Raw genomic sequence first — 144,179 nt, forward strand, 5'->3', positions numbered from 1 at the left:
ACTAGTGTAATTATACAGTCAAGATAAACTGATACCTAATTACACTATGACCTTCTAATGGTTTGTTCCTTTCCATTTTGGTCGTGAGCTACTGTTTATAATTTATAAGGTACTGATAACATGATCCTCTGTGTGTGACACCACACACCATGTTATCTACAATATAAATTAATTGAACAACTACATTTATCACAAATGTAGACATTTGACCAATGTGATTTTTATTTCTAGATAAATGTTTATACCAAAAGCTAGGCTTTTAGTATACACTCTAACATTAAACGGTTTCATTAAGGAAGAGGTCTATGTTGAACAACCACCGGGGTTTGTGAATACCGAGGCTCCAAACCACGTGTACAAGCTCAAGAAAGCTCTTTATGGGCTTAAACAAGCACCTCGAGCCTGGTACGAAAGGTTGTCAACTTACTTACTAGAAAAGGGTTTTGTAAGAGGTCAAATAGATCCAACACTATTTCTGCGTAGAGATGGTGAAAACATATTTGTAGCCCAGGTGTATGTCGATGACATAATTTGTGGCTCAAATAACAAGGGCTATTTGAATGAATTTATCAATCACATGGAAAGTGAGTTTGAGATGAGTCTGGTGGGAGAATTGACATTCTTCCTTGGACTTGAAATCAAACAAACTCGAGATGGCATTTATGTCCATCAGACGAAATACACTCAAGAGATGCACAAAAAATTCAAAATGAGTGACTCTAAGGAAGTATCCACTCCAATGGCGATAAACACTCGCCTTGACAATGATGAGAATGGAAAACCAGTTGATCTAATGCAGTATAGAAGCATGATCGGTAGTCTTCTATATCTCACAGCTAGTCGACCGGACATACTTTTTGTTGTGGGCATGTGCGCTAGATATCAAGTCTGTGCCAAGGAATCTCATTTAATTGCAGTTAAGAGAATCCTGAGATACCTTAAGGGCACAATTAGAGTAGGTCTATGGTACCCTCGTACGGAGTCTTTTGACTTGATAGGTTATACCGACTCCGATTATGCTGGGTGCAAATTGGATCGGAAAAGCACTAGTGGGGGTTGCCAATTTTTAGGTTCGTCATTGGTTAGTTGGTCAAGTTGGAAGCAACATTGCGTTGCCCTCTCCACGACCGAGGCTGAATACATTGCCATGGGAGAGAGTGTATCACAATTGTTGTGGATGATCCACACCATAGAAGATTATGGACTTTTGTATAAGGGCGTGTAAGTGTTGTGTGACAACATCAGCACAATAAACCTAACGAAAAATCCAGTCCATCATTCAAGGACCAAACACATTGAAGTGCGTCATCACTTCATTAGAGATCACGTAGCTAGGGGAGACATTGCGCTTACATATGTTGAGTCAAAATCAAACCTAGCCAATATTTTCACCAAACCCCTTCCGGAAAATGAATTTAGTCATTTACGAAGAGAATTGGGAATGTGTTTGGCTCAATAGGCCATTAGGACTTCATCATGATCAATAAGGACAATTAAAACGACAAGAGAAATTGAGAAATTAATTTGGGAAACTTGGGGACATCTCACACAAACTATAAGGTTTAACAAATTATTTTTGTTTTCTAGAAATGGGGTGAGATGCTAGGATCAGCCAAATTATTCAAAATGTATCATGCATCTCTTGAATAATTAGGTTGAAGAGACATAAATTGAGTATGGGGAAGACCATTATATAATTCATGTGTATTTGGTTCCTAGATCTTACTCATATATTCCAACTAAGGAAACTTGGTTGGACCTTTACCTAGAATTTATCTAACTTTGGTTAATGTGTTGATTGATATTTTTAATCGATACCTTTCATGATTTTGATTGAAAATAAGACAAGCTATTGAGGTAATGATAGCAATTTGGATATATTTTGACAAACTTGAAACTGATCATAGCAAGGATGTGCTTTGAACCAGGTGATAAAAAGCATAAGTTTTTGATTAATACCCTGGTTCACTATAGATCATAGTTTCAGAAGTTTCTCTGGTTTTGAAACCTTAAGGTTCAAAACGTCTGAACCCTAAACTCTATGCGTTTGGAGTTGGTCTGTTTTTTTTTTAATGTTTGTAACTTTCTGGTTCTGAACAATTTTAGACCGTAAGAGCTCATCTTTCAGGAATATTTATGTTTGTAGATTCTTCAGGTTCTAGGTTATGAATTTGGAAGTTTCTGAACTTCTTCAGTTCTGAATCTTCAGTGTTTAGAAACCCTAAAACTTCTTCGAATCTCAGATTATTGAAATTCCTGAATTTTCGATTTGTCATACACTGATCGGTCTACAGCCTGATCAGAAGAGGCTGGATCGGTCTATCGACCGATCCAGAACTCTCTGTTTGCTTGCTGATCTTTCCCTGATCGGTCCACCGACCGATCAGGGTATTCAAGAGACCAAGCGAGGATCCTGATCGATCCAGGGACCGATCAGGAGATTCCCTGATCGGTCCACCGACCGATCAAGGTATTCAGGACCAATGGTACGTAAGGATCCTGATCGGTCCACCGACCGATCAAGAGATTCCCTGATCGGTCCACCGACCAATCAGGGCATTCAAGAGACCAAGGGAGATCCTGATCGGACAGCCGTCCGATCAATCAACACCTGGATCGATCCCATCCCTTTTAACTCTTCCCGATCCTTTCTTCTCCCATTACACGCCGAAGCCCTAGCCGACACCCTCCTACGCCTCAGTTCTTCTCTCCGTTCGTCGATAGATACATAGATGGCACCAAGGTAACTCCATTCTCCCCAAGCTCTACTCATTTTGGCACTTCATTTTCATTTCTCACCATATTTGTGTAATTTGGGTTGGTTCTCGGTTGTTGGTGGCTCCCGTGCTCACCTATTTACCCCCGTCCGTGTCCCATTTTTTTTAACCTTTAGAAAGAAACAAGTTGGTGAGGGAACTTCTAAGTCATCAACTGAGAAATCTAAACCTAAGACTCCCTCCCGACCTCAACCATCTGTTTCTAGAAGATTTCCAAACCATCACTTTGAGCAAGCCTTTAAACAAAGAACCTTTAAACTGCTTCCCTATAGGTCTGTGGATCAAAAATTCATGGATGAATTTTGTCCATCTGTGTCGGAAATACTTGCCTATTACAAACTTGATTCTCTAGTCTATTTAGAACGGGACATCAATTACGACTTAGTATTTGAGTTTTATAATAATCTTCATCAAACTAATGATGTTAATTATAAATCTAAGGTTGCTAAGAAAACTATTGATTTCTCTTTCTCGGCCTTCTTTGATTATCTAGCTTGCCGGAGGTGTTCAGGAAATGTTTTTTCCATATATCCTGATTTACAAGACCCCTTACCTTCTCCCTTTGATGTCTCATCTGCCTCCATTTATGAGTATTTCTTCGGACATCCTAGACCGGGTGGACAAGATGAATTAGATGTTGATTTTCCTACTTTTGCAGCCCTAAGACTATCTGCCCCAGATTACATTCTCTTTAAGATTGTCACGAATTGTCTTCTGCCAATCACATCTAAACCCTTGTCAGAGATCCAACCATATCACTGCCTAATGCTTTATGGATTGCGTCGGCGTCTCAATTTTTGACATCATGTCGAGCATCTACTCTTCTATCATCTCCTATAGTGAGCCTACCAGCTTCACAGTTTATATGCCTTATGAACATATAATTACGGATTGGCTCGAGACCCTACAGATTGATGTCTCCAAGGGAAGGATAGTCAAGATGGTGAGGCAGGACTGCAGACTTGGAAAACGTGCATTTTCCAAGTCTGGCATCATAGGACAGAATGAGGCGGTTCGTTGGAAGGACGGGAGAGCACTGGGTGAGCTACCACGGGCACCTCCGCGACAGGTTGATGCTGCTCCCGTTGTTGCTCCTCCTCCTCCTGCTGCTGAGTATGGAGAGGCAGATCCTGATCTGCGCTGGCAGATTGCTGAGCTGGAGAGCCACATTGATCAGCACGATGAGCTACTGGCTGCTGAGCTCCATGGGCTGCGCGTTCGGATTGACCAGCGTTATGATGATCTACACAGTCAGTAGTTAGCGACGTAGCAGGTGCTTCTGGGATGGATGGCCAGCTACCCACCTCCGCAGTATTACTCGAGCTATCCACCCTCGAGCATGCCGCCTCAGGGATTCATTCCTCCAGCAGATGATGATGATGCTCCTCATCTTGAGAATGTTGATTGATACACTGTGTTTTATGTTGGTCATTTTGACTGCCTATGTTTCAGATATTGTTTGATAGATACTGTGTCTGACCTGGATATTAGCTGTTTATGCTACTCATTTTTCTATTACTTGCCTCTTTTTATTTTTCAATTCTTATTGACTATTTATATGCTTTTCATATGCCATACCTTGATTGTCTCTTATTTACTGTCTGATATTACACTTAAAGTGAATTCTGTGTGGATTAAGAAAGAGACAGTATGGGTTAAGGGGGAGTCTTTTGAGTCTTATTGCCTAATTCGCACCTTTTCGGTGTTTGACAAAGGGGGAGAAAATGACTAAGTTTAGAGATGAATGGAGTTTTGATTATAAGGGAGAGGATAACCTTTGAGGATTATTGACTTCTTTAGTGGGAGGATCTTGATTCCCCTAAAATTAGGGAAATATGAGCATTTCTGATCTAAATTTAAATCGTGTTGTCAAACAACAAAAAGGGGGAGATTGTTGATACAGTCTGACCTGGCTGTTGTTTTGATGTTGACACTGATTTAAGTTTGTATCAGATATTAATTAAACTCAGATTGATTACTGATCAATGTTGTTCAGGTGGAAGGGAAAAGTCCAAGTATGGAAACTTGGCACGCGAAGTCAGAGAGGGCTCGGTAGCTCGTTCTCCGGACTAGGTCAGAGAAGGCTTGGTAGCTCGTTCTCTGGACCGGACGAAGTCGGAGAGGGCTCCGTAGCTCGTTCTCCGGACTAGGTCAGAGAGGGCTCGGTAGCTCGTTCTCTAGACCGGACGAAGTCGGAGAGGGCTCTGTAGCTCGTTCTCCGGACTAGGTCAGAGAGGGCTCAGTAGCTCGTTCTCTGGACCGGACGAAATCGGAGAAGGCTCCGTAGCTCGTTCTCCGGACTAGGTCAGAGAGGGCTCGGTAGCTCGTTCTCTGGACCGGACGAAGTCGGAGAGGACTCGGTAGCTCGTTCTCCGGACTAGGTCAGAGAGGGCTCGGTAGCTCGTTCTCAGACCAGGAAGGGTTTAGGGTTGGGAAGCTCCTTACATAGGCATTGGATCGGTCTGTTGACCGATCCAGTGATACTATGGATATCTGATCGGTCTGTTGACCAATCCAGTGATACTATGGTTATCTGATCGGTCACCAGACTGATCAGTAACCAATCAGTAACTCACTGTGAGAATTACTGATCGGTCTGTAGACCGATCAGTAACCAATCAGTAACATTCTGTGAGATTTACTGATCGGTATGGAGACCGATCTGGAGGCAATGAAGTTCGGGAGAGAGTATAGGGGATCGGTCTGTGGACCGATCCACCTATAGCCTGATCGGTCCACAGACCGATCAGAGCTCTCCTGGACCGATCAGGCCATAGCCTGATCGGTCCAACAAGCTGTGGATCGATCTGTTGACCGATCCACAAAACTGTCTGAAGTTTCTGCTGTTTCTCTGCAACTTCTGATCCATCTGATTTAACCATCTATTGTTAGCTTTTTAAGTTGCAGATTGCAGGTATCATGCCAATGCTCAAATTCAAATTAAGCTCCATCAGAAGAATAAGACAAAGGGTTCTTTCTGCTGTGTTTCGCTGCAAATGGTGCAATTGGAGCATCAACGGTTACTGGCTGCGATCAGGCTGTGATCTGCCCGCAATCAGTTGGGAATCAGCTTGACTCTTGCTCATTGGTTCGAGCTCAGAGACCCCAGTGAAGACCATGGGTTCTATTGACGTGAGTTCAGAGAACCGGAGGAGGAGGAAGAGTGATTGGCGACGTTGTAGCTTGCAGCAGGGATTCGGTGCAGGTTGACAGCAATTCGGGACAGGATGAACGCAGTGGAAGCAGAGGCATAAGAAGAAGGATGAAGAGAGGTTTGAATAGAGAACTCTCGGTCGATCAAGCAAGGGTGCTGAGCTTTGAGTTCTTGGCTGTGCTTCCTTCTTGTGCTCTATTTAACTGCTGTCTTCGCGTGGCTGTGAGCGTCATTCTTCATTCTCTTTAGCCACTGATCTGTAAGTCTTGTGCTTTATTTACATATTTTTCTGAGACTTTGTGGAGAGGTTACTCCACCGAGAAGGAGAAATTTTTAGCCAGTATCTATCCGGGGTGTGATCTACCGAAAGATCAAGGGATCGTCCACCTTACGGACACGCCGAGGAGTAGGGGCAAGTTATCCCCGAACCTCGTATATACTGGTGTTAGTGGTGAGTGTCTTTCTTTTCTTTGTATTAGATTTTCATGTGCATATTTCCGCTGCGCTAACGATTTGATTGAAGAATTTAGTTAAGTTTTAGAGGAGGCTATTCACATCCCCCCTCTCTAGCCATCCGAAGATCCTAACATGGGTAACGTCGAGCCTTGGGTGACTAACCTAACTCCACAGAAGTTTCTCACTATCCATCAAGGTAAATCGGGAAACACTTGAAGTGGACGGCCCAAAAACCTAGCATCCCTTGATTGTAAGTCACATTTGGAGAAAAAATTTACTTTACTAAGAGCTCTTTCACAGAAATAGGTACAACTGAGAGCTCTTTTATAAAAATAGGTACATGTATATAAATCTTCTTTGAGGGGTAAAACTCTCAAATAGATATCATAGCATATAAAATACCTAAGAGTTTAGGCCTCTACAAGTGAAGTAAACTCCACAACCAACACTTAATCCACGCCTACAATCATCATGCATTACATGGGCACATGACACCCACTGTGATACCCACATAATCTGCTATACATGCAATGTAAAGACATAAAACACACCAACAATTAGCAAGTGACATCACATTGACACAAGTCCACATTTGGACTTGTATTCACACCTATAGTGTGCATCACATGAACAAACCAAACACTTGATGCTCACACGGACAACAATTACACCACACACAGCTTCACGCGGTAAATTCTTAACCACGAAACCGGCAAAGTTAACGATCAGCAACCATAGCATGTATAGATGAGTCTTATGCCGAAGATAGGTTCATGAACCGATGCACATGGATCTAAATTTTTTGAAATATCCATTCAATGTCTGGAGAAATCCTCTCATGGCGGCATCTATTATGAGCTTCCCATACAAAGTACATCATGTTAGAGATACTAAGGTACCGAGCCTTCATCTTCTGACTACCACCTTTGTAGTGCTGCCCAAAAATCTAATATAGCTCCCCAACTGAATGGAAATCATAGCTGATGTCTAACCATGTCTTCACCTTATTCCAGAGGGTACAAACAATTGGGCATTCGAAAAATAAATGTTTATTTGATTCTTCTTGGTGTCGGCATAGTACACATAATTTTTTTGGCTCATATTCCATCCGATCAGTTGTTCTAATCTTCCCATGTGCTAGTATCCATAAGATGAACTGGTGCTTTGGCATAATTTCTGATCTCCACACCACCGGCGTCCAATTCACCTTTGGAGCTCTAGATTTGAAGAAGTGATAAGCATTGGAAGTCCCTTTTCTCTTCACTCACAAACCAATCCATCATACATATGTTTGCTACCCCTATCCCATTTGATGCCCTTAGAATCTTATTTCGAATGTCAATAAGCTTCTTAATCAGTGGTGAATCCGAAGCTTTAGTATTCCATTGTCAAAAATCAATCCCTTTTACATAATATAGGTGCACCCATTTGACCTATCACGAATCCATCTTGGATTGAATCTCCCATAAGGTTTTACTTAACAATACTTCATTCTATGCTAGAAGATTCTGAATTCCATCTCCTCAATCTTGCTTTAGAGTATAAATTTTGGCCCATGATATAGAAGGGGATACTTAGAAGACCAAACAAACATACAATAAATAGCATTAATCTTTTCAATAACTCCAACCGGCATACAAAGTTTTGAAAGCCAAAAGCACTCCCTCCCTTGAAGTATTGTACCCACCAATTCCAATTTACTTGTATATGACAAGCTATGTTTGGCAATGCATTTATTCTTTTTGCTATAGCATCAAGGAGGGGGTCATAATTTACAATTCTTAATTTTTCTACCGCTAATGGGATCCCCAAATATCAAAAAGGAAAGTTACCTTCCTGAAAACCAATGATACTAAGCAACCAATCCTTTGTTCTTGCCTGAACACCAGTCATGTCCGCTTGTGATTTTGAAGAATTAACTTGAAGTTTGGATTCCTTGCCAAACCCCCCCCCCCCCCAAACAATCCGAAAGCACCTTGATAGAGGACTCATCTACTCTAGTAAACAACATTAAGTCATCAGCATGCACTAAATGTGTGATTCCAACCTCTTTACACATAGGATGAAAGTGGAATGATGGTAAAGATGAGGCCACCACTACAAGAAAAATCCTCATAGACATCGGTGGAACAACAATAGTTTTAAGCAAAAATCGATGTCTTTGAGTATTTTACACCGATTTTTTCAAAAATCGGTGTCTATGAGCGCAGATTTTTGCTCATAGACATCGATTTTTTAGCCGATGTCTATGAGCGCCTTTTTTTTGTTAATAGACACCGGTTTTAACAGCGATTTTTAAAACCCGGTGTTAATGAACCAAAACAAATAATTTAATTTTTCCACCAACCAAAATTTACAACACTTCACAAAGTTCCTCCAAACCTAAACCAATATCGCGTCGCTTCTCTCAGCCTAAACCTAAACCTAAACCTCCTGACCATCTCTCTTAGCCTCATCTCCCTCTTCCCCTTCCTGGATCTCTTCCCCTTCTTGGATCGATGCTCATTCCTCTCCCGATTAGGATCAAAACCACCTGCTTCTTCTCCACGCTCACCGGCACGATCTGGTCGGGCCAGTCCAGCGGCTCTGGCCTTACCGGCACCCACAGGGGCTCCGTTGAAGGCTCTTGCTTGCTCAACGACGGCAGCGAGCTCGTGTTGAGGCAAAAGGAAGTAGAGAACAGGGATGCGTCTCCTCCATTTCCTTGTTGTTGCTGAACCTCGAGAATCGATTCCTCCAACCTCTGAGCAAACTCCTCCACATTATCCTCCTCCGCCCGACCATCATCGACGCCGCCAGAAGGGAAGCACTCGGTCCTGGCGCCGAAGGCGCGACGGCGTAAAAAGCCATGTCCAAGCGGCTGCCTTCCTCTGCCTCCCCCAACCTCCATTGACCGAGTCCGCAGTAGCCTGGCCGATTCGCCAGCCCCAAGGAACGTGCAGCCCACGATGCCCTTCCGCTTGCCGGACCCAACGGTGGAGACAACGGCAGCGAAGACGGTGGCCTGTGACGACGTCGTGGAGGCGGACCATGTCCCAGCGACCTGAACACCCATCTCCTCTCGACATCTCCTCCGCCTCTGTGCTTTCAATGAAGTCAAACCTTACCTTTTCGTGACTGAAAACGTAGGCCTCCTCTCACCCTACCTGCCCATGGAAAGTGTTCATCAAGAACAATACTAAAACCGGACACTATCGCACGGTCTGGCACCAAGGAGTTCATGGAGGCACTCCAAGCCGGCATGGATGTGAGCATGATTGGTCAATTTGGTGTTGGTTTCTACTCCGATCTCGTGGGGTATCTCGCTTCGGGTTGCAAGCCCAAGGAGAAATGGAGGTATATACTCTTCATCTGGCTTTTCTGCTATGCCTGCTAGTCCTTCCTGGGATCGTTGGTGGATAAATATGGATTGCCTCTGATCATGCATTTGGTGTACAGAAGTTTATACAGGATCTCTATTGGTGTGATTTTGTTTCTCCTTTCCAATTATAATGTTTTTTTTTAAGTTTTCTTTGAATGATTAGTATATGGAATTCTGTAGGAACTAAATACATATCCTGTTAATTATCTAAGTCGAGGAAGACTTGGCTGGTTGTATTAGTTATTGTCCTAGTATCCTTGTGAAGTACAGGAACAAAGAAGATTTTTTTTCCTTCGTATTAATATTGCAAATTAATCTTGCCCATTTATTGTACCCTGAATAAACTGCTTTATTTCCTTATTTAAGGCTCCTTGTTTATGAACTTGTTTTTTTTCCATTCATTTCCTTGCATAGAGGTCAATGTTGAGAAAAGATCCATGGAGCTGGCCTCTAGGAATCAATAGTTTATCGATGTTGTTTCTTATGAAAATTAATTTCCTTGTACTTATTGAATTGTTTCATTTTTCTATTCCATATGGAAGGGATGCCTCTTTGTTTATCTTTGAAGTTTAAAGAGACGTTTCACTCTCGTTGGTCATATTATTATGATGACTTGTATGTTTTTTTTGCTGAAACAGAATTGGTACTGAACATGAAAAGTTTAGTTTTGAAGTTGATACTTTGCGCCCAATGAATTCTGAGCAAATCGCAGACTTGCTAAATGGTTTGGCAGAGAGGTTTGATTGGGATAAAGTCATGGAAGAGAATTACATTATTGGTCTCAAACAGATGATAAAATGTTTCTCTTTTAAGTGTTTAAGATTGCATAGTATGGCTTTGAAACTGCATAATATTTCTCTCATAAGCTATACCAAGGGGCAGTGTTGGACTACTCCGACGCCCTCTGATGCATGTTAATCTATGCAAGTTTATCGACAACATTGGGAGAAGGCTCTAGCACTTGTGTCCAACGTGGAGGTAGATTTCCACTGCATTAGACCACGCTAATTGAATTCAAATAACAAACACAACCTATAATAATTGTTTGTCACATATACTGGATACTTTGTTCCATTGAACTTTATTTGTGTCAATATCCCCCTAGCTGAAGCTTTAGACCCTTTTTTTTGTTATGCTATAATTTTTACAAAGGATTTACAATATTTTTGTGGATATCATATAATATAAGTTATTTATAGGCAGTTGTAATAGTTGATATGTTTGACATATGTTTGATGTGTGTTTTATGTTTTATTCTTGGAACAAAATTATGATTCAGTGGAATGATACGAATTGTAGTTTTAGTCCAGTAAATAGATTTATTTTTTAAAAAAAAAAATTTATCTGCAACGATACAAAGTACAAACTAACTATCAAGGAAGGATTTAATTTGATCTTCTCATTATTTATAATGGCATATTTCTCCGTAATTTTTTTTTTGATATTGGACGTGTTGGGATAAATTAATTAATTTGTCATCGAGACATGACTGGATATATTACTCATGTTGAATTATTGAAAATATTAAATTGAAAATGTATCTAAATTCATAACCACCTCACATGATAGAAAAACTACCTTTTTGTCTCACATGGAAAGAGAGAAGAAATCTTGATGCGTAGTTTATTTGAAATGAGATTTTTGTGTAGGGATTGGGTTGCCACCACCCACACACTTTTGGTCCATCATGGAAGAGAATTTCAAAATGTTTCTCTTTTAAGTGTTTAAGTGTTTCTCTTTTACTTGATACTGGAATATGCAGCTAAAGGTGAACTCTACAAGGAACTACAGAAGTCCAAATGCTTCAGTGAGAGGCGAACTGCTACAGTAAGTTCTTTGCAAACACACACTAACGGCTATCAGTATATGAGCTTTTATCTATTATTGCCAATGAAGGATTAACACTTTAATCATGTACCCATAGAATTTGCAGTTCCTTTCTCACTGTATGTACAAGTGTTGTGCATTTGCAAATTTAATGAGGATAGTGTGTCTGCAAACTTGAACAAACGTTCTGATATTCTTCTTCTCTGAACTTGGGATAAAAGCTACTGAGGTTCCTACACAATTGGGAGACTTTGCAAAACTAAAGTAACTAATTTATTAGGTTGAAATGATAGATAGATAAGTGATCTCAGTCTTGGCATGGCTAACATTTTTTTTTAAATTTTTTATGTTCGAAACCTTTCATTTTGTTTTGTATGGTTCTCTCTAAGAGCATGGACCTAGTTATCTTTTGACAGCTGAATATGATTCTTTTACTTCATTTGTAACTACAAATTCAACTTTCTGATACCTTGTGAACCACTGAAGATCCTTATTGCAAGCATTGAAATAAGCATGCCTTAGTTTACTTGTGCTACTTGAAAAACTATCAACATGATCACTAACCGAAGGTAACAAATTGTTTGATTCTTTTCAATTATCAGGTGATTGAAGAGTTTACTAAGATTCCATGTTTGGAGCACTACAAGAACCTTGGAGCAACTTAACATTTCAAATAAGATGTAGTAGGAGCATATAGAGCCTGCGTTGTGTTCTCTCTATAGAAAGACGTTCTACTCTTAATTTCCCTTAATACTGGATATATGATGTAGTAAACTAAATTCTTGAGTAAATAAAAAAATATTTAAGTACTAATGAAGTGCAGCTGGTTTGATATATTCTGAAGAAGACATTTGCACGAATGTTCCTATGATATATTGGAATTAACATGATATGGGAATCCATCAATGTAAGTAACATGATACTTTCTTATGTGATGCATTTTTTTATTTTCTTTTATTTATTTACTTATATATATGGTTGCATCTATATATGGTTGAAATTCATGTTGACTAGTTAGCATTTTAGCTATTTTCCCCTTGAAATAAAAATTTGTTTTGATGTTATTGTATCATTGGAAATCATATAAATGAATTGATGTTACTCATCTTTATTACTGTTGAGGAATTTATTTACTTTTCATGTACTCTTAGTGATAAACAGTTATGTCATTTGGGTCGACTACTAATGAATTGAATTTTCATGTACTCTTAGTGATAAACAGTTCTCAGGAATGATAGATTTATCACTATATGATGTGGTTGAGATAATTGATGAATGTTTCTCTTTTTAAGTATTCCAATTAGTCATCTTGTTACCTGGTGCTCTTACTACTTTTTCAACTATGATTTTTAGTATTGGTTTACTAATATATTATTTATGTATTTTTACAGTTTACAAATCTCAAGTACTCCAGAGTTGAAATTGATGAAGTGCGGTTCGAGTGGGCTGAATGCATGCTAGATTATATTTGAAGTGCGGTTCTACCTTGATGTGTTGTTAAAAGAATGTTCTACCTTGATTATGATATCTATTAGCTTTTGATGTAAAAAGAATGTTTGTGTATTTTATGGATACTGTTGTAAGAAGAATATTTATGTAATTTGTGAATATTTGTGTATTTTATGGATAATGTTGAATGAAGAATATTTGTGTAATTTGTGAATATTTGTGTATTTTTTTTTTACTGTTTCGGAAATCAAATTTGTACTGTTAAAAAATACTGATATTACATCGGTTTTCCACCGCTACAAAACCGGTGTTATTAACTAATATTACATCTTTTTTACACCGTTGATGAAACAGTGTCGTTAAGTGATACTACACCGGTTAATAACCGATTCGAACACCGGTGTCGTTAAGTGATACTACACCGGTTTTAAATCGATGTCTAAAATGACAGACTTTTTACATCGCCTTCATAGACATCGGTCGAAAATGTAATAGACACCGGTGGAAAATCGATGTCTATGAGGGTTTTTGTTGTAGTGCACCTACAATCTTCATGAAAATACTTCTAAACATAAGACAAATAGTAAAAGAGATAGAAGATCACCCTGCCTTAGGCCTCTTGTTCTACTAAAGAATCCATATATACCACCATTAAGGGATATAGAATAGGATACCATGATAACACACTCCCGAATCCATTTACAATATCGTTGGGAAAAACTAAAATCAACGAATAATGCCATAAGAAAATCTCAATCAACCATATCAAAAGTCTTTTTAAGATCCACCTTTATCATGCATCTTGGTGAGATTCTCTTGTGGGCATACTTGCATAATAACTCTTGGGTGAGATTGATGTTATCCCCTACTTGTATGAAATCCACTTGAGCTAGATCCAATAAATAGCCCAACACATCACCTAACTAGCCGACCAATATTTTTACAATAACCTTATTAAAAAACATTGCAACAAAAGATAGGTCGGTAGTCCAATACACACACAACATGGTTGGCTTTTGGCACAAGTGAGATCAAGGAATGGTTCCACTGTTTAAGAAGTTTTCCATGTTGAAAGAATTCTTATACAGCTGCAATAAAATTATTACCAACAATATCTCAATAAGAGGTAAAGAATTTTGAATCATAACCATCCAGACCCGGCGCTTTGCCACACCCAATGTCATGAGGGCAGCCTTTATCTCCTCTGTCCCAACCAATTTGTATAAATCCGCAAATTGGCCATTGGTCAGCTTCCTTCTTGGCAGTACACTGTTGTCCATAGGGTTGCACACATCATTTTGGCCAAGTAACTCATGAAAGAAGTCAATGAACTCATTCGCCACTGCACCCAAGATTGTTGTTTGTTCACCATTCCTTTTTGTAAGTGTAACAATGGCATTCCTCTTCTTATTCGTCTTAACCACATCATGAAAGAACTTGGTGCATTTGTCTGCACTCCTTAAGTGTACATTTTTCTCCATTTGTTGACAAAATTGTCTTTCTGCTTTAGCTAGTAGAATAGCTTGCTTTAAATATTACTATACCCATTGGGATTGACCCTCCGGCCAAGATGACCCTTTGTATCTCGTCTAGATTTTCTTTAGCTCTTCTAGCATTTTCCATAATGTGTTCGAAATGCTTCTAGTTTAGGTCCCTCAATTGTCCTTTCAATCAATACAACTTTGTCTTAAGAATAAATTGAGCATTTCCCATTTCTGGGCCTACCCATGAGGCTTCCACAATCCATTTGAAATCTTTATACAGTGACCATATGTTAAGAAACTTGAAGGCATGATTTGGAGGCCGATCTTTTGCTAATGTATGCACAATGGTACAAGAGTGATCTAAAAGGCAACTAGGGGACGTAAAATTCCGCATATGCATCAAAATCTATCATTAATCAAAAAGAATTTACTAAATCTCTATCCAACTTGTAAGAAACATTACCATTTAACAAAGTGAGCAGGCATCCAATGGATCGAACTCCACTAAACTGCATGCTTGTGCAAAAATCTACAAGTTTCTCATTTCATGCTTTGTAACCGGTGCCCTTCCTTGCCATTCATGAATAGATAAGAGCGAGTTGAAATCCCCCATAATCATCCATGCATTGGAAATGGTACTTCCTAGATCAGAGAGTGCTTCCCATAAAGGCCTTCATGAGACAATTGAATGCAACTCATACACAAATGTCACTAAGAAGCCCCTATTGGAGATGCGACATCGGACATGGCAATGTATATATTGATCAATAGTATTAATACTATTCATATCCACCCTCTGCAAGTCCCAAAGAAGCAATATGCGACCATGGTTAGAAAAACCAGAGTTGTGTGCATGCCCCATATATGGAAAAAAATTTTGCAAAATTGGGCCTAGAGAGTTCTCATTGAGCTTTGTCTCCATTAGGGTCATAATTTGTATATCTTTTTGTTGGAGGAGGTGTTGTACTTCTCTGTATTTTAGGGGCTTATGGGAGCCGCTAACATTCCTGTTGGTGCAGGTTGCACTAATAATCTGATGTATGACAGATAGGTTAAAGTTAGATGTGATGTTTATCTAACCTTTTCTACCAAGTGTGCAGGAGTTTACTAGTCTGAGGGACCTGACACCAGGCTGAAATCCAGCTAGGTCTGCAGGCCTGATAGTTGATGCGAAGTCTAGATAGGTCTGAGGGTCCCGATATCTGGCGAGAAGTCCGGTTGAGTCCGAAGGACCTGACAACCGGCTGAAGTCCAGTTGGATCTATCGACCTGACAATTGGCGGAAAGAACTAGTGGGTCAGAGGCAAGTCAAGTGACTGGAAGTGGTAAGTGAAGGTAAATAACTAGAGGAGAGATTCTGTGAAGACGTGTTCCCCTTTGAGGGAACTGTAGGCGTCGATCCAACTTAGGTCCATTTGGAAAACCTAAGTTGAGATCTTGACTAGGTCCTGGTCTCGTGGAAACATGATCTAATTAATACTCATATTTTATCATGTTGTGCTAACTCTATTTTGCAGGGTAAAATATATTTTTCGATTGTCAGGACTAACCTTTTCTTGCAGGTAGAAGATGCTAAAGAAAAGGGTCCAGGCGCCTAGACTTCGGGTGCCCAGCACTGGTCCAGGCACCCGGAGCAATCTCACGTAGTGGGTGTCGAGGGCTCCCAGGCGATCCGAGGGCCCGGACTCAGTCCAGGTGCCCGGAACTGAAAAATCATCCATAAGCTGACATGGAGGGCGTCGATTGGCCGAGCTACGTGGTCCAGGCGCCCGGAGGGGTTCCAGGCGCCTGGAATGGACCTATTTAAAGGCCTTCGACCTGGAGCTTTAGAACAACAATTACAACAAGCTTCCTTCTTGTTCGGTGCTCCGAAATGCTCTTGCGACACTGTGACGATCCTCCGACAACCGATGACTCAGATTTTTCATATTTTTCTTGTTGTCAATAACCTTGTTTTTTGTTCCTGTACTTATCTTGTAACACATTTTGTGAACTACTAGTGGATTGCCCAACAAAAGTGCTCGATGAGTGCGGCCCTTGGAGTAGGAGTCGTCGAAGGCTCCGAACCAAGTCAAACCAACTTGTGTTAGCGTTGTTTGTTTCTTCTGTTTTCCACAGCATAACTTCGTTTTAATTTGATTTTTTTTGATGATCGCTATTCCCCCCCCCCCCCCCCCCCTCTAGAGTTCTTTCCGATCCTACAAGTGGTATCAAAGCGGGTACCGTTCTAAATTGGTGCATCCACCAATGATGCAATTGGGTGATTTTTTTTCTCTCTCTCAAACTTTTTCGATATAGTCCAGACTGGTACAATTACCTTTTCGAATAATTTTTTTCATTGCAAATGACTCTGAATTGGTGCAACAGTAATCAAGTCTTCATATTTTTTTCTTCTTATCCCACACTACTAATCTAAGACCTAGTCTTGGGATTTTATTTTTTTTGCCTTTTCTTCTTTTATGTGCAAGGTTCATGGCCCAAAATAAGGGATACTCTACCATACATCCTCCCCTCTTTAACAGTGATGGCTTTCCATATTGGAAGAAATGGATAGAGGTGTCCCTAAAGACCGATTTTGACCAATAATTCAGCATCACCAAAGGATATAAGGCGCCCATCGACAACGTCGGAATTCCAATGGATCCGGAAAATTAGAATCCAGAAATAAAGAAGAAGGCTCAGATTGACTTCAAAGCAATCAACACAATCCAGTGCAGGCTAACGAAGGAAGAACTGAACTGCGTCAGCCCACATGAAAATGCGAAGGAGCTATGGGACAAACTCATAGAACTGCACGAGGGAACCAACGACGCAAATGTAACAAAAAGGGATCTGTTTTTAAATAAACTATTTAACATAAAAATTCAGGAAGGAGAATTTGCGAGTCAACTACATGCAAGGATAAAGGACATCTTCAACAGATTTCACACAATCGACCACTAGATGGAGAACTGCGATCTTATAAGGTACACACTAAATGCATTTCCTTGAAATGCACAGTGGGCATCCATCGTGGATGCCTACAAAATTTCGAGGAACTTATCTAAATTAAAACTAGATGAGTTGTTTTGCGAACTTGAACTCCTTGAACAGACTAATTCAAAGCAGGTCGAGAAAAGTATTGCTCTTTTTGCAGGTCCCTCAAAAGAAGTAAACATAAGAACAAGCCAGAGTTAGAATCTGAATCTGACTCAGAAGATGAAGAACAACAACTCTTGAACATGGTCAGAAAAATGTTCAAAATAAGGAAGAACAACTTCACAAAGGACTTACAATAGGCGATCAAAGCAAATGACACAAAGGCAAAGATCACATACTATGGGTGTAACAAGAAAAGACACTACAAGTACAAGTACCCAAAGATGAAAGACGACAAACCCGAAACAACCAGAAAGAAAAGGCATTCAAGGAGACGTGGGACGAATCATCTTCAAAAGAATCAGATGCCGAAAATCAGGAGCACCACAACTACCTCGCACTGATCGCAATGAGACCGAAATCAGAAAGCGAGTTAGAACAAGATGAGGAATCCGAATACGAATCAAGCCACAAGTCCATACTCATTTCTAAAGGTTCAAACGAGGTATCTTCTATCCTAACCTCGAAATCCTTTAGAATAATCACATGTTTAAATAAAAAATTAATTAAGCATGAAAAATAAACTGAATCACTTCTTGAGGAAAATCAACGCCTTAAGGAATAAATTGAAAATAGAAATCCAAATCAAGATATAAAACTTAAGGAGGAAAACACAAATTTAAAAATAAAATTAATAATCTTAAAGGATTATTAGAATCCTTCACAGCTAGATAAAAAAACTTGGATTTAATTCTTAAAACCCAAAAAGTTGTATACAATAAGTCTGGGCTCGAATACAAGTCTAGCTCAATAAATAAAATATTTATATCACTCATAAGCTAAAACAAAATCCTAATTAAAGCTTAGTTCCAAAAGTGTGTCTAACCACAAAGTAGGACTTAATCAATTCTATGTGTCCAAACATGAAATTCATTACATAAATCTACCTAAACCAAACCCAAACCAAAATCTAAAACATAAAACAAAATCAACTAAACTAAATCCAAATTGAAAAAAAAAAATTAAATCAAATAACTATAAAACCAACTCAAACTCAAATTATTATCAAGTCCATTATAACTACAAAATTAATCGACATAAACATAAAACCTAAAATTGAAAGTTCAATAATTCAGGCGGAGACTCCAAATTAATTAGCACCTCCAAAACAATAGGTTAACCGGCAGGGTAATTAGGATTAGATTAAAAAAGGATAAAAGTTTAACTTGAAAAAATAGCACTGGAGAAATTTTGGATGATAGTAGGTTAGGGAAGCTCTGTCTATACATGTCTAGGAACATGTGGCTTCGACCTGATGCATTTGGCTTAGTGGAACCAACTGAAGCTACCCCTTACCAATCCTAGCTGGTTAGGCCAAATTTTTTTTTATTAAGTTCAGTGGATAGAACTATTTGGAAAACCTCAAAGGCGTGGCTATTCTAATGATGTACAAGTAACTCACCATAGCTTAGAAGTATATCCAAAGAATGTCTATTTATTGAACCCAAAGCTAAATTTGAATCTAACATAAGTTAAACCAAACCCTGAAATTCAACTTAACTCATCTCACAAAACCATAGGATCCCTTCGCTTGAAAATTTAGACTGGTGAGATGAATACGGATAATTTAAAAGTAAACTAAATTAAATCTAAATAATTAAACTAAAATCAAATAATTAATTCATTAAAATTATTTGAAAATGAATTTAAAGATATTGCTTGTGTCTGAAAAATCTTAGATTAAGGGAGAGGATATTTATTCGGATAATTTTTTAAATTCTAGGAAAATTATTTATGTTTATTAAAAATTTCCTATTTCGTTAATGCTCCAAAATTTGTTTTGGCCTTAGCCTAGATCAAACCCCTAAAAAGCATGATCCTATAAATCTAGAAATTGAGCATCTCACAAACACACTATGTTACCTTGATTGTGTATTTATAAACATAGAATGGTGTGAGATACGTAGGCATTTTGGCTGAACTTCAGATGCTTATATCAGTGCATCAACATAAGTCTGAGCGAAAAATGCGGCAGTACATTGATCAAATCAATTAGTCTTTTTTCAACAAATATCTAATTAGACATAAATACTAGATTTCACTAACCAGGTAAGCACTGCTATCTTCTGATAGTTAGTTAATAACCAAGGATTAGACAGTTAAGGACCAATAATAGATGAGTATATATAACTAAGTTTTTATTACCACTACTCTTCTTAAATTCTTAACTTAATTAGTTTCCAAACCTAAGTTAACTTAATCTTTGACTTAATCAATTAATAACTCAAATTAATTAATTAATGAAATTAACTCAAAATAACTTTTAAACTTGAATTAATTAATCCTCAAGTTAATCAATTTAGTTAACCATTAATTAATTCTTAATTCATACTTTTACTTAAATCAATCTTCAATTAACTTCTTAAGATAATCTTCAAAATTAATTCTAAACTACGTTAATTAACTTAAGTTCACAACTTGAAATTAACTGTAGCTTACACTAATTTATTCTTAAACAACTTATTAACTTAAATTAATTTCTCAATTTAATCAAATTTTTTAAACCCACTTAATTCTTAACTTAAATTAAAGAATTGACCTAACTTAATTATCTCTTTACTTATTTAACAAATCAATCTATTAAAACTATCAATTAAAATCCTTAACCTTAATTAAATTTTTAAAAATTAAATTAACCATTTAAATTAATCACTTTTTTTCCCAATTCGACCAAATACTTAACTTAATTAAACTATTTAACTTGAGTTAATTACTTAACTTAATCATTTCCTTTCCTTAAATAAATTTTCTAATTTCACCTAATAAAATTAATTAAACAATTTAACTTGAATAAATATTTAACTTGAATCCATTTGTTAACTTGATCAAATTCTTAACTTAACCTTAAATTAATCTTTTAAAATTAATAAATTCTTAATCAACTTAAAAAAAAATCGCACAGGAGCCCAAAACCAGGGCAGGCGCCCTTGGTATCAGGATCCAGATCAATCGAGCCTGCCAGGAATGCCCTATAACCATTAACGATGCCTCGATAATTCCTTTTTTTTCCAAAACTTTATTTTGCTTGTTTTAGTTGTTTTAAGATTTTATTAGGATGCTTTTGTTAATTAGGAATCGATTACATCCTGGTACTAGTCCTTCGACTGCTAGTATAGACCTTAGGTTCCTTACTGATGAACTTAGGATTAGATTTACCTATACTATCTATATGCTTGTATTGTCTAGATATCTAGATAGGCAGTTGTTCATGCGATCACGCATTCCATATGTAGAAGTTATTGATTATTGCAGTTTGCAACGCTTAGTTTATTGCACTAGTTCAGTCAACATAGGTTTGTGTGTTGAACTGTATAACAATTTAGTTAGAGTTGATGATCTAACCTATACCACTAGGGTCGCCGATACAGATATTATGTTATCCCCTACTATCATCCCTACCTTTTTTGGATTACGACCATCTACATGCCCCTTTCAGTGCTACCCTCCTTGGGATCTACCATTTAGTGATCCCTACTCACATATTACGCTCGATATGATTTATTAGTATTTTTGGGGTGTTAGCGTGTACCGACTGTGACCTTGTTTCGTTCAGTCACCCTCAAGTTCGGGACTATCTTTTATAGGGTCTTAGTCACATGCATTTTGCCTTTCACTACTCGCGATGTAATGATGATGTATTCCTTTCATTCATTTCTCCTTTATACATTATGTCATAGGTTAGATATAGATATTAGTTTGCACATATTTTATATCATTCTCTATTCAGCTGGTATTACCACCAGTCGACAGGTCCACATACCCTATTGTCACATTTTGACCACCTATATAGCCTCATTGGGCATTGATGTCACCATAGGTGATGTCAGAGCCCTAACTGAGTTTGACATGGTCAGTACTAGGAACTTCTCCTTAGGCGGTGTCCAAGATGATGAGGGTGTTCTATCCTGGAGGAGAGAGGACCAGCACTAGCCTAATCCAGCAATCGAGCCCCAGTTTGATCCAGCGGCTCAAGATCAGCCTGATCCAACTCCAGGAGAGGAGGTAGGGATCGAGGCATACATAGCTGATCTCTTTGGGCCACCTACACCTCCAGTCCCTTATACACTAGACGATCGAGTTATCGGAGTTGAGTTGGTCGTGACGAGTCTTCAACAGGAGGTCTCTGATCTTCGATGAGACATGTCCAGTTCTCAAGAGGAAAACTAGACTTATCATACTGAGTTGATGAACTTATTGCACTCCTGGGGTTCCGACCCATCTTCAACGTCTCACAGTAGTACAATCCTTGATTTCTATTTTTTTTTACTTGCTTGTACATATTGACTTGATGCTACTTTAGTCTTAGTTCAGTTACTAGTATTCAGTTTACCTTTAGCAATTTTCACTTTAATTATTTTACTTATTAATGCTTGATAGTCCTTATTATGTTATCAAATTAAAGAGGAGAAATTGTTTAGACAATTTAAAAATAATTTTTTTCCCTTAAAAATTCTTGACAAACTTACTTTTAAAAACTTCATTCAAATATTTTGAAAATCTCTTTGAAAAATATTTTTAGAATATTTTGAAAAGTTATTCTAAGTAAAAATTACTCTTAAAATGTTAGAAAAATTAATTTTAAGAATTTCTTTATTATCTTTTACCTTAAAAATCTTTATTAGAAATTTTTCTTTGCAATTACTTTGAAATTACTTTTTAAAAAGTTTTTTAAAATCACTTTGAAATTGTTACTTAGAAAATTTTGTTTAATATTGTTTTACCAAAATTATTTTAAAATTTTTTCAAAGTTAAAGAAGTTTTTGCAAAGCTTTAATTCAAAAAATGCTCTTAAAAATAACTCCTTAGAAGTTTACTTTAAACTTCCCTTAAAAATATTACCGAGAAATTTCTCTTTAAACTTTTTTTTGAAAATCATACTTAGAGAATTTTTTTCTTAAATTGTTTCTTAACTTTTTTTGTCCAAGTTCTTTAAAAAGACCTACTTAGAAAAATTTAAATCTTTGAAAATTAATTTGAAAAAGAACTTTAAAATATTCTTGAAAAGTTATTACTTTTGAAAATTTACTTGTGATTCTTGAAAATATTTACTCCTCCCTTAAATGAATCTGGAACATTTACTTGCAATTTTTCTTAAGAAGTTGATTAAAACTTATTTAAACTTGATTGAAGAGCTGCGGTTGTAAAAATCCTCTTTGCTAAATATTTATTTATGCCATATATATTTATCCTGTTTGATGTATGCCAAAGGGAGAGGATAGTAGGTTAGGTTAGAAAATCCAATCAACCCATTTTTTTTCATACGTTATTGTTTATTATTTTTTCTAACTTTAACCCGGATTTTCATTACATCAAAAATGGAAAGAGTGTTGGTATAGGTTGCACTAATAATCTAATTTTGATGTATGACAAATAGGTTAAAGTTAGATGTGATGTTTATCTAACTTTTTCTACCAAGTGTGCAGGAGTTGAGTGGTCTAAGGGACCTGACACCAGGATGAAATCCAGCTAGGTTTATGGGCATGATAACTGGTACGAAGTCCAGATAGGTCTGCGAGGCCCGATTTCTGGCGGGAAGTCTGGTTGGGTCAACGGGACCTGACAACTGGCCGAAGTTCAGTTGGGTACGCGAACCTGACAACTAGCGGGAAGACCTGATGGGTCAGACGCAAGTCAAGTGATACAAGTGGTAAGTGAAGGTAAGCAACTGGAGGAGAGATCCAATGAGGATGAGTTCCCTGTTGAGGGAACTGTAGGCGTCGATTCAACTTTGGTTCATTTAGAAAACCTAAGTTGAGATCTTGACTAGATCTTGGTCTCGTGAAAACAGGATCTAATTAATACTCACATTTTATCATGTTATGCTAACTTTATTTTGCAGAGTAAAATATATATTTCGATTACCTAGACTAACCTTTTCTTGCAAGTGGAAGATGCTGAAGAAAAGGGTCTGGGTGCCCGGAAGGAGTCTGACTCCGGGCGCCCAAAGTAGGCTCGCCCAGCGGGTGTCGAGAGCACCTAGGAGATCCAAGTGGTCAGAATCGAAAATTCATCCATAAGATGACATGGAGCGCGTTGATTGGTCGAGCCATGTTGTCCAAGCGCCAAGAGGGGTTCCAAGCGCCCAGAATGGACCTATTTAAAGGCTTTCGACCCAAAGCTTCAGAACAACAATTGCAACGTTCCTTCCTGCTCGGTGCTCCGAAAAAGGTCCTGCAACACTGTGAATCTCCTTCGACAATCGGCGACTCAGATTTTCATATTTTCCTTATTGTTGGTAACCTTGTTTTTTGTTCCTATACTTATCTTGTAACACATTTTGCGAACTATTAGTGGATTGTCCAACGAAAGCACTCGACGAGTGCAGGCCTTGGAGTAAGAGTCGTCGAAGGCTCCGAACCAAGTAAAAGCAATTTGTGTTAACGTTGTTTGTTTCTTCCATTTTCCACAACGTAACTTCGTTTTAATTCAAATTTTTCGACGATCGCTATTCATCCCCCCTCTAGCATTCTTTCCGATCCTACAATTCCAAGTGGTTACCTTCATTGTTCATCATGACAGGCAGCTCACGCCCGAAGTTGTCGCCCACTTCTTAGTGCCAATGTATCACCACCTACAGTCCCACTTACACTCGGAGATGTGGCTAATGGTAAGGATTATGTTGACGCCTCATATGTGGTATAAATTATCTCACTTGCTGTCATATTGCTTCGCACAGTCGAGGAGGAACAAGAGCTTGAACTAATTGAGACCTCTGGAATGGTGGACAACCCATCATTATCCTGTGCTTCATTTTGAGGTACTTGCTATGGGTGGACATCCGCCGCTCTCCTCATATCTCCAACATGACCCAGAGATCTTTCTACTACAACCGAAATCGGATCATGCATAGCCACAATTGCCAAGTCGTTCCGCACCTCCGGATCCGTACCATTCGGCCCTTGATGAGTTGGCCTCCTCCGATACCTTGATCTCCTTCGACCACGGACTGATTAGGACCTTGGTCGTTGATGACGGTTCACATTTGGACCCCCTTGGTGCCTCTTGATCAGCTCGGTGTCCTTGGGGTTCTGCCGGAGCTGTTCGCTTATGATAGTTCTCCTTGTTGTCTCCAATTCTTCGACAACCATCACAAAAATCAGGCATCATTTCATAGATTGGCAATTGAATCGGAACCTCATGAACCCGATCTCCAATAATCAAAACTTCTACCAAGAGTCTAGCATACTCCAACATCTCCCTTGTTCGTGTCAAGCTATCAGTGTACAACGACATCCCAACCTCCAAGCCAATCACATTTAAGACTTTTTGTGACCAACAATCCGGAGGCAATCCATAAATGTGAATCTACGCTGGAAGGATCCTCCCATCTTCATTGAACAAGAAATACCTCGACATGATCTACCAGAACCTGGGCATTCCGAAAATAAAGTATGACCCTCCCTACAATATGCTATCCATATCCTCATGCATATCAAAATGGTAGACCATCCACCAACTCTTGTGCATAAAGAACCTGTAAGCAAACCACCATCTCTCAGCTATAGCCACAACTCCATTTCTGCCTAGATGTCGTCTCAAAAACAACCAACAAGACAAAAATCCAAGGTGTCCTCCATGGTGTCAATATCATCGAAGTCAAAAGGATATCCTCTCACCCATAGCCTCGTATTGATTCAAATTCATAGCATTCTTTTTCTTCCTATTGTCCTTGAAAAGGCCAGCCGAAGTCTTTTTTGGTGTTTGAATGTTTCCGACTCTAGCAGCCATGTTCTCCGCCGCTGTTGCATCTCCACATCCGTTGGCTGTTGCATCTCTGACAGAGTGATTTGGTACATCCTCCACATCCATCGGCTGTTGCATCTCCAACGGGGTCTTTTTTGTTACATCCTCCACATCCGCCAGCTGTTGCATCTCCGATGGGGTCATTCCTCCCTCCAGTGGTGAAGCTGCCTTTTCACGCAGCTGAGCTTGCTGTGGAGGCGCATTGGCCTCATGCGGAAGAACACAAGAAGCGTCTTTTTCTGCCACATCATCCATCATATCACCAGCCCCATCATCAGCTGTAACAGCACCATGAGAAGCCACACCATCATCCAGAACCACTTCACCACACCATTGTTCCATACAGCCGTCGTCAAACACCTCTTCTGCCAACCGAAACATCCACATTACCAAATCTGTTTCTTCCTATGACTTTTTGTTTGACTCAAACGTGAATATTTGTGCATCCAATGCAAAAAATGAAGGCACCTAGTACCTTGATGGTGCGAGAGTGGAAGCACTCAATGTCTTGATAATTCAAAAAACAGAGGCACCTAATGTAAAAAATGAAGGCACCCAGTACTTTGATGGTTCGGAAAATAAAAACACCAAGTGCAAAAAAATAGAGGCACCTAGTACTTTGATGATGCGCAGGACACCCAATGCAATACCCTGATGGTGCGTAGAGCAAACACCCAGTGCAAAAAAAATGGAGACACCCAGTCTTTTAGTGGTGCACCTTTTTCCTTTTTTTCCCATTATGTATACAATGTCACTCCCAATTTGAAAGAGGTCATCACCAATTCAAATTTGCCGGACAAGCCTTCCCAAAAATATAACACTCCAATTCAAACCAATATCTTTTTCAATTAATGAACTTTAATGCGGATTAATTCTTCAATGTGACAAAAAGTGATTCACTCGTCCCAATGCCCCTGCCAACCCGTCCCTAGGTCAACACGGAGGAAGTAAATCACAAATGACTACTAACCATTAGTGCAAATAACCAAGACATGGGAGAAGTTCGGATTAATTCTTCAAGGAGTTTCCTTTCGTGAAATGTATTAATTGATGATGCAGTTCGCCGAAAAAGCATCAATGACGTGTGTTGCAATGAGAGGTGACTGCCTTCGGGAGTCAAGGAAAGAGGAGAAAAGGAAAGCGAAGAAAATCAAGGAAACCACGAAGAAAGAGGGGAGAGGAGCAAGTTTACCAAAAAGATGAGATGATACTTGTACCCGATAAAGGATTTGTCCCAAAGAATCTGGTAACAGCTAATCATCCCCTTCAACTTCGGCCAAGGAGCTGCCTAAGGGAGGTCGTCCTTCAAAGGGGGACCTCCGCCACCAAGCGTAACTTCCACGTAGTTGAATAGATAAACAATATTACCGTGAGAAGACAACCCACAAGTCCGCCGAAGAGAAGTCTGGCACCCCTACTAACTTCCGACCACCATATATATATGGCAATGTATCTTCAGAGAATGCCTTTGTATCATCATTTTGTGTCTTCGGTGGACTTGCGGGGTCTTAACCTGAGTCAGACCTTAAGTGCCATTGTATCATCATTTTGTGCTAACCTTCTTAACCTGAGTATGCCTTTGACACATCTGCTAAAACGGCAATGTCTCGATGTCAGAAAGAACACACAATGACCGGCATCTTAAAGACTAATACAAGACGAGAAGACTTCCACCAGCAGCCGTTATTACAGTCAAGCAGGTGTCCACTATGTTAATGCTGTCAACAGAACAGAGCTGTCTTAATTTTTTTTTTAAAAAAAAAAACCTTGAGTAATAACAATGGGCAACAGCATCTGAACCACAATGGGAACATACTACATGCATCTTGTACCGCAGGTAGTAGGGAAAATTGAGCGGAATACATTCAGTTGGTCAGGTCAGAAAGGTGAACAAACAACAGGGTGTCCTAAATACAAAATGGTTGTTTCAGCTAGCAGAGCACAGCTGTGCTGCAGGATGGGTCAAGCTGAATATGAAATTGTTTGCTTCCGACTCGATCATCACTGACAACAGCATCTGCAGACGCAGAGATCAAAGATGCAGATTGGATCTTTCCACCATGTTCCAACCGGGTTAGAATGACAGTGTTGTTTTGATAACAAAAGCAAGAGCAAAGCCATATCAAGAAAATAAAAGAACATAGAAAATTTTGAGACCAAAGAAATACACACTAATTATGTCGAAAAGCACAGAAAAAGAAAACCAACATTACCCAAACAAGGGTATTAACTATTTAGCACAGTAACTTTCTTGCACTAAGCTATTAAAGTTACACTTAACCACTTGATTAGCTAATTTCTTGCACCAGCAAAGCTATAAACTTGATTACCTACTTTCTTCCTTGGGTCGGGTGCGGCGGGGGCGCTGGGGGCGAGCGATTTCGCCTTTTGCCACTTGATTACCTACTTTCTTGCATCTCTTAGGAATATTATTTATTTCATCAAGTTGACTACTCCTTGAATCTTCAATCAATGAACGCCTTGGGCTTCCAAATTTATGCTTCAACTCAATTGCTTCTTTCTCTATAAGCTGCAATTTGAAAAATAATAATATGAACATTGGACAAATATACAAGGCATAACAAGCTAGACTGGGCTAAAGCTTGTTTTTAGAAAAATACAAGAACTTGGCCTAGCAATCTCTAAATATTTTATTCAAGCTTGTGTATTAAAAAGCTTGCTATGCTCAAGCTTTTACCAAAGCATTTGCATATTTGTTTATGCCACACTAGTTCAAGAATCAAAGCATAATAATGAAATCTGTCACAATTAGTATTGAGCTGAAACAGTCAAAAATAATCTAACATGTTTTTGAACATTTTCAATTTTTTTCACAAAGCTGCCGCAAACCCCAGAACAAAGTATCAAATTTTAAGATCTTAAATTGGCCTAACATCTTATATACTGAAGATCAAACTAGATCAACTTGTATTAAATTCTCAACAGGTGGGTGATGCACACATAAACTAGAACCCCCTCTTCCTCACAAGAGCAAGGCACTCAAAGGATTAGGGTGGGCATCAAGGGTCATGAATCTAGAATTATTGGCACATACCTTCAAAACCCTTAACAGTTATGCTTGCACTGTCACAGGATCATTCAAAGAACTAGATGATAAATCTTATTAAACCAAACTAATATTTAGGGATTTCGAGGTCAAGTTGAAGTTGGTATAAGTTTGTGTAAAGATCATTGAGTAGTCACACTAATTACACAAAGTGGATTTAAATCGAGGTCAATTTGTAGTCATTTTAGCTAATTTAGAGTTAAACTATCTTCACACGTGGGACAGTATTGTTTGGTTGTGTTTAGGTGAGTTAGTGGAGTTTTGAGAGGATAGAAGTATTTATACCCTCCTATTACCACATATTCTCCTCTCCCCTCCCTCTTTCAATTCCCCTTCCTCCCCACGACACCACCACCCTCTTTGCCTTTGTATGCATGGCCCTACCTAACATCGTTAGTGAGTTTCAAGCATCCCCCCCTCTCCTCCAACAACATGCTCCCTTCTACCCTGTTCCTTCTCACTCCCTTTCCCACTTCTCTCTACCCCTCCCGCCTACTATCCATGTGTGGCAATGTCATTCAGGGCCAAGCCTAAACAATCATAGACGACACCCCTTAGCTTCCCCTCTCTCTCTCAACCTCTTCTGTCATTCTTGGTACCATCTATTTTTGACAGTGGTCTTTCCACATGGGCACCTTTGGTCTCCCTTCCTAATATCATCTCCAGATTTTGGTGACAATCTTTTGGCTTTCTTCAGATCGAAGAGCAACCCATTATATTTATCTTTAAGATTCTCTTAATTTCCTTTATTTGTTTGTGTTGATAATGATTCCTATAAGGTTTAAACTATAGCTATTGGATATCCAGATTGGAGATCCAAGTTGATCCTCATAATCGTGCATCTTGTTATCACCTCCTTGGTTAGCGGTTAAGAGTTTGATTTCATTATTTAGATTTTATTATGGCATTTTACAAAATCACACACCCAACTTTGTTACACAAACACACCATACTTTCATATATATATACCAATTCACACATCATGTTCCCATAATACCCCTGATGCAGTCCACGCATAAAGCACGTGCTCGTCTAAACCACTATGAACATCCGAGCATTGAACTATCAACAAGGGAAAATTTACACATCTTAAAAAAATTCATTATTACTAATTTATCGCCCTAAATCCTATTTTGATAGCTAAAATATTCAACGAAGGAAATCTTCTATAGCTTCGGCGACATCTAAAATCTTATTCCCATAAACTTTCGGGTCTTAATAATCTTGAGTAGCCTAAGTACATCATACCCACGCTAAGATACCATCAAAGAATTCCTTAGAGCCTCTTGAGTTTCATGATTCTAAACACTATACGACCATCTGTGAAAACCCTTAAACAAAACTCACTAATAACCCTAGCCACCTCAAAATCGACACAAATTATGACTAGTGCATACCTTGCAGCCTCCCTGAGTCTGACTATACCCTTAAACATAATTTCAAAGCCTGGATTTCATCTTGTGAGTTTTTGAAATATGCACAAACTTGAGAACTTTTCGCACAAGTCCAATGAGGGGTCTAGGCTCATCATACTCAGTCTAAGTCACCATTAATAGATTCCTTGGAGCATTCTAAGTCACCATTAATAGATTCCTTGGAGCATACCGAGTCTAATCATGTCCAACAATTCGATTTGGAACACTATACAATCATTATTAAATTTTCACCAAAACTAATTGATAGCCCTAGCCACCTCAAAATTGACTCAAACTAAAATCAATCCTGTCCTTGCATCCTATGAATTTCTGAAATCTACACAGCCTTAAGAACTTTTGACGCACTCTAAGGGGCCCAGACTATCATACTCACTCAAAGATGCCACCAATAGATTCCTCGGAGCCTCATGAGTCTCCCCATAACCAAAATTCCTGATTTTGGATATTATACGACCATCAGACTTTTAGCCGAAGCTACACCTCAAAACTGAGTCAAACTATGACCATTGCATTCCTTGCATCCTCCTGAGTCACACCATGCCCAACATTTTGTATTTTGGACACTCTACGACCATTAGTCAATTTTTGTTGAAACTTGCTAATGAGCATAGACGCCTCAGAACCGATACAAACCAAGACCATAAACCTTGTAGCCTCCTGTGTCTGACTAGCCCTTAAACCTAATTTCCAAAATTTGAATTGCATTTTGTAGGTTTCTAAAATCTACACAACCTTGAGAACTATTGGCAAGTCTCGGCTCATCATATCCACTCTAAGACACCACCTAACATTTCTGATTCTGGACAGTGTATGACCCATTAGTAAGTTTTCACCAAAACTAACTGATGGCCCTAGCCACCACAGAACCGACTCAAATCAAAACTAATCCAATCCTTGCAGCCTCCTGAGTCCCCCCAAATCTAATTTTCAAAATCTGGATTACATCTTGTGAGTTTTTGAAATCTGCAATCTTGAAAACTTTTGGCACAAATTCACTAAGCGGCCTAGACACGTCATACCCACTCTAGGACACCAACAATGGATTTTTTGAAGCCTCCAGAGTCTATCTATGACCACTATGTTCCTTGCACCCTCCTGAATCTGACCATGCTCTTAAACCTAATTTTCAAAGCATGGATTCCATCATGTGAATCTTTTAAATCTACACATCCTTATGAACTTTTGACACAAACTCACTAAGAGCCTAGGCACATTATACCCACTATGAGACACCACTAATGTATTCCTTGGAGCCTCATAAGACCCCCATCGACAATATTACTAATTTGGGGCACTGTACGATTATTAGTGACTTATTGATCTAAACACGCTAATGGCTTAGACACCTCAAAACTGACTTAAACTATGATCACCATGTTCTTTGCAACCTCGTAAGTCTGATCGTTATCTCAAACGTAATTTTCAAAACCTGGAAAGCATCCTATGAGTTTCTAAAATCTGCACAACCTTGAGAACTTTTCACATAAAGAAATTTGCATAACCTTGAGAACTTTTTGCACAGACTCACCAATGGGCCTTGGCACATCATAATGGATTTTTTTAAAGCTTCCTGAGTCTCTCCATGCCTAAAATTCTTGATTCAGGACATTATACGACCATTAGTGACTTTTGATTGAAACTTGATGATGGCCCTAGACACTTCAGAAGCAACTCAAACTATGACCACTATGTTATTTGTCGCCTCCTAAATCTGACCATGTCCTCTAACCTAATTTCCAAAGCATGGATTTCATCTTGTAAGCTTTTGAAATTCACATAGCCTTCAAAACTTTTGGCACATCATACCAACTCTAATACACCACCAATAGATTCCTTGGAGTTTCCCCATGCCTAATATTACTAATTCTGGACATTGTACGATCATCAATAACTTTTAGTCGAAACAAGCTATTAGCACTAGACACATTTCAACCGACTCAAACCATAACCACAACGTTCCTTGCACACTCCTTCTAAGTCTCACCATGCCCAACAAGTAGAGGAACGACTTGTCCGCTAATCTTATCTTAATATAAATATGGGTACTACTAATATGATATTTACATCTAGCTCTACTGATGTTCACAGCTCTACTATTGTTGTGAACAGAGAGACTAGTAATTATAGATTCGATTTGAATCAACAAACTCCGATTAGGATGATCTAGGCTATATTACTAAGGATACTTAAACTCAACAAAAAAATTAATGAAAATAGATTTGAAGCAAAAATTGAAAAGAATGTTTCCGAGGAAAATTCTTAGCAAATGATATGCACTAATCATTGGACGAATGTATCAACAGAAACGAATACAACTACCTAGAAGAGTAGTTTCCTTTAACTCTAAACTTGTGCTAGTGCAAAGGCAATGAGTTTACTGAATTCTATGTTGGTCAAGTAATGTATTTTATATACTTTTTGTAAATAGGTTGTCAAGCTTACAAACATGAGTATATATTTATTATTGTTTTAGGTTTTTGTAATGCGAGAAGATTTTAAGGCTGGACTTGTTAAGTGGCCAATTTGAATACAAACCAAGGGACTCTAAGAAGATTGTAGTAAAGGCAAATTGCAAGAATGAAAATTGTACGTGGAGACTAGTTGCAAGGGACTATATTGAGTTCACTGTTACAAATATAAAGTCTTACCAATATGGCACTACTCTGAAAATAGTCAATCACGCTGCTTGTACTTCTTCCTTTCTAGCTTCTCAAGTTGAAGAGTAGTTTGTGTTGTCGTATAATTATAGACCGAGGATGATTCAAAGAGATGCAATCAGGTTTTAGAGTGCATAAATATGGTACCGGAAGACATACAATGCACGTGAGAAAGCTAAAAAAAGGTGATTGGTGAATATGATAAATGTTACTTTGATCTTCCTAAACTTTTAGGTGAGTTAAGATATATGACCAATATATATATATATATATACATTGAAGACGAATGGTGATAATCAGTGTCAACATTATTTGTGGTCTTTTAGCGCATGTGGAAGAGTTTTCCGAGCATATTTTCCTAAACTAATTAGAATTAATACAACTCACCTACATGACAAGTATCCCGATGTTCTACTAACAAATATCATGGAATAATATATACAATGAGTCAAGTTTACCCTACTGCTCATCAAGCGTTTTGTTGTTATCATTTGTCCTATAACATAGTTACAAATACTCGTGATAGCCTATATTAGAGTTGTTTTAGGCTACAGTACAACAAACACAGTTATAAAATATGATCGAGTTATGCCGACAATATTTGAGACACAAGCAAATGCTCATAGATAGTTACAAAATACATATACTATGAAATCAACAAATGCACACTTCTATGATAGAAGGTATTATAAGCCCCCGAGGCAAGGTTGAGTTGGCTACTACGGGCCAAAACTTGCTACAATGGACAGGGGTCAATTCTCGGCAAAGTCGAACGAACAACCTTCCCCCGCAGCTTCTCGATTTACCTCCTCACAGATAGTCGTGAGGCCAACCGTGTAGGCTTGGGTGGCGGATTCCACCTTTTTGCTACTATGATCGAAGGTATTAATGTTGAATAAGGATACTTAAGGACTCACAATTATAGGACTAATACTTAACACTAGGAAGAAAGTTGCACAACGATTTTATTAACACCTTTTACCATGAAGAAGATTGAGATAAGGAAACAGGAAATTAAATTATATGCGATTTTTCATATAGCTTATCAGAAATAAAGGCACAAACTATAGCATCCTCCTATATAATTGATTTGGAGAGTTATAGATGAAATTGTGGTGAATTCCAAATTTTAGGATTTCCTTGGTCACATGTTATTACAATGTGTTTATTCAAAAACATGGACCCAAGTTATTTTTACTTCTACCTAGGTAAATACAGTCTATGTAATAGCCTTCCAAATTTCTAATAACAAATAATACTTATAATATTTATATGGGCATGTTAGAATAAGTAAAAGGGTATTTGTGTCTTTTGGTGTATATCTTCTTTTCTATATAAAGGTCTAACTCGTGGGGTTCCAATAACACGAGATTTTAGGTTTTGCTTTGAACATGGTATCAGAGCCAAAACCCTAATTTCTTTTTCTCTTCCCCGCACCGAATTCCTGTGCCCTAGTTTTCCTGTTTTCTCGTGCTTAGCCGGTACGGCCAATACCTCCCGACGCCTTCTTCTCGCGCCGACCACACCTTCTTACCGCACGGAGTTCGCGCCGCACCCACCTCCAAGAGAATCTCTTCTTCGACGGAGCCGGTACGGCCTCACTCTCCCTCCGCCTCTGTTGCTGCCCTCGTCGGTGGAGTTAGCCGCGTTGAGGAGGACGAGGAGAACATCGACCCGGCCCTCGGGTGCGCCTGCGCTGCTGACCACGCCCTCTTCTCAGGTACGACTGTTCTGAATACCTCTGGTGGCCGAGTCGCTGAGGATCCCTTAGCCAGCGACGTGGTCTTCCTCCGCGTCACTGCCGCCACCGCTGCGATCTCGATCTCTTCGCCTCGAGTGCGCCATCTGTATCTCCTTCCGCTTCTTTGCGCTGTACCCAGTAACCAGAAGAAGCACCTCCTGCTTCCCAAGTGCCGGCACGCCGGCTGGAATCCAACTCCAGCTGCCCTCTTCGCCGACGCCGCGCTGATTTCCTCTGCGTCACCAACAGCCCCTCTCTTCCAGCATAAGCAGGCTCACTTCGTATATTCCAACAGCCGGGTTCACAGTTCTATTCATGGCAACATCTGGTGTCCCAAAACCAGATACCTCAATCTTTACCAACCATATCACTGCACCTCTCTCTTCCGAGCAGTTGGATGGTAAAAATTATATCTCTTGGGCATCTCACATTAAGCTTTGGCTTGTTGGACAGGGTTATGAGACGCATCTCACTCAAACTGAAGAAGATGTTCAAGACGTCGATCGTCCTCTGTGGAAAAAGGTCAATGCTCAGTTATGTTGTATTATCTGAGCCACCATCCATCCATCTCTTAGGAATGTCTTCCGTATTCACAAAACCTGCAAAAATGTTTGGACACAAGCTCAACAACTCTTTACAAACACCTCTCGGCGACTCTATCAAGTTTGTGAAGATCTCATGACCATCCTCAGCGCCAATCAGATTAAGGATTCAATGTCAACTTATCTGGGTTCAGTTTCTAGCCTTCTTTGTGACTTCAATGAACTGCTCCCACCTGCGGCCGATCCTGTTGAAGAGCTTGAAAATCGGAAGAAATTTTTTTTGTCTTTGGCTTTATATGGTCTGCCCACAGATTATTCTCATGTCCGTGACCAAATCCTGGGCAGCCCCACAAAAGCTACCATGGAAAATACCTGGGCGACTCTTCTCCGTGTCCCGGCCAAAGTCTTGACGATGCCTTCTTCTGTTCCTGTCGACTCATCAGCTTTGGTCTCTCGACACAAAGAACCTCCACCTCGCAAGGGTGGCAAAGGACGTCCTTGGTGTGATCATTGCCACCGACCGGGACACACGATTGATAAATGTTGGAGTCTACATGGTCGTCCTCCTCGTGCTGCTCAGATTGTTCAGAGTTCTGTTGCTCCTTCAGCTTCCACTTCACAGTTAACACCTGATTCGATTTCAACACCTTCCTATACTGACTTTCTGAAATGGTTTGAGGATCGACGGGCTTCGGGTTCCACTGCTACCATTGCAGACGCTGGTACTTCCTTTGCTGGCATATCTCGTTCTTCGGATCCTTGGGTTCTTGATTCTGGGGCCACCAATCATATCACTGTTAATAAATCCCTTTTTTTCTCTCTCACTACTTCTGGTAATTTACCAATGGTCACCATGGCCAATGGTTCCCAAACTCAATCCCAGGGTATTGGTATTGTTCATCCTTCTTCATCTCTTTTAATTCATAATGTTCTTTATGTTCCCAGAGCTCCCTTTAATTTGTTGTCAATAAGCCAACTTACTCGATCTCTTGATTGTGTCATTTCTTTTACTAACACGTCTGTTTCCTTACAGGACCGGAGTATTTGACTGTCACTTCCTTATCTAAAGAGATTTGTTGGACTCTTTGGCTATAAATTTCTATTTGCTAGTTTATTTAATTTCTTATAAGGACATTAGTATGTAATACTTTATATATGAAACAACCATGGTTTTGAAGCATATTCCAATCGAGATACCATATAATATTAAAGCACGTGAATAAATAAGTGGACTACTCTTTCACATATTAGTGAGGTGGGAGACTTGTTGGACCAAATATCACTAGAAGAGGTAAATATTAATGTTGTCAACTAACTTTCTGTCAATTTTAGTTTCTAAATAATTGTTCCTATTTTGATAAGTTAGTGTTTATCTAATCTCTTCCCCTGTTCAAATTGCATTGCTTGAGAACCTTCATAACCTCAATAATACTCTACATCCATTAAAGACATCATAATTACATGCTACAGAAGCAAGATACCTTAATAGCGAATATCACAACTACATTGTTCATTAGAACCAAATCAAGGAGCTAACAATAAATAACATACAACTAAATGAAAGGGTTAAAGAATTATTTAAAATTATAGAAACAAAAGGCATAATCAAGCGATCATGTAGTATATCCTCCTCATCTTGAACTCGTTGCTACTAGAAAGATGATTAAGAAAGGACATGATAGAAGGCACTAAAATACAAGGATACTCCTATTGATACTTTTGAAAAAGGGAGGGGAGCAACAGAGAAATCTGTGAGCCCAAAAGATTTTAAGATTATGAGAACATTACATGACAAAAAGAACAATTAGTTGAGGTATTAGAAAGGAAGCTTCAAAAAATATAAAAAAAGTAGAAGTTTTAGGGACATGGGAAAAACACAAATTAATATGGATGAATTGCAAGAAGAGAGATATTATCTCAATTTCTTAAGGGAATTCTGAATAAGAGGCCAAGAAGAAGATAGCAAGGATTGTTGAACTTAACAAAATGAGATAGAAAACCATTACTATAGTCAGTATGTGCAGAAGAATTAGTTTTAGTAGAAAAAACAAGATAAAGATGTGGCTTAGGCTTACATTGAAAAAATTAAAGTATAGTAGTTACATCCCTGTTAAGAAGTTATTTGTATCACAAGTTTAATAATATAGGAATTACACAGATTTATTTACGTTATTGAAAATTAATATTTTTCCGTGCGGCCTATTACAAGTTTTATTTCGGAGGAAGAGTCTTTTTTTTTTAACACTAACTCCCTTCTTCTCCGGTGTGTAATTGGCATTGTTTTTATGTTATTGAAAATTAATATTTTGTTTGCAGGCCTATTACAAGTTTTGTTTAGGAGGGTCTTTTTTTTTTAACACAGGCTTCCTTCTTCTCCGGTTTGTAATTGCCATTGTTTTTTACAATTGAAGAGTTAATTAATATGTATTGTACGATTCTATTTAGAGAGAGACCTTCTTGTTGGGTAGACTATACTATAAGTCTGTATCTTGCTCATTCGGATTCCTTGTAAGGAATTAAAATTATATGGTAATATAATAATTGAATATTGTTAGAATATTGTAAACATAATAATTAGGGGTATTATTGTAATTATGTTGTATATCCTTCTCTATATAAGTCAATAACTCCGTGTTATCTAATACACGGTTTTCTCTTAACATGTTATTTGAGTCAAACCTTAATTTTTCCGCCGCCGCCTCCAATTCCTACCACCATTAGTCACGCTTGACGGGAGAAAATCTCTCCTGATCCCTCTTCTCCCTCTCGCGTCGCCTGCTTTAGTTTCTCCGTGGTCGCCATTGACGTCGACGCCGACCTCCACAACCAGGATATGCTCCTCGGCCTCGAGAAAGCCACTCCCTCTCACGTCGCCTGCGAGCACAAGCCGCTGCTTCTCACTCCCGCGTCGCCTACTTCTCCCTCTCGCGTCGCCCGCAAGCACAAGCCGCCGCCTCCATTCCTTGCACGCCAGCAGAAGCATCTCTTTCCCGATCGTGAGCACAAGCCACCACTGCTCTTCCTTCTGCATGGAATATCCTTGCGTCGCAACATCTTTGCGCATCAGTAAACCCTAAATTTTCCAACGTCGTCGCAGCAAACCCTTAATTCTCCTGCAGTCCGACGACAGAGAGAAACTCCGTGCCTGTCTCCGAGGTGTTGCGACGTTGTCGAAGAGTCGGGCTGCTGCCCTCTTTCACCAAGCTGATCAATGGCTACCTCCAGCACTCCAAAGCCGGATATTTCGATCTTTACCAACCACATCACTGCATCACTCTCCTCCGAGCAGTTGGATGGTCAGGACTACTCCTCTTGGTCCTCTCACATTGAGCTTTGGTTTGTTGGACAGGGTTATGAGACACATCTCTCTCAAACCGAAGAGGATGTCCAAGTCGCCGATCGTCCTATGTGGAGAAAGGTTGACGCCCAGTTGTGTTGCATTATCCGAGCCACCATCCATCCATCTCTTAGGGATGTCTTCCGCACTCACAAAACCTGTAAAGATGTTTGGACACAGGCTCAAACTCTTTACAAACACCCTCTCTATCAAGTTTGTAAAGATCTCATGACCATCCTCAGTGCCCATCAAATTAAGGATTCAATGTCAACTTATCTGGGTTCGGCCTTTAGCCTTCTTTGTGACTTCAATGAACTACTTCCACCTGCGGTCACTCCTATTGCAGAGCTTGAAAATCGGAAGAAGATTTTTTATGCCTCTGGCTTTATATAGTCTGCCCTCAGATTATTCTCATGTTCGTAATCAATCCTGAGCAGCCCCACAGAAGCTACCATAGACAGTACCTAGGCAACTCTCCTCCGTGTCTCTGCTAAAGTCTTGACGTTGCCTCTTTCCATTCCTAGTGACTCGTCGGCTTTGGTCTCTCGAAACAACAACAGACCTCCACCTCATAAGGGTGGCAAAGGACGTCCTTGGTGTGATCACTTCCACCAACCAGGACACACGATTGATAAGTATTGAAGTCTACATGGTCGACCTCCTCGCACTGCTCAGGTCGTTCAGAGTTCTGTCGCTTCTTCGGCTTCCGCTGCGCAGCCGCCACCTGATCCGATCCCACAACCTTCCTATAATGACTTTCTGAAATGGTTTGAGGATCGTCAGGCTTCTGATTCCACTGTTGTTGCACACGCTGGTAATTCCTTTGCTGGCATATCTCGCTCTTCAGGTCCTTGGGTTCTTGATTCTGGGGCCACTGATCATATAAATCTCTATTTTCTTCTCTCACTACTTCTGGTTATTTACCAATTGTCACCATGGCCAATGGTTCCCAAACTGAGTCTAAGGGTATTGGTATTGTTCATCCTTCTCCGTCTCTTTCTATTCATAATGTTCTTTATGTTCCCGGAGCTCCCTTTAATCTATTGTCAATAAGTCAACTTACTCGGTCTCTTGATTGTGGTATTTCTTTTACTAAAACATATGTTTCCTTACAGAACCAGAGTATGGGGAGGATGATTGGCTTCGAATGTGTCTCATGCACTTTATCGGCTTCAACAACCCTCTCTTGTTGGTTCGGCAACGACAGCATCTCCACTTCTTATTCATGCTTAGTTGGGACATCCAGGTCTTAATAAGTTGAAATAATTACATCCTAGTCTTTCTCACTTAGAGTCTTTATCTTGTGAGTCGTGTCAGTTAGGTAAGCATGTTCGTAGTTCTTTTTCTCCTCGCACTGTGAGTCGAGCTACGTCCCCCTTTGCTTTAGTTCATTCTGATGTTTGGGGTCCGAGTCACGTTTCTTCTACATTGGGATCACGATATTTTGTTACTTTTATAGACGATTTTTCCCGTTGTATATGGTTGTATTTGATGAAGAAACGTTCAGAATTATTTTCTATTTTTCAATCTTTTTTTCATGAAATTAAAACTCAGTTTGGTATTTCTCTTCGAACTTTGCAAAATGATAATGCACGCAAGTATCTTTCTACTCAGTTTCGTTCCTTCTTGACATCTCATGGTTGTATTTGATGAAGGAACGTTCAGAATTATTTTCTATTTTTCAATCTTTTTTTCATGAAATTAAAACTCAGTTTGGTATTTCTCTTCGAACTTTGCAAAATGATAATGCACGCAAGTATCTTTCTACTCAGTTTCGTTCCTTCTTGACATCTCATGGTTTACTGCATCGCACGTCTTGCCCTCATACCACTTAATAGAATGGGGTTGCAGAACGTAAGAATCATCATCTCCTTGAGACCACTCGGACTCTTCTTCTCCATTCTCATGTTCCTCATCGGTTTTGGGGTGATGTCGTACTTACTGTGTTATCTCATCAATCGTATGTCTTCCTTCACTCTCCAATGTAAAATACCTCATCATAACCTCTATCCTCATCATGCTCTTCATCTTTTACCACCTTGGTCTTTGGTTCTATATGTTTTGCTCATGATCGTGATCCTAACATTGATAAACTCTATCCCCGGTCTCATAAGTGTGTTTTCCTTGGGTACCCACGATCTCAAAAAAGGTACAAATGTTATTCCCCTACTCTTCGTCGGTACTTCATCTCTGCAGATGTCAAATTCTTTGATTCGGTTTCATTTTTTGGGCCTACCTCTTCCCAGTACGAGGTTTCTCCCTCTCCACCTACACCAGTGACTATCTTTTGTCCTCCGAAGGCGCCTCTATCATCCCCAGTCTCGTCTCCTCCTTTGTAGGTTTATTAGCGTCGTCCTCATCCTGCTTTGCCGTCGACCGACCCTGACACTACCGTGGACACATCTTCGGAGCCAAGTCCTTCGCCGTTTCCTCCGGTCCCATCTCCTGACTCTGATATTCCTATTGCACTTTGAAAGGGTATGCATTCAACTCATAATCCTTCTCCTCACCATGTTTCTTGAAGTTATCATCATCTTTCTCCTTCCTATTATTCTTGTCTTTCTTCCTTGTCATCTGTTTCTCTTCCTAAGATTGCAGGTGATGTCTTTACCCATCCAGGATGGAAACAAGCTATGCTCGATGAAATTTGTGCTTTACAAAGTAATGGAACTTGGGACCTCGTTCCTCTACCACCTGGGAAGACAGTTGTTGGTTGTCGATGGGTGTATACGGTGAAGATTGGTCCAGACGGTATGGTTGATAAACTTAAGGCGCGTCTCGTCGCTGAAGGCTATACTCAGATCTTCGGATTGGATTATGAGGATACTTTTTTTCCTGTTATCAAGATGTCTTCTGTACGCCTATTCCTGTCAATTGCTACGATTCGCCATTGGCCTCTTTATCAGTTGGACCTCAAAAATACATTCTTACATGGTGATCTACTCGAGGAAGTCTACATGGAGCAACCTCCGTATTTTGTTGCTAAGGGGGAGTCTTCTGGTCTTGCATGTCGCCTGCGGAAATCTTTATATAGCCTCAAGCAATCACCCAGAGCATGGTTCGGTAGATTTAGGACTGTAATTCAACAGTTTGACATGACTCGGAGCGAGGCTGACCATTCTGTCTTTTATCATCACTCATTTGCTGGTTGCATCTACGTAGTGGTTTATGTTGCTGATATTGTTATCACAGTAGTGATCATCTTGGGATTTCACAAGTGAAACAACATCTTTTTAAACATTTCTAGACAAAGGACCTCAGTAAACTCAAATATTTCTTGGAGATAGAAGTAGCACAATCTAAACAGGGGATTGTCATATCCCAAAGGAAGTATGCAATGGATATTTTGGAAGAAACAGGAATGTTAAAATCAAAGGCAGTCGACAACCCTATGGATCCTAATGTCAAGCTCCTGCAAAATCAAGGGGAGCCTCTTCCAGATCCTGAACGGTACAGACGATTAATAGGGAAACTAAGCTACCTTACTGTTAGTCGTCCGGATATCTCATTTGCGATAAGTGTAGTAATCATTTCTCAACTCTCCATGCAAAGAACATTGGGATGCTGTAACTCGCATTATTCGATATATCAGAGACGCACCAAGAAAGGGTCTTTTGTATACAAACAAAGGGCATACTCGAGTCATAGAGTACTCTGATGCAGATTGGATAGGATCTCCCACTTATAGAAGATCCACTTCTGTGTTTTGTATATTTGTCGGAGGTAACCTTGTTTCTTGGAAAAGCAAAAAGCAGAATGTTGTGGCAAGATCCAGTGCAAAGGCAGAGTATCGAGTTATGGCCATAACTAGTCAAGAGCTTATATAACTAAAACGGTTGCTTCAAGAACTCAGGTTTGGGAAGGTTACACAAATGTCACTTATATGTGACAATCAGGCCGCCATGCATATTGCCTCGAATCCAGTTTTTCATAAGAGAACAAAGCATATTAAAGTATGTCACTTTGTTAGAGAGAAAGTCATATCAAGAGAAATATCTACTAGTTTTGTCAACTCACATGACCAACTAGTAGATATATTCACTAAGTTACTAAGAGGTTCCCGAATTGACTACATATGTAACAAGTTGGGTACATATAATCTATATTCTCTAGCTTGAGGAGGAGTGTTAGAATATTGTAAACATAATAACTAGGGGTATTATTGTAATTATGCTGTATATCCTTCTCTATATACGTCAATAACTCTGTCGTGTCTAATACATGGTTTTCTCTTAATAAATATGTTATATTAATTGGTCAATTATGTATTTATTTGTACAATTACAGTTGGTATCAAAAATGTTGGTGGAAGACTGGTACGACACACACGGGCCTGGACGTCTAGGTATATTGTTATACCTATTACATTTTCACTTGTCAATTGACACAAAAACACTAACTTTCAAGCATTACAACTCACTTGGATATAATGCTAAACAGAATCTGATTTTAAAGAGTGGTGAATATACAATATTTTGAAATATCAATCTTGCATTATTTGTGAGTATAAATTAATGTTTATGTTAGTTTTACCGTTATTCTTATGGTATTCTTCTTATACGTATCTGAATTCAAAGAATGTTTTTGTGAGAAAGTAATATTCATCTTTGTTTAGAATTATCACCCCATAAATACCTTTCTCCAACAAGAAGTGAGGTAGGTAAAAGAAAAACACTATGAATGTGAAAGTTTATCAGATTTGAAATATTAAATTGCGTATGGTATTTACAATATAACTATGTCTTCTTCATGATGAGATGTCTGCTATATGATTTGAAGATGGACTTTAAACAAACTGGCATGATCAAATTTAAAATAGATGTCTCAGTCTCAATCTTCAAATTTTCAGTTGAATGGTCCATCTGTAAATGTCAAGAATACTTGGGTAGGGATTGTAAACCTAAATTTGTGACTTATATAACTGTATCTATGAAATGTTTAATTATTCCTACATATTTTAAACAATACAGAACAGAGCTATATTACAACAGTCTTGTGTGACTTGTATACTGAATTGGTTACAGTTTTAATAAATATATTGATTATTTTTTTATTATTATTATGGTTGATTGTATTCTTGGTAATGGAGTATTGCATAGTGAATTTATATAAATTTATTAATAAGATGCAACTATAGTTCTATGCTGTATCATTTAAAATATAAAAAAGGGCAATCCGGTGCACGAAGCTCCCGTCATGCGGGGTCTCGGGGAAGGATCCATTGTACGCAGTCTTACCCTGCTTTTTCCAAGAGACTGTTTCCAGGATTCAACCTGTGACCTTTTAGTCATATGGCAACAACTTTACCGTTACATCAAGGCTCCCCTTCTGTATCATTTCAATATTCCTACATATGTTTTAAATGATACATCATTTAAAACATATGTAGGAATATTGAAATATTTAACAAATATAGTTATACAAGTCATACAAATTGACGTTTACAATCCCTACCCAAGTATTCTTGACTTCTATAGCAAGATGGATCATTCAACCAAAAATTTGAAGAACTTGTCCCTTAAAATTGAGACTAAGATATCTATTCTAAATTTGGTTATTGCAGAAATCTCATATATTACATCACAAAAAAGAAGTTATTGTTGTAAATATCATGATCAATTTAATATTTCAATTCTTAAAAAAAATCATACACATTATTTTTTTTACTTACCTCCTTGTTTGGGACAATTAACTATAATAGAGGCTCAGTTATCCATGTGGTGGTAATCTTCTAAACAAGGATGAATATTAGTTGCTCAGAAGAATATTATTTGAATTCAAATACTTTAAGCATAAAATGGTAAAACAAACATAAACATTAATTTCTATTTACCAATGATGCAATATTCATATTTCAAAATATTGTATATTCACCACTGCTTCAAAATTGAATGTTGATTTAGCATTATATCCAAGTGAGTTGTAATGATTAAAAGTCATTGTTTTTGTGTCAATTAACAAGCAAAAATGTATTTTATTAATGTTAATAGGTATAAAAATATACCTAATTGCTCCCTCTTGTAGATCTATTTAGATAGTGTTTGCCCCGGGACTACGGTGCAGCGGAAGGGCGCCAAGTTATCACCCAGGCATCTACGGTTCCATCTCAGCTACGGCGCATTTGTAGGAATTTTTCCTCTAAACGGAGGACACAACCACGGGATGTTGGGGGCCCGCCACGAGCACTTCCCGATTTACCCTGGTAGCTAGTGAAAAACTTCCATGGGACCGGACAAGTCGCCCCATCTTACATGGTTCAACATTTTTTTTAGATAGTTTGTGTCTTGGCAATCATCCACAAACATTTTGATATGGACTGCAATTGTACAAATAGAGATATAATTAAACAACTAATATACCATATTCAATTATTATATTACTAAATAATTTAAATTCCTTACAAGAAACCTAAATGAGCAATATACAGACTTGTTATATGGCATACCGACGAGGAGACCCCCTAAAAAAAATCGAACAATATGTATCAATTAACTCCTCGATTGTAAAAATAAGGTCAATTACACTAGAGAAGTCAAAGTTAAAGAAAAAATGTTTCTCCCAAACAAAACTTGTAATAGGCTTGAAAAGAAAATATATAGAAAAATATTGACTTTTAATAAGGCAAATAATATTTACAATTTCTATATTATTAAACTTGCAACGTAATTTAATAATTTGTTAAGGGAGATGTAACTACCATATTATAATTTTTCCAATGTATTTAATAAGTAGGTCATATCCTCATTTTGATTTTTTTTTTTTAAGTTTTAAATTGTTTTATGGCATACTACAATAAAGAAAACACACATAATTAACAAGGTTCTAAAATTCGCTAGGCGTTAGTCGGGCATCAGACCAGCACCTAAGCCGCTTAGGCGGGACTAGGCGCCGCTAGGCGGATTTCACGGTACACATAAATTATATAATAAATCACATTCTATAACTCCAACACAATAACATCAAATTTAAAATGAGTTCAAAATTATACAACTAATAAAATATCACAAATTTATTCTACTCCATAATTTTCAACAAATTGTTTTTCATCGGACACAAATTTAATATCATCATTGTGATCCTCTTCTTCTTTGGATGCAAAATCATCTTCGTGAAGTTTTCTCACTCTAAAGCTTATTCGGGATTGTCTGATGAAATGACATTTCCAAAGGATGAGGTTTTGGGTCGACCTTCAATTCAATCGCTTCCAAATTGAGGAAAGACCAGATAATAAATTTTTCTTTAAATCGATTTCTCCTGCCTTTCAACTCTCTGATTTCTCAAAAATATGGACTTCTTCATTCGCTCTTATTTCTCCAGCTCTGGTGAAGATGGAGTTTGATACTAGCAGCCCGGGCAAGCCAACAAATCGATTTTCTTGCTGAACCAAAAATTAGGATTTATAAAACTTAAGTCCAACACAAAAAAGGATACATGTCAATTTTTTTAAATTGGGATTTAAATTTAAAAGCCCAAATGAAAAAAAAATCATGAAAATCCTGCACTATTTCAGCGATGCCTAAGCGATTCGACCGATTAGTCGGCGCATAGAGCCACCTAATCCCACCCAGGTGCTAAGGCAGCCTTGGTTGGTCGACTAGCATATTTTCGGTACGATTAGCTGGTGTCTAATGCCTAAACGGCCGCCTAGGCCGATTTTTAGAACACTAATAAATAATAATTGGAAACAATGACTTCCAATCTCATTTTACTAAGTTAAGCAATCCTTACTACCAACTTCTCGACCTCTTCTTCAGAATCCCTTCAAAAAATAGTATCTCTCTCTTCTTGCAATTCATCCATATTAATTGAGATAGTGTATGAAAGAAGATGAGAGTTAGTGTTACAGCTATTGGCGAGGGTAGTATTGGAATTAGATGTGCCCTTTGGTAAAAAATATAGTATGGGAATTTAAAAACCTTAGGTGCGGTGCACCCTTTGGGAAACTATTTTATCTTTTCACACCACTAGTTGATCATCTTCCAATATATGGTTAAATTCACACTGACTTGGGTTCATCCTTGAAATTAGCAATATTAAAAAAAAATATAGTTAAACAAGTTGTAAACTCAAAATGAAAGAATTGTCAAGTGGTAAAAATAAATAAAAAAAAAAGTGAAAACTTTGAGTGAAGTATTTTATCATATCACTTGACCACCAATAGACTATGTGGTACAATATGAAGTTTCACCATCTTTCATCATAGCACCTAACCGACCATAGAGGTGTGGTACCAGTAAGGGCTTTAATCCCCGTGCTAGATTGCACTATTTATACTCTAAGGCTCCGTTTGGTATGCATGATAGGATAAGATTATATTTTCAAAAAGTTTTTAATTAAGCGTTTGGTAGAGTTGATTAGAGGTAGGATTGTGAATGATTAGGGGTAGGATTCATAATACCTTGGCCTCAAGAGGGATTATTTATCTTACCTTTAATCCTATCCTAATCAACCCAATCCTATCCTATCATGCATACCAAACGGAGCATAAGGAGTTAGTTCTAGGGATTCACATTTTAGCCTATTTATTAGTGATAAAAAAAAAGATAATAATTAAAAGTGGATTCTTTTAGATAATAAGTGACTTCACATGCGAAAAATAATTAATGATAATCAACTGAAATGACTTATGAAAAATAAATATGGTAACAATTAAGAAGCATACAGATAAGAGTTGACTTTATATTACAATAAAATAACCAACTTGGAACTTTAGTGTTGTAATGTGAATAAATATTAATTAAGATTAAATCTAATATACATATTTTTTGTTCTACTTACCGATTTGTATTCCTTCCCCATTTGCTTTGTCTATAGTTTTGTAGGCAATTGAATTCAAAGTTATGGATATTTTCAACAACGGTATAGAATTGCTCAAAAATCTTGATTGAAAATAGGATTTTGCTTTACCTACTTTTTTTTTTTTTTGTTCTACTCATTTAGATATTTTGTTATGACACATTCTTGTTGCGCTTAGTTTTACAAAATGAATGAATTACTTTTACAAGTACTTTTTGTTCTTTAATTTAGTTATAACATTTGTTATAGTTCTTGGTTAATTAAGTAGGGTACCTTTTAGTAAGTGGAATCACTGACAATGATAGTTAAAGATTGGTTATCCATATGTTATATTTGTATCATGAATTAATAATAGATACTAATTGTATGATTTATAGAAATATTTTGTCATGTCAAGCAATGCAAATTCAACTTTGTTGTTTTAAAACATAGAGGTAATAAATTTATAAATGATTTTTACTTTTTTTTTAATTCAAATATTATTGTGTTTTAGATACTTAAAGCTCCATAGTACACTCCAACAAAACTTTTGATCAATATTTTTATCGTTTAAATATCACAATTAACAAAGGAAATCTAAACAATATTATTAGCAACAATTACCACTATTCTTCCTTTAGAAAGGTATAGGAGTTTTAATCCCAAAGCACTTAATGGTACAGAATTAGAGTCCTTAACAAAATTTCTACACATCAGTCATTGTATGCACCAGAAGTAGTCAAAAAAGAATAATCACCTTGAAGATAAGATTCTTACTAGACAAGAGTTCGTTTAGATAAGAAATTTGTTTTGATAATGATTTTTCTTCGTCCATAAACTTCTTTCTCTGCAAAATATAGCAAAAGAATCAGCAAGAAATAAGAATGATTGAAAAATATAATCAATTATCAATAGCAAATATAATATAAACCTCAAGAAGAGTAAGTTTCCTCAAAGCAATGTCCATCAAAGCTTCAGCTTGCTTTTCAGATAAATTGTACCCTAGAACAAGTATAACACTCAGTCTCAATCTATATATACTGAACTGAATGTAAAAACATAGAGAACACACAAGCCACATTCTCAATTTCTTCTAGGAAACTGTTTAAACTCAGTAAATGGTAAATAAAATAAAAAATATTACAATGTTAATATAAAATTGTGGAAAGACATGAAGCTGTTGTGATTCAGAACATAAATGTGTAGAGGTGAACATTAACTCACATATCGTCAAACAAGGCTCTGCTAATTTTACTTTGATCATGAAAAAAATAATAACGAACTAAACTATGTTATCTCAATGCAAAGGTTTAAAATAAATGGAACAAATTTACAAATCTATGAAGCAAACTTTACATAGACAAACATCAACATATATATATATATATAAAAGAGAATGTTACCTTACTTATCTTATGGTGCACACCCTTGTGCACTAAGTAGATTTTTTTTTTAAAGCTTAGGGTATAGTATTTAGGCTAAAGGAAGTGAGGAAATAAAAAATACACATGGTGCGCACGGGTGTGCAGGGTGTCTTTCCCCTCTCTCTCTCTATATAAAGAAATATTAGTACAAAAATATACATCACAACTGATAAGACAGTATATGATAAATAAATAAATAAATATATATATATATATAATGAAATATTAGTATGAAAATACTTTCTGAAATTCTGTTTTTGTTCATGCATGAGAGATCAACTATAGCTCATTTTTATTGATTAGACAACAGTTATGATAGAGTATCTAGAAAGTTATTAAATAGTGTTTATAAAAGAAAAGAAGTAAAAAATTTATGATAATGCAGGTTAGCTAAACACCAAGTAGATATGCCCCCTAGGGGAAGGTAACATTAAACTTTTAAATTTAGAAAAAGAAAAGGAGTCCAAAATCATAATCCAGAAAAAGAAATGGGACGTGGAGGACCGACCTAACCCACAAACAAAATTGAATGCCCCTTCTCCTAATAGTAAATATAGCATAGACTCTTCATCTATTGCAAAAGGTAATTGCATGACAACTATGCTAGTGTTTATTCATTAATCACCCATTATAGTCAAGATAAATAAAGGCGTACCTTTCACTAAAGCAGCTATAGCCAGAGTGTTACTAGATGTTTCCCTGACTATATTTATAATGTCATCCAAGTTATCAAGACCAATAATGATGCCCTGAAAATAAAATAAAGGAAATACAATACTTAAAAACTATGCCATATTAAGCATTTAGATCGGAGAAGATATACCTCTATAATATGTTTTCGTTCTAAAGCTTGACTAAGCTTAAATCTTGCACGTCTTTCAATGACAGAACTCCTAAATTCAAGAAACACCTGAAACAAAATAAACATTTTACTTTTGCTATTACTATTTCACGGCACATAGTAAAATAATCACTTCTCGAAGAATTTATTATTAGGCAATATCAGTTTATGTTGGGATATCATGTGCTGAAAAAAAGGTTTCCCCCATTCAATTGTATTACAACACCTATCACAATCTATGAGTAACTTTGGTTGAATAGATTTTGTGCATATGAATAACAAAATCAAGAACTTGGTTTTTAAATTCACTAAACATATTAGAAAAATAAACAAGGAATGAGCATAATAGATATTGTAATCTTTTTACCAACTGCATAGAAAGCTAACAAATTTTTGACAATATAACATTCCTCTTCCAACAGAAAATTTCAGAATGAATAACAAAATCAAGAACTTGGTTTTTAAATTCACTAAACATATTAGAAAAATAAACAAGGAATGAGCATAATAGATATTGTAATCTTTTTACCAACTGCATAGAAAGCTAACAAATTTTTGACAATATAACATTCCTCTTCCAACAGAAAATTTCAGAAGGAATAATGCTGATAGGAGTTTATTTTTAATTGCATTTCACAATTTACATTTTGCTATATTATTGTTGCATATTATGATTACCTTTAGGATTTTATTACTTGGATGGAAGATACAAGAGAGAGTGATAAAAAGATGTATGTATAATTTTGTGAATATTTTCGTTGTAACTTGGGTGGAAAGCCAAGAGGGAGGAGAGAAAAAATTACAAAATAATTTTACCTTGACTAAATAGATTAGCTAAATTAATTATATCTTTTATTTAATAATTAAATACCTATTAAATTAAATTTTTCAGCCAACTTTTATTTTTTAAAAACAATGAACTATTTTCTAAAACAAATGGGAAGGGTTTTCATTTTATGAAATTGATGGAATGAAATAATTTTAAATGAATAAATGTCTATTTAATTTTATAGGTAAACATTATCAAACCAATAATGGTTAAATGTTATCAATTTTATTTTTATGAAGTTGATTGGTGAAACAACTTGATTTTTTAAAAAAAAAATCTATATATATACATATATATATTTATTTATTATTTATTTTTTGTGAAAATATCAATTAGATTAAATAGTAATGAATTTTAAAATTTTTGGAAATAATTTGGTTCACTGCACCAGTAAAGCTGTCACCAAACAACTTGACTGAAAGAAGTTAATTTGTTTTTTTTAAATAAAATTTAAAAAGGTTTATTGACATTTACTCTCTATTTTCTAAAAGAGGAATTTTTTAAATACACATGTTGTTTTGCCCAAATTTGACATTAACTAATTTTATATTTTAGAAAATTCCAAATGATAATAATAAATTTACTTAAAAAATTAAACGGGCATGTCTCTCCCCTTTTTTATTTTTTCAAAATAATTTTATTCACAAACTATTTCACTGAACAATTTGATTCAAAGACTTCAAGTTGTTTTTTCATTCCCCTTTATGGAAGGCGTTATCTATTAAATAACTTACATTTATGTTTCATCTACCAAATATAAAACCAATACTTATTGTCCCTCAATAACCCTCCCTTACCAATGGGCATGTCTCTCCCATTTTTTATTTTTTCAAAATAATTTTATTCACAAACTATTTCACTGAACAATTTGATTCAAAGACTTCAAGTTGTTTTTCATTTCCCTTTATGAAAGGGGTTATCTATTAAATAACTTACATTTATGTTTCATCTACCAAACATAAGACCATACTTATTGTCCCTCAATAACCCTCCCTTACCAATACTTCATGGATTGGCTTATTCACTTCGTAACACCTATCATCCTCTCAATAGCCCTCCTTTCCCAATACATCATGAGATGTGCTTATCCTACTCTTGGTGTCCTCTCAATAACACTCCTTTCCTAATGCATCGTGGTATGGATCATCCACTTCATTCCTCCATAAATAGAACAAACATGGTAGATCACCTATTCACATCTATTCCAATAAACTGGTACTAACAATCTCACAGTTTAAGGTATGTCACTCCATGCTAACCTGAAGAGGAATGTCTTGAAAGAGAATGTTGTCTTAGTTCTAAGAAATCCAATTTAGAGCATAGCACTCCATACAACTAACCTAAAGAGGAATGTCTTAAAAGAGAATGTTGTCTTAGTTCTAAGAAATCCAATTTAGAGCATAGCACTCCATACAACTAACCTAAACATATCAATTTATAGAAACTACAAACTAGTAATGGTAATGTTATAGAATTATTGAAAGACAGTTGAAAAAACGTCCTTTGGGAATATTTACTACCTGAAGGAAATAGAACTATTAATACTGACTTCAAAACGAAGATAACTATCAATGCTACTAATAATGTTCTTTTTCCAACTGGATTCAGTATCATTACATGTATGATTCTTTTTCTTAGACTTAGACCCCTATTCAAATAACTAGAAACAATAATTTCTAGTTCACTCATAAAGGAACTATCACTGTCAACCTCAAAAATATGATTTTCAATATCAAAAAATATAGAGTAACGATCACCATTACTATCCTTAACAAAAAAAGTGTCATCAGAGATCAAACTCCAAATATTCCTGATATCAAATAAATAATCAACATTATTGAAACTATAATTACTAATACGATTCTTAGTTCTAAGAAATCCAATTTAGAGCATAGCACTCCATACAACTAACCTAAACATATCAATTTATAGAAACTACAAACTAGTAATGGTAATGTTATAGAATTATTGAAAGCCACAGTTGAAAAAACGTCCTTTGGGAATATTTACTACCTGAAGCAATTCCTTCAAGCCCATCAGCTTTGGCTGCGAATCAAGAATACTGCAAATGCAAAAGCAAAAGCATAAAAAAAGAAAGCAACTCTGACACTGGCAAAAAAAAAAAAAAAAGCAACTTTGCCATTGGCAAAAAAAATGAAAGGTGCAATCTTCCATAATCAAGTAAAGAAAAGTTTACAAAAGCATGGAAAAGGATACAGCTCAAACTTGAGAAATTGCATCCAAAAGTCAACATGGCCCAGAGATAGCAATTTAACTAGTGAATCACCCTGATCTGTGACTTCGACTATACACAACTATTACAATCAATAACTGTGTACTTCTAGGCAGGAATAGAATCAAGCATTTGATTGAATTTAAATTTGTTCATAATGTTTATACTCAGCAAATCCAATCCTACCATTGTTCCAGTAAACAAACGAAATAGAATGAAAACAACAACAGGTTCAACTATATGTTGTGACTGTACGTTGGTGGAAGGGGAATTCATGATAATTTTGCAAATGTTGTTCAACAAGAAGCAATGAAGGCAGAAAGAAGCTTCATATACGGAGATAGATAAGAGTGATATAGATATAATACAAAATTCAGAGAAAGAACAATATAATCATAACATTAAGTATAACATGCATACGTAGTAAAAGTCATAAAGAACTGAAAATAGGAGCAATTATAAAGAGATTCTTTAATTAACTCAAACTTAATCACATATATACTGCATTGTATTGAGTTGGGAAAAAGTTAACAAAGAAATTCTAACATTTCCAGATTACAAATAATAATTACTTAGCAGCTTTAAACCTAACATCGTAATGAGAAAGTTCTAAGATATTTGTTTTGATTATGAGTTTGGAGACTATTTTATTCCACTACTAGGATGCAACAGAAAGATCATGTGAGTAAAAACTATCAGCAAAAAATCAAGCAAACAAAACCGCAACAACCATAGGACAAGAATCACAGTTATCATTAAAAAGGAGCATGAGGGTGATGGACATGAATTGACATATTATAAACTCTAAAGGAAGAATACTATTGTCGAAAAAATATATGTATATAACTTGTGGTGTTGCAACTGAAATAATTTAATACAAAATATTGGTTGTCTAGTATCAAACTGCTAATATTAAAATATACAGCTTAACCCAGTAAAAAAGGTTGCATAATTTGTTGGAGCAATCCGGGGGAGCTCCACACCTTTGCATAAAATCCTATCTCAAGAGGGAGCTTAGGTGAAGGGGGAGCGATTGCTCATTTATTGGTAAAAAGAGAGAAGTTTACCTTTGCGGAAAATCATAGCTTAAGGGGGAGCCTAAATAAAGGAGGAGCCTAGGGATTTAGGCTCCATTATTTATGCATGAGTTGATTTGCACATTTATTTGCATATGTATTGCTATATTGTTTCCCTAACTTAAACGGGTTGCTAAACATCAAAAAGGGAAGATTGTTAGAGCAATCTGGATACCTTAGGTTCTGATTTTGGGGCAAAGGTTTAAGTTAGGTTTATTGTTGTATTTGATATGTGCTTGTGAGTGTGCAGGATGCAGGTACAATAAAAAAAAAGTCCAAGTGTGAACTTAGCAAAGGGAAAAGTCTAAGGGTGAGTCTTGGCAGTGTAAGTCCAAGCATGTAGTCTTAGCAACGTAAGTCGAAGTGTGACTTGGTAAAGGTTGAAGTCCCGGAGGCGCGGCCTCTTGGCAAAGGTTGAAGTCTCGGAGGCGCGGCCTCTTGGCAGAGGAAGACCTGGCAATAATGATAAGGCCGAAGGAAGCTCCTGAAGGCAAGGTGTGAAAAATAGGGAAGCATTTGAGGGACGCAAAGCTGATGGAGGAGGCTAGAAGACAAGGTCGATGAGGTTGTGTGGATAAGGACGAATGCATGAGAGATCGTACTCAGAAAAAAAATCCTAAGTTTAGGATTTTACTTTAACAATTACCAGTGTTGTCAAAATCGAGAGTTTAGGTAAAATTGTTAGAACAGTCGTAAAATCAGATCGTAAAATCGTAAAATTTTACATCATACATTAAATCAATTTTAAAAGAAACCTGATATATTCTTTTTAATTGATCATTAAATATTTTAATCCAAATTATAATATAAATCTACATATAGAATATTTTAATTCATATAATCATAAACTACTGATAATTTTAAACTTTTAAACAACCAAATACTTGCCATGAAAACACAACATAAACATAAATTCAAGTCTAAAACTTAAGTCCAAAGATAAATAAAACACAAGATAACAAATTAATATAAATCATTCATAGACAAGTATAAATCTAAAATAGTCCCAAAACGATATCGTTTTGTCCAAAATAGTTTCCCTTTATTAACGACACAAAATCGATAAAATTATCTCAAAAATCATGTTTTTACAAGTTTAAATGTGATTTTACGATTTTGATCTGATTTTACTTTAATACACGATGATTTCACTCGATTTTCATAAGTAAACTCGCAATTTTGATAACATTGGCAGTTACTGTAACAGTCAACTGGTGTTTTCATCAGTCTGTTAGCGAACATAATACCTCTGTTCACTCAACCCATGTGGAGCAATCAACTGGTGTTTTCATCAGTCGACTGGTATCGAGTCGTTGGCTTGTAATCGTTGAATTCCACTTAGAACCATTCGACTGGTGTTTTTACCAGTCGACTAGTGGCGGGAAACAATGTTTCCTCCCAAGCTCTATTTAAGATAGCTCGGGGTGCTTGGCCAAGGTTGACGAAATAAGCTTGGTTAAAGTCTATTAGAAGTCTCCGAAGTGCTCCAAGCTCTTCTTGTGATCTAAGGGTTTTGGATCAACGTTGTGGTGAGGTTTCCCCACCGAGAAAGAGGTTTGAGCTAGCCAGGGGTTTCCGGGGAATCATTCACCGACGGATCGGGATCGTCCACCTTACGGACCGCTGTGGAATAGGAGTTTTATCTCCAAACCACGTAAACGAGCATGTCTTTGTGGTTTGCTTGTCTTCATTCTTCTTGTTTTAGTTTAGCTTTCTACTTGTTAGTTTGTTTTGTATTCCGCTGTGCACTAACATTATAGGAAGCGAACGATTTGGGTGAGACGCTAATCAACCACCCCCACCCCCCCTCCCCCCGGCCGCCGCCGCTAGAGGACGTCAAGGTCCCAACATAATTATATTGGTCTTCAAGGATCATTTGCCCGGTCTTTGGAATATCAATACTGAAAGGTTATCGCAAATAACTTTAAGATGCAACAAATTGAATCATAAATAAAGGCATAATACTCACCCTACCATGTTGCAGCTAAAACTAGACTGAAGAGTAGTATGCTGATAAAGTTTGTTGAGAACAATTGATGGATCTGACCCTTTTTCAGCTAAAGAAAAATTATATCAGCAAGGGATAGTTTAGACAGAAATTCTACTGCAAAAGAAGTTCAAATCAGGAAGGCATGCTATAAACTAAACTGACCTCAATAACAATACGCATTCCAGAGCGGTCACTTTCATCGCGAATATCACATATACCATCTAAAATCTGTTTTCAAAATCAAAAAATTAATTGAAAGAGACAAACTGTACCTCAGCTTCTCAATAAAAGGTGGTAAGAGACCAAATATTTGCAAAGATATTTGTTGATAATAATTATGTAAAATGGCACAAGGATGGGAAAGACACTTGGATATCAATTGTTTGAACAATTTCTTGACTGAACTTAAACAAAAAAATAAATCATTACACGAGCATATTGATCCATTTTTTAATAAATAGTAGGGGAACAATTCATGTACACCCCTTGTAGTTGAATGATCTTGTGTGTTAGCTCCTTTTTATACAATAAGTTAACCAAATATGTACACCCCTTGAAGTTGAATGATCTTGTGTGTAATTGCCTCCCTTTTATACACCAAGTTAACCAAACATGGTCATAAAGAATGAATGACAAAAAAAATAAAACCATCAGATTTTTCGTTAAGTTGAAATCAGGCTGAATTGAATTAATTTGAACTAATAGGTGCTTGTACTTGAATGATCTTGTGTGTAATTGCCTCCCTTTTATACACCAAGTTAACCAAATATGGTCATAAAGAATGAATGACAAAAAAAATAAAAACCATCACATTTTTGGTTAAGTTGAAATCAGGCTGAATTGAATTAATTTGAAATAATAGGTGAGCCATGTTAAATGACATCTGTATCAGTGGCAACCAAATTTTGTTATCAAAAAATATTATACTGTCAGATTCAGATATTCTACAAAATTCATCATCAAGGAATAATATTTAAGCACTAACAATTAAAAAGTCCCCTCTATTTCATTATTTTCCATATTATGGAACAAAAAGATGTACTGCATTTATTATCACCACAACATTAGAAACGTTTTTGTTTAATCACAACCAGGACCCAATTGCTTTCACGTGCCATTGTCACCCACCCCCTCTCTATTTCTTTATTTTCCATATTATGGAACAAAAAGAAGATGTACTGCATTTATTATCACCACACCATTAGAAACGTTTTTGTTTAATCACAACCAGGACCCAATTGCCTTCACGTGCCATTGTCACCCACCCCCTCCCACCCCCAACATACACAATTTTTGTATTTTGCACATTGCCATATAGTTCCCCTTCGTATACATTAAAAAAATTGTATTCCCCAACAATTAGATATTGGTATTACTTACATTAATGGAGATGGGAGGTCCTGATTCCTGAAGCCTCTTTCTTTCTTAATTAATGATAAACACAAGAGTATGGAACAGATTCATGGAAGGCACTATACAATAAGTTTTTTAATTTCCATCTAAATCATTGTAATCTCGCACAATTCCATTATACCATCAGTAGCATCTTATTGTTTATCCTTGCAGCCAAGATGACTCATCACAAAATAAGGGATTATACCCAACACATAGAGTTCAAAGTTCAAACATTTTTCTGGAGATATTCTAATTTGACCTAATTCAAAATGAAGTTGAAAAAAACACATTCTTGCTGGTTGATAACCAAATATCACATGTCTTGTGCTTAGTCAGATTGAAAACAATCAGTAAAACAGAAAATAAGGCACCATTTGTTTTTTCATTTACTATTTTTCATTTTCAATTTTTTATCTTCATCACATTCAAAGAAATGAAAGAGAGTCTTGGCGCAACGTTAAAGTAGTTGCTTTGTGACCAAAAGGTCACGAGTTCGAATCTTGAAAACAACCTCTTGCAAAACACAAGGTAAGACTACGTACAATGGATCCTTTCCCGGGACCCCACATAACGGGAGCTTCGTGCACCGAGCTGCCCTTTTTTTATCACATTTAAAGAAATCAATTTGCCATACAAATTTTCCAAAATTAATTTTTGTTTTTATAAAACAAAATGAAATGAAAAAAGTCAAACCAAGCAGTGTCCAATTTTCCTATAAATTTTAAGCCTTGTTTACTCCAAAGCAGTGTTCTAAATAGTGGTTGAGGCGGCCGCCTAGGCAAGAAGCGTGCATCAACCGCACCGCCTTCACCTTAGAAGGTGCATTAGGCGGTCAAAGATGAGTCAAGGCTAGTGAAGAGGCAGGCGAGTCAGGCGAGGCAGTGGATGATGCGATAAAGCCGGTAGGAGGGCGTGAGGTGATCAAAGTCAACAAAATTTGAAAATCCTAGATATATTAATACACTTTCTCTCCCTTCCAAAACAAAAATATCTCGTGCAAATTATGTGAGAGACTTATTAAGGGAGGAGTTTATTGAATGAAGCATCATATTGCGGATATTGTAGGACAAGTTGAAACATAGCCTAAAGCATCCGATGAAACAAAAAAATAAGTAAGAGCTTATCTTGAAAATAGCAAGAATTATTAGTGAGAAAGGGTGGAAGGACTAAAAGAAGAGGGGCGGAAGTAAAAAATAGATGATGTAGAAGATAATGATTGTCGAGTGGAGAGGGAGTCTTCTAAAAAAAAGTTAAAGTACCTTGGGTCTATTAATAAGTGGACATCGACAATCGATCCACAAAGGCAAAACAACAAAACATAAATGATGTATTGAAGTTAAAGTTTACAAATGATGTGCATGAGTACTTTACAAGATGGATTTATAAACCGGGGATTTCTTTTCATGCAATTGACAATCAAATCTTTAGACAATTTGTAAAGACGATGGGCCAATTCGGCCCTAGCTACAAACCTCCAAGTCAATATCTTCAAAGAGCCACTTTTGAAGCAAGAAGTTGAGAGGATCAAATTATCTCGTAAAAAGCATGAAGAAGAGTGGATGAAAAATTGATGTTCAATTATGACCGATACATGGATGGATCACAAGAGAAGAAGCATCATGAATTTATGTGTTAATTGCAAACTAGGCACTTCATTCCTTGATTCTATTGAAGAATCCATGGAGGCACACACATAGGATTTACATCTTCAAGTTTGTGGAAAAACACAGCAATGGAATTGGCCAATGCAACAAACAATATGACAGCGGAGTTGTTGAAGGTTACACAACCTCATATTTCTTTAACCCTCTTGTGCAACTCATACAATCAACCCCATGCTTGAAGCAATTGAAAAGCTAACCAAGTTTAGCGGAATGCTTGAAAAAACAAAGACCCTAACAATATTCATCAATGCACATTATATAAGGATATTGTGAAGCCCGGGATGACTAGATTTGCTACTTCATTTTTGAAAGATCAATTGAAACTTATGTTTACATCCGAGGAGTGGGGCAAAAAAAAAATTAAGGAGCGGTGTGAAGGGGAAAGCGACGGAGGTGACGATAACAATATCTCTTTTTGGAATGGTGTTTCTTTGGCTTTGAATGTTTTCACCCCCTTTAGTGAAAGTTTTACGCCTAATTGACAGTGAAAAAACACCTTCGATGACCTTTTTATTGAGTGCACTTAAACAAGCCAAGGAAGATATTAAAATGAAGAAAATGTCACTCCAATCTTGATAGTCCTTGCATTATACCGCTAACATGTTGAATCTAATTTTTTACTTCAAAGATCCAAGCATACAAAATGACACAAATGATTTGAATCTCGAATTGTGCTGAGAGAATTTTTTCCACCAACGAGGACATGCAATTCACCATTTCTAATAATGAATTGTTGAAGTATAGAAGAAAATGACGGTCACCGCATATGAGAAGGTGGATGTGTACCATGAATTTGATCCAGGTACATCTCTTTCCTTTATTTCTATTCAGATATACATGTCTCTTTTACCTATTTTTTGATTTATTGTTTTTTTTCTTTGCTTTTTTAAGTTGGATGGTAGTGAAATGGTGACACTCCAAACTTACAAAAAAAAATGGCAAAGAGATTTCTCTCTTTAACAAATGGTTCATGTGAATAGAGTCAATTTGAAGGGGTATATAGTAATTCATAAATTATTCTATCTATCCTTTCTTTTTATTAGTTTTTAATAATTTTCTAATTGTTTAAATACACACTAAGAAGAGAAATAGTGGCGGAGGAAGAAGAAGAAGAGTAAAAGACAAATTGGCAGAAATTTGCTTCTATCCTCTCAAGCTAGTGAAACTCAAGTTGGCTTATTGATGGTGGCGATGAAGATGAGGTCAAGCCAAGTTCGGGGCTTACTTGGAGAATGGTGGCAGAAGCCTCAAAGTGGATGAAGTGCTACAAGGAGGAGTACAAAAACATCCCCATTGGAGAACTTGATGAGGATTTAGAAACATTAGACGATAATGCATGTGTAGATAATTTAGAAGATTAGTTATGTTTAGTCAATCCTTGTTGGCTTGAAATGTTGGATTGAAACTGTTAGAATAAGTAAAAGGGTATTTGTGTCTTTTGGTGTATATCTTCTTTCCTATATAAAGGCCTAACTCGTGGGGGTTCTAATGACACGAGATTCTAGGTTTTACTTTTAACATGGTATCAGAGCAAAGTTAAAACCCTAATTTCTTTTCTCTATCCGCGCCGTCTCTTTCTGCCGAGCCTTTCTCTTCCGCAAGCGACGCGCGAGTTCTTCTCCAGCGCCGCACCGCGCGAGTTCTCCAGCGCCGCACCGCGCGACGCGCGAGTTCTTCTCCAGCGACGCGCAAGTTCTTCTCCAGCGACGCGCAAGTTCTTCTCCAGCGCCGCACCGCGTGAGTTCTCCAGCATCGAGCTTCGCCTGCTGGTTTGTGGACGCTGAGCTCCGCCTCGTGGACGCCCAACGCCCGCCTGTTGTTTCATGGACGCCAGACACCCGACGCCCGACGCCCTTCTGTTCGCGTTTTCCTCTTCTCACGCGGCTAGGGCACAGCGGCGCTCCCCTCTCCCCCACAGCGTTTTCTCCTTTCTTCTTCTTCTTTCCGGCCGGCAGCACCTCTTCTTCTCTCCAGCGGCGACGGACGGCGACGAGTGCTACGGGCTGAAAGTGACAGCGGCGACGTTCCCTGTTCAAGCTCAACTCTTCACCGGCAGGGGAAGAATCGGTGGCACAGCAAGCTTCGAAGAGTTCCTGCTGGAGTAGGGCATCTCCGAAGAAGCTTCTGCATCTCATCCGACCCTGCTGCGAGTTTTCCAGTGGCTGTTCACGTTACCCTGCTGCGAGTTTTCCAGTGGCTGTTCTCGTTACCCTGCTGCGAGTTTTCCAGTGGCTGTTCTCGTTCCCGGATTCATCCGATTGGGCAGAAGAAGCAAGCGCAGTCCGGTCCACAGTTCTATTCATGGCTACATCTAGCGCCCCAAAGCCAAATACCTCAATCTTTACCAATCATATTACTGCACCCCTTTCTTCCGAGCAGTTGAATGGTAAAAATTATATCTCCTGGCGTCTCACATTGAACTTTGGCTTGTTGGACAGGGATAAGAGACACATCTCACTCAAACTGAAGAAGATATTCAAGACGCCGATCGTCCTTTGTGGAAGAAGGTTGACGCTCAGTTGTGTTGTATTATCCGAGCCACCATCCATTCATCTCTTAGGAATGTCTTCCGTACTCACAAAACCTGCAAAGCTGTTTGGACGCAAGCTCAACAACTCTTTACAAACACCTCTCGACGACTCTATCAAGTTTGTGAAGATCTCATGACTATCCTCAGCGCCAATCAGATTAAGGATTCAATGTCAAATTATCTGGGTTCAGTTTCTAGCCTTCTTTGTGACTTCAATGAACTGCTCCCACCTGCGGCCGATCCTGTTGAAGAGCTTGAAAATCGGAAGAAATTTTTTACGTCTTTGGCTTTATATGGTCTGCCCACAGATTATTCTCATGTTCGTGCTACCATGGAAAATACGGGCGACTCTTCTCGTGTCCCGGCCAAAGTCTTGACAATGCCTTCTTCCGTTCCTATTGACTCGTCGACTTTGGTCTCTCGACATAACAACGGACCTCCACCTCGCAAGGGTGGCAAAGGACATCCTTGGTGTGATCATTGCCACCGACCGGGACGCACGATTGATAAGTGCTGGAATCTACATGGTCGACCTTCTCGTGCTGCTTAGATCGTTCAGAGTTTTGTTGCTTCTTCAGCTTCCGCTTCACAGTTAACACCGGCGCCGACCCCACTACCTTCCTATAATGACTTTCTGAAATGATTTGAGGATCGTCAGGCTTCTGATTCCACTGCTACCGTTGCACACGCTGGTAATTGCTTTGTTGGCATATCTTTTTTTCAGGCCCGGTTCTTGATTCTGAGGCCACCGATCATATCATTGGTAATAAATCCTTATTTTCTTCTCTCACTACTTTCGGTTATTTACCAATGGTCACCATGGCCAATAGCTCCCAAACTTAGTCCTAGGGTATTAGTATTGTTCATCCTTCTTCATCTCTTTCAGTTCATAATGTTCTTTATGTTCCCAGCGCTCCTTTTAATTTATTGTCCATAAGTCAACTTACTCGATCTCTTGATTGTGTCATTTCTTTTACTAACACGTCCGTTTCCCTACAGGACCGGAGTACGGGGAGGATGATTGGCTTCGGATGTGAATCTCATGGTCTATATCGACTTCACCAACCCTCTTTTGTTGGTTCGGCGGCGGCATCTCCACTTCTTATTCATGCTCAGTTGGGACATCCAGGTCTTAATAAGTTGAAACAGTTACATCCTAGTCTTTCTCACTTAGAGTCTTTATCTTGTGCGTCGTGTCAATTAGGTAAGCATGTTCGTAGTTCTTTTTCTCCTCGTATTGAGAGTCGGGCTATGTCTCCCTTTTCTTTGGTTCATTCTGATGTTTGGGGTCCGAGTCGTGTTTCTTCTACTATGGGGTCAAGATATTTTGTTACTTTTATAGACGATTTTTCCCGTTGTACATGGTTATATCTAATGAAGGATCGTTCAGAGTTGTTTTCTATTTTTGAATCCTTTTTCCTTGAAATAAAAACTCAATTTGGTACTTCCCTTCGAACTTTGCAAAGTGATAATGCACGCGAGTATTTGTCTACTCAGTTTCGTACCTTCTTGACATCTCATGGTGTGCTGCATCGCACGTCTTGCCCTCATACCCCTCAACAGAATGGAGTTGCAGAACGCAAGAATCGTCATCTCCTTGAAACCACTCGGACTCTTCTTCTCCATTCTCATGTCCCTCATCAGTTTTGGGGTGATGCCGTACTTATTGCGTGTTATCTCATCAATCGCATGCCTTCATCCACTCTCCAGGGTAAAATACCTCTTCAGGTACTTTATCCACATCAGTCCCTTCATCCTCTACCACCTCGGGTCTTTGGTTCTATATGTTTTGCTCATGCTCTTGATCCTGGCATTGACAAACTCTCTCCCCGATCTCATAAGTGTGTCTTCCTTGGGTACCCACGGTCTCAGAAAGGGTACAAGTGTTATTCCCCTACTCTTCGTCGATACTTCATCTTTGCTGATGTCACATTTTTTGAGTCGGTTTCTTTTTTTGGTCCTTCCGCTTCACAGGTCGAGGTTTCTCCCTCTCCACCTGCACCAGTAACTATCTTTTGTCCTCCGGAGGCGCCTCTATCATCTTCAGCCTCTTCTGCTCCTTTGCAGGTTTATCAGCGTCGTCCTTGTTCCGCTTTGCTGCTGACCAACACTGACACTGTCGTGGGCACATCTTTGGAGTCAAATCCTTCGCCGTTTCCTCCGGTCCCATCTCCTGACTCTGATGTTCCTATTGCACTTCGAAAGGGTATGCGTTCCACTCGTAATCCTTCTCCTCACTATGTTTATTTAAGCTATCATCGTCTTTCCCCATCCTATTATTATTGTCTGTCTTCCTTGTCGTCTGTTTCTGTTTCGAAGACTGCAGGTGATGCCTTTGCCCATCCAGGATGGAAATAGGCTATGTTTGATGAAATGAGTGCCCTACAAAGCAGTGGGACTTGGGACCTCGTTCCTCTACCTCCTGAGAAGTCAGTGGTTGGTTGTCGATGGGTGTTTACGGTAAAAGTTGGTGTAGACGGTACGGTTGATCGGCTTAAGGCTCATCTTGTCGCTAAAGGCTATACTCAGGTATTTGGATTGGATTATGGCGACACCTTTTCTCCTGTTGCCAAGATGTCTTCTGTGCGTCTTTTTCTGTCTATTGCTGCAATTCGCCATTGGCCCCTTCATCAGTTGGACATCAAAAATGCATTCTTACATGGTGACCTGCTCGAGGAAGTCTACATGGAGCAACCTCCGTGTTTTGTTGCTCAGGGGGAGTCTTCTGGTCTTGTATGTCGCTTGCGGAAATCTTTATATGGTCTCAAGCAGTCACCCAGAGCATGGTTCAGTAGATTTAGTACCGTAATTCAACAGTTTAGCATGACTCGAAGCGAGGCTGATCATTCTGTCTTTTATCACCACTCATCTACTGGTTGCATCTATGTAGTGGTTTATGTTGATGATATTGCCATCACAGGTAATGATCATCTTGGGATTTCACAAGTAAAACAACATCTTTTCAAACATTTCCAGACAAAAGATCTCGGCAAATTCAAATATTTTCTAGGGATAGAAGTGGCACAGTCTAAAGATGGAATCATGATATCCCAAAGGAAGTATGCAATGGATATTCTGGAAGAAACAGGAATGTTAAACTCGAAGACAGTCGACAATCTCATGGATCCTAATGTCAAGCTCCTACCAAATCAGGGGGAGCCTCTTTCAGATCTTGAACAGTACAGGCGATTGGTAGGGAAACTAAGCTACCTTACTGTCACTCGTCCGGATATCTCATTTGCAGTAAGTGTAGTAATTCAGTTTCTTAGCTCTCCATGCAAAGAACATTGGGATGCAGTGACTCGCATTGTTCGATATATCAGGGGAGCACCGTGAAAGGGTCTTTATATGAAGACAAAGGACATACTAAAGTCGTAGGATATTCTGATGCAGATTGGGCAGGATCTCCCTCTGATAGAAGGTCCACTTCTGGATTTTGTATATTTGTCGGAGGTAACCTTATTTCTTGGAAAAGCAAAAAACAAAATGTTGTGGCAAGATCCGGTGCAGAGGCAGAATATCGAGCTATGGCTATTGCTAGTCAAGAACTTATATGGTGAAAACAGTTGCTTCAGGAACTAAGGTTTGGAGAGGTTACACAAATGTCACTCATATGTGACAACCAAGCTGCTATGCATATTGCCTCAAATCCAGTCTTCCATGAGAGAACAAAGCATATTGAAGTTGACTGTCACTTTGTCAAAGAGAAAGTCATATCCGGAGAAATATCTACTAGTTTTGTCAACTCAAATGATCAGCTAGCAGATATATTTACTAAATCACTTAGAGGTCCCCGGATTCACTACATATGTAACAAGCTTGGTATATATGATCTATATTCTCAAGCTTGAGGGGGAGTGTTAGAATAAGTAAAAGGGTATTTGTGTCTTTTGGTGTATATCTTCTTTCCTATATAAAGGCCTAACTCGTGGGGGTTCTAATGACACGAGATTCTAGGTTTTACTTTAAACAAAAACTTTGAATTTTAAACTTAGACTTTTGGTAAAAGTAATGATATTACTTGTTTAGTAGTAATATAGTGATGAATCTTTATTAATTATCATGTTAGTTGCATTTATATATTTATTTATAGCTTATATAAATTGTATCGTATTGGCTTATTTATGCATAAACATCATTCAATTGCATATATTACATAAAAAATTATGTATTATGTATAAAAAATAGTTTAAAAGGAAAAAATCAACTGCCAAGGCAACATGCGGTCATTGACAGTCCCACCGCCGTCTACCGTCATTTACAACACAGCTCCAAAGCACGAAAAGAAGAAAGGATAGATTACACAAAAATCAAGATCTCTTCCTCTGTTTACCTATCTTAAAAAAGATGGATGGATTTGAAATCCATTTGCACTGTTTTTTGCCTTTTTTGTCCGTCCTAAATTGGACGGAATAAGTTTTCCGTCCACTCTAATAGGATGGCCGACTATTTTTTCATGCAAAATAAGTTTTTTGTCCTCTCTAATTAGCTGGCCGACTGTTTTTTCCATGCAGAATAAGTTTTTCGTCCTCTCCAATTTATTGAATCCAATCCCCTCACCGCGGACACACAACCTCGCCGTAGATTCGCAACAGATCCACGAAGGAACATGCAACATCTGTGACGAGGTTGCGAACTCACAACCCCGCCGCCTTACGGAACCGCTGTGAAGCATCACAGTGACAAGGCTGTAACCGGAGGCATCGCCGGAGGCGTCTCGAGACGCCTTCGACGCCGCAAGAGGCATCCCGTGACGCCTTCGACACCGCTGGAGGCGTCCCGATGTATCCGGCATCCCGTGACTTCTCCAACGCCACCTACGACGCATCGAGACACAGACACCTCTAGTGCCAATTCCGCTCGCCCGGCGGACGGTAAAAACCGTTTGTGCCGAGCGGCACGGAACGACATTTTAATCTATGAATAATACTAAATTTAGCACGGGTGGCTTTGAATAAATAATATCTCCTCTGAAATAATTCACAAGAGGACTAGGACTCCATTTGATACAAATGAATCTTCCAATACAAATGACCTAGCAATTTGCTAGCATACTGATATATGGTGATACAAACATACTAATCATGCCACCCAAAACTCACCTCTTGATGAACGAGGAAAATTTATGTTCCTAAAGATAATTAATACACAAGATAGGAACCCTTTTATAAATCATAATACAACCAAATCATGTGAAAAAATGTAACTTATCACTAAGGCCTAAAAAACCTTTTACAATATCTTGTTTTATCACCAAGAAATATAAGCTTTGAAAACTATTCTCTAATTTAAAATTTGACTAATGTTTAAATAAGTTGGTAAGTTAAATATAAATAAGTTGGTAAGTTAAATATCGATATATAGATGGATTAGAGTCAATCTTTTTCACAATAATAATAAATATGTTTGCATAGAACTTTCTTAGAGAATTCTAGAGCTAATGAATGCATGTGTGCTACAGATCATTCTCTTTGACTCTACAAGGCACATAATTATATGGTTTATAATAATCATTACTTGACTCAATCTTTCTTCTAGTATCAATGTCCATATTCGCACAGTAAAATCCTCAATTAGGTTGATAGAAAGTAGGCAAAGAAATCAAATCAATATGGTGACAAGTTTTACACTTACAAATTACTAAAACACACTAATAGACATTTTACTAGGATTGTTATAACTAATTTTAGCAAGTTTTGTTCTACCTTTTTTTTTGTTCTTTTTCTTTCGAGTCCTTAAGGTAGTGTGACAATCATAGATTTAGTGGACAATAATGATTTAGATAGTGGACAATAATATGTAAATTAACTCTAGGCTTTGCAAATATTTAAGTGAATGATAGTCGAGGAAGTCTTCAAAAGATTCAAGTAAAGAATTGATAGGGGACTCTTTAGAAGACTAAGTAAAGGATTATTTAACAGGTTCAAATGCAGAACCATTAGAAGAATATTTAGAAGGTTAATCTAAAATCATCAAGAGCACTTTAGAAGAAGTAGAGGATTACTATAGAAGATCATCAAGGAATCATTTAAGAGCTTTAATCTGAGAATTGTCAGAGAGCTTTTAAGGAGTCTCAAGGATTGTCAAGGTCTCAATGCAAAGTTTAAGTAGAGGATTATTTGTAGGCTCTTGAGAATACTCAAGTAAGAGATTGTTAGGGATTTCTTTAAGCAGCATGGATAAAGGGTCGCTATAGGTCTCCTAGGAAGATTCGAGGAAAATATTTTTAGGGGACTCTTAAGTAGAGGATTATTAGTAGGCTCTTGAGAAAACTCAAGTAAGAGATTGTTAGGGATTTCTTTAAGCAGCATGGATAAAGGGTCGCTATAGGTCTCCTATGAAGATTCAAGGAAAATATTTTTAGGTGACTCTTAAAAGGCCATGTCATCAAAAGGTCAAGTCATCGAACAATTTTTCTACAGCAAAGACATAGGTGAGTCCTTTAAAGTCAAATTGTTAGGAAGATCTAGAGAGCACCTCTGTGAGGAGAGTTCAACTCTTTCATTTTAATTAAAAGTTCTTTGATTGTGGGTGAATTAAAGACTTTGAATAACGTCTTTAATTTCAATTCACTAATGATAAAGTATTTGGGGTTTTCAAATTTATTAGTAATCATCTTTTAAAATTCGATGGAACATATTTTTTTCCATCAAGTTTATTTTCATTTCATGCCAATATATGATGGGCCCAACATCTATTACATAATGGTGATTCTATAGCAGATCTGATGGATTTTTTATTGCCAATTGCTACGCATTCAATGAAGGTCATGTCATAAAGTCAAAATAGCATTCAATGTAGGGAAAATAGCATAGAGATCTATTATAGTCCAATTGTCCATCAAAGCAAGGGTGTCATGTTTAAGTCTTGAGTGCATCATGAATTTCAGGCAAGTAATTTATCCTCTAAGCTCAAAATAATGTGATGGTGGACAATGTGAATATTATTCATGGGTTTATATTGTGTGAAGAACTACTTGAATGGCTTGTTATGGCTATCGTGATTCTTAAGCTTGTCATACATTTTGATTTTAGGCCCTTAACAACTTGCATTTATATCTCTAAAAATAGTTTAGGGTTTGCCTCAAGCCCTCAACATATTGATCTAAGATGGTAAGTAATAATACTTCTAAAACAAAGTATGGTGCACTCGAATGAAGCGTGATATTAAGGATGTCACTAGATTAATTTTAATGTTCTCTTTTCTTTTTTTTAACAATAGATGATGGTTCAACTAGGGTAAATATAATGTTAATAATGAAATGCAAATTGTATAAGAAAAAATAATTTAATAAATAATTAAAATTGATAATTAAATAGATAAAAGTAAATTTATAAATATGAAGACAAAATAATTATATTGAGATGATGCAAGTCATCCATTATGAAGTTACTATAAGGTTTGAGTCTTAATCAATATACAGAGATTATCCCCTATGTGTTGTAAGTTTTGATTTACAGCCAGACTTGACAAGATTTAGTTTACAGATCAACCCCTTCTATGGAATCCTAAGGGTCTAGGCAACCTCTTGTTTGCAAAGAGTTAGAGAGGATCAAATACAAGGTAGAGTCTGCCATTATAAACACTTTCTTCCCTGAAATCATTGTAGAAAATAGAAATTGATCCTTTCTAGATAGGGGTCCGGACAAGTCTCTGTCAAGAAGAGACAGAACTCCAGACCAACACAATATTTTTTGTAGATTTGGTGTGATTGTGTAGAAAAGCTTGATTTTAGTTAGGTTTGAGGTAATGTGGTGGATCAAAAAGCGATGGAGCTGAAGGGGATTAATGGGAAAAAGAAAACAATAAAAGAGAGCTATAAGATGATGAACGAATTGGCATTTGGAGATGGTGGACAGACAGTGAATGGACAAGGGACAATTGGGGATGATAGATTACAACACTGAACACCTAATCAGGAATTTTTTGCTGATATTGATACTAATTGATGTAGCACAAACCAATTGTGTTGCCCAAACCTCAACTCTCAACAAACAATGAGGAAAAATAATATTATTGATTTGTAAACAATTCATACAAGAAAATGCAACTTACCTCCTCTAAGTTATAATAAACTTTTAAAGTTCTAGTTTTATGTTAAAGAAATATCACAAACTTTTAAAAACTTAGAAATTATAGAATTTGTAAATCCTAAACCTTTAGAAGAAATTTCAAACATTGATCCCCAATTCTTGATTCTTGGACTATCGCATGATTTCTTAGAACTTAAGCAACACAGCTAAAATGGAGAGCAGCAAAACAGTCTGAATTTGGTTCAAGGTTACGTGCAAAGAGGTGTGCTAATGTTTATGCCACATCAAAATATAAATGATGGGAGCAATATATCCTAATGTTTATGCCACATCCTAGCAACTCCACAAAGAATATATACTGGTATCCTAGAATAAAAGTATACATGGTTTTACATGGACTTGACTATTCGGGAAATAACACAAACAAACAGAGAGAGAAGATTTACCTTATGCTCCACAAGTTCAGCAATTTTCTCAACTAGAGCAGGTTTATTTGTCTGGTAAGGAATCTAGAAAAAAAAAAAGAGCAGATATAAGCTAAAATGCCTAGTATGTCCAAGTACAGAGATTAGAAAAATAAATATATAATCACCTCCTTAATTATTATGGCACTGCGTTTGGCTTTCTCATCAAGTATTTCCACATCAGTCTTCCCTCTCACCATTATGCTGCCTCGTCCTGTCCTATATGTTTCCAAGATCCTTCAGCAGAAGAAACAGTCAGATACTAGAAATGAATCTTTGTGCCAAAAGATAAAATAGGACAAAACATTCAAAAGAATCAAATAGTAAATAATGCAGCATGTGCCAAAAGGTAAAAATGGAGGAAACACTCTAACGCGACTTTACCCAAAATTTTCTAAAATTATTCCTCCAGTAGGAAAGTCAGGCCCAGGCATATATTCCAGCAATTCTTGGAGCTATTGCACAAAACAAGGAAGTTAGATCGTTGTAGAAGACAAGAAATTGAAGGCAAAGTAAAACATCATTGCATGAAGAACAAAAACAACACATGTAACCTAAATGGGTTGGCAAGAAATGTAATATTTCTAAATTTTTCATTCAGCTAATAGTTAATTATTCATTTTAGTTAAATAATTAATTGATATTTATTAAGTTATGTTAAGAGATTTTAAACTGCATATGAATTTAAATGTGTGAGTCACATGAAATTTTGAGCTCGTGCTGGTTCAAAAATTTGGCTTTTGAGTCATCTTTTAGATGCCTCGAGTTTGGTTTGATTTGGAGACTGTATGGTCAAGTCATTATTGAATCGACATCTATTTTGGTTAGACACAGTGATTGTAGCTTTAAATTCGGTTTGGCGTATTTCAAAGAGTTGGGCCAACTCTTCCTTCCCCCTCATGCACACACAAGTGAGATAGAAGTGTTTGGCTCCTCCGTTTCACCCAAATCCCAGCATCAATACCATCATCTCCCCTCTTCTTCTTCTTCCTTTCCTTCTAAGGTAAAGATCTCTAACCCTAGTTCTTCCCCTTGATTTCTCCTTCCCACTCTCTTCATTAGTAGGCGGCTGCAACACAAAAATGGGTTTTCAGAGGGATTTTTGTGCAGATTGACGGCAGAAAAAGAGACTATTTGTGAGGCGTGATTGGCTAAGAATTTGAGTAAGTATAAACCTGAACTACTTGTTGTTCTATAGAATTTTTCCTTTAGGGACATCTTGGAGGATGCAAATTTGTTTTGAAAGTGGAGTTTGTGTTGAGATTGATTGGTATTAATGGTTTGTTTTATTTTAGGGAAAAACCTTTAATCAAGATGAGGTGTTGTTAGGTGAAAAAAATTACTCTCTTTTGGAACGTGGTAAGCCCTCTTGACTGTGTAGCTAAATGTATTTAATTATATGTGTTTCCTAACGCTAATTTGGTTATCCATTTGGCTTCAACAGTGTGAGAAGGAAGGGCGTGGATGACTCAGAGATCCTTCAAGTTTAGGGTTGTAAATGAGCAAACTTGGTGTTCGGCTTGATAATTGCTTATTTATATTCTTTTAATATACACAAGGTCAATTAAATAAATAAACTTTGAATAGTTCGTTAAACTAAATAAATAAGTTTGAACACATATATGTTCAACTCATTAATGTTCATGAACAAAGATTGTGATCTTCGTGAATAATATCCGTGAACAATATTCAAGAAAAAAATTGTGAATTATATTCATCAATAAATCTCTTATCAATATGGTAAATAAACAAAGAAACTCTCAAAATGAACAAACAAACTTATAAAGCTCACTAACCAACTAACAAGCTTAAAAATATAAACTTCCAAACAATCTAGCCAACTTGAATTGAGAGCTCGATAACATATAACAAACCAAGCTCGAGCTCATAAATAGAAACCAAGCCAAGCTTGAACAACTATTTCAATGGCTTGGTTCATTTATATATATAATGGTGTTGGTGGCCTGACTTGATATGCAAAGCCCAATGCATGTAACAATGTTACACTGAACTTGTACTTTACTTTATTCATAGATCAAAATTGATAGCTCGTTAGAGAGCTATATATATATATATATATATATATATATATATCTTATTCTTACGTATGATTCCTACTAAGTGACACCTTACTCGATATTGTCCCTATATTCTCAAGCAGGAAGAGGTGCACGTCCATTATCAACTCAGAGGGGACACCCCTATGATACCAAGTTATTATACATACATTTTAGGACCTTAATTTTAAGCAATCACATCCATTTTCTTGTATTGTGTTGTGACTACTATTAGATATACTTGCATGCTCTCATAAGATGTTTTACGTTCGAATATGTTGGTTTTGAGTAAGACCATATGTATGACAGTCATAGATTGTGTCTGATGTTACCTATTTTAAGTTAAGATGATACTGTAATACTTCTACATCTATTCTGTGTGGATGTTCCAGATGCATGGTAAGCAACTCATATTTTTTTATCTATTAAAATTTCAAAGGAGAAGTTGCAGAAATTTCCCTAATATGTGTTACTTAATGTTATTCTTTGGACAGAGTCTACCCTAAACCCTTAGGCAAGGGCAACAAGTCCACAAAAAAACTATTATGCCAATATAAATTTATAAATTAAACACAACTAAGTTATCATCATGGCGCGTTACTCTAACAAGGTCAAAATTTGCACAACTCATATTAACTACAAAAAAGGACAAACCATTCACTCATTCAAGGCATCCTCAACACTTAGATATGCTAATACTGAACAAGCAAGTTCTTCAACAAAATAACTAAGACTCGTAATTATTTTGTTTATGCAACAAAATAAAAGGTGATAGGATAACTAATTATATGTAATATACATTGCAACGCCATAGCAAATACAATAATAAATATTATTATTTATTTTTAAATAATTGCATAACAACAAAATATTAGGATGCTCAATCCTCTCATTTTAATTCATCTTTCTCTATGTTATCTTCGCTCTCTTTGTCCATGGATTGATTTGAGGATCAAAACATTCTTGATTGTGTGATAATTGGATTCATAAGTGATCATTGGAAGCATGCTCTATAACTTAACTAATGCTTTAGTTAACATCTCAACATGCCATATCTTGTCTAAATTTCTAGATATCTAAATGGTGTGACAAAATTGAACATAGATAATACATATATTCCAGCTTAAGGGATGGTTTAATCATGAGTTAATTTTTGTCCATGGAATGGTTAAGTCACTAATGAATACAACACAATATTATCCTATACAAGGTTTGGCATCTTGTATTGGTGTGGTTAGCACTAATGGGTGCGGTTAGCACTAACGGTCTAACTCAAGTTTTGATGAATGACAAAATAGGTTAAGTTCGTTTCATTGTTATCTAACACTGACAAAGTGTGCATGAGAAGCCCAGACAAGTCGACGGGCTAACCTGATGTCTGGCACGAAACTCAGCTAGGTCGACGGGCCGACCGGATAGCTAGCACGAAGTCCAAACGGGTCGATGGGCTGACCGGGCGTTTGGCACGAAGTCCAGCTAGGTCGACGGGCTGATCGGATAGTTGGCACGAAACCCAGACGGATCGAAGGGCTGACCGGACGTCTGGCAGGTAAGTGAAGATAAGTCACTGAAGGGAAGTGACTGTGAGGACACGTTCCCGAGAAGGGAACATTAGGTGTCGATCCGACTTAGATCCATTTCGGATATCTAAGTCGAGATCGTGACTAGATTCCGGTCTCGAGGAGATAGAATCTAATTAATATTTTATTTGATGATAAACTGTGCTAACACTCTATTTTGCAGGATATATATTTGTCTCGGACTAACGTTTTCTTGTAGAAAGGAAATCGCTAGAAAACAAGGGTCCGAGCGCCCGGAAGGGATCCGGGCGCCCGGAGGTGAATTTTATCCCCAACGTTACTTCGCCACGTGGAGATCCCTGGTTGGCTCGGCTACGTCATATTCAGAGCGCCGGAATGGATCCAGGCACCCCGAACCTCCTATATAAGGAGGGTAAAGGCTGAAGTCACAGAAGAACAACTCACGATCTGCTCTCCTATGCTCCTGCGACGCTGCGAAGGCTCTCCGACAAAGTGCTAAGTTGTTTTTCCTGTACTTCTTTTGTAATCAATATTTCGAATTATTAGTGATTGTCAAACGAAAGCACTTAACGAGTGCGGGCCTTGGAGTAGGAGTCGACACAGGCTCCGAACCAAGTAAAAACTACTTGTGTCATTCTTTCTGCTTTTGATTTTTCCACTGCGTACTTTCGTTAAAATTTTAATCGATATTCATCCCCCTCTATTGAATTCACGATCCAACAAGTGGTATCAGAGCATGTACCGATCTGATTTGGTACAACCACCAATCAGATAGGGGGTGAAACCTTTTTCATTTTTTTTTCGGTTTTCAGTCTTTTCGTTATATTCCAAACTGGTATTGTTACCTTTTTGAAAATATTTTTCGTTGCAAGTTATCTGAATTGGTGCAACACGAATTCAGCTTTTATATTATTTTTTTTCTTCCCGCACTACTAATCGGATTTTCCTTGTCTATTTCTTTACTTGTGTGCAGGTTAAAAAATATCTCAAATTGAAAGTTTCAGCACAGTACGTCCTCCCCTATTCAATGGGGATGATTTTCCGTACTGGAAGAAGCGGATGAAAGTCTACCTAAAGACAAACTTCGACTAATGGTTCAGCGTCACCAGAGGCTACAAGGTGCTGGTCGACAACTCCGAAATTCCACTGGACCCGAAACAGTGGACTCCGGACATGAAGAAAAAGTCGTCAACGGACTTCAAAGCCCTCAACACCCTACAATGCGGACTGACAAAGGAAGAGTTGAACTGGGTAGGACCGCATCAAAACGCGAAAGAGCTATGGGACAAATTGATCGAGCTACACGAAGGAACTAGCGACGCTAAGGTAACAAAACGCGACCTCCTCTTAAATAAGTTATTTAATATTAAAATGCAGGAAGGAGAAACGGCGAGTCAGCTTCACGCGAGGAACAAGGACATCCTCAACAGACTCCACGTAACACCTTGTGGGCATCCATTGTGGATGCCTACAAGATTTCAAAAAATTTATCTAAATTAAAATTAGAATTGCACGAGCAAACTAACGCCGGGACCGAAAAATGTGTAGCCTTGTTTGCAAGTTCATCCAAGGAAAGGACGAAAAACAAGCCTGAGGTTGAGGATGAGTCTAACCAGGACTCTGAAGACGAAAAATACCTGGTGAACCTGGTAAGGAAAATGTTCACTAGGAGGAAGAAGCTAGAAGGACCTTTAAAAGATCAACCCCCCAACCGAACCGAGGAATGTGACCTGCTTCGGATGCAACAAGAAGGGTCACTACAAGAACGAGTGTCCGAGGTTGAAGTGCGACAAGACAAAGACATCCAAGAAAAAAGCTCTCAAAGCAACCTGGGACGACTCTTCTTCAGAAGAATCGAAGGCCGAAGATCAGAAGCACCAGAGCCACCTCGCGCTAATGGCCCTCGAAGCAGAGTCGGTGGACGATTGAAGACGGGTCCGAACCTGAATCGAGCCACGAGTCTGTACTCGTTTCCGAAGGTCCCGACGAGGTAAACTTTAATTTAAAATTATTGCATGTCTAAATAGGAAATTAATTACAATAGAAAATGAAAACAAATTGCTCCTTGAAGAGAATCAAAATCTCAAGAAACAAATCAAAAATCCAAATCCAACTCAAGACCTAACACTTGAGGAGAAAAATTTATCACTAAAAATAGAAATTAATAAATTAAAAATCTCTAAGAAAAATTTACAACAAGATCTAAGAATTTAGATCTAATTTTAAATAATCTTACAACAAAACCGGACTTAGCTACAAGTCAAGTTCAAATAAAACATTTAAATCATTAATAACCCAACACAAACAATCAAGTAAAGTTTGGGTTCCAAAGGCGTGCCTAACCGCGCAAGTAGGACTCAACCAATACTACATACCCAAAGAAAAAATATATTATATAAAATCAAATAAGTCAAATCAAAAACCAAAATATAAACCTAAACCAACAAATTCAAAACCTAAATATTTTAAAAACCACCAAAATTTAGAATATCATCAAGTCAGTTATAATTAAAAAAAGAACAGACATAAACCAAGAACTAAAACTCAAAAATAAAGGCCAATAATACAGGGGGGGCTCCAGAATAGCTGGCACCTCCAAAAATAATATACCCGACAAGGTAACCGAAACTAACCTACCCGACGACAGGGTAATTAGGACTAGTTAGAAAGGGACCTAGTTTAACTTGATCTATGGTAACCGAAGCTTAGTCTATGCATGTCTAGGAAAATATGGCTTCGACCTGGTGCATTTGGCTAAATGAAACTAACCGAAGCTACACTTTATGGATCCAAACCAGTTAGACCAAGGTTTTATATTAAGTTCAGTGAATAGGACTATTTGGAAAACCTCGAAGGCATGGTTACTCTAATGATGTCCAAGTGACTCACCATAGACCAGAAGTTTATCCAGAGAATGTCTATTTGTTGAGCCCAAAGCTAAAACTGAATCTAACACATAGTTAAACCAAACCCTAAAACTGAACTTAACTCATCTCACAAAATTATAAGATTCCCTAATTAAAAATTTAGATCGGGTGAGATGACTAAGGAAGACTAACATAAAATAAAATTAAATTAAATTAAATAAAAATAATATTGAATTGAATTGAATTTGAATTTGAAATAATATTAAAATTAAAATAAATTAAATTAAATTAAATTAAATAAATTTAAATTAAATTAAACAAAATTAAATTAAATTAAAAACAGTTTTAAAAGTTCTTTTAAAAATTATTTTAAATTATTTTAAAATTTTTTAAAATAATTTTAAATTCTTTTAAAAACTTTAAAAATCATTTTAGAAATTCATTTTAAAAAACTTTAAAAATCATTTTAAAAATTCTTTTAAAAACTTTAAAAATTCTTTTAAAAACTTTAAAAATTATTTTAAAAATCTTTTAAAAACTATTTAAAAAATTCTTTTAAACATTTTAAAAATCATTTTAAAAATTCTTTTAAAAACTTTAAAAATTCTTTTAAAAACTTTAAAAATTATTTTTAAAATCTTTTAAAAACTATTTAAAAAATTCTTTTAAACATTTTAAAAATCATTTTAAAAATTTTATAAAAACTTTAAAAATTCTTTTAAAAATTTTTAAAAATCATTTTAAAAATTCTTTTAAAAATTTTAAAAATTCTTATAAAAACTCTTTTAAAAATTCTTTTAAAAACTTTAAAAATCATTTTAAAAATTCTTTTAAAAAAACTTTAAAAATCATTTTAAAAATTTCTTTTAAAAATTATTTTAAAAAAATTCTTTTAAAAACTTTAAAAATCATTTTAAGTATTCTTTTAAAAAATTCTTTAAAAATTTCTTTTAAAAATTATTTTAAAAAAATTCTTTTAAAAACTTTAAAAATCATTTTAAATATTCTTTTAAAAAATTTAAAAATCATTAAAAAATTCTTTTAAAAATTTTTAAAAATCATTTTAAAAACTTTATATTCCTTTTAAAAACTCTTTTAAAAAAATTAAAAATCATTTTAAAAATTCTTTTAAAAATTTTAAAAATTCTTATAAAAACTCTTTTAAAAATTCTTTTAAAAACTTTAAAAATCATTTTAAAAATTCTTTTAAAAAAACTTTAAAAATCATTTTAAAAATTTCTTTTAAAAACTTTAAAAATTATTTTAAAAAAATTCTTTTAAAAAATTTAAAAATCATTTAAAAAATTCTTTTAAAAAAACTTTAAAAAATTATTTTAAAAAAATTTTAAAAATTCTTTTAAAAAAAAAACGAGCGCTCGGACCTCTCTATAAATGCGCTCGGAGTAACCCAGAATAGCATCGATGTCGACATATACCTAAGTCGGAGTAACCCAAAATAGCATCATCGATGCTATTCTGGGTTACTCCTTTGATAATGATTTATTCTGATTTGTTTAATAGACTAGGATTACAAAAACTGTTTTGATTTTATCCTAGAATTTGAAAACACTATTTTTGAAAATAAATTTTGTAATCCTAGTCTATTAAACAAATCAGAATAAATCAATGTCAAAGTCGAGATATACCTAAGTCAATGTCAAGGTCAAAATACAATGATCATAATAGAATGTACATAGTGATGATGAAGTCTATCGAGATGAGGAGGGGGGTGGTCAAGATCCCAAGGAACGTAACATCTCGATCAGCTAAGTGTGACGAGTTCGGGCATCCTCTCGGGAACTGGATAGATCACGTCGAAGGTCGGAGATATCCTATCTCACGTCTCATCTCAAGTCGGAGACCTCCTGACGGAGACGCGTCATGGATAGCTCGAGTCCGGCAACTCGATCGCCTAGAGTACGAGGAGCGGGACAAGGTGCTCGGCCTAGAGGTGGAGGTGGTAAGGGGTCGAAGCGTCCTCGCCGAATAGTGCGACCATAAGCTCATCCTACTCTGCCTCCTCCTGGGCATCTAGGTCTGGCTGGTGTTGTGCCCCCCTCCGCCAAGACAAGACACCCTCATCATTTATATGGACACCTCCTAGAGAGAAGTTCCTAGGTCCTAAGACGTCGAACTCAGTCATGACTCGGATATCGCCTCGGGTGACGTTAATATGTAGGGAGGCGAAATATGCCGTCAAAATATGACAATACGGTATATGAACTCGAGCGCTGGTGGAGACTCCAGTTGAGTGGATAATGGTCTGAAAGATATGTAAACTAATGTCTATGTCTAATCTATGACAAAGGGCATACAATAAAAAGGAATGAAATGGACGCATCATCGCTATGTCGCGAGTGGACAACGGTAAGATGCAGAAGACTAAAACCCTATAGAGTACATAATCGTGAACTCGAAGGATACTGACCTAATACGAGTAAATCGTATCCAAAATAACGTGTGAGTAAGGATCACCAAATGGTAGATCCCTACGAGGATAACACTGAAAAGGACACGTAAATGGTCGTAACTCTAAAAAGTCCTAGATAATTGTAGAAGATAATGTGATATCCGTACCAGCTACCCTAATAGTACAAGTAAGATCATCTACCCTAACTAAATTATTATAAAATTTGGCACATAAACTTATGTTTACTGAACTGGTATAGTAAACAAGGTTCTGTAAATTATAGTGGTTAATGACCTCTACAACTGGAATACAAGAACGCAAGAAAAACTGTCTATCTAAGCACTTAGTCTTAATAGGCATATAAATGATAGACTCAAACCTAATCCTAAGTTCGTCAATAGGGAACCTAGGGTCAACACTAACAGTAGAGGGCCCAGCACTAAATCTAGAACGTTTTCTACATTGTAAAAAAAACTATACTAAGCATAAAAAATAAATGAAATATTTATAGAAAACTTAGGGACGAAAAGGAATTTACTGAGGCATCGTGAATAATATTTTTTAGAAATGACGACCTCGATTGACTCGCAGCCGCGTAATGATCGGAGAAACGAGGAAAATTTTAATTAGCAACCTCGGCGGGTGTGGAGATAATTTTTTGGGTTAAATTCATTATTTTTTAAATATGTATTTTTTATTATAATAATAATTATTATAAAATTCTAAAAATTATAAAATTTTACAAAATATTATAAATTTTAAATATAAATGTAAATTAATATTTGATTATTAAATATGCTTACTATTGATTTTATATTTTATAGTATTGAGTTTATATTTTAATATTTTTTATAAGATAATGCCTATTAAATTTTTCTAAAAAATATTTTAAAAAATAAATAAATTCCAAAATTCAAAATTATAAAATCATTTTAAAAGGTTTTGAATTATTTTTTGAATTTATTTTAAATTTTTATTTTTAAAGAATTTATTTAAAATGTTTAAGAATTAATATTTTCAAATGTTTTTAGATTAAGATACAAAAGAGTATACCCTTTATTGAATAGTACCCATATTTATATACAAACTATAATCTATCTTAGGAACTATAATTAGGCTAATTGACACATTTACCTAATTGACCTATATATATTACCTAATATATAGATACAATATGGTAACAAATAATATATACAAATATGTTAACTATTATATATAATATATTCTGTGTAAGACATCTCTCTCAATTCATCCAACATTTTGCAAAAAATATCATAAATATCTAAAGCTCTCGGTTCCGGGCAACTCAACATCTCCTATCTTAACAATTATCTCACTATGTCTAATATTTTTAAACTTAAATTTCATATATTCTGTCTTTATTCTACTAAGTCACCTTTCCCTTCTCGTATTTCCCACCAAGGTTCTAAATTAACATGGTATCAGAGCAATAAATTCGAAATTAGGGTTTTTTTTCCTTTCCTATCCGCGTACGACAAAGGGCTCCTCTCGCTGCCTCTTCTTCGCCAACACAAACTCCCTCGTTAATATTTCTAAACTTAAATTTTATATATTCTATCTTTATTCTACTAAGCCACCTTTCCCTTCTCGTATTTCCCACCAAGGTTCTAAATTAACATGGTATCAGAGCAATAAATTCGAAATTGGGGTTTTTTTTCCTTTCCTATCCGCGTACGACAAACAGCGCCCCCCCCCCTCCTTCCTCGTTTCTTTGGAGAGACGATCACCCTCGACACTAAAACCACGTGAAGGTCGTTCTTGCCCCCTTCTCTTTCAATTTTCTTCAAGATCTAGGTCATCTTGCTTGGATTTATTACGACGGTAATTGTTACCTCACACTGCCGCTTCCAGCCCTATGAGAAGTCTTCCTGTGCTGCTTCCTTTCCGAGCAACAGCACCTGTTGTGATTTCCTTCGGCGGAAACAAAGAGCGACAAATTGGGGCTTCATTCTTCCTTTGCTTGTCGTCGCCAACTTCCAACCATTAACAGTAGGTTTCTTCTCGGCAACTTGTCCCTGCCGTCAGCTTCCAAAATTGTTCATGATGGTTGTTGCTACCACCAGTTGAAACCCTTGCTCCTCTATTTTCTTTTGCTACCGAATCGAGAAGATCCGAAATTGCCAAAGTGTCAAGCAGAACCCATTTTAGGTCTCTCACACCTTCGGCAGAAATGAGAGTAATATACACTCCTGGTTCATCTTGCTCTACCCATTCTATTTCCTTTTTTTATCACCGCTCCAGGTGTCGGCTCTCCTTCCACGACACAGAGCTGCGACTGTATCAGCCTTATCCCTAGTGACCATCTCAGATAGGGCTGTAAACAAGCCGAGCCGAGCTTTGGGTTGTTCAAGCTTGTTTGATAAGGTTAAACAAGTCGAGCTGAGCCGAGCTTAAAATGAATCAAGCTTTTGAAATGAATGTTCAAGATTTTTTATGAGTTTGAGCTTGTTTAAAGCTTGGCTTGAGCTTGGTTCGTTTAGATGTTATCAAGCTCTCAATTCAAACTTGTTTGATTGTTTGAAACTTTTAGTTATTTGATTGATTATTGAGCTTGATAATTTAAATTTATTTTATTTTATTTTATTGTTTATTTAGCATATTGAAAAGAATTTTATTAATGAATATGGTTCGTGAACATTGTTCACGAACGTTCTTCACGAACATTGTTCACGAATATTCTTCACGAACGTTGTTCACGAACATTATTCACGAACGTTGTTCACGAACGTTAATGAGCTGAACACATATATGTTCAAGTTTGTTTGTTTAGCTTAACGAGTTGTTAAAGCTTGTTTGTTTAATTAATCTTATGTATATTGAACAAACATAAACAAGCTCTTACCAAGCCGAACACCAAGCTTATTCACAAACGTTTGGTTTATTTACAGCCCTAATCTCAGATTCTTCTTTTATTTGACTTGTTTGGGATAAAGTCTTATAACAAAAAATAAGTCTTCTATTGTGACGGATGTGGTGTGATGTCTAAGACCACAGAATATAAGCTAAATGGTTCAAACTATTTGGGAGTAAAACTATTCATCTTTATCTACAAAGTATTGACAAAAATATTCATTTGACTGATGACCCGCCTCAAGATGATTCAAAACAAACTTGGCTTAGAAAGGATGCTCGTTTGTTCCTTCAAATTCGGAATTGTATTGATAGTGAGGTAATTAATTTACTAATTGATTACTTCGAATTTCTATACTCTGGAAAGGGAATTTCTCTCGCATGTATGAAGTTTGCAATATTTTACCGTCTGGAAAAACAAGATTAGCCTCTGATCAATTATTTCATGGCATTTAAGAAGACATACGAGGAGCTTAATATGTTACTGCCCTTTACCCCTAATGTGAAGGTTCAACAACTCCAACGAGAGCAGATGACTATCATGAGATTCCTTCCTTGTCTATCTCCTGAATAATAGTTTTTATCTCTACGGATGAATTTGCCAAGTTCTCAAAATATCATAAATCACTCAAGTCTTCATCTCCCACTGTCACTGCTATTGTTGATTCAGCTAAACAAAATGCATGTCTTCTTTCTTCATCCTCCAAATAGGTCATTGATTCTAGTGGCATAGATCATATAATAGGTAATTCTAGTCTATTTTCTACTTTACAGTCCAAAACTAACACTCCTACTGTTACTTTAATTGATGATCTCTGTCTTGTGTTCATGTGTCTGGTACTATCAATCTTACCCCCTACTTTCTCTATCCTCTATCCTACATTTACCTAGTTTATCCTTTAATTTAGCATCTCTGTTAGTCAACTAACTCGTAATCTTAATTATTGCATCTCATTTTTTCCTAATCATTGCTTATTTCAGGATCTTTTAACGAAGAAGATTATTGGTAAAGGACACGAGTCTGGAGGTCTCTACATTCTTGACACACTGCTCCCAAATTCTTTTGCTTGCTCAAGTGTCACTTTTCCTTTCAAAAATCATTGTAGGTTGGGACATTCATCTCTCCCTTTGCTCAAAAAGTTTTGTCCATCATATGAAACATCACCGTCTTAGTTCAAATCCTAGAGTAAATAAACGTGCTACTATTCCTTTTAAATTAGTTCATTCAATATTTAGGACCTTGTTCTATTTTGTCTAAACTCATTTTAGATATTTCGTTACTTTTGTAGATGACTATTCTCATGTAACTTGGTTATATTTAATGAAAAATCGCTCTGAGTTATTTTCTCTGTTTTGTGTCTTCTGCGCTAGATTAAAACTCAATTCAATACGTCCATCCATACTTGCGAAGTGATAATACCAAGGAATATACGTCCGATTTATTGCAATCTTATACTAGTCAAAATGGCATGCAACCTCTTATACTAATACTCCATCCAAAAATGATGTTGCTTAACGTAAAAACAGACATCTCATTGAGGTTGCACAGGCCCTTTTATACCAAATGAATGTTCCCAGACTTTTTTTTGGACCGATGCAGTTTCTACTGTATGTTTTCTCATTAACCGCAAGTTTTCTCATTAACCGCATGTCATCCATACTGTGATAATGCCAAGGAATATATGTCCGGTTTATTCCAATCTTATATGAGTCAAAATGGCATGCAACCTCTTGTATTAATACTCCATCCCAAAATAATGTTGCTGAACGTAAAAACAGACATCTCATTGAGGCTGCACGGGCGCTTTTATACCAAATGAATGTTCCCAAACTTTTTTTTGGACCAATGCAGTTTCTACCGCATGTTTTCTCATTAACCGCAAGTTTTCTCATTAACTGCATGTCATCCACAGTTCTTCATGGTGAGATCCCTACAAAGTCCTTTTTCCCAATAAGTCGTTTCCGGTTAACCCTAGGATATTTGGTAGCACTTGTTTTGTTCAGGATGTTTATCTACATGTCACTAAATTAGATCGCAAGTCTTTAAAATGTATCTTCCTTGGTTATTCTCATCTTCAAAAAGGTTATAAGTGTTATTGCCCCAGTATTAACAAATATCTTGTCTCAATTGATGTTACCTTCATGGAAGACACATCTTATTTCCCATCGTCACCTACTCCAACTCGTCAAAGGGAGGAATGATTTGTTGATGTATTCTGTCACATCCTCTACACTCGTCCCGGAACTGATTCCTGTCAAGCCACCTATTATTCAAGTTTATTCCAAGCGTCAACCTCATGATTCATGTCTTGCACCTACTACTTCATTATCAGATTCAGATCCAGTCTAAAGTGATGATCTTCCTATTGCATTACGCAAAGGTAAACGTCAATGTACTTATTACTTCTTTTGTTTCTTATAACGGCTAATCATCTTCCTCTTGCTCTTTTATTGCTTCACTCGATTATGTCTCTATTCCTAAAACTGTATGTAAGGTCATATCTTATCCTGGTTAGAAAGATACAATGATAGAGGAGATGAATGCTTTAGATAACAATGACACTTAAGACTTGGTCGATTCTACCTTCAAGGAAACAGGTTATTGGAACAAATGGGTATTTGCAGTTAAAGTCAATCTAGAAGGGTCAATTGCTAAATTAAAAGCACGCCTTGTCGCTAAAGGCTATGCTTGGACCTATAGTGTGGATTATTCTGATACTTTTTCTCCTGTCGCAAAATTAACATCTGTTCGATTGTTTATTTCAATGGTTGATACTCATAATTCTGATATCAACAAGGTTTTCTTCATGGTAATCTTCAAGAGTAAGTGTATATGGAGCAACGTCCTGGGTTTGTTGCTCAGGGGAAGGGGAAGTCAGGGCAAGTTTATCGTCTTTGGAAAGCTTTGTATGGTTTGAAACAAAGTTCTCATGCTTGGTTTAGAAAATTTAGTCAAGTTGTTGCAAAATTAGCCATGATAAAGAGCAAGCATGACCATTCTGTGCTCTATAAGCAATTTGTAGCTGGTATTATTCTATTAGTTGTGTATGTGGATGATATTGTTATCACTGGAAGTGATACTACAGGAATCTCATATCTTAAATCTTTCATGTATACTCAGTTTCATACAAAAGACTTGGGAGTGCTGAAGTATTTCTTAGGTGTTGAGATTATGAGGGGTAAAAAAGGTATATTCAGTAATTGGTATTATTCTATTAGTTGTGTATGTGGATGATATTGTTATCACTGGAAGTGATACTACAGGAATCTCATATCTTAAATCTTTCATGCATACTCAGTTTCATACGAAAGACTTGGGAGTGCTGAAGTATTTCTTAGGTGTTGAGATTATGAGGGGTAAAAAAGGTATATTCAGTAATTGGTATTATTCTATTAGTTGTGTATGTGGATAATATTGTTATCACTGGAAGTGATACTACAGGAATCTCATATCTTAAATCTTTCATGCATGCTCAGTTTCATACAAAAGATTTGGGAGTGATGAAGTATTTTTTAGGTGTTGAGGTTATGAGGGGTAAAAAAAAAAGTTCTCAACTTATTACAAGAAAATTGGGGGAAAGTCTTATAATACTTCAATGACTCAGAACATGCATCTCACAGGAGAAGTTATTTGAACATCCTGAGAGGTATCGAAGGTTGGTTATGAAGTTGAATTTTCTTACTGTAACTCGTTCGAATATTGCATATTTGGTCAGTGTTGTTAGTTGGTTTATATCATCTCCAACCATTCATAATTGGGCATCGTTAAAATGAATTTTGTATTATTTGAAGGAAGCACCCAAACGAGGTATCATAATGTTTTTCGGATGTAGATTAGGCAAGTTCCAAAATGGATAAAAAATCTAATTCAGGTTATTATATCTTTGTTGGAGGAAATTTAGTCTCATGGAAGAGTAAAAAGCAAAATAGTATATCATGATTCAATGCAGAGTCAGAATACATGGCTATGGCACAGTCTGTGTATGAGATAACGTGGATATATCAACTCTTAACTAAAGAAGGACTTAAAATTTTAGTACCAACAAAATTATAGTGTGATAACCAAGCTGCTCTTCATATTGCATTGAATTTTGTATTTCATGAGCGAACTAAGCACATTGAAATTGATTGTCACTTCGTTCGTGAGAAAATTCAACAAAACTTACTACATGATATGTGAAGACTGAAGAACAACTCGGGACATCTTTACAAAAGCTTTAAATGGGGTTTGGGTTAAATATCTTTGTAACAAGTTGGGTATGATTAATATCTATACTTCAACTTGAGGGGAAGCTTGGTTATCAATTAGTCTAATTATAGTTTCCTAAGATAGGTTCTAGTTTGTATATAAATATGTCTACTCTTCAATAAAGGGTGTACTCTTTTGTATCTCAAATTAACATAATACAAGCAAAATGATTAAAATGGAGGAGAGCGTCGGATGTTTTATGTGACCGTAAAATATCTCTAAAACTTAAAGAAAAATTCTACAAGACCGCAGTTAGACCTGATATGTTATATGGAGCTGAATGTTGAGCTATGACTCGAGCACATGAGCAGAAGATGAGAGTTGCAGAGATGTGGATGTTAAAGTGGATGTATAAATATACGAGAATAGGCAGAATAAAAAATGAGAGCATTAGAGAGAGTCGGAGTTGCATATATTGAGGAAAAACTCCGAGAGACACGTTTAAGATGGTATGATCATGTACTTAAACGACCAATAAATGTTCCAGTTAAGCATGTGAAACTATGACAAGCATACATATCAAACGAGGAAGATTAAAAAAGGCTTTAGCAACAATAAAATAAGATAAAATTTATTTAAGTATAGATGATGATATAATAGGAGATAGAGTTCAATGGCGTAAAATGATCCTTATAGCCGACCTCGCCTAGTGGATGAGGTTTGGTTGTTATCGTAATAGGAGATAGAGCTCAATGGGTTCTATTGCATCCAACTGCAAAAAGATCAACTTATTTTAACAGGCCTACATCTAATTGTATTTGACAACCAACAAATCACTAGGAGACAGCATATGGATGGATCTATTTGGAACCTATTTGAGCAATTGTCCTGTTTGAACACATGGAACTATCAGGAAGGCTAAATAGAACATTAGAGGGAAAAAAAACAATACATGCAGAATGAGCTCGTTTAACCACCAACTCCTACGATATTTTATGGACAAAATTCAAGAGGAAAGAAATCATGCTTACAGTAGCCTCAGGATTTCGGATCAGAGCAGAAAGTGCATCTACAAGTTCCCCAAGGTTGTGGGGAGGTATATTTGTAGCCATTCCAACCTAGTTGTTCCAAAATGTAAATTTATTTGTTGTCATTGCTCACAGCTAATATGCTTTTATAAGATAAACGATTCATACAACAAATTTGTGAAATCATAAAATGAGCAAGAGAGTTTGTACAGCGATTCCAGAAGATCCATTTAACAGCAAATTTGGAATACGAGCAGGCAAGAGAGAAGGTTCTTTTTGTGAGCTGTCAAAATTGGGAACAAAGTCAACCTGCAACACAAACAGGGAATAAATAAAAGAACATAACAGAAGAAATCACATATTCTAAAATATATAGAGGGAATTATTAAAACCTACAGTATTCAGGTCCAAATCTGTTAAGAGCATAGCCTCAGCTAGTGCCTGTAAAATGAGTAAAAAATTAAGCAGAAACTTGACACTTCAGTATGGACACTTAGGTGAGGATAGAACAAAGTCAGCTGTGCATGCCCATATAAATTTGACAGCATTTCAACATGTTCAAATCAATATAGAAAATAATAGTACAGCTACACTAATCAACTGGATTGTACAGGTAATCAGACAAGCCAGCTGATTTCCATTGCCATTAGTACGTCCTCATCAAGGACTTATAATAGGCATGTAAACATGCTGAACAATATCAAACTCACGTGTCCAGATAATATCTTAGCAGATTCTTAATTAATTTGCATGCTGAACTATAGCAAACTCACATGTCCAGATAATGTCTCAGCAGATTCTTAATCGACATACTGTTTGTTACTAACACATTTCATTTCAAATTTCTAGTTTCACGTAACTTGATGGACTCTTCGTTCCAAGTTCTGGAGGCCACAGTTGTGGGAATTTGAGATTATATGAACTATCAGGAATGACAATGAATCAAAGATGATATGTACAACATTCGTATGGAAACATAGTTTTAGAATAACAAACCAATTTGGTGGTCGTGCAAGTACTAGAATTAGTCCCCCCAAATGAATGGAACTCACTACTTGTTGACTTATTGGTGTCAATTGAAGGTGAAGTTACTATAATTAATGCTGTAGAAAACCAAAACAATGAGATAGTAGATGAATACAATGTTATAACGCACTTTTATATTTCACCTTACCTACCATTCATGGAAATGGATAAGGTGCAAAGTTTTTGAACCCAAAAGGAGGTATAAGATGTTGATTATTATGTCATAATTGCCATCAATATTGTCATATCACAGAAACAATCTATGTGATTGACAATATATTCCTTTATAAAATTCAATAAGAGCATCAACATCAACTACCCTATCTAAAGATTTTACCTTAAATTTTGGATAGAGTGGCTAAAAAACTTTTGCATCAACTACCCTATCCATTCCTTAAATTTAGATTTAATGAATAGTGATTCTCTAAATTTAGGGAATGAAACATCTACCCTAAAAATAAAATAATATTTCTTTTTAATCTCTCTCCTTCCACTCAATCTTTTCAATCTCTCTCCTTCCACTCATTCCATAAATATAATAATAAAAAAATAAAAGAAAGAGAAGAAAATAATAAAAAATTAAGGATGATGGAAATTTTAGGGTAGTTGATGTAGTGTGTAGTAAAAAGTGATTGTCTAAATTTAATAAAACGAGTCATTTACCCTAAATTTTAGATATAGTAATAAGAAAACTGATGTGGATGCTCTAAGCACGAAACATTCATCACATAATGATATTTGCAGCATGTTGTGTGTGGCAAAATAAGTCTCTTCTGTTCTCAAGGCAAGTTTCTGCTTCCAACCTAGTCTATGTAGGAACCTCTAAAATGTATGTTACTAGCAACATAGAACACACAGCTCAACTGTCATTATCGAACTTGCTTAGAGGGGTCAAGTCATGTGCTGACAGTTGACACCTCTAATGATATATCTAATAGTTGCATAAGAACATCATGCTAACAATATAAGTAATATTTAACATAAACAGATATGAATTTACTGTGCTAGCCAAATAACTGAAACTCATAAAACATGCTTCTAGGGGGAAAAACGAAAAATAAATGGTTAGTTGCTAAAACTAGCATATAGTTTCAAAGTTTTAACGAATCCAACACAAACTTCCATTTTTAGAAAACCTATGCACTTGCTTTCAATTTTGTAATAAAAAGTTTCCATTAATACATTGCACTAACATTTTAAATCATGCATTGATTTAATAATTTCAAGCCTTGTTATGAATTTTTTAAAAATGTATAAAAAAAATATTATTTAAACAATAATAGATTTGTAATAAAAAATTGAAAAAAAAAAAAAAGAATTGTCATGTGATGTTTTGAATTGAAGATGTGATTGAAAGCACATGTATATAGTTGTTAAGAATGTAAATTTGTTGGAATGGTTAAAAACTCCAAAAAAAAATATATTAAAAAATATCCAAAAATAACATCAGAATACTTAATCCATCCACTTGAAAGAACATTGTATCAAAGTAGATTAGGTCCTCAGCCAAACTATTCAGATAGTGAAGAATATTGAACCAAAACAAGGAAGTACAACAATAAGACAGGACTAGTGTGTCAAACAAAAAAGATGTAAAGAAGACCAGATTACAATGTAAAAAAAAATAGCCATCAGTGTTCCAGCAATTTCTTTCTGAAAATTATTAGCATCTATGAGGAAAACATAAATAAGCCAAATAACAATGTCCATAGTAAACAACAATATGACGGTAAATTGATTCTGTTATTAGTGAATGAGCAGGAGAGTTAAATCTGCATGTAATAGCATCTCGGAGAAAAAAATAAAGCTGTTTGAAGTTCGAAATAATTAAAAAAAAAAAGTAATTGTTAGTCATATTTCCCCAATAATAGAAAGAAAAAAATTGCAAGCATTGGGAAATTTTCTTCAGCTGTGTCAAACAAAAAAGATGTAAAGAAGACCAGATTACAATGTAAAAAAAATAACCATCAGTGTTCCAGCAAATTCTTTCTGCAATTATTAGCACCTTTGAGGAAAAAATAAATAAGCCAAATAACAATATGACGGCAAATTGATTCTGCTGTTAGTGAATGAACAGGAGAGTTAAATCTGCATGTAATAGCATCTCAGAGAAAAGAATAAAGCTGTTTGAAGTTCGAAATAATAAAAAAACAAAGTAATTGTTAGTCATATTTCCCCAAAAATAGAAAGAAAAAAATTACAAGCATTGGGAAATTTTCTTCAGCATAAGAATTAACCCTGCATGCTGTAAGCAAGTTCTCCATTAACAAGTATGCGAATGAAAGTCAAAGTATATGTTTCACTTCTGCAGAAGCTTGCAACAGTGAATACAGCTAGTAAATAGTTTGCACCATTGAATACAGATAGAGAGCATAGTTTGCACCATTGAATACAGCCAAAACATAGACTCAGTAATCAATCAAATATAGTACTGAAAGCTCTATGCATATCAAAGTTGGTATGGAATTGTTAGTAGGTTCACTTGATGTATGTGATAACAAAAAAAAAAAAAAATCAAACCTACTTCCAATCTGCACTCTGTATATCTCATTGCAGCAGGAGGATCAGCATTTGCAACAGTGAATACAGCTAGTAAATAGTTTGCACCATTGAATACAGATAGAGAGCATAGTTTGCACCATTGAATACAGCCAAAACATAGACTCAGTAATCAATCAAATATAGTACTGAAAGCTCTATGCATATCAAAGTTGGTATGGAATTGTTAGTAGGTTCACTTGATGTATGTGATAACAAAAAAAAAAAAAAATCAAACCTACTTCCAATCTGCACTCTGTATATCTCATTGCAGCAGGAGGATCAGCATCTATTGACCCAAAGTTACCATGTCCACGAATGAGAGGGCATCTGAGAGAGAAATCCTAAGAAAGATGTAAAAGAATAGTAGGTCGTGATTTAGTATAAGAGAAAACAATGTAGATAAGTGCAAAACAATGTAGATAAGCTTTCAAATTTTTAAAATAGCATGTTGTAGACCAACATAATGTTAAAGACTTGATATTGAATAAATATCTATCTATATATATGTGTGTATACAAAGACTTGATATTGAATAAATATCTATCTATATATGTATATACATATAAATCATAAATAAAAAATTATTGAAACAATCCATGTGCATCTCATAATCTGCATCAATATTTCACTGTGGAAAAACAATAAGAGAAATTAATGAAGATAAGCTTTCAAATTATGACAACAAAAAATGGCATGTTATGTACCAACATAATGTTAAAGATTACATATTGAAGATATAATTCAAAAATCAAAATTTATTCATGTGAAGCATGTAATGGCAATCAATATTTCATTGTGGAAAAAAAATACGAAAATTAGTAATCCAAATCAAAAGTCCTTTTTTAGTAAAAAAAAAATAACAAATTTTTGTTACTTCAACAGTAAAAATTTCTGGAAATTAAGGAGAGCAATAGAAAGTTTTAGAAGCCCCATGACAATGGTAGTGGTAAATTCTTAGCATTAGTGTTTTTGTGTGGTATTAATTATCATAGTCAATAGATCCCTAGCATATACATATTACATTAGAATGAAGAAACAGATAAATTGAATGTAGAAAAAAAACTGCAATTAATGTCCATATGAAATTGTTAATCTTAAGTTTTTGGATAGTAATAGTGCAGGCAAGAAATGGAAAAGATTGGGAGAATACCTGCGCCATTCGAACAAGAGAATTATAAACCGCTGTATCTCCATGGGGATGAAACTTACCTAAAACCTGTAAGAAATAAGTGCCTATGAATGATAAGAACAATTTATTTCTTACAGTTTTTAACCTGTAAAAAATGAGTAGACACATGGGTTGCAGTAGAAAAGAGGAAAAATACTCAATGTAGTAGCAATGTCAAAAATCACAAGTTAGAACTTATCATTAATTGCAAAAAAATAAAGATAAAAAGATAAACAGAAAAAAATGATGTTGTCACCTCTCCGACAACCCTAGCACATTTCTTAAAAGGCTTATGAGACGAAAGACCCAGTTCATGCATTGCATACCTGCAACAATATCAAAATCATAGTAGAATAACAAATAGAAGAGAACAGACTAGATAAACAATCAACCAAAGCTTAGACGTTGTAAGATAATTAAACGAGAAACATTAGAATGGCAGCAAGTTAAACACAAAACTGGTAGCAATGATTACCAACATAAAATGGCGATCAAACCAAATGATTATGCAAAATAAATAAATCAGTTATTCCATCACAGATGATAAACCCATATGCAGATTTGTAGACATATTTTCAAATTGATGTGAGTGTTGATTTGCAAATTGAAACACCAAAATGCAAGACATTTGTTTTTTTTTATTTGGCTCAAGACAACCAAATATTGCATACAAAAAGAGTCATTGGAAAAGCAGTTCAAACAGATAAATTGACAAACAATTTTCACGTATTTTCGTAACTTATTGTTGGATGAGTATCAAGGCACGAGGGAGGGTACCAACGTCATTCTTAAAGAACTAAAAAGCAAAACAGATTCACACAAGAATAAAAGGTACGCAATAAACACATGCAAGAAAGCTCAATAAGTCTACGCACAGTATCCTCCTGTGCACCGGCTTCAAACCATCCCGTACATCCGGCAAAGCACGACCGACCAGCACCGACAGGGCATACGCCATGTACGCCTCTTTGGCCTCCTTGGGGAGCTCTGCAGGGATAACCATTCCTTCCTGGGCGCCACTGTGCTCCTCCACCATCAGCCCACCATTACGGCCACCCCTGTCGCCCACCTCCCCCAACCTCGCCGTAATGGAAGATTCCTCCTCCCGGTCGCTCCCCTTCGAACTCACCCTCCGGACGGCCAGGGTCGACGCGGCGGAGAGAGGATGAAGTTCGACGAAGACGCGGCGGGAAGATGGGAGCGACGCCGAGATGGCGGGGAAGAGGAGCAAGGGGCGACAGCGAGAAAGAAAGATGGAGGAAGAGCCGAGGCGGCGCATGGTGGAGAGAGCCATAGCGAGAGATGGGAGCAATGAAAGCCCTAATCGGCTATATGGAGGGCGGAGGTTTCATTCGGGTTAGAGCGGGAGGAGACGAAGAGGACGGGAATGGAAGGGGTTTTGCTTGTTAGGGTTTTAGTGGATTGGGAGGAGTGATCCCCAAAACCCGTAAAAGGAACGGTGAGGATCGTATGACCGTTGGAAACAACCTTTCGACCGTTTGAAATAAAATAGTATTATTTCATGTGGTATTTTTAAAATTAATTTGAAATATATATATATATATATAATAAGTTAAATAAAAGAATTTATTGGCGTTGAGAGAGCGACCCATTACCCAGTTGTGTCCAGACAACAACCAAACAACAAAACAACTTCACGCTTAGGTGTAGGGAGGTGGCTTGGGGGGCGAGACAATGGCGCCGCAGAGCAGTGCTGCGTCCGGCAAGCTGTACTCATCCCTGAGTGACCGCACCGGCGTTTGCACGCTGATATAGAGTTGCTGCCCCAGGTAGCGTCGCTCCCACAGTTCCGACCTCAGGTTCCAAATGCCGACGTTGTCGAACGTCATCAAGAAAGCCGACCACGACTTGGGAAAAACATGGACGGCGTGCCCACTCACCACGTCGAGCATGTTGTATGTTTTTCTCTTCTCCGGCGACCATTTCCCTGTACCCATCCTGTGTACTCAAGAAGAAGGAGGTCGGCAAATGGTCGACAAGTAGTGATAGTTGTTGAGATAGCGGCTTACCCGACTAAGAAGGAGTAGCCATCCAGGTGGTATGCCTGCACGGCTTTCTCGGAGTTCTCGAAGATTATCTCCACGAATGTCTGGTATTCGATGGTCTTGACGCATGGGAGCAGCTTGATGGGAGCCGAAGCCGTCAGGGGTTCATCGCCGACAGTGTCGTACATGAAGTAGTTGCCGCCGAACCCGAAGTACTCGGCGAGCTTGAGCGGGGTCTCGGTGTCGACGTGGGAGACGCCGTTGAGCGCGTACCGGAGCCTGTCGTCTACGAAATTCCGCGAGCTGGAGAACCTGATGGTGCGGGTGATGTTGATGCTGCCGTGGTGGTAGGAGCCCTGGGGGTTGGGGCGGGCGGCTCTGGCCGTCAGGTTCCACCGGAATGACCGCCACTGGTTAAAGGACCAAGCCCAGTTAGTGGGCGCCTTGGGTAGCACCGACGACGGCGCGGCTAAGGAGCCGGCGTAATGGACAACCGCGGTGGCGGTCAGCACCTTGCGCTTCAAGAACCGGCTGGAGGCCACGATGTAGTAATCCCCTGGGGTCTGGTCGGCCGTCACCAGCACGGAGAAGAAATGGCCGAAGTGGATGTCGAGGGAGTCGTAAAAGTTCTGAATCGTGTGGGATCCGTCCATCTCCACCAGCTCCATGGCATGGCCCTGGAACCGGAAGTTGAGCGAGGTCTTGATGCTCACATTGCAGATCCGGTACCGGTACTCCTTTTCCGGCCTCCATCTCAAACATCGGCGCGCCATCCTTGTCGGGCTTGCCGTTGATGAGGACGCCGGCGGGGAGGCCGATGCTGCTGCCGGAATCGAGGGTCTTCTCGAGGGGCAGTGTGGTCCTTGGTGTACCAGTCGCCGAGGAGGACGGTGTAGTCGTCAGTAGGGGGCTCGAAGGGAACCGGGATGAGGAGGCGGCTGTTAACCCGCAGCCCGCCGAAGCCGCCGGCCGCCTTGTGCATCCCCAACGACGGGAAGTAGAAGAAGCTGCCAATCTGGTCCTTCACCTAGAAATGGTATGTAAAGTTGGTCCCTGGCAAGATCGGGCAGTTGGTTCCCGCCACTTCATCAAACCATGAATTCTTCCTATGCTGAATTCCATTCCTGCCAAAAGAAGAAGAAAAAAATACACAAAAATGTCTCCGACAATCGAAATCAAAATCACATCGAGAAGCAAGGAGTGATCAGTATCCGATCGCATATATAACCAAGTGAAGAGGAGGGCTTTGTTGAGTGATCCTATCCGAAGGTGAGTTGACGGACGCTGGAAAAATGGTGTTCATCCTGATCGGGTGTCGACTGAAGGGGACGTGGATCTCCGCCAAGCTAAGTCTGCCAACAAAAGTTGTTAATGCCGAGCCAGGGAGGGGTTCCCCGGCGATGATCCTCCGACGCTCAAGTCAAGCAACGACAAATGAATGAAAAAGTAGAGAGAAAGGAGCAGCGTGACTGTAGCTACAGTAGTGAATCTATCTCCGTCGAAGCCTGGGGATCCTTATATAGGGCTCCCGGAAGGCGTGTGCACGCTTCTCAAAGTGCGCATATTTTCCGAAGCATATCTGGAAAGGACGTATCAGAAAAGCATGTCTGACGTCATACCTCAACAGCCCGAGCATATCTTTGACGTGACAGTGGAAACTTCCATCGTACGATTCTCTGTCTGACCATGTCGTCGACTGTGCCGCCTGTCAATGACGGTGATCCCTAGGAAGACACCGGAGACACCCAACAACAAAAGCACCACCGCTAGCACAACGCCAGCATCAGCCATCTCTGAGTACGTAATGGATAAAGATTCAAAAAGGAAAACACGCTCTCTTTTTGGAAATGAAAATTGAAAGGGACGAAGTAGTAATTAGCGAGACGCCATGGAAGTTCCCTGCTAGCGTTTATTGAGGAGACGCGAATCTAGTGATCTAGAAAGGGTCGCCCCGAGAGCTTCGAAATGGAGGGGGTGGCCTCGAGGCGTTATATAGCGTGGCGGGTGGAGCTAATTTTGGAGGACAGAATTTGGAGGCTGGGGGAGACGAGGATGGATCCTCTAGTCCACAAATTGTGGACAAGATGATGATCCACTTTTTTAAACCCTTGATTTAGATGATCCCCACCTATTTAAAAATGGAATCTATCCAAATCAAAGGTCCTTATACAAGGGACCATCCCCTGGTCCAGAGGATCCTTACAGTGGGGAGACAACTTTGGTCGCTCATCCGTTTGTCAATTTGATTTAGTCAATGCTAAATTTATACTAACTTTTTGTTTCAGCGTATGCAAATCTAAATGTGCTTATTCTATTTCTAAGAAAAAATATTCTATTTAATGTCTTATCTACAATCAGTTAACTAATGATAGCAGTTTGTTTACGTGAACAAAGGTAAATCACGATCAATCTATAGCTGACTGTGGCTAGAAAGTAGGAATTAACTTGTAGTAGGTAAAATTTAACTAGTTGAACTAAGAATTTTTATTTTGATGGATGGCTTGTCCTATTTCATAGGTTCCTAGTTTAAGAGAATGAAATTTTTGTTTCACTTAATACTGATGGATCCTGTTCGAGAGTCGAGTCGACGAACGCTGGGGAGATGACACTCACGTTGACGGGATGTAGACTGAAGATGATGTGGGCCTCCGACGAGCTAAACCTGCAACCACAAGTCGTTAGTGCCGAGCCGGGGAGGGGTTCTCCGGCGATGGCCCTCCGACGCTCAAGTCAGTCACCACCGGCAAGAGAATGAAGTGGAGAAGAGAAAGGAGCAGCAACGTAACTGTAGCTACAGTGGGAGTGAACATACTTCCGTCGAAGTCTGGGGGTCCTTATATAGAACTCTCGAGAGGCATGTGCACGCTTCCCAAGGTGTGCATGCTTCTCAAGGCATGCACACTTCCCAGAGCATACCTAGAAAGGAGGTGTCAGAAAAGCGTGTCTTACCTCATACCTTGACAGCCCGAGCATATCCCTGCCGTGACAGTGGAAGCTTCCATCGTACGATTCTCTATCTGACCATGCCGCTTGTCGGTGACACTGGTCCCTAGGAAGATATTCCTAACTGCTCCTTTTGTCCGTTATTGGGCCGAGCGGGAGAGTCGCTCGGCCAGTCTGTCGTCCGGGTGTTACCATGGTTGGGTCGAGCGGGAGAGCCACCCAGCCAGTCCACTGTCCGGGCGTATCGTGGTCGGGCCAAGCATCCGCTCGACCAATGGTCTGTTGTCTCCGTCCTGTCGAGCAAGGGAGTCTTGCCTGCTTGGTCAGGGTTGTGTCCATCGTTTAACCGAGCGAGACGGTCGCTCGGGCCTCGTCCTTCCATGCTTGAGCTTTTTGAGCATCGGAAGCTCGGTATTTGGCCAAGCTGTCGAAGTGTCGGATCGACTACTCTTCATGTCAACCGGGAAGGTGGTTCACCCGATCGGACGAGTGCCCAGGACGTTGACCATTTTGATTATGACCCTCCACGTGGCAATGGCCCTCCACGTGGCAATGACCACCTACCAAGCGAGCCCCATCCTTACCACCGGATCACGTGCCTCCTTCTCAAATCTAGTCGAAGGAGGTTGAGAGTCCGACTGACTAGACAAGTAGTCTAGTGATCGATTGACCGATCGGCCAAGGGCTGGTTGCGCCCCGATCGACCCACGTAGGGCTGATCTCCTAGGCTGCTCGGCACCTTGAGGATTTACACTTGGGAAATTTCTCCTTCGGCGTCTTCGGATGGGCGTGACCTGTGCGATCAATAGTGACGTCACCCAAATCTCCTTAGAATTCGTGCAAATCCCGCCATTAAGGTCCAAGCATGCACCCATTAAATGTCTCCCCGTAAGCGAACGCCACGTGGCATTGCCACCATCACCGCACGATTGAAGTGATAGGGGTGATGTGACAATCGACGGTTCAAATTCAACAGCCGGATCTGTACTTTGGATTTTGTGCCCTAGATCGGACGGTTCCGGTCGGCCGATCCCTCTCTTTATAAAGCCACAAAGTTGGCTTTTGCTCGATCGTTGCATCTTTCCCGTGTGTTCCGCGCGATACTGCACGTGTCCAGTGCTCCGACGAATCTCGGCTTCTTCCCCCGGCGATCCCCGTCTATAAGCTCTTCGACCTTGCTTCTGCCTGATTCTTTTTCTTCAGTTGCTTCCTTGCTCCTGCTTTAGCATTTTCCCGCCCGCTTTTTCCGTCTATCTTCCTATTTTTTTATTTTCTGGCGATGGCTAGTTCATCGCGGTCATCCGACCCCACTCCCGATCTCTGGTACAACACCATGGAGACTCGGTTCGATGCGGGCAACGCTGAGAGCCTCACCAACACCATTGACATTCCTCTTGACCACGAAATAGTCTTAGCCTCCCCGTCCGATCGGCCCAATGACCCGCCGACCGGCACTGTCTATTTTTTCCGCGACCAATTCGTGGTCAGTCTGCGCTTCCCAATCCATCCCTTCATAACCGAAGTTTGCAATTATTTTCGTGTCCCTTTGGCGCAACTCGCCCCTAATTCTTTTCGCCTCCTGTGCGGTGTGGTTGCATTGTTCAAAGTGCATGGTATTCCCCTCACACCTCAGGTATTCCACTACTTCTATTACCCCAAGAAGTCCGAGCTGAGCACCTATCTCTTCTAGTCTCGGATCGACTTGGTCTTCTTTGACAAAATGTCATCTTCCAATAAACATTGGAAAGATTACTTTTTCTATATGTGTCTCCCTGAGCGGTCGTGCATCCGGACCAAGTGGCAGGTGTTGGATCGACATATTCGCTAGAGGGGGGTGAATAACAATTTAAAAACTTAAGCGAGTGAATACGCAGTGGAATAAACGAAAAACACAACGCTAACACAAGTTGTTTTACTTGGTTCGGATCCTTTGTCGACTCCTACTCCAAGGCCCGCACTCGGTGAGTGCTTTCGTTAGGTAATTCACTAGCACTACAACAAAAACCCTCATAGACATCAGTGGAACAACAACGGTTTTAAGCAAAAACCGATGTCTTTGAGTATTTTACACCGATTTTTCCAAAAACCGGTGTCTATGAGCACAGATTTTAGCTCATAGACATCGGTTTTTTAGGCGATGTCTATGAGCGCCATTTTTTCCGTTAATAGACATCGAATTTAACCGCGGTTTTTAAAATCCGGTGTTAATAAATCAAAATAAAATATTTTAATATTCCCACAGCCAAAATTTGCAACACTGTGAAGTTCCCTCCAAACCTAAATCTATATCGTGCCCCTTCCTCCGCGCGACCATCTCTCTCGCCTAAACCTAAACCTCCGACCATCTCTCTCAACCTCATCTCCCTCTTCCCCTTCCTAGATCGACGCCCCTTCCTCTCCCGATCAGGATAAAGACACGACGCCCTTGCTTCTCCGTCCAACCACACCGCATCTCCTCCAACTCCTCCCTTTGGGTGAGAAGAGGAGGCCTTCTTCGCATTCCGGTAGTTTTTCCTTCATCATCTCCGGTCCAACATTCACTGCCACTGCTGGAGTCCTTCTTCATATTCCGATAATTTTCCTTTATCCATTGTCGCTAATTTCATCTTCTTGTTCCCTAATCAAATTCAAAAGGCTTCAAGCACACAAAACGAGGAAGAAGACGGAGCACGACCGACAAACGTCCTCATTACACTTCGCACTCGACCAAGTGGAGGATAAAGCTACCGCCATGGTAGCTTCCACTTCTCATCCTCATCTCGCCGGTAACTCCGCTAACCAAGGCCACGGTTACGGAGGAGGAGGAGAAGCGTCCGCGTTGTGAAACCTCGGCCACGTTGCTCGCAGTCTCGCTTGTTTTTTTTGTTGGTCCAGTCGGCGATAAAAGTTTCACCTTCCCCCAATCGAATGCTTTCTCAGTTGCTTCTATCTCTCTTTCCCCAATCAAAAGGGAAAAAATGGTTCTTTTTCATTGTAGTTGCGAGAGGTTGATTTGATGTGAAACCCTAGTCACTTCCATGCTGTTAGGTCGATTTGTGTGAGCGGAGGTATCAGATCCGAGCTCGATATGGGAAACTGCTGCCTTTCGCCGGAGGTTGTCGCCCGGGAGGACATTAAGACCTTCCCCCGTCCCCATCATGACCACGACACCCGCCCACTAGCCAACAAGAACCACCTCCGCCAGAACAGCGGCAGGCACTCCAAGTGAATGGCGACGGTTCTTAGTAGAGACGCCAGGGCGGTGGGCGGGATCGAGGAGAAGTACGTGCTAGATCGGGAGCTCTGTCGCAGGGAGTTTGGAGTCACCTACCTCTGCCTGGACCACTTCACCGAGGAACTGCTCGCCTGCAAGTCGATCTCGAAGAGGAAGCTGCGGACGACGGTTGACGTGGAGGACGTGCCGCGGGAGGTCGCGATAATGCGGCACCTGCCGAGGAACTCCAACATCGTGAACCTGTGGGAGGCGTGCGAGGACGACGGAGTCGTGCATTTGGTCATGGAGCTGTGCGAGGGCAGGGAGCTCTTTGACCGTATTGTGGTGAGGGGCTACTACTTAGAGCGCGCGGCAGCTGTGGTCATGAAGACCATTGTTGAGGATGTCTTCATGATCTGTGAGTTCCTTCCTCAGTTCCTTATGTTGGAATTGGCAGCAACTTGGGCGGAGAAGGGAGGATGTCTTCTCCTGCTCCTCCCTTCTGAGATGGACTGCGAAGCCCTGCATAATGGACATTGATGAAGCCGGAAGAGGCGCCATTTTAGGTACACTTATTTTCTCCTTCATCCCCCATTTCCTCCCTTCTTTCCCACTATGATCACTTGATTTCGCTGCGTATTTCATTGACAAAGAACGATCATCATCTATCAGTTTAGGTCCCATGGTGTATGGCTGCTTGTACTACGCGAAGTCCTACCAGAAGACCCTCACCACTTTGAACTTCGCAGGTCCAAATCATCCTCATCTCCCTACTGCTTGCTGATTTTTTCCCCCTTTGATGAAGTGTCTTCTTTCTAATTAGAAAAGCTTGGACCAGTTGAAGTTTCTGTGTAGGTACGGATGTGGGCACATTGATTTAATCCTGTGATTAGGTTCAGAATAGATAATTAACATACCATTTCTTCCACTGATACTGTCTTTATCTGATTATTTTGTGTTGCTAACAATGTGGTGCAGCCGTGGAACTATCTATGCTAGTGTTGTCTTCTAAAATAGTTCGTGTATTGCCGTTAATGTTGTTCTAAGGAAAGAATTTATCTCACAATTCATTGTTTACTTAACATTTTGTTCCTTGCATTTCGCTAAGTTAGTTTGCTAAAACAAAAGAACACTTCGTAAGAATGTTTTCCTTATTTTCTCCTCCTTGGTAATATTTTAAGAACTATTGGCAATGCACTTATTGAGATTGTTTTCATGTCTAATTTGAATATTTTGATCTCTGAGTGTCTGGAATGAGACAATGGCAGTACTTGAACAAGAAGCAATTTTTGTTCAGTGGAGTTGAGGGAGAGTTTTATTTTTACTGTATTCATCTATTTATTTTAGTCTTAAAGTTCTCCTGGTTAATGAAGTTAGAATGATTAGTTACCATATGAATGCATACTAATGATCTTCATTTTTGTTGAGTCTCATTAATGATCACTTCCATTCAATAACATAACTTGAAGTTTAGTTTTACTATAAGGGCGTGCTCTACTTTTTTTTTCCTTTCTTTTTTTACCCCAATTTTAGGTGAAAGATTTTCTGAGATAGTTGGAAGCCCTTATTACATGGCTCCAGAAGTTTTAAAACGGAATTATGGACCAGAAATTGATATATGGAGTGTTGGAGTTATACTCTATATCTTACTATGTGGAGTTCCACCATTTTGGGCTGGTAAGCTTTCTATCAATAAATCCATTTTGCACACTTCATTATTTGTTCTACCACTTTCTACAAATAAGTTACTTATTGTCTACTGTAAGCTTTCCATGAATAAATCTATTCTTTATTAGTTCTATCACTTTATGCTAATAAGATACTTATTGTCTATTAATTAATACACTTTTTGTATTTCTTCAGATACATTTTCTATCTAACGAGCTATGATTTCTTAATTGCAGAAACTGAACAGGGAGTTGCTCAAGCAATTCTTAGGGGCATAATAGATTTCAAACGGGAACCATGGCCTAGTATTTCTGACAGTGCTAAAAATTTAGTTCGGCTGATGTTGGAACCTGATCCCAAGCTTCGGTTAACTGCAAAGCAAGGCAGTCTTTCATGATTCACATATTCAAAGTTTTTATGTGAGTATTGATTCTTCATTATTTTCTGATATGGTATTGCTAATTTATAAAGATTAGCTTAACTAAACACAATCGTTACTGTTAGTTCCATAACAAAATATCTTCAGGATTCAGAATTGCTCATACTTCTTTTTTTTTAATCATAAACATATTCCTTATATCCAACCCTTTTCTGTTGAATTTTACATGATTTAATTCCCTAATTTTCTTCTCATTTTAGTTCTAGCTAGAAGAATATGAAGCCCAACTAGCGTCTATTATCACTATCAGGAAGAAAACTTTTCTTGGGTATGCCTAATGTAGTCTGACAAAAACCAGTTCATAACTGCTATTCAATTCAAAGGATTTGTCATTTGTGTGATATACATAACAGTATAGTAATGTTCGCCAACCAACTTTTAAGCATAGAAAATGGGTAGAAAGTCACAAACCTATCATTTGCAACTCCAACTGAACCCTATCAAAAGAGGCCAAGATTGCTCTGTAACAAACCTTGATGCCTAGCGAAGAGAATTAAAATGAAACAGAATGCAACTCTGAGAAAAACTCAAAGGAATTTTTCAAGTAAACTTCTTCAAAATTTTTAGCAGTTAACAATAGTCCTAAAATTATATGTCAAAGAATTTTTACAAACTTCTTCAATACTTGAAAAATTCCTTTGAGTTTACTTGAAAAAATTTTGAAAAATCCTTACAACTATTTTTCAAGTAAACAATAGTCCTAAAAATTAGAAACTTTTTTATAATTTAACTGCTAAAAACATGAAATCTTTCATGATCATTCCTTTGGCCCTTATTCTTTTCTGAGTATTAGAAAGATCCTTTTAAATTTTGTGTGTGAATTTGTTCATTCACAATTAGGACTCCTCTTCATTTTCTATTTATTTTTATAGCTATTTTTTTGCTTTATTCTTTATTTTATTTTAGTTTTCTTTCTTACTCGTCTTTTTATTCCACTCCACTCCACTGTTAAGTTCCCATAGGTTTTGTTGAACCTATAGAATCTAACCCATTTTCTTATTGAGCAATCTACTCCATTTTATTATGGAGCAAAGGGCATGAATTTGATGACCTCTTTGCTTCATGTTTTCCTTTGGAAATTTATTAATCAATATTTGAGAGTTAGAACTTGTATAGATATATTTAAGTTAATCTCGTGTTCAAATTAGGCTTAATCTTATGGTCGAACCGAGGTGGGACCAGGCTTGAACTAAACTGGGATGGTCCTGTTGACTGGTTCAACGATAAATTAGAGTTTTGTGCATCAAAACCCACTCCTTATTTTCCCTGAACTCCTGAATGCTCCTTACAAGCAGGCCCATCGCTTTTCTCTTCTCTTGCGAGCTAAGCAAGCACGTCCTCCTCCTGTTCACCCATTTGAATAGTATCCCTTTTGCCACGATCGTTTACAAAACCTTGATCGAAAGAAGCCTATGATCACTTATCTCTCCTCTTCTTCCTTTGTCACTGTCAATGTAGGTTATCATCACAGTGGCACATAGCTAAGTCACCCTTGTTGCTCAAACTTGTGGAGTAACTGAGTACTCTTTTCGACTAGGCCTGAAATAAATTCTTAGATTTAGTATTTTTAGAATGTTTAGGTTCTGTGAACTGTTGTGATAATGGAACCTATTATCTACTTGTTTATTTCTTCACTTTGATTATCATTTTTCATTGGACTGTTAATCTCTTTTTGATTTTGTGGATAACTTTGCTGCAAACTATGCTCTGAAGAGAGTTTATTATGTCAACTATGCATTGGGGATATCTTGACGCAGGAAACCTTGCTGGCATCTATTATGAACAAAGTCAACTTGACATGGCAATTCTGCATTACAAGCAAGCTATCAACTGTGATTCTACCTTTATTGAAGCTTACAATAATCTGGTAAGTTGATAATGGTCTAATATGTCAAAATGTGGTATCCTTCTTGATGGTGAGCCAGGTTAGTTAATGATCGACTTTCTTGCACATTAAAAGGGGAATGCTCTCAAAGACGCTGGACATTATAGGGTGACTTTTTAATTTGGATATTTTTATTCTCTTAAGTTTTTTTTCCTTGTTGAATAACTTTATTTTAATAATTTTTCCCAAGTCATCCTTTGCTTTACAACCTAACCATCCACAAGCATTGTTAAGCCTTGGCAACATATACATGGATTGGTAAGCTTTAGAAATGTTTGATGACAACTGTGCGGATACTTTATTTTTGTTTCTTAATGAAACTTCTCTTCATGCAGCTGTAACGACCCGCCTTCTACTTACCAGGCCGTAAGGCCAGACCGTCACATTATACTGTGCTAGGCTATGAGTTGCGGAGAAGTGAACTAATTTAAAACTTATCATGCTAATGACTGTTACAAGCTGTAGCTTCTGTTCATAATGCCTTTTTGTTATGCTACATATGCTAAGAGATGGAGCCCAAGCTTCCGAATGGGCTAGAGACTGTACATAGAGCTCCCTAGCCAACATCAGGCCTTCCAATCGATCGGTGGATCGATTGGAGTTATTTGATCGATCCACTGATTGATTCAGCGCGCTACTGTGCACGGTGTAATATTCTGGATCGATCCAGACTTGCCAATCGATCCAGTGATCGATTCCGAAGCTCTCTGTTCGCGAGAGCTAATTCCTCGATCGATCGGTTGATCGATCCCTTAACCTTCTGTTCGCGACAGAATGCGACTGGATCGATCGACGGATCGATCCAGAAGCTTACTGTTCGCGAAAGCAAGCTCCCCAATCGATCAGCTGATCGATTGAGGACCCCCAATCGATCGGCTGATCGATCGGGGTTTCTGATTTCGTATCAGAAATCTGATTTCAACACTGTTTCGTGCCCAATTCACATACATAGGTTCTAAAGTGTCTGAAAACATACTAATGACAATTAACTAGCATTCTAAATATGATCACTAACAGTCTAAGCAGGTCTTTCATGATTCAAAATGTTAAAATAACTAGAAGTGCGGAAGAGTAATAACATAAGAAAATGCTAAAGGTTTCTAATTTCTCCAAAGATCTTCATTCCAGGTTCCATCCACACACATCTTCATCGCATTGTCCTCCAGCCTCCGCTAATCTATCTTTCCTTTACCTTTATCTGCAGTATAAGGAAAAGAAGTATCTGTAAGCTTGGGAACTTAGTAAGAAATCATCTACCTCACAAAAACATACACACAATGCAATTTATGCTTTTAAAACATGCTATTTGAAATATATATACTGAACATGTTAGAGCATGGCATGGTATACTATCATACAAAATATGGAAATCAAAGCTGATCATGACAATATCTCCTAGTATCAACAAGATAGAACTAAACTGATACAATAGCTGACTAAACTAATGCTAAGCTGATACAAATTCTGAACTGTAATCACATAACTAAATTGTGAAGCTTTGAAAAACTATTTATTATAAATAGATGAAAATACTAATCATGCTGCTGATGGGCCCGACAACTATACTTGCAATGCGCGCATCCCTAACTAGACCCGGTGTTGCAAGTCCCGAATTTAGTAGAGTTACTAGGTTATCTAAACCTAGGGACGACTATGGGAGCCCAGCCCAAGGACAACTGAAGTCCTGTACAGTGCCACTGAAAAGTAAAATACTAATTTGTAGCTAATATACTTTACCTTACTCTTACTAGGTTATCTGAACCTAGAACTAGGTTGTCTGAACCTAGAGGCGACTATGGGAGCCCACCCATTGAACCGTAGTCCCACATAAGCTGAAGCAAGACTAAATACGCTATTTTAAATGCTTCTACTGCATTTACTGAACTATTAAAACGCCTACTATAGCATTTTACTGAGCTAAGCATTTTATCGAACACTTGGGGTGCTCTAGGACCCACCCTACGTACTGAAAATTTACATACGACTAAACTAGTACAATAAAACACACGAATAGCTACTTATACTGCAGGTGAGGGGTTTCTTACATCCTGCGCTAGTTTTTCTTACGATCTGGTCGCTAGGTTTTCCGGAAAAACAATCTTCTCGACGACCCTCTTGCTTCCACGTGCTCTTCTCGCGGAGAGGAGCATCCTCGTGCCGGAGTCGTCACCGGAAGGTGTTCTTGGAGCCTTTGGGACGGAACCCTAGCCCTTGGGGGCTTGGTGCGCCGAGAGGAGGAGAAGGGGAGGGGCGGCGTGACTAGGGTGAGGAAGAAGTTGCCGATGCGGAATCCAATCCTCACTTAATTATTTCCCTATTTATATTAAGGAATTAATTCGCCCAACTCAAACATAAATATAATTGCTTCCTTTTCCTTTCAGCACACCCCTGCTGGGGCCTCCTGGTTACTAGAGTTGTCCATAAGACATAAGGTCTCATAGGTCTCGGGTTCGATTCCTGCTTAAGCTATTTTATGTTTCTATTTGTTTTTGCTACCTCCTCTCACTATGTGAACAACGACTTTTTACTTCGCCACAATTTACTTCGGCAATTTAAATATACGAAGTAAAAGTGTATAAGTAACTTCGCTGCAAAAATCGACGAAGTATATACAAATATAGATTTCGCAGATTTAAAAACACGGGCTTCGGTTTAAACTGAAATAAGCTATTACTTCGGAAATTTGTTAAATACCGAAGTAGTAACGTCGTGAATACATTTTTTAGTGTTTACTCCGAAGTAATAGTACAAGAGTTAACTTTTATTTTTACAAAGAGACTCTGACTTTTTCTATAGACCTTCGTTCCCCCCACTTCCTTTCGTTTTCTTGGGTTAGGGCTTTCGATGCTCCTCTTCCGAAATTGAGTTGTTGGACCTCCTCTTCCTTCCCCTTCATTTCAGTCCTCTCCGTTCCTGATCCTGAAAGGTACCTTCCTCTTTGTCTTCACCACCTCCTTCTTGTATCTCTCTCTTTCCAATCAAGTGATAAATCTAGGTTAATTTTGGAAAACATAGATGTGACAAAGCTGCCTAGTAGATGAAGTCGGTGGCGATTTTGGGTTCCACTAACGCAAGGGGAGATGCCGGCGGGCTCCTTCATGTTATTCATGATGCTTACTTTTTATTTTTTTTCTTATTCATTTCTTTATCCATCTTCATGAAGTGAGCTCTCAGTATTCTGATCTACCTTTTCATTGAAATTTAATCAATGATGGGGCTTTCTTTGAAATGTTAATCTATAAATCGACTTTAGAAACAAAATCAATAATCTAATATTGGAGTAGTTTAATTTTGTGACCTAGGTCGGAAAGAATTCCTGTGGTGCATGCTTACAATCAGTAATTGTAAATAGGATACTATTTTGAATAATTTCTTGTGTATTTCTTTTAGCACCATCAATTCTTCTAATTCCAATCATTGCATATCTAGGGTTTAGTTATCAGTGTCACTTTAGATGCCCCTCATTGGCCCTTGTTTCTCTCTTTCTTTGTTTAAAATTCCAAATTTCTTGAATAGGTAGGTAGTGCTTCAACATCTAAGCAAGAAGAAGTAAAGCACCTTACTGGTGGTAAGATAAGAAGAAGGTGAGTTATGTAAACTTCAGTTTGTTTTATCTCAGCTTAGGAGATGCAAATCATGTCTTTTTGAGTTTTATCAAATAAATAATTTTCATCTTTGACTAAGGATATTGTTATGCACAAAGTTTATTACTCTTAGAAAGTGTGTGTATACCTCCAGACATATTTATATTTCAAAATTTTCAATTGACCATACAAAGAGCTTCAGAGACTGAATTATTTATTATGACTTTGTAAATTATTCATCTATGATCAAAGTCAAAGAATTTGAGATTGATTGCAAAATGGATACACAATTCTTGTCTGGTGATTAACTAACTAACCTGTATAATAAAAAAAATATATATTCATGCATTTGAGCTTGTTGGTAAGCCTTCTGACCAGTTTATTAGTATTAGCTTAATCACGTCTTCTTTTATTATATTGTCACTGCAGAATTTATATACCTTTTTCTCATCATTTATTTTCCTATATACCTTTTGGTTTACATGGGGTAAGTTATGTCTTATATACAATTCATCTCTTTGCATGAGTTCATGTCTTAAGTAACCATGTTTTTAATTACTTGAATGCAGTTACTTGTACAAGTACTTGAAGAAAACAAATAGGGCTGAGTATGTGTCATTTGTGGATCCCAAAAAAATACCAACCGTTCAAGATGGCAGTACCTCTTCACAACACATTGCTAATCAGTTGGAAGCATCAAACGGAGACAGCATATGCCTTATCCTATACAACACTGGGTATATTTTTAATCCCTGCTCAATTCCTAATACATAGTAGCTTAGCTATATATTGACAATCATGCAGGTACCACTGGATCTTGACTGTTATAAACGAGGACAAAGATACAATTTATTTGTTGGACTCAATGGGTAATAGGAACCGAGATGACGTTTGGAAAACTACAGTGTGCAAGTATGTTTTAGATTATGTAGATTGTGAATAGATTGATTGCCAAATATGAAATGAAATAAGTTTTATTTTTACAATGTAGTGGAGTGAGGACGTACCTTTGTATGAGGGGTAATCCAAAACGACCAACTTTCAAACAGTTGACGGTATGTCTTATTGAAAACATGCATTCCTGGTTCTTATATATTTGGTTTTTCACTTTGCATTAACTTTGATTCATAGGGTAATCTAAAACAACAAGGTTGTGTTGAATGTGGATATTGTGTCATGCGGTACATGAAAGAGATTGTTGAATGTGAGGATCTACAGTTGGAGAGGAAGGTGTGTGAATTTCTTCCATTTTGAACAGGAATGTACATACTGAATCAAATCGATATAGTGTTGCACACTGAATCAAATCGTTCACGCCCTGTTATTGCTTTCTTCTCATGCTTTGATATGGCTTCTTTCCTTCTTTTTTTTCCTCGCCCTTAGATGACACCCTGTTTATAGTTTTATACAAAACTGTGTTATGCATAGTTCTATTAGTAGCTGGGGAAATTAGTAACTGATTTGGGGCTAACATACGTACTTTCCCACATGTTATATTTATTTAGGCTTTTGTGACCCACATGTTATAATTCGAACAAAATGTTACTATAAGAGTGCATATAAAAATACATATTTATTTGTCTTATCATGTTTTTGTTAATTTAATTCATGATTTTTTGTCAACTTACTGTGTTTTGATTTAAAGTTTTCAGCTACAAAACATAACATGATGGTTCTTTCTAAATTGCAGTTTGCAGGTTGTGTGAAGAACCAGTACTATACGCAGACACAATACGATGAAGTGAGAATTGAATGGAGTGAATTTGTGTACTCGTTCTTGGGTGTCTGACTTGTATGTACTGATATTTTTATTTACGATATTATTAGGTGATGGCTGCTCCCTTTTTTAGTTTTTTATGGCTTATTTTGACCATATTTAGGGAGATTTGTTTTGTATAAAATCTACTTATAACTTCGAAGCAATACAATTTGTTGCTGTAAAATAGTATCAACTACTTCGGTTATTACCGAAAATTCCGAAGTAGTATCTATCTATTACTTCGATCCAAAATGAAGCTAAATGTAATTTAATCGATAATTACTTCAGGAATTAACGATATATGTCGAAGTAAAAGTAATCCATTACTTCATTTTTAACTGAAGTTAAAGTATGTATATTACTTCACAACAAATACTAAATGATGAAGTCGAAAAGGATTAATTACTTCGGTGTTTTTAAAAACCGACGAAGTTAAATGCACTTTTTACTTCGTAATATGTCCAAACCTGACACCCAATATGACTTCGTTTTTCTGGGCCTACGACTTCGGAGTTTATCCGAAGTAAAATGAATCTTTTTACTTCACGCGCGTCTACTTCGGTAAAAACAGGTCTTTTACTTCAGGTAATCAACGAAGTAAAAAGTCATTTTTCACATAGTGTCTACTCTAAAAATTCTATAAAAATATCCTAAAATTCCAGAAAAATCATAGAATATTTCTAAAAGTCTTTTGAGAATTTTCGGGCGTTACAATCTCCCATACTTTATAAAAAGTTCATCCTCGAACTTAGAATAATTCTGGGTACTTCTGTCTCATACTGGCTTTTGTCTCCCAAGTTGCCTCTTCTGCTGTGTGACTTTGCCAAATAACTTTTACTAATGGTACTTCCTTGTTCCGCAATTTCTTAACTGCTCGGTCTATTATCTGAATAGGCCGACTGTCATAGCTGAGGTCTTCGCGGACTTGTACCGACTGGGGCTCAATCACCTGGGTGACATCTGGGATATGCTTCTTTAGCATAGAGACATGAAATACATTATGGATAGCTGACATCTCCTGGGGTAGCTCTAGTTCATATGCTACCTTGTCAACTCTTTTGGTGATAAGGTATGGTCCCACATATCTAGGACTTAATTTGCCCTTCTTTCCAAAACGCATTACTCCCTTCATGGGAGCCACTCGGAGAAAGACTGTATCCCCAACTGAAAACTCTAAGGGTCTGCGTCGTGTATCAGCATAGGTTTTCTGGCGGCTCTGAGCTGTCTCTATCCTCTGGCGGATTTGCTGTATAGCTGCTGTGGTATCTGCTACTAGATCTGTTTGAAGTTCTAGTTCCTTCTGTTCACCACTCTCATACCAGCAGATTGGAGATCTACACCTCCGCCCATAGAGAGCCTCATAGGGTGTCATACCGATAGTGGCTTGATAGCTGTTGTTGTATGCAAATTCTGCTAAACTCAGATATTTGCACCAACTTTCCTTGAAGTCCAAGGCACACACTCAGAGCATATCTTCGAGTACCTGATTCACTCGCTCCGTCTGACCATCTGTCTGAGGATGGAAAGCTGTGCCAAATTTTAACTTAGTGCCCAACGCTGACTGTACACACTCCCAGAAGTGTGATGTGAATCTGCTGTCTCGGTCTGAAATGATGGTCCGTGGGACTCCATGTAATCTAACAATCTCCTTGAGATACAACTGAGCTAGCTGCTCCATGGAGTAGGATATTCTGATAGCTAAGAAGTGGGCTGATTTAGTCAATCTGTCGACTATTACCCAAATGGCATCAAAACCATTCGTGGTTTTGGGTAGTCCCACTACAAAGTCCATGGAAATATCCTCCCACTTCCATTCTGGGATCTGGATAGGCTGCGTAACTCCTCCTGGTCTCTGGTATTCTGCCTTAACCCTCTGGTAGGTCAGACAGGTACTAATATATCTAGCGATGTCTCTCTTCATCCCCGGCCACCAAAAGTGTTTCTTTAGGTCTTGATACATCTTGGTGGAGCCAAGATGCATCGCATAAGGAGTCCTGTGAGCCTCGTCTAGATTCTTCCTCCGTAGTTCCTCCTGATTTGGAACACATAGTCTGTCACCAAAATGTAATACCCCACTATCAGATATTCGAAACTCTCCACTCTCTGATTCTGCTAGCCCTTGCTTGATTTTCTGAATTTCAGGATCTTGTCCCTGAGCTGTCTGGATGTCACCAAGCAAGGTGGATTCTAACGTCATAGTAGAGAGCTGTCCCACTATAAGTTCGAGATTGAAATACGTGATCTCCTTCTATAGGGGCGGTGACATGGCTGTTAGGGATAGTAAGGTGGCGCTAGACTTCCTACTAAGTGTGTCTGCCACCTTATTGGCTTTTCCTGGATGGTAGAGGATGTCTATGTCATAGTCTTTGACCAGCTTGAGCCATCTGTGTTGTCGCATATTCAGATCCTTCTGAGTGAAGAAATACTTCAGACTCTGATGATCTGTATACACTCTACACTGAGTTCCATACAAGTAGTGTCTCCAAATTTTGAGGGCGAACACAACTGCTGCAAGCTCAAGGTCATGAGTAGGGTAGTTCCTCTCATAGTCCTTGAGTTGTCTGGAGGCATAGGCGATCACCTTGCCATTTTGCATCAGTACTACACCTAGTCCCAACTTAGAGGCATCACTATAAATGTCAAAACTGTCTGTGTTTTCTGGTAGAGCCAGAATGGGAGCACTGGTCAATCTCCTCTTTAGCTCGCTGAAGCTGTTCTCACAGTCCTCTGTCCACTGAAATTTTCTGTTCTTCCTAGTAAGAGCTGTCAGTGGGGAGGCTATCCTGGAGAAGTCCTCTACGAATTTTCTGTAATAGCCCGCTAGTCCTAGGAAGCTTCTGATCTCACTGGCGTTCTTAGGTCTTTTCCAGTTACTCACAGCCTCTATCTTGCTGGGGTCTACCATAACACCATCCTTGGAGATAATGTGACCCAGGAAGGCTACCTGATCGAGCCAGAATTCACATTTCATGAACTTGGCGTACAGCTGGTTCTGCTGAAGGATCTGCAGTACTATCTTCAGGTGTTCTGCGTGTTCTTCCTGAGTTCTGGAATATATAAGGATGTCATCGATGAATACGATAATGAACTTATCTAAGTATTCTCTGAATACCCTGTCATGAGGTCCATGAAAGTAGCTGGAGCATTTGTCACGCCAAAGGGCATGACTACGAACTCATAGTGTCCGTATCTGGTCCTGAAGGCTGTCTTGGGTATATCACCTTCTTTGACTTTAACCTGGTGATATCCCGATCTGAGATCTATCTTAGAGAACACTGCTGCTCCCTTTAGCTGATCAAATAAGTCATCTATTCTGGGAAGAGGATACCTGTTCTTAATCGTAACTTGGTTTAGTGCCTGGTAGTCTATACACAGGCGCATGCTCCCGTCCTTCTTCTTCACGAACAGTACAGGCGCTCCCCATGGTGAGTGACTAGGACGTATGAAGCCCTTGTTAAGTAGCTCCTGAAGTTCCTTCAGTTCTGTTGGAGCCATGCGGTAGGGTGCTTTAGAGATGGGATTTGTACCGGCAATAAGTTCTATCTCAAATTCAATCTCTCTGTCTGGTGCTAGGCCTGGTAACTCCTCAGGGAAGACTGCTGGGTATTCACATACAACTCGGACCTCCTCTAGCTTTTGGTCCTTGTCCTGACTGGTATTGACTACATGCGCCAAAAATCTCGTACCTCTTGAATCTAGTAATTTCTGTGCTTTCAGAGCCGGGAGAAATTTCTTGGCTTTTCTCTTTGGTTCTCACTGAACTCAAATTGTATTCCTGCTTCAGGTTGGAATATGACTTTCTGTTTACGACACTCGATAGAGGCACCGTATCTGATCAGGAAATCCATTCTAAAAATGACGTCGTAGTCGGTCATCTCCAATACTATCAGATCACCAAAAAGCTCTCTGTCTGCTATAATGATCGGCACTGCTCGGAGCTAGTGCGTGGATGCCATAATTTCTCCCGAAGGTAGCGTCGTCAAAAACTGACCACTAAATACCTCTGGGGGTATTGCTATCTTTTCAGCGAATGCCCTGGATATATAAGAATGGGTTGCCCTAGTATCGAATAAGACAGTTGCACTTTGCTGTAAAATACTAATCTGACCTGTAACAACTGTCGAGGCATTCGCTACGTCTTCTCTGGTCAGTGAGTAGATCCTTGCATTTGTCGCGACTGAGGGGGCTTCCAGTCTGCCTTGGCTGATGTGTGGACCATCTAAAGCAGCCTGCATCTAGTGCAACTGTGCTAGCTTGATCTCGTACTGAATCGGCTGTGGTGGAGGAAAACTGGTCTTGTTTGGGCATTGTTTAGCCATATGTCCCTCCTGGCCACATTCGAAACATCCTCGAGTGCCCTTGCGACAAACTCCTGGGTGAAATTTTCCACAAGTGGAACACTTGGGATAGCTCGGCTGTTTACTAGCTGGTTCTCCTTTTGGGTAACTCCCTGGTTTGCATTTATTGCTGGAGTTCCCTTTCCAGTTAGAGCCATGGGAGCTGTGACCCTGGTATTTCTGAGTACCTGAGCCTCCTTGGCCTTTCGACTCTGAGAGGACTTGCTTCTGCTGTTTGATACTGTTCTAATAATGCTCGGTGGTTAAAGCATTGCTCACTAGTTCTTCTGTAGTCTGCGGCCTACGGACACCGCTGGCCACATTCATTGCTATTTCCGGCCTTAACATCTTGAGCATCAACCGGACCCGTTCCCTTTCAGTGCTGACTAGTTCGGGGCATAGACGAGCCAGTCTGTTGAATTTCCTCATGGCCTCCTCAACTGAAAGGTTGTGTTAGTGCAGCGGAGGCCGACAAGAGGGGGGTGAATTGCTGAAAACACAAAATAAAAATACCCTCCTCGGATTTCAACTCAATTAATGCAATAGTAAATAAGTAAAGGCAGAAATAAAATTAAACTAAGCAAGGAAATAGAAATTAAGTAGAAAACAGGATTTAACCTGGTTACAACCAAGGAGGTTGTTAATCCAGGGCAGTAAGAAAAAGCTCAGTAGAAAAATCTCCTTTGCTGAAGGTGGAGAAGCCTTTTACACTTTGGAAGCTTAGAACTATTGCTAGGAATGGCTACACAATGATTGCTTGAGTTGTTATTGAATTCCTAGCTCCAGGGGCCTTTTTATAGCTCCTGGAATGTCTATCTCGAGGGTCCAAGGCGCCTCCAACAAGGTTTAAGGTGCCTCCAACTCGATCTGCGGATAAAACTTTATCCGCAGCGCAAACGGTCAAACTGGACTGCTCAAGGCGCCTTAAACAATCATTCAAGGCGCCTTCAATGTGTTCAAGGCGCCTTCAATGTGTTTAAGGCGCCTTCAAGGTTACTGCAATTTCACCTCTTTTGTCTTCTTTCTTCTCCTTTTAGCTCCAAGCTCCGCTTTTGGGTGATTATGCGACCAACCGAATAGGGCTCACCAACCCACCCCGCCTTCCTCGAGCGCCTTCCGTCCCGGCTTAACGCCCTCGAACGCCACACGCCCTTCACGCCCACCGGAGTACTCTCAGCCTCTCGCCCGGACGCACCGAGCCCGTCGGCCCCTTCCCGCCGCCCTTCTCGCTAGCGTCTTCCGCCGACTTCAGTGTTCCCAAGCTCCCGCACACTCGCATACGTGATCAAACATGCAGACCTAATCAACTTGGTTGATCACATCAAAACTACCACGGTCCAACAATCTCCCCTTTTGATGTGCATCAACCCAAGTTCAAGTTAGGGTTAAAATAGACATAAAAGTAATTTTAAAGAAAAATTACTAAACTAACAAGTTAAGATAATTTTTGCAATTAGTAAAATTGCAACACTTTTTATAATAATGTAAATTTCAAAATTTTCTAACTCCCTAAACTTGTATTTTCTCTCCCTTGATCACAAAGAAAATGGGGTTAAAAAATAACCTAAGTTATGAAATGTATAGAATTAAAAAATTTATTCAAAATATTTTCCAAAAAAAAATTCTAAGTCAAATTTTTGAAAAAAAATTTTCTAAGTCAATATGAATTTTCCAAAAATTTCTAAGTCAAATTTTTGAATTTTAAAAATTCTAAGTCAATAAAAAAATTTCTAAGTCAAATTTAAATTTTTGAATTTTCACAATCTGACTTTTTAGAATTTTAAAAAGATTTAAGAACTTTTAAAGCATTATTTAATTCTAGTTTAATGCTTTTTCATAAAGTTAATTAAACATTTTTTTTCAATATTTTAGCTTCCAGGTCGTGGCGAGGCACTAGGCCTTCTTGGTTATTGGAGCAACAACCACTTCCTTAGACAAAGCTTTCATAAAGAATTTCAATATTTAATTTTCTCACTGTAAGCTTTTAATTAATTAATCACAGATTTTGGAACCCAATAGAGGTTCCTACCTATAGGGTTATTCAGATACTTAGGGGGTACATAATTTTTGGGTATCCTTCTAAGCTGGCCCTGATGGTTTCTAATATACCAGTTCAATTTTCCATAAACTTTAATTTTTGAATTTGGAAATCTATTTAAACATGTACTATTTCTTAATTTCTCAATTTCTAATTTTAGATTTTTATTTTCAGATTTCAAATTTTTATTTTCTTTTTCTAATTGATCTAATTCTTTAGACAAAGCTTTAATAAACTCAAAAGACTGTTTAGAGTTTAGGGCACGTACCTTACTCCTATCTCGATGCTCCCCTTCATCATTGCTTTCTCCTTCGATGTTCCTCCCCTTCATCTATGCTCATTTCGGACAAGCTTTCTTCAGATGGTTGGCCATCGGTGCTAGTCCCGAGAATTCTTCGATGTCCGACTCGGAGGATGATGAATCGACCAAGTAGCCTTCAGGTTCTTGTGCTTGGAGGATTCCGGTTTCTTGCTTTTGATTTTTCCTTTCTTTCTCCTTTCTTTTTAGCTTAGATGACCTTTTGTCCCTCTTCGTTACAATTGTAGCAATGAACCATCCTCTTCTTTCGATGATGCCTCTGCGATTTAAATTTATTAGTACTAAAAAGTTATTGAAGTGTCTTACCAAGAGTGCCGCCTTCGATCGAGGCTTCTGAGTCGAATCGCTTATCTTTGCCTTTAGGGCAATGTTCCGACTTGTCTTCTCTGCTCCGTTGGGTTCTCAAACTCGAGATTCGTGAAGTTCAAAAGTTGAAAATAATTGTTCTAACGTACTTACCTCGAGGTCCTTAGAGATGTAGTACGATCTACTAAGGAGGCCCACTTGGAGTTCTCGGGAAGGCATTGAGCGTGTCGAATGGAGTCCCGGTTGGTTACCTCTTCTCCAAGGTTCGTTAGTTGCGTTATTAGCTCCTTGATTCTCGCTGGAGTTGCGCTACCTTCTCGCTTGGTTCATCCGGAGGTTCGTTAATCGGTTCCGAGGATGTCGCGCTCGCTAGCTTCGCTTAAGTACCTTCGTAGCTCCGTGAATTTTTCCCGAGATCTTTCACGAGTCGTAGCCCGATCCGATTTACTTCTTGTGGTGGCGACGCTAAGGTGTGGAACTCCGCCTTTCCGCATTTAAATCGGCTTGCTCCTTCTTACTCCATGTGTTTTCTTCTTTGTCTTTCGGCGCAGCAAAACCATATTTCATTGTAATAAGAATATCAAAACCGTTTTAAAAATACCTCCATTTTGCGCTCCATGTGGCGAAGTCTCCGTCGAACTTCGGGATGGATGCTCCGGCCATCATCTTGATCGTAGTGCTTCATTGGCGGTTAGTCCTTCCGAGGCGATCGTGCTCTGATACCACTTGTTGGTGCAGCGGAGGCGGCAAGAGGGGGTGAATTGCGAAAACACAAAATAAAAATACCCTCCTGATTTCAACTCAATTAATGCAATAGTAAATAAGTAAAGGCGAAATAAAATTAAACTAAGCAAGGAAATAGAAATTAAGTAGAAAACAGGATTTAACCTGGTTACAACCAAGGAGGTTGTTAATCCAGGGAAAAGCTCAGTAGAAAAATCTCCTTTGCTGAAGGCGGAGAAGCCTTTTACACTTTGGAAGCTTAGAACTATTGCTAGGAATGGCTACACAATGATTGCTTGAGTTGTTATTGAATTCCTAGCTCCAGGGGCCTTTTTATAGCTCCTGGAATGTCTATCTCGAGGGTCCAAGGCGCCTCCAACAAGGTTTAAGGTGCCTCCAACTCGATCCATGGATAAAACTTTATCCGCAGTCAAAACGGTCAAATCGATCGCTAAGGCGCCTTAAACAATCATTCAAGGCGCCTTCAATGTGTTCAAGGCGCCTTCAATGTGTTTAAGGCGCCTTCAAGGTTACTGCTACAGTAATTTCTGCTACAGTAATTTCAGCCTCTTTTGTCTTCTTTTCTTCTCCTCTTTTAGCTTCCGAAGCTCCGTTCTTTTGGGTGATTGCGACCAATCGGAATAGGGCTCACCCGAACCCAATTCCCGGCCTTCTCCTCGAGCATCCTTCCGTCTCGGCTTAACGTCCCTCGAATGCTGCGCACGCTCTTCACGCCCACCGGAGTACTCTTCCGCAGCTCTCTCGTCCTTCGGACGCACCGAGCCCGTCGGCTCCCTTCCCGTGTCGTCCTTCTCGCTAGCTGCGTCTTCCGCTCGACTTCCTGTGTTCCTAAGCTCCTGCACACTCAGACACAGGGATCAAACACAGCAGGACCTAACCAACTTGGTTGATCACATCAAAACTACCATGGGGTCCAACAGGTTGCCCTGATGAAATTCAGTGAACTCATCGTAGTGACGGTTTGTGACCCACATGTGGAAGAACTCTTCGAAGAATTCCCTTTCGAAGTCAGCCCATGTCATCTGATTCACTGGGCACTTCGCTTTAATTTTCTCCAACCACATACGTGCGTCTCCTGTCAGACAGAAAGAGGTGCACTTCACCTTCTCTTATTCTGGCCAGTCCAGAAGCTCCATCGTACTTTCCAGTGTTTTGAACCAGGCTTGAGCATCCCATGGTTCACTGGCGCCTGAGAAATTCTCCGGCTTGATCTTCTGCCACTGGATCAGATAGGCTTCCCTCATTGCCCCTGCTGCTGGGGCTACTGGTGCGACAGGTTGGACTGGTGGAACCTCTATCACTACTGGGGTTGCTAAGTTAGGCTTTGGGGTGACAGTGGGAGTGTTCTGCTGGTTAGCCTTTAAAGTGACTATCTCCTGTTGCTGCTCCGCTAGTTGCTTCTGTAACTGAGCCACTACCTCTGCAAGGTCTGGAGGAGGCACTGAGCTACCTGCCTCATGCTGGGGCTCAGTAGCTGGTGTCTTTCTAGCTGGGCGTCCTCGTACCATTTTCTAAAGACACAGAGGACATACATAACTAACAGAATCATATTGCATAACTATTGTTATCATGTTTAACTAGCTACCATAATCACGTTAGAGGCTATCATACATAAGCATGCTTTAGTTATCTATAAACATGAAAGCAAAACATAAATGAAGTGAGAGACGTTCTTACTTGGAAGCTGCAGGTTCAATGCTGATGTGTGTGTGAGGAAGTATGGAACTTTGCTCTGATACCACTCTATAACGACCCGCCTTCTACTTACCAGGCCGTAAGGCCGGACCGTCACATTATACTGTGCTAGGCTATGAGTTGCGGAGAAGTGAACTAATTTAAAACTTATCATGCTAATGACTGTTACAAGCTGTAGCTTCTGTTTATAATGCCTTTTTGTTATGCTACATATGCTAAGAGATGGAGCCCAAGCTTCTGAATGGGCTAAAGACTGTACACAGAGCTCCCTAGCCAACATCAGGCCTTCCAATCGATCGGTGGATCGATTGGAGTTATTTGATCGATCCATTGATCGATTCAGCGCGCTACTGTGCACGGGGTAATATTCTGGATCGATCTAGACTTGCCAATCGATCCAGTGATCGATTCCGAAGCTCTTTGTTCGCGAGAGCTAATTCCTCGATCGATCGGTTGATCGATCCCTTAACCTTCTGTTCGCGACAGAATGCGACTGGATCGATCGGCGGATCGATCCAGAAGCTTACTGTTCGCGGAAACAAGCTCCCCAATCGATCAGCTGATCGATTGAGGACCCCCAATCGATTGGCTGATCGATCGGGGTTTCTGATTTCGTATCAGAAATCTGACTTCAGCACTGTTTCGTGCCCAATTCACATACATAGGTTCTAAAGTGGCTGAAAACATACTAACGACAATTAACTAGCATTCTAAATATGATCACTAACAGTCTAAGTAGGTCTTTCATGATTCAAAATGTTAAAATAACTAGAAGTGCGGAAGAGTAATAACATAAGAAAATGCTAAAGGTTTCTAATTTCTCCAAAGATCTTCATTCCAGGTTCCATCCACACACATCTTCATCGCATTGTCCTCCAGCCTCCGCTAATCTATCTTTCCTTTACCTTTATCTGCAGTATAAGGAAAAGAAGTATCTGTAAGCTTGGGAGCTTAGTAAGAAACCATCTACCTCACAAAAACATGCACACGATGTAATTTATGCTTTTAAAACATGCTATTTGAAATATATATACTGAACATGTTAGAGCATGACATGGTATACTATCATACAAAATATGAAAATCAAAGCTGATCATGGCAATATCTCCTAGTATCAACAAGATAGAACTAAACCGATACAATAGCTGACTAAACTAATGCTAAGCTGATACAAATTCTGAAATGTAATCACATAACTAAATTGTAAAGCTTTGAAAAACTATTTATCATAAATAGATGAAAATACTAATCATGCTGCTGATGGGCCCGACAACTGTACTTGCTATGCGCGCATCCCTAACTAGACCCGGGGTTGTAAGTCCCGAATTTAGTAGAGTTACTAGGTTATCTAAATCTAGGGATGACTATGGGAGCCCACTCCAAGGACAACTGAAGTCCTGTACAGTGTCACTGAAAAGTAAAATACTGATTTGTAGCTAATATACTTTACCTTGCTCTTACTAGGTTATCTGAACCTAGATCTAGGTTGTCTGAACCTAGAGGCGACTATGGGAGCCCACCCATTGAACCGTAGTCCCACATAAGCTGAAGCAAGACTAAATACGCTATTTTAAATGCTTCTACTGCATTTACTGAACTATTAAAACGCCTACTATAGCATTTTACTGAGCTAAGCATTTTATCGAACACTTGGGGTGCTCTAGGACCCACCCTACGTACTGAAAATCTTCATACGGCTAAACTAGTACAATAAAACACACGAATAGCTACTTATACTGCAGGTGAGGGGTTTCTTACATCCTGCGCTAGTTTTCCTTACGATTTGGTCGCTAGGTTTTCCGGAAAAACAATCTTCTCGACGACCCTCTTGCTTCCACGTGCTCTTCTCGCGGAGAGGAGCGTCCTCGTGCCGTAGTCGTCACCGGAAGGTGTTCTTGGAGCCTTTGGGACGGAACCCTAGCCCTTGGGGGCTTGGTGCGCCGAGAGGAGGAGAAGGGGAGGGGCGACGTGACTAGGGTGAGGAAGAAGTTGCCGATGCGGAATCCAATCCTCACTTAATTATTTCCTTATTTATATTAAGGAATTAATTCACCCAACTCAAACATAAATATAATTGCTTCCTTTTCCTTTCAGCATACCCTTGCTGGGGCCTCCTGGTTACTAGAGTTGTCCATAAGACATAAGGTCTCATAGGTCTCGGGTTCGATTCCTTCTTAAGCTATTTTACGTTTCTATTTATTTTTGCTACCTCCTCTACTCTAAAAATTCTATAAAAATATCCTAAAATTCCAAAAAAATCATAGAATATTTCTAAAAGTCTTTTGAGAATTTTCGGGCGTTACAGCAGCAACATGATGAGTGTTGCTGCATCATTCTATAAGGCAACTTTAGCAGTTACAACAGGGATATTTGCGCGCTTCAACAACTTGGCTATTATATACAAGCAACAGGTAGAGTACTATATCTGCCTTTTTCATTGCTAGTTTGAGAGTTACTGCATATTGCCTCATTTAATGGAAGAAAGTCATATAATTTGTCTATCATCTTCTTTGCTGTCTTTGCCCCTAGTTGGAAATTGATAGTTCTCTTGTATTACACCAGGGAAATTATGCAGAAGCGATAGCCTGTTACAATGAAGTTCTTCGTAGACTGCTGCTGATGGTCTTGTCTATAGAGGGAACAAGATGGCATCAGAGGTAGTACAATAAATAGTACAATAAATCACAGAAATCACAATGAAGTTCTTTTGGTTGGTAGCAGAAATCACAGAAAATAGGGGGCTTAGTGCAGGATATTCAGGATACCAAGATGGCATCAGAGGTAGTACAATAAATAGTATATCTCTTCATCAGAGGTAGCTTTGTTCTTCTATGCTTCCTTCACTGGATTTGTTGTGTAGTCATATTTCTTTGTTCAACCATTATCATGCCTAGTAATTTGTTGTATGATGCTGTCGGTTCTTATCAATCTGTACACTTGAATTAGAAGGAGCAAATTATCTATGTTATATTCTAAGCAGCATATACTAAGTGTCATATATGAAAGTTTTAGATTCTATGTTATATTCGTTATCTTCCACAGCAGCCTTTAAAAACTCAGTATTATATTTTATTTGATACATGTACACATTTGTTTTAGTTATTTGACATATGGTGGATTTATGTGTTTTTACAATTTACAAATCTCAAGTACTCCAGAGTTGAAATTGATGAAGTGCGGTTCGAGTGGGCTGAATGCATGCTAGATTACATTTGAAGTGCGGTTCTACCTTGATGTGTTAAAAGAATGTTCTCTCTTGATTTTGATATCTATTAGCTAGCTTTTGATGTAAAAAGAATGTTTGGGTAATTTATGGATATTGTTGTAAGAAGATTATTTATATAATTTGTGAATATTTGTGTATTTTATGGATATTATTGAATGAAGAATATTTGTATAATTTATGAATATTTGTGTATTTTTTTTTGTTATTGTCGGTTTTTCATTGTTTCAGAAATCAAATTTGTGCTGTAAAAAAATATACATATTACATTGGTTTTCCACCGCTGCAAAACCAGTGTTATTAACTAATATTACATCGGTCATTTACCGCTGCCAAAACTGGTGTTATTAACATACAATATTACATCGGTTTTACACCGTTGATGAAACAGTGTCGTTAAGTGATACTACACCGGTTAATAACCGATTCGAAGACCGGTGTCGTTAAGTGATACTACATCGGTTTTAACCCGATGTCTAAAATGACAGACTTTTAACATCGACTTCATAGACATCGGTCGAAAATGAAATAGACACCGGTGGAAAACCGATGTCTATGAAGGTTTTTGTTGTAGTGTAGCAATTCGAAATGAATGTTACAATTAAAGTACAATTGCAAAATAATATCGACAATAATACTGGAATAAAAAAGCAGAACTTCGTCGGAGTCTCTTCACAGCTTCACAGGAGCACAGGAGAGCAGATCGTGAGTCGTTGAGTTGTATCTTTGCTTCAACCTTCACCCTCCTTATATAGGAGGTTCGGGGCACCCGAATCCCTTCAGGGCGCCCTGAATGTGACGTAGCCAAGCCAACTAGGGTGCTCCACATGGCGAAGCAATGTTGTGGATAAATCTTGCCTCCGGGCGCTTGGACCTCCGGGGGCCTGGATCCCTTCCGGGCGCCCGGACCCTTGTTTTCTAGCAATCTTCTTCCTGTAAGAAAATATTAGTCCGAGGCAATGTAAATTATATATATCCTGTAAAATAGAGTGTTAGCATAATTTATAATAAAACAGAATAGTAATTAGATTTCGTCTCCTCGAGACCGAAATCTAGTCACGATCTCGACTTAGATATCTGAAATGGATCTAAGTCGGATCGACACCTAGTGTTCCCTTCCCGGGAACGTGTCCTCACAATCACTCCCCTCCAGTGACTTACCTTCACTTACTTGTCAGACGTCCGGTCAGCCCTTCGACCCGTCTGGGCTTCGTGCTAGCTATTCGGTCAGCCCGTCGACCTAACTGGACTTCGTGTCAAACGTCCGGTCAGCCCATCAACCCGTTTGGACTTCGTGCCAGCTATTCGATCGGCCCGTCGACCTAGCTGGGCTTCATGCCAGACATCAGGTTTGTTGGTTGCTACTCGGAAAACCTAGAGATTCCACTGTACAAAAATTTTGTACAAAGGTCTGAACCTTTTCCTAGCTACCATGTGTTCTTTTAAATTAAATTTTGGATCGCTTGCGGAACTTAACACGTTTGATCCAAAACTTAATTTATTCGTTCTTTTAGGTTTTGACTTGGGTCTCCTGCGGAACTTAACACGTTCGACCCAAATCACCTTAAGTTATTAATTCCATTAAATATTAATTTCCATAATCGGTTCCCAGTACTGACGTGGCGAGGCACATGGCCTTCTTGGATATGGGAGCAACCACCACCGACTAGACAAAACCTTTTATAGAAAGCTAATATTTAATTTCCTAAAATAACTTTAGGTTAACCGAAAAGAACAATCAAATCACACGGAAAAGAAAAAACAAAAGAACACAACATCGAAAAAACGTATTCAAAATTCTAGAATCATAAGCCTCTTGTATTTGGTATTTTTCCAAAAATAACTAGTATGATGCGGAAAGAAAAATTACTAGTTATACCTTTTAGAAAGACCTCTTGATCTTCTACCGTATTCCTCTTCTAACCTCGGACGTTGTGTGGGCAACGATCTTCCGAGATGAGAAACCACCAACCACCTTCTTCTCCTCCTAGCTAGGTTCGGCCACAAAGAAGCTTTACCAAGGATGAAGAACAAAACACCAATCAAGCTTCAAGAGATGCAAGCTTTCTCTCCTTCTTCTTCTTCTTCTCCTCCAAGTAGTATCCTGCCACCACGAGAACTCCAAGAGGGATGAAGTATTCGGCCACCACAAGAGGAAGAGAGGGAGATGATGATGATGGCCGGCCACACCAAGGAACAAAAGAGGGAGAGAAAATAATTGAGGTTTTTTTTTCATGAAGGCACCCTCACCCCTTCTTTTATATTCCTTGGCCTAGGCAAATTAGGAAATTTAATTACAATAAAATTTCCTTAATTTCCTTGACATGATTTAATTGAGAAAAATAAAATAAAATTTCCCAAATCAAACTCTAATGGCCGGCCACATCAATGAAGGAAAAAATTAGACAAGTTTTAATCAACAATTAAAACTTCCTAATTTGTTTCCGGAAATTTTAAAAATAAAATTTCTCTTTAAAAATCTCTTCATGGTTGATAAAAGGAAATTTCTATAATTTTAATTTTATCAACATGTGGATAATTTTAAAGAAAAAATAAAATATCTCACCAATCTACAAATAAAGAAAGAGATCTAATCTCTTTCTTTAATCTTTTGTAGATCTTTTACAAGAGAGATATTTTAATTTTAATTCTCTTTAATAAATTATTTCTTCCACATAATAAAAATTAAAATTAAAATCCCTTTTTAATTTAATTTGGCCGGCCCCCACTAGCTTGGGTTCAAGCTAGGGCCGGCCACCCAATTTTATACCTAGGCCGGCCCTAGCTTGGTTCCCAAGCTAGCTTGGCCGGCCCCCTATTGGTGGGTATAGAAGGTGGGTATAGAACTCTATAAATAAGAGGCTACGATAGGGACCGAGAGGAGGAATTGGTTTTGGTCTCCCGATAAAATTAAGCATCCCGTGTTCGCCCCGAACACACAACTTAATTTTATCAATAATAATTCATTCCACTAGAGAACTATTATTGAACTACCGCACCAATCCCAAATTACATTTTTGGGCTCCTTCTTATTATGAGTGTGTTAGTCTCCCTGTGTTTAAGATATCGAATGTCCACTAATTAAGTGAATTACTAACAACTCATTTAATTAATATCTTAGTCCAAGAGTAGTACCACTCAACCTTATCGTCATGTCGGACTAAGTCCACCTGCAGGGTTTAACATGACAATCCTTATGAGCTCCTCTTGAGGACATTATCAACCTAGTATCTCTAAGACACAGTTTCCTTCTATAATCAACAACACACACTATAAGTGATACCATTTCCCAACTTATCAGGCTTATTGATTTATCGAACTAAATTTCACCCATTGATAAATTAAAGAAATGAATATCAAATATATGTGCTTGTTATTATATTAGGATTAAGAGCACACACTTCCATAATAACCGAGGTCTTTGTTTCTTTATAAAGTCAGTATAAAAGAAACGACCTCAAATGGTTCTACTCAATATACTCTTGAGTGTACTAGTGTAATTATACAGTCAAGATAAACTGATACCTAATTACACTACGACCTTCTAATGGTTTGTTCCTTTCCATTTTGATCGTGAGCTACTGTTAATAATTTATAAGGTACTGATAACATTATCTTCTGCATGTGACACCACATACTATGTTATCTACAATATAAATTAATTGAACAACTACAACTAAATGTAGACAATTTAACCAAATGTGATTCTTTATTGATAATGAATGTTTACAAAGCTTAGGCTTTCAGTATACACTCCAACAAGGTTAGCCCGCCGACCTGTCTGGGCTTCTCCTGCACACTCGATCAAAGTGTTAGATAACAACGAGACTAACTTAACCTATTTTGTCATTTATCAAAACTTGAGTTAGACCGTTAGTGCTAACCGCACCAACAATCTCCCCATTTTTGATGCAATGACAACCTGGTTAAGTTGGTGAAAAAAATATGCAAGAAAAAAAACAAGCATTTATAAGGTTGTTAAGTTACCTTTGTTTTAAATTTTGTTGTTTAACTAACTTAAACCACCTAACCCTCCCCTTTTGGTATTCATCAAAAAGCATCATAGAACAAATTAAAAAAATACAAGGAAATCTAAAACTGTAAGTCAGATTATCTTGGGGGAGTTTAAACCAGAAATATAGAAAGATAACTTTTGTTTTAAATTAGAAATTATTAACTTTAGAAAGATGACTTAAAAATAATTAACTTTTAACTTTTGTAATTTTAACTTTAATTTTTCGAAATAAGTTTTACAAATTGAAAACATAATTTTCAAATATAGTATTTTTACAAAGAGAGATTATTAGGGCTAAGTCCAATTTTCAAATCAAGTTTTCAAAACTGAATCCAACTAAGTAAATTCTGTTTTCAAAGCTAAGTTTGTAACCTCCAATTTTCAAAATAAATTTCCAAAAAATATGTTTTTAAAACCAAGTAGAATATAATTTTCAAAATGAAAAAGTCTAAGTTACAAACCCGAATAAAGTTATTTTTCAAAATTAACTTTTTAAACTTAAGTTTGGAAGGTCTAAATTTCAAAACTAAGTTTAAAAGTATGGGTTTCAAAATTGAATTTGAAAAGTTTAGAGTTTGAAAATAAAATCAATTTTCAAACCTAAGTTTAAAACAATCCAATTAAGGAGATTTAGCTTTTTTTTTAAATTAAATTTGAAAACTCCAAATAAAATTTTTTAAAAGCACTTAGTTTGTATTAAAATGATTTAAAAGGAGATATTTTTCAATAACTAATTTAAAAAATAATTAATCCTCCCCTTGAACGTGACATTACAAAAATTATCTAACCAATTAGCTACTTACTGACTATTAGAGGATAGTAGATTTCGCTTGGTTAGTCAGGTTAAGTTTAATTGTAATCAGTTTGTGTTTGACTAAACTGAATGACTTATCCTGATTAATGTCTATTTGATATTTAACATCCAGACTTATGTCGATACACTGAAATAAGTATCTTAAGTCCAGGCAATTTGCCTATACATCTCACCTCTTTCTATGTTCGACAATCATAAACAAGGGAATCCTAAGGTGTTGGTAAGATGCTCAAGTACTAACCCTAGGGAAACATGCTTTCTAAGGAATTGTTCTAGTCTAAGGCTAAAATTGATTTAAAATTCTAAAAATGGAAGATTTTTTTTAAAAATAAAGATTTTATTCTAGAATTTGAGAGCACTATTTTTGAAAACAGTTTTTGCAATCCTAGTCTATTAAACACATCCCTAATTTTCTACGTAGATTGCTAAACTCACTTTCAAGGAGGGGTTTAGTTAATATGTCAGCTAAATTAGATTTGGACTAAATATACTTGAGTTCAATGTCTCCTTTAGTGACATGATCCCTGATAAAGTGATGCCTAATTTCAATGTGTTTGGTTCTGAAATGATAATTTCAATGTGCACAAGATTTTTTGTTAAATTAATTGAGCTAATATTGTCAATTAATACTTTTACATTTGTAAGGTTTAAGTTAAAGTCTTTTAAAGTGTGCATCATCCATAATAGTTGGGCAACACATTCTCCTATGGCTATATATTCTGACTCAGTTGTAGACAGAGTAACACGGTGTTGTTTTCTACTAAACCAGCTGACAAGTGATAGACCTAGTAGTTGACATCCACCACTTGTGCTCTTGTGGTCTAATTTGCACCCAGCATAATCTGAGTTAGAATACCCTATTAATTTAAAATTGTTAGTTCTAGGATACCAAATTCCTACATTTGTTGTTCCTTTAAGGTATCTAAAGATTCTTTTGACTTGAGTCAAATAAGATTCTTTAGCACAGGTTTGATATCTAGCACACATACTCACTGCAAATAAAATATCGGGTCGACTCGTAGTTAAGTACAGTAGGTTACCTATGACGCTCCTATAGTATTTTAAGTCGATTAATTTTCCATTTGGATCGTCATCTAGAATAGTATTAACTGCATAGGTGTTTTTATTTCTTTAATATTTTCCATCCCAAATTTTTTAAGTAATTCTTTGGTATATTTTTGCTGATAAATATAATTTCCCTCATTTGTTTGTTTGATTTGCAATCCTAAAAAGTAAGTTAATTTTCCTACTAAACTCATTTCAAATTCTTGTTCCATTAAGTTTATGAATTCTTCTAAAAATTTTGAATTAGTTGAGCCAAAAATTATATCATCTATATAGATTTGGGCTATAAATATGTCCTCTTTTATTAATTTAACGAATAGGGTTGGGTCAATTTGACCTTGGTTAAACTCTTTGGATATTAGGTAAGAGGTTAACCTTTCATACTAAGCCTTGGGTGCCTGCTTCAGTCCGTATAAGGTTTTCTTTAATTTAAAGACATAGTCAGGGTGTTCTAAACATTCAAACCTAGGTGGTTGGCCTACATAGACTTCTTCTTTTATCAGACTATTTAGAAAGGCAGATTTGACACTCATTTGATATAGTCTGAACCCTTTATGGGTTGCATAACTGAGTAATATTCTAATGGACTCTAACCTAGCTACTGGGGCATAAGTTTCATTATAGAATAAGAATCCCCTTCTTTACATGATTTCTTCTTCATATAGATAGATATAGGATCTATGGGGCAATTACTTAGAAGTACATTTTGTGCAAAAACCCTTCCTATCTGATAGAAAAGGATCCCATGATCCTGAACCGATATTACCTGGGATCGCAAATCCCAAGTTTGTCTATGAAGAGCTGATCTAATTGTATTAGTTTCTATAATTGATTTCTTCTGTGTAATACTAATGGATAGGGCCTCATTGATAAGTGCTACAAGATCTCGTGCATTGGAACCCATGGTTATGGACCCGAATCCGTTAGTATGGAACATTTTCTTTTCCAAGTGAAACCCTTTAGTATATGAAAGAATGAAAAAGTGCTTTCATTGTTGTTGAATAAGAAGCCTTCATATCTTAATGCATGTATTTAATCCGACCTGGTTTACGAATTTATTCCAACTACCAACAAATTCCTAAGATTTTAGGTGGAATAGGAATTGTAATTCTTTCCACTTCTCGAGGTATAATGACGGATCGAGAAGCTCGACGAGAAAAAATTGGAGGCGAACTTTTGTTATATATATGGTGATCCTACTCCTTCGGTATCCTAATTTTATCTCTAACTTCCTATTTTATAGAGAAGAAAAGTGAATTATATAACTTTTCCTCCATTAGTTGATATTTCAAGGAGCTTACCTGGAATGAAAGAACAAAAATTGATAAGTCTTTCAACTTGACTGAACCCCTTAGCGACTAGCCTACCTTTATTTCTGGTAATTTCCCTAGTTTTACTTAATTTATTTCTAAATACTCATTTTGTTTCTATTATTTTCTTATTTTTTAGGTGGTGGTACTAAGTCCCAAACTTCATTATGCTCAAATTGAGCTAGTTCCTCTTGCATAGCTATAACCCAGTCTGGGTCAAGTTATGATTCAGCTACGGTTTTGGGTTCAATTTTTGAAATCAGAGAAATTTGACTTAGGTTTCTAAAAGATGACCTAGTCTGAACTCTTATGTCTGGATCACCAATTATCTTATCAATTGGATGATTAGGGTTGACTCTTATGGTTCTAGGAGGTTAATTCTCTAGAGGTACTTCTTCTTCTTCGTGACCATTGGTTCCTTCTTGATTATTATTTTCTTGAATAAATTCAATTGGTTGAAGTTGGATTTGTTCTAGGTTTTGTTTGGATTCCTCAAATTTTACATTAGTAGTTTCTTCAATTCTTAGTGTAATCTTATTATATATTTTGTACTCCCTACTGTTTAGGGAGTATCCTACAAAGATTCCATCTTCTACTTTAGAAGTGAATTTTTCTAAGTGTTCTCTTGTGTTTAAGATAAAGGTTGGGCACCCAAATGTTGGTGCGGGAAGCATCCGACGATCGAACCAGTGTTTTGATAATGGCAAAGGATTCAAAGTTAAGGTTATGTTGTGATCTAACAGTTTGAATGAGCTTGCAGGAAAGTCCTAAGTGTACTTAGGCAAAATTCCTAATCGAGGTTAGGCAGGTGGACAACCTTAGGGGGTGATAACCCTAGGTCATAGGGGGTGGTAACCCTATGCGAAAAGTCTTGGTGGGTCGAGGGCTTCAGGAAAAAGTCTTAGGGGGTGGTAACCCTGGGTGGAAAGTCCTGGTGTCGCGAACCAGGTGGAAGACTGGACGGGTCGGGGAGCGGGCGTCCAGCAAAAAGTTCAGAAGCATCGAGCGCTGAGCAAAAGTTCAGTCAATATGGAGGATCGCACTGGCAACAGGTAACTCTCCTGAGTGGAGTAAGTGAGGACGCGTTCCCCGCAAAGAGAACAGTAAGCGTCGGGTCGACCTAGGGTTTTTGGTTGGAAATTCGAAGTCAGACCCGGACAGTCCAGAGACTGTCAAACACCTTTCTTATAATATTTATGTGTGCTAACCTTGTCTTGCAGGGTATATGTGTATTTTGTGGACTAACACATTGTGTAGGGACAAAAGAGCACACTTCACCTCAAATGAACAGTGTCCGAGGCGCCTCCATGGAGCTTGGAGGCGCCTCGGGTGCAAGCCGAAGCCAGCTGTGCAGAGGAGCTGGAGGCGCTTTCATAGGGACTGAAGGCGCCTTGGACCGCGGCTTGGAGGCGCCTTGGAGTGGCATTGAAGGCACCTTCAGGTGGATAACGAGCAGCGGTTAAAGCCTGATTGACAGCGGCTGAGTCGGGATAAAACCTTGGGTTGGAGGGGCCTTAGAGCTTAGGCGCCTTGAACACCCTTTATAAGGGGGTTTCGACTAGCAGTCTACAACATCACCTTCTAAGCAATCCTTATGCCACAAGATGCTAATGAGACGATCCCGAAGTGCTGTAGCGACATCCCGATGACCCGGAACTTCAGTTTCAATCTAGTTGTTGTCAGTATAAAGTTTATTTCAGTTCATAATTGTACTTAGTTTGTAATACTTTTCGTGATTATAGTTGTTGCCCAATGTAAACGCTCAACGAGCGTGGGCCTTGGAGTAGGAGTCGTCACAGGCTCCGAACCAAGTAAACAGCTTGTGTTTGTGTGTTACTTGTTTAAATTATTTCCGCTGCGTTACTCGATTGTTTTCCGATTCTGAAACGAGTGAAAGCCACGAGCGTTATTCACCCCCCCTCTAGCGCTTCTCGGTCCAACACCAAATACTTTAAAGTATTTTATATTTGGTTGTTTATTATAATAAATTTCAAAAAAGGTTTTATTATGTGTTTTATTTAGTGTTATTCTATTTTGCACATAGCAGGCTGTACTGACAGCTTCTGCCCAAAAATACTTAGGTAGATTGTATTCATTCAGCATAGTTTTAGAGGCTTCAAGTAGAGTTCTATTTTTTCTTTCTGCAACTCCATTTTGTTGGTGAGTTTTAGGATACGAAAATTCGTGATGATATCCATTTTCGAGACAAAATTTATCAAACTTATGATTTTTAAATTCCCCCCCATTGTCACTTCTAATTCTTTTGATTTTAAGGTCTTTTTCATTTTCAACTTGTTTACAAAAGTTTGTAAAAATTTCAAAAGTTTCATCATTATTTTTTAAGAATTTGACTCAAGTGAACCTAGAATAATCATCTATTATTACTAGACAATATAAACTTTCATTTGTTGATTTGACCCCATGGGAGTCAAATAAGTCTAAATGTAGAAGTTCTAGTATTGAGTTGGTTTGAGTTTGATTAGTTGGTTTGTGAGTAGATTTTGTTTGTTTACCTTGTTGGCAAGCATTACATATTGTTGAGTCTAAGTTAGGTAATTTTGGTAAACCTCTAACTAATCCATTTAATTTACTTATATTTCTGAAATTAGTGTGTGACATTCTCCTATGCCATAACCAAGTTTCTTCTTCTTGTGTTAAATAACACTTAATTGAAGAGATGGTTAAGTTAATCACATAGATGTTATCTTTTCTAAACCCTTTTAGACTTATCATAGGGTTATCTAGGTGCTTGATTAGATATTCTGAAGACAAAAACCTAGCCTTATATCTGGTGTCACACAATTGACATATACTAAGGAGATTATACTTGAAATTTTTAACAAGTAAAACATTTGTAATAATGAAGTCAATTTTAAGCTCAATGTTACCTATACCAATTAGCTTGAGTTTGTCATTGTTACCAAAGGTAACTATTCCTAAACTTTTGTAGGTAAGTTGGGTGAATTTGGTGTGATCCCCAATCATATGTTTGGAGTAACCACTGTCCAAGATCCACTTGGTCTCCTACAATAAGTAGAGGTTGAATGTTAGGCTATGTTTTGATTCCAATTCTGTTTAGGTAAGAATAATCGTAAAACAATTATCATTATTATTATTAATATTAAAAAAATTTAATTTTTTTTAAAGTTTTTGAAAGAATTTTTAAAATAATTTTCAATTTTTTTTTAAAAAAATTTTTTAAAGTTTTTTTAAAAAAAATTAAAATAATTTTTAAGTTTTTAAAATATTTTTTAAAGTTTTTAAAAAGAATTTTTAAAATAATTCTTAAAGTTTTTAAAAGAATTTTTAAAATAAAATTTTAAATATTTTTTATTTAATTTTATTTAATTTACTTTAATTTAGTTGATTTTAATTTAATTTAATTTAATTTAATATAATTTAAAATTTTTTAAGACCTTAGTAATCTCACCCGATCTATGTTTTCAATCAGGGAATCTTATAATTTTGTGAAATGAGTTAAGTTCAGTTTTATGGTTTGGTTTAACTTTGTGTTAGATTAGGTTTAGTTTTGGGCTCAACAAATAGGCATTCTCTGGATAAACTTCTGGGCTATGGTGAGTCACTTGGACATCATTAGATTAATCATGCCTTCAAGGTTTTCCAAATAGTCCTATCCACTGAACTCAATAAAAAAACATTAGTCTAAGTGGTTAGGATCCATAAAGGGTATGTTCGGTTAGTTCCACTAAGCCAAATGCACCAGTTCGAAGTCATATCTTCCTAGACATGCATAGACATAGTTTCCCTAACGTACTATCATCCAAAACTTCACCAGTACCATAGGTCAAGTTAAACTTGGTCCCTTTCTAACTAGTCCTAATTACCCTATCGGATAGGATAGTTTTGGTTACCCTGTCGGGTAGATTATTTTTGGAGGTGCCAGCTATTCTGGAGTCTCCCCCTGAATTATTGGCCTTTAATTTTGAGTTTTAATTCTTGGTTTATGTCTATTACTTTTATAATTATAATTGACTTGATGATATTCTAAGTTTTGAGGGGTTTTAAAATATTTAGATTTTGTATTTGTTGGTCTAGGTTTGTATTTTGGTTTTTGATTTGATTTATTCGATTTTACATAATATATTTTTTTTCTTTGGGTATGTAGTATTGGTTAAGTTCTACTTGCGTGGTTAAGCATGCTTTCGGAACCCAAATTTTACTTGATTGTTTGTGTTGGGTTATTAACGAGTTAAATGTTTTATTTGAACTTGACTTGTAGCCAAGTCCAGTTTTGTTGTAAATTACTTTTTGATTATTTAAAATTAGATCTAAATTCTTAGCTCTTGTTGTAAATTTTTCTAAGAGATCTTTTGATTTATTAATTTCTATTTTTAGTGATAAATTTTCTTTCTCAAGTGTTAGGTGTTGAGTTGGATTTGAATTTGTGATTTGTTCCTTGAGATTTTGATTTTCCTCAAGGAGCAATTCATTTTTATTTTCTATTGTAATTAATTTCCTATTTAAACATGCAATAATTTTAAAGAATTTCCATTTAAATTAAAGTGTACCTCTTTGGGACCCTTGGAAACAAGTACGGACTCGTGGCTTGATTCGGGTTCGGACCCGTCTTCCGATTCATCCTCCGACTCTGCTTCGAGGGCCATCAATGCGAGGTGACTCTGGTGCCTCTGGTCTTCGGCCTCTGATTCTTCTGATAAAGAGTCATCCCAGGTTGCTTTGAGAGCTTTCTTCTTGGATGTCTTCGTCTTGTCGCTCTTCAATCTCGGGCACTCGTTCTTGTAGTGGCCCTTCTTGTTGCACCCGAAGTAGGTCACGTTCCTTGGTTCGGTTGGGGAGTTGATCTTTTGCAGGTCTTTTTTGCAGAAGGTCTTCTTCCTCCTAATAAACATTTTCATTACCAAGTTCACTAGGTACTCTTCGTCTTCCGAATCCTGGTCAGACTCATCTTGTAAGATATCAAAAAATTAAATAAATAGGGTTATTGGAGAAATAGCCTTATTAAATTTTTCTGAAATTTTTACATCTTTTCTAGGAATTTTTCGGAGCTCGTATGGAGGGTTTTAAGGGGATCGATCGGCGGGCACAGATAAAACCTGTTTGGGATACCCGTTTAAGTGAGGAAATATTTTTAAATATAATTTCTTTTCTTTTATTTACTGTTTCCTCCCCAAACACCGAACCCGTGCTCTTCTCCTCTCCTTGTGATTTCCCGAATCCTTTCTTCTTCCTCCGACTCCGATCTCTCTCGGTTCCTCTCGCCGTCGCCGCCGATCACCACAAGGTCACCGCCGGCAGGGGTCTTCTTCTCCAGAGCCTCACCAATGTTAGGTTCCCTTGGCTACTAGCGGTCGATTCTCTCTGCCCCAGCGACCGATTCTCTTTGTCTCTCTCTCTCGCGGACGAATCGGAGGCGACGGGAGTGGAGCTTCTCCTTTGGCGATTATCCTCGTTCGCCGGAGCTTGCTGGAGCACGGCAGAGCCTAGATCTTCTTCGGCCGAGGGGTTCTGTCCGGTGAGTTCTGCGGCCGAGTGTCGACAGCGAGGCGGCTAGGGCACGACAGGTGCTCGATCCGTGTCATCTCTAGCCTATCGGTCCTTCGATCCTTCTCCACGAGATGCTCACAGAGTAGTCCGCGTCTCCCTTCTCGCCGGATTTGAATCAAGCGGTGCCACCGAGGAGTGATCTTGGAGGTAAGGCTTCGTTGGATCATTATCGATTAAATGTTAGCTAGATTAGGATTATTCTCAGCGTTTACTCTTCTTGATTCTTCTTCCCTTATTCTTCTCGGTTTCATGGATGCCGGTTGTATTTGATTGACGCCATCCAGGGCCGGAGCTACCGGCTGTGCCCTAGCTATGATCCTTGAGGCAAGGATCAATTCCTTATTGTCCGTTCTTGCTCTTCTTCCTTGCTGCTGGCTAATCTGTTGAGGTAAGATTAGGGTGTGTGATCTTTGATTTCCATTGTTTGATCTCCTATTTGATCTGTGATCTCTTGATCTTTCTTGATCCGAACAGAGGGTTGATTCCAGTGAGGTTGAGTGTTTTGTGGATCTGGAATTGGGTTCTGTGGCTTCCTGTTCCAGTAGATCATCTTGTTTTCCAGCAGTTTAATTGAGGTAAGGTGTAGGGATTCTGGTTACATGTTGATGAATTAGGGTTTATGTATTGGTTAGTTGAATGTAGGTTTTGATCTTAGGTGTAGATCATGTTTCGAATTTGGATATTGTTAGATGATCACGTGTTAGATGATTAGGTATGATCTTGATACCTATTGATAATTTATTCATCACTAGGTTGTGTAGATTAATTAGGTTATATGGATTTAGGGTTTATCCCTAAATTTCTATTTAGGATTTATTTAGCTATTTGTTTGTATTCTAGCTAAATAAAAGTAAATGTATTTGTTTACACAGGACTCTGATTCGAGACGGGTGTCTCGACTTCGGATTTGGATTGACTTGTACCTTCTATTTGAGGCGGGTACCCTTTGACTTATCTTTTCGATATTGTCTTATGATATGTGTAGTTTATATATAATTACTAGTAGTAGATGGTAGATTTATCTCTTCCTTGGTCTTAGCTTAGTTGATACCTATCACATGCTTCTACTGTTAGATGTTTTACATTAGTCTGGTTTACTTTTATCTCTTGCCATTTGTATATGTATTCGTGGTTATAGTTACTTGTGGTGCTTATCTACCCATGATTAGTTGCTGGAGATACTGGTTATATATTGTTGGATTCATGTTGTTTATATCTCTGCTATATATGCGTTTATCTTTTTGGCACATACGCATATGGAGGAGGATATGTGCAGATATGACATTCTGTAGCCGCATACACTATATCGCATGATTACATGCTGGGCGATTGACGACTCCATTATTGTTGAGCTCGTCGGCCGGCTACATGAGGGCCTACACACAACGTGTCCACTGCATGGGTAGTGGCACAACACTCAGGGTGTGTATGGTAGGTTGCTCTGTCGAGGGCTCCGCTGGTACACTCATGGGTTAGTGTTACACAGCGTGGTAGCAGGGCAGGGATCCCTCCCCGTCATCGCGTACCGGGAGATGAGAGCATTGCGCTCCCTCACTATGTTTGAGGTAGGAGGATAGGTGTACTCCGACAGCATCCCGTCGACTCGGTCACTCATCAGGAGTAGTGATGGCAGAGTGCACGGTGTCACAGCCCTACCCACTCGGTCTCACCATTGCGTGTGAGATGACAGACTGACGTCAGGGGTGACCAGGGCATGTCATTTGCATCATATGCACAGATTACATTATTTATGATTGATGCATTTTGGTGATTACATATGATTGATATGCATACAGGTTATATGCTTTTGCTCTGACTATTTTTATCTGTGTATGTTCACAGTCAGTTGCACAAGCCTCGCAGGTGAGTATAGTTTATTTCAGTTATGCATTTTCTTATTATTCTTGCTATAGACTGTACTTTATGCCTATTGCTGGTTATTACAGTTTATTTCAGCTATGCATATCTGTTATACTGTTAGAAGACTGTACCGTAGGTTGTACTGTTAGGAAACTGTACTGTAGGCTTTATGGTTTAGTGTACTGTACCATAGGATGTTACTGGTGGTTATATGTTGCTGTACATATCTATTGGATTACCTGCTGAGTTCTTTGAACTCACCCCGTTGTTACTATTTTTCAGGTTGAGGCCGTCGGGAGATATTCCAGTCGCTAGCCCCATTATCGCGAGGATTTTCTTTGTCGGATTATATTTTGCTTTGCATCTTATCTACTTGTATTGTGGGTTTGTATTGTGGACATTGAACATTCGGGTTTGCTACTTTTGTTTTTCCGCTGCGGATTTTCTCATTACTTCGTGGATTTGTTTTCTTCGTTGTAGTGGAGTAGGATGTTTACATATATCTTCGAGGATTCTATATCATCCTTCCTTATTAAACTGCGTGGATTGATTATATGTGAACTGTGTGGAATGTTGTTATAAACTGCGTGGTTTGTTTCTTATTTGTATTGTATTGTTCCGGCCGTGTGTGGCTGAGGTATAGATATATGTATTCTGGATTCATATTGTCACCCGTACAGGGGAGATGCTGCCGAAATTTCTTCGGACAGGGACTACCTGGGGCGTGACAATTCTTTTGGTATCAGAGCAGGTTACGATACCTGTTTTGCTAGTTTTGGATTTTTTGACTTTATCTGATACTAATTTATTTGGTATTAGAGCAAGGTACACGATACTTGCTCTTTGTTTTGGATTTTCGAGGTTTATCTGATACCAATTTATTTGGTATCAGAGCAGGTTTGCGATACTTATTCTGGATTTTTGGGATTTTATCTGATACCAATTTATTTGGTATCAGAGCCGTTCTGATACTAGTTCTTACGAGTTTTGCGAGCTTATCTGGATATTTTCGGATTGTACGGATTTCCATCGATTTTATCATTTCGGAATTCCGAGGTATTTTGACGAGGTTCTATTGGGGGGCTAAGCAGCGACAGGACATCTCCAGACGGCAATTAAGGTAAATTAGGTAACTGTATAGTTTTTATACCTGTAGTGATATTTGGGTAACATTTTGTTACAGATATGACACATACACGTGTTCCGGTACCTTGACGTGGTCGTCCATGTAAGATGCCGATAGATTCTCCGGAGACAGAGTCTCCAGAGAGATTTGCTAGGGTCGAGCCTGTCCGTCAGGGATAGACTCGTCAGGATATTATAGGCACGTCGGATTATAAGACCTCGACGATTCTGACTTCAGAGGTACGTACCTCGACTATTACCACTAGTGGTACCACCGTTGGCATATCTGGCACCTCCCCCATCAAGGGTATCACCTTCAGTATACCCGGCACCCCTCCAGTCGTGCCTACTACTCGTTCTTGAGGTACGAGACGAGGCAGAAATTTGGTGGGACACACAGCGCTCGATTATAGGCGAGCAACATATTACTTGGGCGAGATTTAGGGAGGCATTCGAGGGTCAGTATTTTCCCCATGCGTATCAGATGACACGTCGACAGGATTTTCTGAGTCTTCGGCAGAATAACCGCTCAGTGATGGAGTATAATGCCGAATTTAATCGGTTGGCCAAATTCTATCCTGAATTGGTTGCCGAGGACAGATCTCGTATGCTTCAGTTTATTCAGGAACTGGACGGACATCTTCAGGTGAAGATTGTCGGTCTTGGTATTGCATCATACACAGAGACACTAGATAGAGCGTTTATGATTGAGTTTGCTCATAAGAGAGTGAACGCAGACAACAAGAGGAAGCAGACTGATCGGACTTCTGGACAGATCCAGCAGCCACAGACTACGGGACAGCAACAGAGCAGTCGTACTCAGATGGGTCAGGGTACTTCTGGGTCATCTGGTCGACCCCAGAAGTCAGGATGATCTTCATCAAGACTTTTCCGGTCTTCTCAGTAGAACCAGAAATAGTCCGTCGGTGACCCTTTCTGCACTAGATGCGGATCCCGAGATCACTCACTTCTACGTGTACTCTGGGACAGTCAGTTTGCTATTATTGCAAACTGTCTGGACATTTGAGCTGAGGCTGTTCGCTGAAGGCTCAACATGTAGCTTCCGGAGTTTCTGTTCCCGGAGGATAGTTTGGTCAGTCCGGGACTCAGCGAGGGGGGCCAAGAGGCCAATCTTCTCATCGTTAGCAGAGGACAACTCCCCTTGCAGCAGCTGCATATGGCATGCACGGGCAGGAGCATTCCGGTGTTCTTGTGGAGAACCCCATGATATTCCGCTTTAGTGTTCTCCAGTACTATTCGTCAAGAAGAAGGATGGTACTTTGAGGTTGTGCATCGATTATAGACAGCTGAATGCAGTGACTATCAGAAATAAGTACCCCTTGCCACGGATTGAGGATTTATTTGATCAGCTCAGAGACACATCAGTGTATTCTAAGATTGATCTGCGGTCTGGATATCATCAGCTGAGAGTCAAAGATTTTGATATTCAGAAGACAGCATTTCACACTAGATACGGACATTATGAGTTTTTGGTGATGCCATTTGGGCTTACCAATGCTCCCGTAGTATTTATGGATCTGATGAACCGTATTTTTCTGGAGTATCTAGATCAGTTCGTTATTGTGTTTATCGATGACATATTGATCTATTCGCGTTCTGAGGAGGAGCACGCACAGCATATTCGCATAGTCTTGGAGACTCTGCGACGACATCATCTGTATGCGAAGTTCAGCAAGTGTGCATTTTGGCTTCCCTCAGTTGGTTTTCTAGGACATGTGGTGTCAAGCCGAGGTATTTCAGTAGATCCTCAGAAGATCGAGGCTATCACTAGCTGGGAGCAGCCGAAGTCAGTCCAGGAGATCCGCAGTTTCTTAGGACTGGCTGGATCTTACAGACGATTCATTGAGGGTTTTTCCAGTATTGCTATGCCGTTGACACGTCTAATTAGGAAAGGCGTGAAGTTCACGTGGTCAGAGGCTTGCGAGATCAGCTTCCAGGAGCTGAAGCGGAGATTAGTATCAGCACAAGTTTTGGTTTTACCTTTTAGTGATGACTGATTCGTACTTTACACAGACGCATCTCTTCAGGGCTTGGACGTTGTTTTGATGCAGCACGGTAGGGTAGTCTCCTATGCTTCTCGTCAGTTGAAGGAGCATGAGAAGAACGACCCAGTACATGATTTAAAGCTAGCCGCTATTATCTTTGCTTTGAAGATTTGGCGACATCATCTTTATGGTATTACTTTTGAGATTCTTACTGATCATAAGAGTCTCAAATATTATTTCACACAGAAGGAACTCAATCTCTGATAGAGGAGATGGATGGAGTTCTTGAAGGATTATGATTGTACTATTAGCTACCATCCGGGTAAAGCTAATGTGGTTACTGATACACTTAGCAGGAAGTCCAGAGGGACTTTAGCTTATCACCGAGTTTTAGTCACGGACTTGATTCAGGGATTCTCCGAGTTGGGCCTTGAGGAGCATGGACGGACAGACCAGGGTATTCTTGTTACCATGGTTGCTCAGTCGTCGATCAGGATGAGGATTCGAGAGGCCCAGGCCGGAGATCAGCATTTACAGTTCATTAGCAGCCAGATAGTTTCCGGACAGCAGAATGAGTTTACACGAGATGATGAGAGGATTGTTTATTTCCGAGGCAGATTATGTGTACCTCAGTCTCACCCGGTCATGGAGGAGTTACTTCAGGAGGCTCATCGTTCTAGATTTGCTATCCACCCAGGAGGAGCTCGTATGTATCGTGATTTGAGGCGTTCCTATTGGTGGAACGGTATGAAGAAAGACATCGCAGAGTTTGTAGCTAGATGTCTTGTCTGTCAGCAGGTGAAGGCTGAGCACCAGAGACCTGCTGGTTTACTTCAGAGGATCCCTATTCCAAAGTGGAAGTGGGAGCATATTACTATGGATTTTGTGGTAGGATTACCTAGGACTCGACGAGGTCATGATGCGATTTGGGTAATCGTTGATCGATTAACCAAATCCGCACACTTTTTAGTGATCCAGAAGACTGATTCTCTGGATCGATTAGCAGAGTTATACTGTCGAGAGATTATCAGATTGAATGGTGTTCCGTTGAGCATTATATCTGATAGAGACCCACGGTTCACGTCCTGATTCTGGTACAGTCTGCAGCAGGCCTTGGGCACACAGCTTCGTTTCAGTACGGCATTCCATCTGTAGACAGATGGGCAGTCAGAGCGGACTATTTAAACTTTGGAGGACTTGCTGAGGTCTTGTGTCATGGACTTCGGAGGCAGTTGGGAGGACCACCTGCCCTTGGTGGAGTTCACCTACAACAACAGCTATCATTCGGCTATCCAGATGACACCGTTTGAGGCGTTGTATGGTAGACCTTGTCGGACACCCACCCTTTGGGAGGAGGTTGGTGAGGCTTAGTTGTTAGGACCTCAGAGAGCTTAGCAGGAGGCAGAGTTGGTTCGTACTATTAGGCGGAGGATGTCTGAGGCTCAGGACGTCAGAAGAGTTATGCTGATCAGAGACGGAGACCCCTGGAGTTCTCTATTGGCGATCATGTATTTCTGAGAGTTTCACTCACGAAAGAGGTGAAGAGATTTGGTCTTCGAGGTAAGCTAGCTCCACGATATATTGGGTCAATCCAGATCTTGTAGAGGATTGGAGCAGTAGCTTACCTTCTGGCGCTACCACCATCTCTAGTTGGCATTTACGATGTATTCCATGTATCTATGCTGAGGAGATACATATCCGATCCGGCACATGTTCTGTCAGATATATCAGTTCCTATTCAGTCTGACGTTACTTACGAGGAGGTTCCGGTACGGAATTCTGGACCATAGAGAGCGTCAGTTGCGGAACAAGACGGTCCGACTGGTTAAAGTCGGATGGCAGCATCATTCTGACGAGGAGGCTACTTGGGAGCTGGAGGATACGATCCGAGCTCGATACCCTCATCTGTTTACTTGAGGTATGTGGGTTAGAGTTCTTTCAGCATTTATACTGTCTGGCTATATTATAATGTTTGCTGCTGGTTATAGCGAAATTTGGGGACCAAATTTTTATTAGTAGGGGAGGATGTAAGATATCGAAAAATTAAATAAATAGGGTTATTGGAGAAATAGCCTTATTAAATTTTTTCGAAATTTTTACATCTTTTCTAGGAATTTTTCAGAGCTCGTACGGAGGGTTTTGAGGGGATCGATCGGCGGGCACGGATAAAGCCTGTTTGGGATACCCGTTTAAGTGAGGAAATGTTTTTAAATATAATTTCTTTTCTTTTATTTCCTGTTTCCTCCCCAAATGCCGAACCCGTGCTCTTCTCCTCTCCTTGTGATTTCCCGAATCCTTTCTTCTTCCTCCGACTCCGATCTCTCTCGGTTCCTCTCGCCGTCGCCGCCGATCGCCACAAGGTCACCGCCGGCAGGGGTCTTCTTCTCCGGAGCCTCACCAATGTTAGGTTCCCTTGGCTACTAGCGGCCGATTCTCTCTGCCCCAGCGACCGATTCTCTTTGTCTCTCTCTCTCGCGGACGAATCGGAGGCGACGGGAGCGGAGCTTCTCCTTTGGCGATCATCCTCGTTCGCCGGAGCTTGCTGGAGCACGGTGGAGCCTAGATCTTCTTCGGCCGAGGGGTTCTGTCCGGTGAGTTCTACGGCCGAGTGTCGATAGCGAGGCGGCTAGGGCACGACAGGTGCTCGATCCGTGTCATCTCTAGCCTATCGGGCCTTCAATCCTTCTCCACGAATTGTTCACAGAGTAGTCCGCGTCTCCCTTCTCGCCGGATTTGAATCAAGCGGCGCCACCGAGGAGTGATCTTGGAGGTAAGGCTTCATCGGATCATTATCGATTAAATGTTAGCTAGATTAGGATTATTCTCAGGGTTTACTCTTCTTGATTCTTCTTCCCTTATTCTTCTCGGTTTCATGGATGCCGGTTGTATTTGATTGACGCCATCCAGGGCCGGAGCTACCGGCTGTGCCCTAGCTATGATCCTTGAGGCAAGGATCAATTCCTTATTGTCCGTTCTTGCTCTTCTTCCTTGCTGCTGGCTAATCTGTTGAGGTAAGATTAGGGTGTGTGATCTTTGATTTCCATTGTTTGATCTCCTATTTGATCTGTGATCTCTTGATCTTTCTTGATCCGAACAGAGGGTTGATTCCAGTGAGGTTGAGTGTTTTGTGGATCTGGAATTGGGTTCTGTGGCTTCCTGTTCCAGCAGATCACCTTGTTTTCCAGCAGTTTAATTGAGGTAAGGTGTAGGGATTTTGGTTACATGTTGATGAATTAGGGTTTATATATTGGTTAATTAAATGTAGGTTTTGAACTTAGATGTAGATCATGTTTCGAATTTGGATATTGTTAGATGATCACGTGTTAGATGATTAGGTATGATCTTGATACCTATTGATAATTTATTCATCATTAGGTTGTGTAGATTAATTAGGTTATATGGATTTAGGGTTTATCCCTAAATTTCTATTTAGGATTTATTTAGCTATTTGTTTGTATTCTAGCTAAATAAAAGTAAATGTATTTGTTTACACAGGACTCTGATTCGAGACGGGTGTCTCGACTTCGGATTTGGATTGACTTGTACCTTCTATTTGAGGCGGGTACCCTTTGACTTATCTTTTCGATATTGTCTTATGATATGTGTAGTTTATATATAATTACTAGTAGTAGATGGTAGATTTATCTCTTCCTTGGTCTTAGCTTAGTTGATACCTATCACATGCTTCTACTGTTAGATGTTTTACATTAGTCTGGTTTACTTTTATCTCTTGCCATTTGTATATGTGTTCGTGGTTATAGTTACTTGTGGTGCGTAACTACCCATGATTAGTTGCTGGAGATACTGGTTATATATTGTTGGATTCATGTTGTTTATATCTCTGTTATATATGCGTTTATCTTTTTGGCACCTACGCATATGGAGGAGGATATGTGCAGGTATGACATTCTGTAGCCGCATGCACCATATCGCATGATTGCATGCTGGGCGATTGACGACTTCATTATTGTTGAGCTCGTCGGCTGGCTACATGAGGGTCTGCACACAACGTGTCCACTGCATGGGTAGTGGCACAACACTCAGGGTGTGTATGGTAGGTTGCTCTGTCGAGGGCTCCGCTGGTACACTCATGGGTTAGTGTTACGCAACGTGGTAGCAGGACAGGGATCCCTCCTCGTCATCGCGTACCGGGAGATGAGAGCATTGCGCTCCCTCACTATGTTTGAGGTAGGAGGATAAGTGTACTCCGACAGCATCCCGTCCACTCGGTCACTCATCAGGAGTAGTGATGGCAGAGCGCACGGTGTCACAGCACTACCCACTCGGTCTCACCATTGCGTGTGAGATGGCAGACTGACGTCAGGGGTGACCAGGGCATGTCATTTGCATCATATGCTCAGATTGCATTATTTATGATTGATGCATTTTGGTGATTGCATATGATTGACATGCATACAGGTTATATGCTTTTGCTCTGACTATTTTTATCTGTGTATGTTCATAGTTAGTTGCACAAGCCTCGCAGGTAAGTATAATTTATTTCAGTTATGCATTTTCTTATTATTCTTGCTATAGACTGTACTTTAATGCCTATTGCTGGTTATTACAGTTTATTTCAACTATGTATATCTGTTATACTGTTAGAAGACTATACCGTAGGTTGTACTGTTAGGATACTGTACTGTAGGCTCTATGGTTTAGTGTACTGTACCATAGGATGTTACTGGTGGTTATATGTTGCTGTACATATCTATTGGATTACCTGCTGAGTTCTTTGAACTCACCCCGTTGTTACTATTTTTCAGGTTGAGGCTATCGGGAGATATTCCAGTCGCTAGCCCCATTATCGCGAGGATTTTCTTTGTCGGATTATATTTTGCTTTTGCATCTTATCTACTTGTATTGTGGGTTTGTATTGTGGACATTGAACATTCGGGTTTGCTACTTTTGTTTTTCCGCTGCGAATTTTCTCATTACTTCGTGGATTTGTTTTCTTCGTTGTAATGGAGTAGGATGTTTACATATATCTTCGAGGATTCTATATCGTCCTTCCTTATTAAACTATGTGGATTGATTATATGTGAACTGTGTGGAATGTTGTTATAAACTGCGTGGTTTGTTTCTTATTTGTATTGTATTATTCCGGCCGTGTGTGGCTGAGGTATAGATATATGTATTCTGGATTCATATTGTCACCCGTACAGGGGAGATGCTGCCGAAATTTCTTCGGACAGGGA

General features: G+C 38.3%; 2 protein-coding genes and 1 pseudogene across 2 annotated transcripts; 1 reads left to right on the forward strand and 2 right to left on the reverse strand.

Annotated features, from left to right (window-relative positions):
• Positions 1 to 27,537: 27,537 nt before the first annotated feature.
• On the reverse strand, positions 27,538 to 92,523 carry LOC122040963 (DNA gyrase subunit A, chloroplastic/mitochondrial-like). The gene is made up of 18 exons (XM_042600461.1): positions 91,997 to 92,523; positions 91,378 to 91,447; positions 91,104 to 91,169; positions 90,193 to 90,294; positions 86,783 to 86,827; positions 86,597 to 86,695; positions 86,390 to 86,476; positions 69,808 to 69,878; positions 69,552 to 69,660; positions 69,406 to 69,468; positions 55,496 to 55,565; positions 55,317 to 55,404; positions 52,052 to 52,100; positions 49,192 to 49,278; positions 49,024 to 49,117; positions 47,876 to 47,946; positions 47,702 to 47,791; positions 27,538 to 27,919 (listed from the first exon to the last, which is right to left on the reverse strand). The coding sequence occupies exons 1-18, from the start codon at positions 92,413 to 92,415 to the stop codon at positions 27,716 to 27,718; spliced, it is 1,884 nt and encodes a 627-aa protein (XP_042456395.1). The 5' UTR covers positions 92,416 to 92,523; the 3' UTR covers positions 27,538 to 27,715.
• Positions 92,524 to 92,758: 235 nt separating this feature from the next.
• LOC122039556 lies at positions 92,759 to 94,116 on the reverse strand (annotated as a pseudogene).
• Positions 94,117 to 99,278: 5,162 nt separating this feature from the next.
• On the forward strand, positions 99,279 to 99,803 carry LOC122043597 (calcium-dependent protein kinase 16-like). The gene has a single exon (XM_042604210.1). It carries the CDS (start codon positions 99,279 to 99,281, stop codon positions 99,801 to 99,803), a length of 525 nt encoding a protein of 174 aa, XP_042460144.1.
• The last annotated feature ends 44,376 nt before the right edge of the window (positions 99,804 to 144,179 follow it).

This window comes from Zingiber officinale, chromosome 2A (assembly GCF_018446385.1).
Source record: "Zingiber officinale cultivar Zhangliang chromosome 2A, Zo_v1.1, whole genome shotgun sequence".
Lineage (NCBI taxonomy): Eukaryota > Viridiplantae > Streptophyta > Magnoliopsida > Zingiberales > Zingiberaceae > Zingiber > Zingiber officinale.

Excerpts from the sequence above, each read along its gene's own strand:
- LOC122040963 (XM_042600461.1), bottom strand. The coding sequence starts at position 92,415 with ATGGCTCTCTCCACCATGCGCCGCCTCGGCTCTTCCTCCATCTTTCTT. Across the intron at positions 69,661-69,807 it reads ATAATTTTAGAAAATTTTGG|GATCTTGGAAACATATAGGA; the intron begins GTAAAGTCGCGT and ends CTTCTGCTGAAG. Across the intron at positions 27,920-47,701 it reads GTAAGAATCTTATCTTCAAG|CTTATAGAGAAAGAAGCAAT; the intron begins GTGATTATTCTT and ends TTCAAATTGCAG.
- LOC122043597 (XM_042604210.1), top strand. The coding sequence starts at position 99,279 with ATGGCGACGGTTCTTAGTAGAGACGCCAGGGCGGTGGGCGGGATCGAG.